The 139241-nt window shown below is 38.0% G+C and overlaps 5 protein-coding genes and 1 long non-coding RNA gene across 6 annotated transcripts in view; 2 read left to right on the top strand and 4 right to left on the bottom strand.

The window, feature by feature from the left end:
- Nucleotides 1–17679: 17679 nt before the first annotated feature.
- kynu (kynureninase) lies at nucleotides 17680–34881 on the bottom strand. The gene is made up of 14 exons (XM_017481780.3): nucleotides 34750–34881; nucleotides 33795–33971; nucleotides 33383–33503; nucleotides 33101–33183; nucleotides 32196–32257; nucleotides 32030–32101; nucleotides 31578–31652; nucleotides 31258–31404; nucleotides 30801–30899; nucleotides 28988–29061; nucleotides 28741–28793; nucleotides 28412–28497; nucleotides 27022–27252; nucleotides 17680–18127 (listed from the first exon to the last, which is right to left on the bottom strand). The coding sequence occupies exons 2-14, from the start codon at nucleotides 33961–33963 to the stop codon at nucleotides 18002–18004; spliced, it is 1398 nt and encodes a 465-aa protein (XP_017337269.1). The 5' UTR covers nucleotides 33964–33971; nucleotides 34750–34881; the 3' UTR covers nucleotides 17680–18001.
- An 8673-nt stretch (nucleotides 34882–43554) lies between these two features.
- lgals2b (lectin, galactoside-binding, soluble, 2b) lies at nucleotides 43555–47743 on the top strand. Its single transcript, XM_017481785.3, has 5 exons — nucleotides 43555–43634; nucleotides 43936–44089; nucleotides 45441–45520; nucleotides 46536–46704; nucleotides 47461–47743. The coding sequence occupies exons 2-5, from the start codon at nucleotides 44087–44089 to the stop codon at nucleotides 47605–47607; spliced, it is 399 nt and encodes a 132-aa protein (XP_017337274.1). The 5' UTR covers nucleotides 43555–43634; nucleotides 43936–44086; the 3' UTR covers nucleotides 47608–47743.
- A 3387-nt stretch (nucleotides 47744–51130) lies between these two features.
- uts2r4 (urotensin-2 receptor 4) lies at nucleotides 51131–53808 on the bottom strand. The gene has a single exon (XM_017481784.3). The coding sequence runs from the start codon at nucleotides 53128–53130 to the stop codon at nucleotides 52036–52038; it is 1095 nt and encodes a 364-aa protein (XP_017337273.1). The 5' UTR covers nucleotides 53131–53808; the 3' UTR covers nucleotides 51131–52035.
- A 2200-nt stretch (nucleotides 53809–56008) lies between these two features.
- On the bottom strand, nucleotides 56009–74253 carry zgc:92360 (ArfGap_ADAP and PH1_ADAP domain-containing protein). The gene is made up of 11 exons (XM_017481782.3): nucleotides 73814–74253; nucleotides 67447–67577; nucleotides 65155–65246; nucleotides 64097–64179; nucleotides 63870–63982; nucleotides 61515–61670; nucleotides 60539–60622; nucleotides 59523–59585; nucleotides 57599–57670; nucleotides 56403–56634; nucleotides 56009–56121 (listed from the first exon to the last, which is right to left on the bottom strand). Exons 1-11 carry the CDS (start codon nucleotides 73899–73901, stop codon nucleotides 56093–56095), a joined length of 1143 nt encoding a protein of 380 aa, XP_017337271.1. The 5' UTR covers nucleotides 73902–74253; the 3' UTR covers nucleotides 56009–56092.
- A 38203-nt stretch (nucleotides 74254–112456) lies between these two features.
- Nucleotides 112457–139241, bottom strand: part of LOC108272343 (voltage-dependent T-type calcium channel subunit alpha-1I) — a 143720-nt gene continuing 116935 nt past the window's right edge. Inside the window, exons 27-35 of the mRNA XM_053684293.1 lie at nucleotides 138773–138843; nucleotides 133278–133356; nucleotides 132773–132894; nucleotides 132093–132539; nucleotides 126061–126207; nucleotides 121324–121458; nucleotides 119605–119794; nucleotides 115058–115281; nucleotides 112457–114427 (exon numbers count right to left, since the gene is read on the bottom strand). Of these exons, the coding sequence (XP_053540268.1) occupies nucleotides 113792–114427; nucleotides 115058–115281; nucleotides 119605–119794; nucleotides 121324–121458; nucleotides 126061–126207; nucleotides 132093–132539; nucleotides 132773–132894; nucleotides 133278–133356; nucleotides 138773–138843 (2051 nt within the window). The 3' untranslated portion in view covers nucleotides 112457–113791. The remainder of the gene's footprint in view (nucleotides 114428–115057; nucleotides 115282–119604; nucleotides 119795–121323; nucleotides 121459–126060; nucleotides 126208–132092; nucleotides 132540–132772; nucleotides 132895–133277; nucleotides 133357–138772; nucleotides 138844–139241) is intronic.
- LOC124628754 (uncharacterized) lies at nucleotides 116796–121410 on the top strand. Its single transcript, XR_006983412.2, has 3 exons — nucleotides 116796–116930; nucleotides 119660–119774; nucleotides 121282–121410. It is a non-coding gene; the product is annotated as an uncharacterized LOC124628754 (long non-coding RNA).

Here is a 139241-nt window from a genome sequence, read left to right as displayed (position 1 = left end):
TAAATAGATAGATAGATAGATAGATAGATAGATAGATAGATAAAAATAGCTCACCAACTAATGTGACTAGCTGTTTTTCAAGTTTTTTAGTCAATCAGCATTTTCCAGAATCAAAACATTACTACGGTGCTGTGAAAAAGTATTAGCCGCTATTCTGATTTCTTCTGTTTTTCTCATATTAAACAGTTTAAGATCTTCAAACAAAATACAATATAAAACAAAGGCAATCTGAGTAAACACACAACACAGTTTTTTTTCTTGAAGCAAAATCCTTATCCAACACCTATCACCAATGTTAAAAAACTTACTGCCCCCTTAAACTGGTTGTGCTACCTTTAGAAGCAATGACTGCAACCAAATTCCAATAACTAGAGATCAGTCTTTCACTTACTTCTAGGACTAGGACTTACTCCTAGGCTTTGGATCACTGTCTTGCTGCATAATCCAGTTGCAATTGAGTTTAATCTTACGGACAGAAGAATGGACATTCCTTTAGGATTTTCTGGTAGAGAGAAGAATTAATGTTTCCCTCAATTACTGCATGTTGCCCAGGCCCTGAAGCAGCAAAGCATCCCCACACCATCACACTTCCACCACCATGCTTAACTGTAGTTATGTTCTTTTTGTGGAATTCTGTTTGGTTTATGCCAGATGTAACGGGACTCCTGTCTTCCAAACAGTTCCACTTTCGACTCATCAGTCCACAGAACATTTTCCCAAAGGTATGTTTTGGCAAAAAACAAAAAACAAACAAAAACAAACAAACAAACAAAACAAAACACAGGTGCAGTTGGTATTGGATAAATAAAAATAAATAAATAAAAATATTGGATACATAAAATAACTATAATTTAAAAACTGTATTTTTGTGTTTACTCAGATTGCTTTTGTTTTATCTTAGATTTTGTTTAATTTCTGAAACAATTTATTATGACATATACAAAAAAATAGAAGAAATCAGGTTGGGGCAAATACTTTTCACAGCACTGTACCTCAAATGAAACAATGTGTTAATCAAATACAAATGAAACAAATGAAAAAATTTGCAAACATATGATTACAAACATACATTGCATTGGGGACATTGTAGTGTTTTTGGTCTTAAACTATCACCTTAAACTGACAAGTTACAATATTTACATGGGTAAAGTTCCTGATATTCAGAGTCAGGTCATACATATGAGCTCCATATTTGATTTATAAATATCACCTGGTTTGGTTTAATAAAATAATATGGCTTCCACCCTCATTTTTCTCCAGCTTGTAAAATAGCACTTGATCCAGCACACCCAATTATTTTCCCATTTATTTAAAAAAAAAAAAAAAAAGAGTTTTATACTAGTTTTGATAGCCGGGCATAGGTCCCCCAAGGCCTCTGTCTATGACTGCCGTGCAATCCAAGAGAGAGTTGAGCCAAAAAGCAAAGCTATCAATTTACCTGTCAATCTACGGACCAACCCTCACCTATGGTCACAAGCTTTCAGTAGTGACTGAAAGAATGAGGTTTCAGATATAAGCGGCAGAAGTGGCTAGGGGGAAGGAGGTTTGGGTATCTTAGACATGGGCAGATGGATGGATGGATGGAAGTTGTATATCATGCTTTTGACAGTTATTGGTGCCCAATGTTTGAAATTTCAAATTAATTTATGGTTTCTTAAATGGAGGTGAAACCCAATTTTGACCCAAATTCAGGCACAGCTACATCCAATGGGTTTTCCCAAACCACCACAGATAAAATTCAGTTGCTTTATTTGATGTGCAGCACACAATTTTTGCTTCCATTTTCCAGTAGGCTAGTGTCATGCACATAAGCATTTATAAACTATTTAAGTTCAAGACATGACTATAGCAGATACACTTATATGAGAAGTGTAGAGTGGATAACTTGTGCAATTCTGGGAACACTAGTTATGAGTCACCGGTCACCAGTTCATGTTACTGAATTTGTACATCCCATTTATACACCACTGCCCTCAAGCACCATCATTTTTCCCACCTCCATTTACATTTGCACACATTAAATCATTATCATATCATAAATCAAGATGCTGCTACTGTAAAAGCCTTGCGTACAGTGCAAACTGAGTCACGGCAAGTCAGAGACACAGCTCTCAACAGCGGCATTAACACGAGCCATGCAAATTGAGGCAGAAAATGAATATTAATCTGTGATTGTGATGCAGATGGGCTTTGGATATGCAGATGATGATACACCGGTGCCTCTGGGACACGGGCGTGCGTTTATTATTTTAACTCGAGGTGCCGTGGCCTCGGCATGAACCCTGAGCTTGAAACAAGGACATACCAGTTTTCGCTCAGATGCCAAAACCGAGGCAGAGATGCCAACACCGAAGGAGTGGAAAAACACCACGCTCTAATTTGAGTAAACAAATATGAGAAGAAGACAAATTCTTGAATAAAGGAGACAAAATCTAGCATATGTTATGGCTCCCTGCAGCCCATCCAGACAGAAAACCAAAAAAAGATGGATCTGCACCATGATGGAAATGGAGGTCTCTCACAGCATGAGAAAGACAAGAGCAAATCAAGATATAAGGAAGATGCGGGCAAACACTTATCGGCGAGGATAATGTGCTTTTTCCAAGCGCTAATACACTAATGCATTAATCTAAATATCATTCCAGTGCACCGTCCTGGTGCTAAACATTAGCAGTCTGACTTGATGTCGCATAGCAGCAGGCCCAAAGCACTTTGCATGTGTGTGTAAGTGCGCTCAGTTGGAGGTTTGTAACCTGAATAATGTGCGTTTTTCTCCATGCCATCCACATCTTCCTTGCAGACTTTGAAAAGACGCTTAATTTCATACTTGTTTACGCCTCTTTGCTGAGATGAGTGGAGCGCATGTATTTTTAATTCCAAATTAAGCCAAGGGAAGAAGTACGCATTGCGCATTTGCGTCTGACAGTCATGACCTCTTCTCGCCTAGAGCGTGGATTATGATGAACAAAAGTTAACACACTCGAGATACTCGGCTTAACGCCCATTCATCACAGATTAGGCGTCTTCATCTTAACCTCTACTTCAGATGCCGCTTGCATTTTAATTCAGCATCCTAACTGCTGGAAAATGGCCACTCACCAGCTAAAATTGTGACTTTGAATTTTACTGCATCTGTAAAAGGTTTAATTGCAAATGACCTGTATTCTTTATGCCACTGATTTTCACATTTTGTAACGTTCAATCTCAAAACCCAAACAAAAAACTACCTAGGTCACAAAATTGTAGTCAGTGAGGATGAGCCCAGATGAAGTGATGTGGTTAGTTGTCGTTCAGCTTTACATCAAAATCCCACTATCATTTATCTTTCATATTATCAGATGAGAGCATTATTAGCCAATAAGCAGGCTGCTATTTGGTGTTAGATATGTTTTGGCCAGTGGCAGGATGATGTATGGGGATGAAACATGGCTGAAAATGGGGCTGTGTATGTGGGTGGAACAGAAGTGCTGATGATGGAGAAAGTGAGAGTTTGAACTGGAGAACTGAAGGTGTAATAGGGTTTAAAAGGCCAAGCACAGGCTTATCTCCCCAATGACACAATGGGCCTGAAAATATTCCACTTTCCACATTCACCAAGTCCTAGTATAACCTAGGACGCTGTTTTTTGTTTTTTCACCTAATGCTTCTACTCTTTCTCTCATATACTGTATTGTGTGTGTGTGTGTGTGTGTGTGTGTGTATATATATATATATATATATATATATATATATATATATATATATATATATATATATATATATATATATATACATATACATATACATATATAACACAGGTGCATCTCAAAAAATTGTATTCAAAAAGTGGAACTTTCATATATTCTAGATTCATTACACATAACTTTAAAAATTTCAAGCCTTTTTTTGGTTTGTTTTAATTTTGATGATTACAGCTTACAGCTCATGGAAATCAAAAATCCAGAATCTCAATATTATAATAAAGAATTTATAATACAGCAATGTCGACCTTCTGAAAAGTATGTTAATTTATGCACTCAATATTTGGTGGGGGCTCCTTTTGCACGAATTACCGCATCAGTGCAGCGTGGCATATACATGTATGTATGTATGTGTGTGTATATATATATATATATATATATATATATATATATATATATATATATATATATATATATATATATATATATATATGAAGTTGTCAAACCATTCATTTCATATTTAAACCTTTTAGACCCATTTTTCCAAGTTCATAAAAACATAAACCTTTAAACTAAAGTTAAATCTGCCATTTGGGGAACCCTTGAAGGTTCACCACAGAGCCTTACTACAGGATGGTTTGCTTCAGGAACCTTCAGGAAGCAAAGGTTGCCCTAGAGATACAATGAATTGGTAACCAAAAAAACCCACTAAAAGGTGCCCTGCTTGGTCTGAATGGGTTAAGTCAAGTTAAGTTTCTCCAAAATTACTGATAAAAATCATAACACTATGTGAAAACAATCACAGTGAAAAATCAACAGTTAATGTGATTTGGCTCAACTCAATTGGGAGCATAATAGGCCCATTAACAAACCCATCTTTGGCATCGACATGACCCCAATTTCTGATAGCGTACCTAGTCGACGGGAAAAGCTCTGAGCGATTAGGTTCCACATCCGCTGACATCCACTTGCAGGTCACTGACTCTCCAATATACGGAGAGGAAGAGTTCTATTGGAGTCAGTGAGGCAGACAGTACAGTACCAAGGCCTTGGGTTTGCCAAATGAACCTCTACAATATAATAAAATAAACAAGTACATAGAAATGTATAAGATAATTACAATACAATAATTTAAACAAACAAAGAAATACAATAGGAAAAGAGAACTTTACCGTAAATGTCAAAGTAGCAGGCTTAGTCTAAATATTCTACAAAATGTGCATATTACAATTAACAAGCATTTACATATCAGTGTACAAGATGCAGCAGTTGTTAGAGGGGAATAAAACCTTGTACTTTGAAAATCTGTATATGTAAATAAAAAATAAATTCCATACATCTTATTATGAAGAGTAAAATACAGTCAAATTTGCTTTAGTTCTTTCCCTTTAAAAGAACAATCACTTGAAATCTTCATGCTACTGGAATATTTTTTTGGCTGTAAAAATTAAAAAGCTCATGCATCGGCCAGACTGTAGACTTTCTGAGCGTCAGTGCTGGGCTAGCTAGAAAACCTCAGGGCCTGTTAGGGTTCTCGACACCAGCCATCCCCTCCAGACCTCTCCTCTTTCTCTCTTCTCCTTTCCACTCTTCCTCAGTGAGGAAGCTGCTGTTTGCAGAACTGTTTAAGGCAAGGTGACAGAATAATGCAGAAGAAAAATTTAGTAATTTCCAACAGAGCTTTAGGTGAAATTTTTCTGGCCGGCAGCCCGCTCTACCTCAGCGCATGTGTCTGTGTGCTAAGAGTGTGTGTGGGTGTCTCTCGTGGGGAAGTGCTCGGGAGGAGGGGAAAAATGCACTCTGACAATTTTGCCTTCCCTTAAGGATCCCGTGCCAAAAAAGTACAATATTTCTTGTGAAAGCTCTTTCATGGCAGAGAGTGTGGATTAGGAGAGGGAAAGCACTGCAGGATAATGCTCATACAGCTCTGTCACCTATTATTATGTGCACTTAACACTGCTGTTAAGAGATACTTCCACAAAAGAGGTCAGAGGAGAGCGCGCCGGGGGAGGAAGAACATGTTCGCTTGTGTGCAGGCACAGACCTACACAAACATACACACAACGTTTGAGTGAAAGGGTTGCCGGGGTCAGCGATTGGCTGCTGGGCTTGGCCATGTGACAGGAAGGAGGTTGTTGTCGTGGATACGGCTGAGGAGGCTGAGAGAACTTAGCCACCTGTCCAGGAGAGGAGAGGAGAGGAAAACTGAAGAGAGGAGAGGAAAAAAGGAGATGAGAGGAAAACTGAATAGAGGAGAGGAAAAAAGGAGAGGAGAGGAGAGGAGAGGGAAAAAGGAGAGGAGAGGAAAACTGAATAGAGGAGAGGAGAAGCAATAAGAGGAGAGAAGAGAAGCAAAAAATAGAGGGGGAGAGAAGAGCAAAACTGAGGAGAGGGATAGGATATAAGAGAGGACAGGAAAATAGATAGGAGGGGTGGAAAACAGAAAGGAAGAGAGGAGAGGACAAAGACAGAGGAGGGGAAAACAGAAGAGAGGAAAGCATAGAGAGGAGAGGAATGGAAAGGAGCAGTGTGACAGGAGAGGATAGGAGAACCAACTGGAGGAGAGGAAACCAACAAGAGGAAAAGAAGAGATTAAGACAGTAGATGAGAGGTGAAAAAAGAAGAGGAGTAGAGGAGGGAAAACTCAAAAATAGAAGAAAAAATGTTGGTGAAATGCAAAGTGCAATTAAAGACAACAAAAAAGAGAAGGATGGACAAGGGGAGAAAGGAGGAGAGGAAAAAAATGAAGAATAGATGAGAGGAAAACAGGAGACGAGAGTAATAAATTGAGAAATTGAGAAGAGGAGGAAAAATGGAGAGGAATACTCAAGGAGTCAAAAAATTAGAAGAGAAAATAGAGTAGATGAGAAGGAAAGAAAGATGGAAGAAAGGAAAGAAAAGAAGAGGAAAATTGGAGAGAGAGAAACGGAAAAGAGGAGAAGCTTATATAATAGGATTAAAATGCGATCCGATTTAGAGCCAAAACAAAACTAAAGGTACTTGGAATGATTTGTGGCTTTAATTTGTGTTGAATAAGTTTTTAATTGTAAATTTTAAAAGAATAAAAAACTATCTATTGTACACTTATTCACACTTTTTTCGTTCCAGCCCAGAATTAAATACAGGGCCAAATTTTTGCTTGAGTCTCAGTGGACTAAACTTTGTCTACACTTTCTCATTTCTCTCTCTTTCTCCCTGTTTTAATCCAGCTCTTCCCCTGGTCTCCAAAGTATACTCCATGCATTCTATCTCTCTGTCCAAAAACGGAAAAGATAACGATGCTGTTTCCGTCGCAGTTTCCACTTGGCCACTGCAGAATCACTGCTATCCCTCCATCCCTCCTTCCTTCTTTATTATTTATAAGAACTTCTCCAAAATGGGCTCGGGTTCTCGAGTAAAAATAGTAGCGCATGAGGAAAAAAATACATCAAGCTCAGAGTATCAAAACATGTGAGATTTGTGTTAGAGTATCAACCTAAACGGTGCAAAAGCAGGGAAAATCACACATAAAGCAGCTTATGACTGTATACGAATACATGTACACAAGAGTTCCGTACACAGGAGCTTCAGCTGTCCTTACATGGAGACCCTTTTGTTGAACGAGGATACATGGAAGAATGGAACCTAAATGCACACAAACACAAACTACTCAGGAAAAAAAAAATCTAGCACCCAAAAGCGCTCTTCGTTTTGTACCTCCGGAGAACAACAAATGGCTTCTCTTCCACAATAGGTTTCAAGTAGAACCTCTGATTAATGCTACACTCTTTTGTTTGACCTTCTGGAGGAATCCTTAAAGATTCAAGGTTGAATAATACAACAAATTTCCCTTTTCAGTAATGTTTATGGGTAGTTTGTACCTATAGGAGAACACCTATAGGTTCTTTGTAGAATCCTACATGTAAATAAAAACATAATTCAGTGATTTGCAAATCTTATAAACCCATATGTTATTCACAATAGAACAGAGAAAACATATCAAATGTTTAAGCTGAGCAAATGTACCATTTTAAGAAAGAAATAAGGTAATTTTGAATTTTATGACTGCAAAATGTCTCAAAAGAGTTGGGACGGGGTCAACAAAAGGCAGGAAAAGTAAGTGTTAAAAAGAACATTTTGCAATTAGGTTAATTGGTAACAGACCAGTAACATGATTGGGTATAAAAAGAGTATCTTAGAGAGGCAGAGTCTCTCAGAAGTCAGGATGGGATGGAATCTGGATAGAAGCATATGTTGCTCTAAAACCTGTATATACAGAGCATCCGGAAAGTATTCACAGCGCTTCACTTTTTCCACATTGTTATGTTACAGCCTTATTCCAGAATGGATTAAATTCATTATTTTCCTCAAAAAATACCCCATAATGACAACGTGAAAACGTTTGTTTGAAATCTTTGCAAATTTATTAAAATAAATAAATAAATAAATAATAAGCACATGTACATAATTCACAGCCTTTGCTCAATACTTTGTTGAAGCATCTTTGACACCAATTACAGCCTCAAGTCTTTTTGAGTATGATGATACAAGCTTGGCACACCTATTTTTGGGAATTTTCTCCCATTCTTCTTTGCAGGACCTCTCAAGCTCCATCAGGTTGGATGAGGAGCGTCGGTGCACAGCCATTTTCAGATCTCTCCAGAGATGTTCAATAGGGTTCAAGTCTGGGCTCTGGCTGGGCCACTCAAGGACATTCACAGAGTTGTCCTGTAGTCACTCCTTTGTTATCTTGGCTGTGTGCTTAGGGTCGTTGTCCTGTTAGAAGATGAACCTTCACCCGAGTCTGAGGTCCAGAGCGCTTTGGAGCAGGTTTTCATCAAGGATGTCTCTGTACTTTTCTGCGTTCATCTTTCCCTCGATCCTGACTAGTCTCCCAGTTCCTGCCACTGAAAAACATCCCCACAGCATGATTCTGCCACCACCATGCTTCACTGTAGGGATGGCATTGGCCAGGTGATGACTGGTGCCTGGTTTCCTCCAGACATGACGCTTGCAATTCAGGCCAGAGAGTTCAATCTTTGTCTTGGTCTTGGTCTGAGAGTCCTTCAGGTGCCTTTTGGCAAACTCCAGGCGGGCTGTCATGTGCCTTTTACTGAGGAGTGGCTTCCATCTGGCCACTCTACCATACAGGCCTGATTGGTGGCGTGCTGCAGAGATGTTTGATCTTCTGGAAGTTTCTCCTATCTCCACAGAGACACGCTGGAGCTCAGTCAGAGTGACCATCGGGTTTTTGGTCACCTCCCTGACTAAGGCCCTTCTCCCGCAATTGCTCAGTTTGGCCTGGCGGCCAGCTCAAGGAAGAGTCCTGGTGGTTCCAAACTTCTTCCCTTTACAGATGATGGAGGCCACTGTGCTCATTGGGACCGTCAATGCTGCAGAAATGTTTCTGTACCCTTCCCCAGATCTGTGCCTCTATACAATCCTGTCCAATCAACTGAATTTACCACAGGTGGACTCCAATCAAGTTGTAGAAACATCTCAAGGATATTCAGTGGTAACACAGTGTCATGGCAAAGGCTGTGAATACTTATCTACATGTGTTTTTTGTTTTTTATTTTTAATAAATTTGCAAAGATTTCAAAAAACTTCTTTCACGTTGTCATTATGGGGTATTGTTTGTAGAATTTTGAGGAAAATAATGAATTTAATCCATTCTGGAATAAGGCTGTAGCATAACAAAATGTGGAAAAAGTGAAGCGCTGTGAATACTTTCCGGATGCACTGTACTTTAAAAAAAAAATACATCTATCACCATTTTCGTTTGTATCTTTAGGGGAAACCAAACCAAAACTTTTCTTATAAAGAACCATACAAAATGGGGGAAAGACATTTAGAACACTAGAACCATTAGCTAGCTAAAGAAGCCTTACAAATCCTATTTTTCTAACAAGAAACAGTAAATCTAAGATCCCAAAGAGTTCTTCAGCTCGTCTTTGTGTTAAGTAGAACAATACAAGAGAAGATTTTTTTTTTTTTTTGTCAGAAACTGCTCCAATAGAACCACTTCTCTTACACGAACTTCACAATTAACACAAATTTGACACACGTCACATGTCTTGTTTCACAAATCTTCAAATCATAGTTTTCACATGTAGCCCAGGTGGTTTTACTGTTCATGTATGATCATATATTATTCACATTCATATACATTTATTACTTTTATAAGCCACAGTCACATGTACAGTTTCAAAGCATAACATGGTAACATATAACTCACATAATTAAGGATTTTTCATAAAGGTTTAGAAATCTAGAAGCATTACTATCCTAAGAACCCATGATGAAGGTTAGGCGTGTTTCAGTGTTTCATAAATCAACTCGTGAACAGTATTAACGTGACTAGTGACACAGAATTTTATTAATTCATATGTTTAGGGTACTTGTTTATTAGCCCATCTGTGTTTCACAAGCTAATTTTAGAATTTGAGCTCAAAACATGGCAGCCAATGGAAACCTGTAATCAAGTCAAGTCGAGGAAGTTATAACACTGGAAAAGCAGACAACTGACAAAATCCACTGTTTCAAAACTAAATAAAAAAAAATCATGAAAACAAATGGTATTTTAATATTAAAATATTAATAAAAATACTTTTGTCTAGTCAAAGTTTTACATCTAAAAAACATACCATTAATTGTAAGGAAGAACAATTGTGTGTGTGTGTGTGTGTGTGTGTGTGTGAGAGAGAGAGAGAGAGACTGTGTGTGTGTGTGTGTGTGTGTGTGTGTGTGTGTGTGTGTGTGTGCGTGTGTGTGTGTCTGTGGGTAGTAAGTGTAAAAAAAAAAAATTCTACTAAATCAAGAAGCCCCATAGAAATGATGGGACCTATATTATAAATTCATAGCACTCTATTTTTTAAAAATTTTAATTCAAACTACAGAAAGTTGGAAATTATTATTTTAAATGTCAAGAATGCAAAGGCCAGTGAAATCTGTAAATATAAAAAGATCAGTCTTGCAGGAGAAGCGGAATAATTATGTGGATTTTTCTTTTTGTTTGTGCCAATATTAAACGCCATGAAGGCAAACTTCAGAGGAGGTTGCAAATCTAAATCTGTTTTTCCATGGTGCTGTCCTGCCCTCTACTGTCCTGTGTGTGTAGATGATCTCCTGTCTTCATGTACATGTATGGGTGTGTGTCTCGGATGTGCGCATGTGTGGCCTTGTCAGTCGGCTTGTCTCCGGTGTGAACTCAAGGTCAGGGTCGGGTTTATTTCCAGCGTGTCTGCTTTTTGATCCGTGTTGCAGGATGACAACGTAATGCTCGCCACGGCCAGCTGGATTACAGGAACGCACACCACACACAGATCCACACACACTTAAACACATATCAGGACAGAGGAAATCAATCCAGCATGACAGTCACTCAAAACAGACAGACCTGAGTCTGCACTGGCTGTCAACTTTCTCTCTCTCTCCCCCTCTCTCTCTCTCTCTCTCTCTCTCTCTCACACTCTCACACTCACACACACACACACACACACACCCACACACACACACACACACACACACACACCTACCTTCAACCCTGCAGCACCACTGAGGACAAATGCTGTCCAGTTCCTGGAAGGTAAAACAAACAAATAAACAAACAAACAAACAAACAAAACACATAAAATGTGTGTGTGTGTGTGTGTGTGTGTGTGTGTGTGTGTGTGTGTGTGTGTGTGTGCGTGTGTGCATCCCTGGGTGTCGAAACTTTGGCATGTGAGTACACCCATTTTCTAATTTTTGTATGTATACTCTGTGTGTGTGTGTGTGTGTGTGTGTGTGTGTGTGTGTGTGTGTGTGTGTGCATAGTACACCTGTGTGTCATCACTATAAAACAAACTGAGGAGAAACATTTCAAGACAAAAAAGAGTTTGGTAAGTCAAAACCGACCTTTTTAAAGGCTATTTATGTTCTTCTGGTTGTATCTCTGGGGAAACCATGAAATTTTACAACAGGTTTTCGGTAGATCCCTTCAAGAAAGTTGTACTCTTAAATAGTTCGTTTACACAAAGGTTTCAGTTAGGTTTTTAGATCTATAGAACCATTAACCTTTAAACTACTGCTTAGGGAAGGCCTTTTTTTCTAAGTGCATACACTTTTATGGTTCCTTCTAGCACCCTAAGGGGTTCACCCTAAGTTGGTTTGTCTTTTTGGGAGAACTCATAAAGAATAAACATACGTATATTAACCAACAGGTTAAATCTTGGAACCCTGAAGGGTTCTTTCTGTAAGAATCTTAAAAGGGTTCTATGTAGAACAAAGGATTATTTGGTTTCCCTTGCCCTTTGCTTACTGATATATAAATAGCCTACATGGATCCTTTTACTTACATTGTGTGGGTCATTATTTCATTTTTGCCTCCGATTTACTCACAGAGAGAACAACATGCCACCAAAGCCACTGGACTCTCTGGCCTCTCCCAAGTGGTTCCTTCTGGACTCTCTGAACTCTCTGTGGACCCTTTGGTCTCTCCTCTGAGGTTCTCTCAGGTGTCCTCTGTAATGATCTATAAACTCTCTGGTCTCTGCTTTGTGGGTCTCTATAGACTCTGTGGTCTTTCCCTCTGTGGTTCTCTTTGGTCTCTCCTCGTTGGTGCTCTATGAGCTCTCTGGTCTCTCTTTTGTGGTTCTCTCTGGATTCTCTTTTCTCTTTTTTGTGGTTCTCTTTGTACTCTCTGTTTCCCCCTCTGTCATTCTTTATAAACTCTTTGGTCTTCCCTCTGTAGTGCTTTCTGTTATCTCCTCCTCTATGGTTCTGTATGGACTCCCTGGTCTCCCTTGTGTGGTTCCCTCTGGACTCTGGTCTTCTCTATATGATTCTCAGTATGGACACTCAGCTTTGTGGTTCTCACTGGGCTTTCTCTTCCCTCCTCTGTGGTTCTCTCTGTGCTCTCCTCAGTGGTTCTTTATGGACTCAAGTCTCTGGTCTGTGGTTCTTTGTGGATTCCCTGTTCTTCCTTTTATGGTTCTATGTGGACTCTTTGATTTCTCTGCTTTGGTTCTTTCTGGTCTCTCCTTTGTAGCCTGTGAACTATGTTCTCAGGGCTTTCATTAGTGGCCTGCTGTATCTGCTCAACTAAAGAGCACTTGAACTCACTCTGCATACTGTGCTTTGTGCAGGTCAACAAGCTACTCTGCACTCATTAACTACTGATGAATGAGCTTTCCTCTCTATCCCTTCATCCTGCTGTCTATCTATCTCTATCACTCCATCACTTTTTCTCTGAGCTTCCATATTTCACTGTCAAATATCATTCTCCTCTTTACTTATTCATCATTTTCTGTTCTCTACAATTTTTTCATTTTTGTTTCTTTCTTTCTCTATCTCCCCATTCTCTATCCTTTCTTAATACCTCAATTTATATTTGTCCATCACTCCTTTTTCTTATTCTGTCTTTCTCCTTGTTTTTTTTTTCTCTCACACACCCTCTCTATCTCACACTGCAATCTTTTTTTTTCTTGCAGTTTCTCTTTCCCTTTGTTTCTTTCTCTCTCCATCGATCTGCACTTCTACATCCTATCCATCTTCCTACCAATATCCATATTTGCCTATCTCTCCATAACTCATCTTTCCCCCTCTGTCTCTTTATTTCTCTCATCCTACTTTTTTTTCCTATTTTTGCGCTCTTTCTCTTCTTTATTTCTTTCTCTACATTTATCTCCTCTTCTCTATCCTATATTTCTTCCTTCCTAGAAATCTTTATGGAAAAAAAGATTTGTCTATCGTTCCATAACTCATCTTTCTTCCTCTGTCTTTCCCCTCTGTTCTGTCTCTCTATCTGTCTAGCACTCTCTTTTCTTATCTTTTAAATGTTTTGCTTTAGATTTCCATTACTCCTCTTCCTCCCTTTGTTTTGTCTATCCCTTTTTTCTATTATTTTATTTATTTCTCTCTCCCATTTCTTTTTGTCCTCCTCTCTCTCTTTCTTCAATCTCTTCATGCTTGCACACACACCAGCCAAATCCAGGACACACTCCACACATATGTGTCCTCTACACAATTAGCTAAGAAGCAACGTATGAAACATTAAACATGCTTTGTGCCTCCGACAATCAAAACATTTCATTTGTTGTCAATTATTCATAACTTTGAAGGTTCTGAAGGGGTCGTTAATATGGAAATCAGCGCAGATGCTAACAAGGTTAAGGGATCTGAACTGGAAAAGAAAGACGGTTGCAGCACATTAAAAAGCTATTTCTTTACTGTGGCATTACTTTCATTTTTATTTTCCAATTTTTTTTTTCATTTTTATTTCTTCTTACTTTTCTGTCTCACAACAACAACAGTTTTCCTCTTTCTTCTTCTTCTCTCTGTTTAAGTATTTAATTTAAATTGTTTAATAAATGCCTGAAACTGGCTCTTTCATCTCTCACAGCTCTTCGAGTGACAAAAAGTTTTTAAGTAGAAATATATTGTCCATTCAGGTGAAAATGGTAAATGGGGCCTGAGAGAGACAGGATGATATAATGGGATGTGCCATTACAGGAAAATATTCAACGATGGGTTGGTGTGATGTGGCGCAAAGCGAGTTACAACAGAGTTACTGTTACCACTCCTAAGTTGATTATTGATCTATAACAGCATGCTCCAATGTGTTGTATTTGCCTTACACTACAGCAATTTGAAATTGATTACATGTTTTACATTTATCAACAAACATCATACAGGTCTTTTTTGTGTGTAAAGTTTACACTATCATTTTTGATCATTTTTATGAAAGGTGCCAACAATTCTGGAGGGCACTGTACAGTATATTTGAGACTTTTCCACAACACTAGCATCTGCAAGAAATATACATATGTTGTATGCATATTATGTTACATCCAGTCATGAGACCCAAGACAGGATTACAACATGTAACACGATTTGGTATCAAGTGACACAACATTGCACAATACATCATTATGGTGATGCATATAGATAATGATGCGAGTTTCAAAATACAATTACACAGTTCAACAGCTTCAGTTACATTTATTCTTTTGGCGGCTGATTTTATTATAGGTGACTTAAGGTCTGAAGCATTTATAAAATATGTACAATGAACATCCTAAAAGAAAACATGTGATCATATGACAACAGTATGCTGTTTAAAATCTTAAATTGATTGCAGTATTTGGGGAGGCAGGTTATAAAGCAATAACCACTCAAAAAATAAAACTTATAGGCACACTGTGTTTTACTAGGAGCAAAAGAAAGTATATGAAGTCTACATAAAAACGTCCGAATGATTTCCACACATCCATGTATGATTAAACTTAGATATGTAAACATCTTTTCAATTATCATAATAGCACATACTACTAGTATATAGGTTGCATGATTAATTAATTAGATGAATAATTGTTTTGAAGCAAAAACTGATTCATCACTATTTTATTAGTGTAGTTAAGACTTATATAAATATGGTACTTTATTTAACAGCCATACACAGGCTACAAATTATATTTCCAGCCTTTAGTCTACACTGTTAATGACAAATAAATAAATCATAATTAAAAATGTGTAAAATAATAAATCTGTTTTTCACTATTAAAGGGAATACCAATTCTTTCAAATTCACTCGTGGACAATGTAGTTCAGCTGAAATTGTTGATTCTGAAACTAAGAGCGTGCAGCATGGAAGCTCATGTCGATCAACAGACACCTTCTATTTCTCATATGTGGGGGAAACAAGCTTCCATATAACATCCACACTAGTAAATGTAATTGACTAGTCTATGCAACAATTTGTATATACTGATATATACTACTATTAGAGTATATAATATACACGACTATCATATAGTATTATAGTATTTTATGCACTTTCTTTTTTTTTTATTTCTACATGTGTACTACTCCAGTAGTTGTTCCTCCAGTGGTGTACATTTTGAACATTTATTGTCTAGTTTATACAGAGACACTATCCTCAGGCCTATTAAAGGCCTTATAAAGAAAACATGCTAAATTAGTTGTAGGAAGACCAGACATAGTTAGGAGGGATACACACTAGTTACAAAGCAATAAGTCAAACAATAAATGAACAAAAACAAAAACCACTAAAAAAACACAAATCCATTAATGACATCAAATAACTACATGAAGTAGCTAGCACAAACTCTCTGCAAATCTTATGGATGAATCATAATCTCTCTTCATATCCTCCCTAATAGATGTCCAAAGAAAAAAAGATTCCAAAGATAATATTAAACAAGGTCAAATTCCATCTCTGATTAATTTAAAGTAAATGATTTATCTGTATGCCCCTCCTCCACTCTATAAATGTAAATTCCCCTCCCCAGCTGAGTCTCGAGGTCCTCATTACTTTTAAAGAAGGTTAATCCATTTAGCTTTTGCATATTGATATGCCAATTATATCTAATTGTAGAGAAGGCATCAGTCAAGGTAATAGTGCATAAACAGAGGGCTGCATTAAGATCAGGGCATCATGGGTAACGGCGGTGATGTTAATTGGGGGAGAGGAACTCGGGGCAGTGAGGTGTGCAGTACCAACAGCGACACATCAGTCATCAGCGCTATCCACAATACTGTTCTCTGCCCCCATGCCGGGACGCCTATGAGTCTGTCCAAAAAATTATAGCAGGGATAAGTGATGGCGTGTAAAAGAAAGTAAATCATGTGTCATGTGACTTCATGCAATGAGTTGATAGCTTACCTCTGCATATCAATAGCTCATTTGCAATGAGCAGACCATTTTATAGGCATAATTATGTATCATTTACATAGGGATTATATTTATTTCCCTTATGTTGATGACTAAGTGTTCATGGCTCTTGCAGTCTAGAATATAGAATGGTGTCTTTTTATATATATTCCGTATAATCTCATTACATGCAGTTCATAATTTGAATGTCACATTTGTTTAATTTTTAATTAAATGTTGATAGCATCTACACCTAAATGATTAATTATATTTAAAAAAAATAATAATCCAAAAGCAATGCTGGAGGATTTATGAAATTACATATGAAAATACTACATGACTGCCTTTACATGAAATACAGAACAGTTATCATGAAGGCTAGAGTAACAGATGTTTTTTTTTTTTCCCCCTTAATCAATTATTGAAAAATATAAAGTGTCAAAAAGCTTTAAAAAGGTTTTCACTGTTTCTATGTGGATCTGAAAAGCAGATGTTTTTCAAAAGGCTGATGTTACAGTGTTGACCCTCACATGCACATTCTGACCAAGTTGTTACTTTGTGTGTTGTCATTTCTTATTTGATAACATGTTTGCAATTTCATTTCACTTATGTGGAGGCGGCAGAATGTGATAAACACCATGCTGCTACTGAATCCACCACTCCGGTGTTACAAATTTTTAGATAAGATCCAAGAGAACTGGCAGCTGATAGGACAATTTCCAACCACAGACTGTTGTAACGTTATGTATGAGGCATTTGACATACAGTACCTACACACCTATATTAACCATCTGAGCTAGCAGGCTCATATGAGCATTTTCAAATTGTTTTTTTTGCATTTCATGTGGAGATATTTTTGAAAATGAAGGTGTATAAACTATATTTTCAAAAATATCAATGTCATGCAGACAGGGCCTTAATAATAAAAGAGTTCATACACAACATTATTTGCAAGAGTGTGAAATGTGAACATCACATATTATTTCTAGCTTAAGAAAACCTGGCAGTATTTTTAAAGTGCTATTTGTGATATTTAGGGCCCTCTGCTGCCTGTGAGGCTCATTGAAACAGTAGTAAAAAAAAAAAAAAAAAGCTGTGAAAAGCTTTTCCCTCCCCCCCAACACACCTCACACTCATTGCTTTAATTGGAAAACATCTAAATGGAAACCTGGAATGAGGAAATAAGCCTCATAAGTACCCAACAATAGTTCAAAACAGAGTTTTAAAGATCTTTAAAAATCTGATGATTGTATGCAAAAAGGTAATTTTTTAAACTCCGCCTATAAAATGGTAATGAAAATGATGTATCATTGATAAACATGCAGTTTGAGTCTGCCTATGCTAGAGTTAAGAACTTATTCACTCTATGTAATATATGTGCTTTTAATATTTTATTGTACTATTAACATTCTGGAGAATATGAACATATTTTATAATCATTATTTCACTCTACAATGTCAGATTTGACCAGTACGCCATACTGAAAAATCCGAGCTCAACCATATGTCAAGGTCATGTGAGAATACAGTAAATAATTGGTATGGATTTATATCTTTAATAACCATGGGTAAAGATTATGTTGCCCAAAAATGCTGAAAACAATGCTTGTGTCTATCAGTAACCAGGATCTCTCTTCCACATTTAAAATGGTCTCCAACTAGTTTTCAGGTATTTTCAGTGTCAGAGATCAGTTATGTTGTTTGGTGGCTTCCAGAGCTGCTCCGAGCACCATGATGAAGCGATGTACATCAGTGAAGGAGTTGTAGAGAGGAACAGGAGCTACACGTAGTACGTTCGGTTCCCTCATGTCACACTGCAGGACAGGTGTAAGAGAATTAGGCACACATTTTCACATATTGTATATTTACTATATATATGCAGTCATACTGTAGACGTATCAAACAATACATTCAATAGTCTGCATAATAAAGTAGGATATTCATCATAAAATACGGCTTATATTACATGAGGTGTAATCAATCAATCAATCAATCAATCAATAACATTTATTACTATAGCACATTTAAAAACACAAGTTGGCCAAAGTGCTTTACATACCAAGACCTAACAAATTCATACAACTTAAAAACATGATACCAAATCCAAAACAAATTAAAAAATGACTGTAAATCAAATACAGTCTAATGCAAGTGAGAATAAATGAGTCTTTAAATGAGATTAGGTATAGGACCTAACATGGAGAGGTAGGCTATTCCATAGTCAAGGAGCTGCAACAGAGAAAGCCTTTTGATCTCCTTTTGATTTTAGACGAGACTTTGGAATAGTTAACTGAAACCTCTGTGAAGATCTTAATGGTCTAGAGGACATATGTTGCTGAAGAAGTTCAGCAATACAATTGGGTTCCAAGCCATTTATACCCTTAAAAACAAATAGTAAAATCTTGTACTGAATTCTAAACTTAACTGGAAGCCAGTGGAGGGATGCTAATACAGGTGATATACTTGCATATGTCTTATTCCCAGTACTTCTGCATTCTGAACCAACTGCAGGTGTGAAAGTGAGGCATGGTAAACAACATAATACATTGAATTACAATAGTCCAGTGTGGATGTAATAAAAGCATGCATAACAATTTCTAAATCATTAAAAGACAAAAAAGGTTTCAATTTTGCAATAGTCCTTAATTGGAAGAATCCACCTCTAACCACAGAGTTTATATATTTATAAAACTTTAACTCAGCATCAAAAATAACACTAAGACTCCATGCTTGATTGTGCACCTTAGATTTTAAAAAAAGCCTAAATGATTAATTATATGTTTAGTTGAACTTGGAGGGCCAAACACTACCACTTCAGTCTTTGATTCATTCAGGTGGAGAAAACTGGATGCCATCTATTCCTTAACATCATTAAAGATCCTGAAGAAGGATGAGAACATTGGAGCTGCTGTGCCGCACCAGAAATCAGGCTGCGGCAAACGGAAATCCTAAAGAGGGACTTCAGCAGCCTGATCGAGACGGTAAGGAGCAGAATGCCTACAAAGAAGATCATTGTGTATGGACCTCTTCCCACATACAGACGTGGACTTGAAAGGTTCAGTAGACTCTTCGCCTTAAATGGGGCGTTAATATCATGGTGTAATAAACAGAATCTGCTCTTTGTTAATAATTGGAATCTGTACTGGGAGCATCCTAGGTTGTTCCATGCTGATGGCCTGCACCCCAGCAGACTTGGAGAGGATTTCCTCTCAGACAACATCTCCAAGACACTACACACCATGTGACTGCCTGATGTAAGTACAACTTCCAACATCAACAACATTTATCATAATCAATGGTCAAATAATAATTCAGCATTTGTAATACATCCTTTAGAGACTGTGTTTGTTCCTTGAGCTAAACAAATACATAGGCATTTTCTGAAAGTTCCTTTTAGTAACCTAATTAACATAAAATTAGATCATACTGAATGTATAGCCAGCACCTTTGAAGAAGCTAGGACTGTTAACCATTAGATCTCTTACGTATAAGGCACTTATTGTTAGTGAAACCATCACCGATTAGGGGATTAAGAAAATGTGTTTAACAGAAACTTGGATTAAACCAAACGAGTACATAGCACTAAACGAAGCTAGTCCTCCTGGATACAATTATATACATCAGCCTTGTCTAACTGGCAGAGGAGGAGGTGTTGCACTCATGTATAGTCATTATCATGTATCAGAGGAGTAACTCTGGACTTCAGTTCCCAGTAGCCACTGCACCGTACTCATCAGTCACATGATCACCTGAACCTGAATCACTTTCTGGTTAACGAGCACTCTCATGTATATAGCCATAGTTTTCACTGCTTTTTTTGTCTCACGTTAGTCCTTCTATGCCTTTGTCTCTATAGCTGTGTTTATGTTCCTTAGTTTATGTTTAATGCTTGCCAAAGTGTTTTGCCTCTTGTTATAGTGTTTTTTGTATGTTGTTTGTTTCTTTATTAAAACCTGAAATTCTGCACCTGCATCCGTCTCAAACATGACAGAACGTGAGACCTCTACATAGATGCAGCAGAATTTTTCTGTGTCAAAAGGTCCCTGTATGAGAGGGAGAAGCCGAGGGAGGAGCCTTCCAGCCAGGATGGAACCATCTACCATTGTGGATATCGTCCAACATTTCTGGTCAGCTGAGGACGCCGTGTCGTGACCATTATTTGCTGAATACGTTGCGCTGCGTCCCGACATGCCCGACTGCTCCGCTCTGTTTTCCTGCCCCGCGAAGAACACAGCTGTGCTTTCCTGCTCTGCTGAGGACCTCGCTCAGCTTTTCTGCTCTGCTGAGGGCATCGTGTGGCTGTTCAGCTTCTGTTTTATGCCCACTACTTTTTTACTCTATATATGCTACCTCTGGGTCAAATTATTCATAAAGATGGAATTAGCTTCCACTGTTATGCTAATGACACACAGCTGTATGTTTCAGCAAAGCCAGATGACAGCCACCAGCTCAATAATGTTGAGGAATGTGGACAGGACATTAGACACTGGATGATTATTAACTTCCTTCTACTTAATTCTGATAAGACAGAAGTACTTGTGCTAGGACCATATACAGCTAGAAGTAAGATTTCTGATTACATAGTAACTCTGGAAAGCCTTTCTGTTTCATCATGTTCAGCAGTAAAATACCTTGGTGTTATTATTGACCTCAGTCTTTCATTTGATGTTCATGAAGCTAATATTACTAAGATAGCCTTCTTTCACCTCAGAAATATTGATAAGACCAGAAATACAATGTCACTACATGATGCAGAAAAATTAGTTCATGCTTTCATCACCTCTAGCTTGGATTACTGTAATGCCTTACTGTATGGATGTTCCAGTAGGAGCATAAACTAACTCCAGTTAGTCCAGAATGCAGCTGCAAAAGTCCTTAATAGAACCAGGAAGTATGACTACATCATCCCTATCTTATCCACACTGCATTGGCTCCCAGTGAAATTTCGCATTGATTATAAAATACTTTTGAGCTATAAAGCACTGAATGATCTCCCGTCACAGTAGCTTAGGGAACTTTTGGTCTTTTATGATCCGCCATGCCTACTTTGATCAAAAGGTGCAGGCTATTTGTTGGTACCTTGAATAGTGAAGGATACAGCAAGGGGAAGACACAGTCTCAGTGTTTAAGTCCAGGCTGAAAACATATTTGTTTACTCAAGCTTACCATGAATAGATTTTCTTTTATACAAAGTACACAGTCTTATCCATTATGAGATAGTAAGCATACCTAACAATCTCTCCCTCTCTTTACCTCCCCCTCTCTCTCTCCTTCTGTCAAGATACACATGATATTATGGAGATGCCAGTGATCCTGACCCTTTGCTCTCTGGACCAGCCTGATCCATCCTGATGCCCTACCTCTGGTTGGAGCTCTCTTATACTGGAGGCTACATTCTGCTACTGAGGATGACCCCAAGCAGTGCAGCCTGGAGATTGCTAAGGATGGTGCTGCTTGAAGTACCATGGAAATGGTTTTGAACTTCAATTTCACATGAACAGTAGCGCTATGGTGCTAGAACTATGGCTGCTGCTATGGCCTTAGGACTGCAATTACCACATACAATTTTGCACTCAAGTCTCCTTTAGCGAACAGTGTAATCCAATGTTCAACAAAACAGACTTCATATGAAAACCATAATGAACTTCCCTTTACTTTCACACTATCCATTGTTACCCAGATGAAGATGGGTTCCCTTTTGAGCCTGGTTCCTCTCAAGGTTTCTTCCTTCACTGTTGCCATGGATTGCTCATTAGGGATAAATTTACACATTTAAAATCTGTATCCTGTGTTTATATGTTTCTGTAAAGCTGTGACAATATCCATTGTTAAAAGCCATATATACAAATAACATTTAATTGAATTGAATTAAAGCAATCAAAAAGTGATTGTAAGGCCAAATTATCCCACATCCTTACCGGGAACTAAAGTTGAGTGTCGTCAACATAAAGGTGATAATATATGTTATGTTTCTGACAATCATTGGCCAGAGAAAGCATAAAATTGAAAATAAAACTGGGCCCAATTTTGATCCTAGTGGAATGGTGCAATTCATTAATGCAGAAGAAGAAGAAAAATTTCCTTTTTCAACAGAAAAAGTTCTGTTCCGAAAAGATATGAGTCTTAAATGCTCCAGAAGAATTCCATGTACTATAGTGTCAAATGCAGCAGTCAGATCAATTAAAACTAAAATTGCACACTTCCCTCAATCAACAGCCAACAGCAAATAATTGGACACTGAAGAGCTGATTCTGTACTATGTTGAGCCCTGAATCCTGACTGAAACTTATCAAAGATGCCATTCCCATTTAAATTAGTGGAAAGCTGTTGATAGACAACCTTCTCTAAGATTTTTGATAAGAAAGACAGTTTTGAAATTGGTTGAGAGTTATATAATACTGTTGGGTCGAAATTGGCCTTTTTAAAAACTGGTTGTACCACCGCATGTTTGAAGCAGGACGGCACAACACCTCGTGATAAGCTGCAGTTCACAATTGACATTAAATCTAAACCACCACCTCCAATACTTGAATGAGAAGGTGCGGGGGAACAATGTCCAAAGAACACTGTGTAGGCTTCATATGGCAACCATAATTTGCCATATATTTGCCATACGATATTTAATCATAAATATCATATTTAGTCTTTCAAAATGTCATAAGACACCTGAAACTTATCTTTCATAATTTATGCTTTTCTCTACACTTGGCAGAGACCATGAGTATCATGATCATTATTAAGCCAAAGCTGTGGTTTGGATTTTGCACCTAGGAAATAGAGGAGCACAATTGTCCAAGATGTCATTATAGGTGGAGTTAAACATTGACACTAAATCATTTAAACCCAAACCAGAAGATAGGAACCCTGAGTTATACACTACTGGAGATAGTGTATAAGCCTTAGAAAAAAAACTCAATGGGCACTGAAGATTTTATGGAACGGATGTACCAGCCTAAAGGCTTAATATTTGACAAGGTATTAAAAACTGAAATTTTAAAAACAAGTGGGTCATGATCAGAAAAGTAAGCATCCTCAATATCCACACTAAAAACTGGGACACCCATGACCAATCTTGGGTTGGACTTAAAACAGAATGAGTAAGATTAAATAAATCAATAAGATGTAAAAACTAGAGATGCACAAATGTATCGGCCGATACCTATTTTTTATTATTACCTATTATAAAGGCTATTTTTCATGCTATGGGCCATCGGCCGATAGTTTAAAAACATCCGATGATCACTGTCTACTATATCCTGTCAATCAAAAGAGGGTGGGAAAACACATTGATTTCGTGCTGTGTGTAAAGAAGATGTCTCTTGTGTGGAATGACGATAAAACTGCAGTTTATAAGCTTTGTAATCTCTGCACTGCTAAAATTTTACACAGGAAGTGAGCAGCAGTGAAGTGTAAGTTTTGGCGTCCAGTCTAATTTATTTTATTATTTTTGTCGAGCTTCTCGTGCTGAAAAATATATTTGTATATTTTGCATGGAGCAAAATATACAAATGGAGAGCATGCAGCACTCTCCGAAGAGCAAGCACACACTTTCAGATTTCAGTGACACTGACTTTGTTTACTTCTGACATGTGTGTTTTGTGATTTCTGACCTGTCTCCGCCCCTGTATTGTCATTGGTTGTTTCCCGCTTGTGTCATTAGTCTCAGCTGTTTTATTTCACCCTTGATTACGTTTGTCATTTAAACCCCTCGTGTCTCTTTGATTCTGGTTAGCTTCGCAAAGTATTATGTGAGTTTTCAGTATACCTAGCATTTGTTCCTCGTTTCATGTGTTACACTTTTGATCTTGTTCTTGCCCTCGTTCTTTGATTCTGGCCAGCCTTGTTTATGTAACAAGGCAGACCTATCAGTTAGCGGTATTTGCTGAGAAATTTAGTATGGTGCATCTCTACTAAAAACTCATAAACCATAAGTTTATTGGGGCAACAAATATGTAAGTTAAAATCACCATGTATTAAGATTGTCAGGTCAAGGCAAACTAGCGACTCCATTTCCCAGAATGCACTGCAAACTACAAACATGACTGAAGACTACAACTCCCAATGTAACACACAGACACTCACCTTCTCATAAGAACTAATCATACACACCTGTTCCTGATCACAATCAAAATCACACCACACTATAATAGAGACTGTTCAGGCACTAAGCTTTTGGTGAACTGTATGTTCAGTTGACTAGTTCTCTGTCTATACTAAGCCTTGAAATTGTGTTTGATTTTCTGGTTTTCACTTGACTTGGCTCTTGTGGTTTTTTTGGGTTTTTTTTTTTTTTTTTTTTTTTTTTTTTGTCTCTCTGCCTAACATTGTTTTGACTGATTGCCTGATTTCTGCCTGTTTAAGTTTGTGGATTTTGCATTACCCTTTGGACTTGTTTTTGCTATTAAACTATGTAACCTGCACTTGCTTCTGTCATCGCCTCCATTTCATGACAAAGATTCTCTCATAGCTGAGTATGACTATAACTAAAAACTCCAAATAGTTTGTTATATTTTGGGGGTCTATATATAAGTGCACAAATAACTGGACAACTTGTATCTAATTTAAACAGCTGCAACTAAAAACTAGAGTAATTTTCTGCCACTAATAAATGACATTTAAAATGATTGGTAAATATAGTAACAACCAGTCTGTCATGTAATATCGGAGAAGGACTAGAAACTAGGTATCCCATAAGCCATTGAACCATGTCACATTTCATTTCACCTGTTTCACGTTTAGCTCATTAGCTCTGGTGTGTGTGTATATATAGTGATGTTTGGCACTGCACTGTGGTTTTGTGTTTGTTCTGTCCTCAAGTATCATGTTACACTCGTTCAAGTTTTCATGTAAGTCTTGTGTGGAGCTTTGTTTGATACTGCATTAAATGTTTAACTGAGATTCTGCATTTGCATCCACCTCTAATTCCAAATCATGACAGAACGCAAGACAGAAAAAAATGGATACAGCAGATTTTTTCGTCATGCAAGAGGCCCCTTTTGAAAGGAAAAAAACATGGGAGATGGAAGGGAGATTCTCTCTGATCAAGGCTAATCAGGAATGGTTCAACATGATGTACTCCTTCACGGTGTATATCGAGAAGAAGCCTTCCAGCCAGGTGGAAACCATCTCCCACCCTCCCTGCCCCAGTAAGGATGTCGATCTGCCACTTTCCCCTACTGGGCATCTCGTTCAGCCTGCCAAATCAAAAGAGAACATCGTTCAGCCTCCCTGCATGACTGAGCATGCCGCTCAGCACCCCCGTACAGCTGAGGTCACCATTCAGTCTCCCTGTTCAGCTGAGGACACTGCTCAGTCTCCATGTTCAGCTGAGGACGTTCCTCTGCCTCCCAGTGCAGCCAAGAGCTCTGCTTTACTTCCCTGCTCTGCCTTGAACATCAGTATGCTAGGCTCCTCCATGAACATTGCTCCACCTTCCTACTCCACTGAGGATATCGTTCCTCCTTCCTGCTTGGTTGAGGACGTCACTCCGTCATTATGCTCAACTGAGGACATTGCTCTACCATCCTGCTCCACTGAGGACATCATTCTGCCTCCATGCTCTGCTGAAGATGTCGCTCCTTTTCTTTGCTTCATGCCATATGTTGCTTCCCATTCCTGCTCCAAGATGGACATCGCCCCCCCCCCCCCCATCATGCTTCGTACTCACAGGTACTCGTGATCATAAATATGAAGTGTGTTAACTCTTAATGTAGATAAACAAAAGAGTAAAGAAACAACAAACAAAAACATCAGACAATGGCTTAGTGACAGACACATTGGCTCCATCTCACCCAAGCATTCAATTTCCCAATGTTTAAACTTGATCACTCCCTCTTCTGAAAAAGTAGTGTCCACCTTCTCTCAACAGAGGCTACAGGGGTTTCATAAATCATGTTTCTCCTTTTTCTCCATGTTTCTCTCTTTTTCATGAGCCAAGATGCTAGCATACTAGTATACACAACACCTGACAATGACACCCATATGTGGTTCCTCCCCAACTTGTGACAAAGTTGGAAGCACAAATTTGTATAGGATGGCTTTGTATACTGTAGCATACATAATGACAATTTCCCTTCAAGGCACCCAAACCTGTTCTGGCATAACAATGAACCCTGTGCACAAAGTGAGCTCCATGGAGATATGGTTTTCCAAGGATGGAATGGAAGACCTCGAATGTTCTGCACAGAGCCCTGACCTCAACCCCACTAATCATCTTTGTGATGAACTCGAATACTGACCATGTAAATCACCATCGCCATAGTCCAAAATCAATTGGAAAGCCTTCCCTGAAGAGTGGAGGTTATTATAAGAGCAAAGAAGGGGCTAAATCTAGAATGGGATGTTCAATAAACATGTATGAGTGTTATGGTCAGGTGTCTATAAACATTTGACTATATAGTGTATTAGCTTAAAAAAGATAGCAATGGCTTTGGTAAGCTGAAAGATTCTTCCAAATCTTTAAGGTCTGGTGTTTGGAAGCACTTTGGCTTTACAGTCTGTGCTAGAAAGAAATCAGCCCCAATCTGAGTTTTTTTTCCCCTATGTATAGTTGTGGTGCTGTTGCACTTGGTTCCACAAAAGTCCGAAATAATCTATCCTAAGACACATCCCAAGCCCCCTCTGTGTTTAACTCACGGGTTACAATGTCATTTTAACTATCTAAGGATTGACAACTAAAACCAAAAAATTCCATTTAAAAACCACTCACTGCAACTCCTCTTTTCTCAAGCTCTTGAAAGATGACTCTGATGGGAACCGAGAAGGAGAGTGAGAGCTGGCAGCCCCTCTCTGCCGGGTTACTGGGTGTGATGATACGGACGTGAGGTTTCTGTGGCTCCAACTTGTCCTCGCTGTAGTAGTGCTTCAGCAGATGTTCCAAATAACCAGTCAACAGGATGGACTTCTTCCTCAGATCCCTCATGGTGGTTTTGTTAAAGATCTGATTAAGAAAAGCATTGATATTTTCAATTACACATTAAATATTCTGACATCAAAATGTTGAACCTTCTCCCATCTAAATTACGCTTTAGATTGGGGAATGATAAAGGAATGAAGGACAAAAGAAAGAAAAGTAGTAGGGCTGCATAAAATGACCCAAAAAAACCTACAGTGATTATTTGCTACATATTGAAATTACAAGAAACAAGAAAAGTCAAAGATCGCCTGTGTTAATTTGATCAAAATGTATATTCATTTACAGCTCAGTGTAAAATGTTGCTTCCGCCATGGTTGTTTGTGAATGTAATCAATGAGGTGGTGTGTTTTGTGGCCTGACACAAAACAGAGTTACCGTTACCTCAGCGATAGTGAAATTCACATTATCATTTTCATCTTACAGTGGGGGAAATAAGTATTGGATGTGTCAACATGAGGCTCTTCACATGAAATTTTCACCAGACATTGAGTATTAACTCAAGAAATCTGGAAATATAGAGAATTCACACCATTAAAGTCCATAAATGAAGAAATTAATCGGCCACAATATTCAGGTATGATTTTTGGCTCATTCATCTAAACATACTGTCTTTGTTCAATTGGATTCAAGTCAGGTGATTGACTGGGCCACTCTAAGCCCTTGATTTTTTTTCTCTGAAACTAATTGAGAGTTTCCTTTGCTGTATGCTTTGGATGGTTGTCCTGCTGGAAGGTTCACCTATGTCTCATCTTCATCATCCTGGTGGATGGCAGCAGATTCTTCTCAAGAATCTCCCAATAAAGGGCTCCATTCATCGTTCCTTCAATTATATGAAGTCTGCCAGTACCATGCGATGAAAAACAGCCCCACACCATGATGCTTCTACCTCCAAACTTCACCGTTGGTATAGTGTTTTAAGGGTGATGTGCAGTGCCATTTCTTCTCTCTTGCTCTGTCCCAAATTTTTTGACACGTATTGCGACCATTAAATTCAAAATTACCTTTTTTTTTCTTTAAATGGTACATTTACTCAGTTTAAACATTTGATATGTTTGATATGTTTTACTGTGAATAACATATGGGTTTGAGATTTGCAAGCCATTGCATTCTGTTTTTATTTACATTTTACACAGCATCCCAACTTTTTTGGAATTGGGGTTGTATTAAATGTGTATTGCCTCACCTCTAGACTGGCCTGTAGGGGACACACCAGTAAAATGGGTTGATTTGAGAGTCTGAATCCACTAACTCCAGGCTGCAGGCTCATCACTGCAGAAACACGACATGACATAAAACAGACAGGAGAGATGCATTCAATAATCTTCCATTGTAGTTACCTTTTTAAACCACCAGGAGGAAGCAATGTGCTAATCATACTTTTGTTTGAATTATACTGGTTTGGCGTTTTACCACCTATTATTTAACACAGAGCACTGAGGTTTTGAATTCTCATATATGATCATGTGGTCATAAGGTGATTAATTTTTTTAGTGTAACAGAGCAACACAGTACCATTGGTCATCTGGAATCTAGTGTCCAACTTGTGTCCCCACCAACCAAGAAGCCTGAGAGAGAGAGAGAGAGAGAGAGAGAGAGAGAGAGAGAGAGAGAGAGAGAGAGAGAGAGAGAGAGAGAGAGAGAGAGAGAGAGAGAGAGAGAGAGAGAGAGAGAGAGAGAGAGAGAGAGAGAAGATGAGTGATCTACTTTTCTGACATACATATTTTTTTTTTCTTTTGCAGTCATGGCATTTGATACTCACGCAGGTTTGACTGTGTACGCATGTTTCTCATGTATGTACGCTCCTGCCAAACCACCTGCTCCAGAGTTCATATACTGACAACATATTTAAATTTTCAACATTTCAAAAATACAGTTTTAACTGTTTACTAAGAATAGTACACAGTAATAAATTAAACAAAGTCAATATTTGGTGTGATGACACTTTGCTTTATAAAAGAAAAGTAGTCTCGGATACAATTTGTGCAGTTTTATAAGGAAAAGCAAAACCAGCAAAAAGGAAAAGTAGTATCTTATGTAATATGCTGCTATCTTTACTGACATACAAAAAAAATTCTGTAGCGTTTAATTTTGTGCTGGAAAACTAATGTTTGGAGATAGTGTGGTGTAGAAGTCATAAAATTAAAAAATCTATAACAAAGTCTGTACTGAAAAAACAGTGTGCCTAAGATTTTTGCAAAGTAATGTGTATATATAGGAATACTATATAATCCATCCATCCATCCATCTATCTTCTATACCAGTTATCCTTCCTTCAGGGTCACGGGCAAACCTGGAGCCTATCCCTGGGAGCATGGGGCACAAGGACACCCTGGACAGGGTGCCAATCCAGCACAATACTATATAATGTAAATGATAAAAGCAATTAACTTGTCTCATGGACAGCCGACAACAACAAAAAATATATTGAAAAATTGAAAGGTACTTTTCGATATGGCTACCTCTCTGTGTGCGCCAAAACCACCTCAGGTGTTTATTGCCAAAAAGCTCTATTTTGGTTTCATTTGACCATAGAACCCGATCCCATTTGAAATTCCAGTAGTGTCTGGCAAACTGAAGATGCTCGAGTTTGTTTTTGGATGAGAGTAGAGGCTTTTTTCTTGAAACCCTTCCAAGCAGCTTGTGGTGATGTAGGTGACTTCGGCTTGTAGTTTTTGAGATTTCTAACCCCAAGACACAACTAACTTTTGCAATTCTCCAGCTGTGATCCTTGGAGATTTTTTGGCCACTCAAACCAATCTCTTCACAGTACGTTGAGACAATGTAGACACACGTCCAATTACAGGTTGATTCATAACATTTCCAGTTGACAGGAACTTTTTATTTATTGCCCTGATGGTGGAAATGGGCATTTTCACTGCTTGTGCTATTTTCTTATAGCCACTTCCCATTTTGTGAAGCTCAATAACCTTTTGCCACACATCATATTCCTTGGTCATACCCATTATTATGAATGTGTGTTACCTCATATTTATACCCCTGTGAAACAGGAAGTCATAGTTGAAAAATTTCCTGTTCCTAGTCATCCAGGGGTATTAATAGAATGTAAAATATCAATGGGAATATTCTTCAAATATATTTTTCTTATATGAATTCATAGGGGTGGCAATAATTGTTGCACACCTATATTTAACAAAGATTTTTGGGAGGATAAAACTGTGTGGTGTTTGCAATTGTTTGATATCCATGAGAGCAGAGAAGTTTTGTGAATTGTTTTAACAAACGATCAGAAGATTAAACAATAATGACTAATTTTCGAAGCCTTCTTTGCTCAAATTTATAAAGGGTAACTAAATATATATATATATATATATATATATATATATATATATATATATATATATATATATATATATATATATATATATATATATATATATATATATATATATATATATATGAAACTGGAAAAAATGTCTGATTATTTTCCTATAAAACACTTCCTATTTCATTTTATCCCTTGCAATGTAAAGCAGTTATAATTTTAAACTCATTAAATTCCTTTTAATCATCATTATTAAGAAACCACTCCAATCCTTTAGATCTAAACTCACTTTGTAGGTGCACCAGCAGGCGAAGTCGACTCCCCAGTCATGCAGTCGCAGCTCTGCATTACCCACTGCATGTGCACAGTCAAACCCTACATAGCAGCCCTAAACACACACACATTATCCTGCTAAACTGTAGTGAAAAGCCCACTGGTGGTGAATTTTGTGCTTTCTGGTTTCTCAGTAACTGAGAAAATAAAGCTGAGGGAATGACCATTTGTAGCTGCTATAACATTATTGATAATCGGAACTAACTTGTCTAATGGAAGTTCCACAACATTAGATGTAACTATAAATGGATATAATGTATGAAATGCCATTATTTAATTTGAAAAATATGTAATCGTTGGCAAACAGCTGTATTATAAGAGGAATAAGACACATTGGAACACTGTCATTAGAAAATAATCAACTTCACTATTGGTATTATAGCATGACCCATTGTGCAGGAGTGTGACCTAACCTGGGCCTGGCCTGCTTTGGTGATGACCTCCATATTAAACAGCTGACCTGTGTAGTACTGGACTCCACCGAGCATCACCACAGCAACAGAGTTTCCCTCTCGCTTGATTGTAAACAAAATGTCCTCCGTCCTCAGTGTCTCCTCCCCCTAACACAGACAAGGAAGCATATCTCAGTGTCAGTCCCTTTAATGCAACACTGTACATAAAGAAAGGTGGTTCTTGGTGAGTTTTTTGTGATAGATAGGAAATCATTTCTGAAGTGCACAGAAAGCAACATTGGATAAGGTAAATATTTGTCTAGAAAATGGTAAAGAGTTACTGCTCTGGGTTTGAGGAGGACCATGCTCTCCCTAGGATCAAATCCTCTTAGGCATATCTGAGATTCCACAGCATACTGTAGAACACAGAAAAAAAAATAAAATTAAAAAATAATAAAATTAAAAATAATAAAATAAAAACATGCAGTAATGTTTTTTTCATTAGACTATGTTGTAGCTAGACAGTATAATTTGTCTACACTCGAACCTAAATAAAACGTTCAATTCAATAACTATTAAGAAATGTTCTTGTTAATTTAGTTAATAAAATTTGTTTACATGGATGATTTTAATCAATTTCAACAGGTGTATTTACAAAAGAAATACGATGAAATGTATAACTAGCATGAGTTCACTCTGTAAACTTTTCTATATGATTAAAAGATTAAGAAGGTTAATGTGTAACTAGGATTTCTAACTAGGACAAGTGTACACGAGTGACAGTTCTACTCACATGATCAGAAGGAAAGGCCTTTTCCTCCAGAATGATTTTGTGGCGTTTTGCAGTGGGCTTGTAAAAAGCAAGCTGTTAGGGATAATAAAAGCCAGAACTTGTAACTAAATAAATGTTTGATGATGTATTTTTAGAGATTAGATTTATGATTTAATTAATTGTTTACCATCAAGAGGTGCAGATTGACAGTCAAGCCATTCAATAAGGCCACTTCCTCTGGTTTAGCACCTTATTATATACATACATACACACACACACACACACACACACACACACACACACACACACACACACACACACACACACACACGCGCACATATACATACACACACACACACACACACACACACACACACACACACACACACACACACACACCTCTATCTCTTAGTATATCTCATGATAAAAAATTCTGAAGCATATATTGCCCTTTATACCACAGTACTGTTGAATTCTTGAATCTGATTGGCCAGAAGTTTGTGATGAATTTTCTCTAACAGTAGCTCTGTGAATGTATGCCTGATGATCCACACAATATAACCCTAATATTATCCAGATTAAAAATCTAGTGTTATTTAACAATAAAAACATTGGATCTATGAAAAATGAGACATTAATGGAAGGAGTCTCGAGTGTCAGTCAGTAGGTTTTCCACCATGGAGAAAGAGGAGTTCCTAGTTTCTCTGTAACATAATATAACATAAAATATATTTTTTAAAATTTATTTATTTATTTATTTATTTTTTTACTTCAAGAGGAGAGAAACAACGAGCTGTTTTGTGGACATACTACAACATTAAACATAGCTGTGAATGGGTAAAAAGTATGTAATCATAACAGACTGCTGTTGTATAAGAGGAATAAAATCCACTTCGAGGTAGTAACAGTTAGTCCGCTTTGCTTTGGGATGTAGTACACCATCCCGTCATTGATTATTTTCCAGATAACAGCATGCCAGTGGTACATTCCATTTTTAATTCATGATTCACTAATCCATTAGAGTTTAACATTTGAGTGACTTACAATCAGATGGAAAGAAGTGTTTTATAAATCCATCAGTTCTTTAATTACCTACAACCTTTGCCATGAGAGCTTCCAGATTGTTCTCAGCCCAGGCCCAAGGGCGCGACCCCATCACATGTCCATGGACTCCTCTATGAACAAGCATTCATTTTAGTCTCAGTTGAGAAATTTAGTGATTAAACAAATTTACAAACAATACAACTAACTTACATTCATATTACACAGATAAATTTAGATTCATTTCCAAATTTCCATTTCCATTATCTTAAACATTATTAGAATTAAATACTGAATTATTCAAAAAACAGTCTCAATAGGTACATGGCTTACGTTTTGGCCCATTTCTCCAATTCCTCATCAATGTACTTTTTGGTATTTTTGGGTTGTAGTCCTAGAGAGTTGCCTACAAAGTAAATGCAATCTTCTGAGCCATTCACAAGTGTCAGGTCAGCTGTGAGAAACACAGAAGTCATTCAAACACTAGTCATTCAAAAACAAATCACAAATCCTTCATTAGTATTAAATGTACTATTGTTTGTCACGGGAATGGTACCCTCAAGGTTACATCTATTGTAAACAGAATATTGTTTACATGTAAAGAATAATGCACAGCGTGGTATGCTGTTAGCGGAAAATAATAATAATAAAAAAAGGCAAACCTTTAAGTGACCACTCCAGTGACAAGCAATGCCAGATGGCATTAATTTACATTATAAATGCATGATTTTCTTGAGGAATTTACATTGCGGAAGATCAGCTACTTTCGGAACCAGGAATTCCTGACGCATATCCCACAGTTTGTCATGTTGGTCAAAATATTCAGCTATGTCACGCGAAGTAGTGCTGCAGCCCAGCTGCTTAGACACCCTCTCAATTATTTCCTGTGGGGAGCCCACTGAGAAAGGATCCATGACAGCACCTACAAACAGCAATGTACTCATTTTATATATTTTTTTTTCATTCAGGCAAAAATAAAATGCAAATTGGCTTTCTTAGCAAAAGAGGGAATTGGGAGGTGCTCAAACTTTGATCAGTTCACAAACCAGTCTTTCTGGAAAAATGCATCAGTCTCAGACAAACTCGTTATTATTATTATTTTATTTCTTGGAGCACTAATAATACATCTTACTCCTACAGTCTTACTGCTACACTTTTAGTTTTTGTAACATTACAACCTGGGCCTGAAATAGACTTAATTGTGTTTATATATGTATACACAACACATTTCTGCTCTTTTTTTGTTTGTTATTTTGCTTTATCATCCTTTGTTTTGAAATGAATATGCCTTGCACCTTCAAATGTTAGATATATTGTGTGAATTAAATAATTTCAGTTCCAGGTTGTAAAATGTGGAAAACCATAATTGCATAAGTGCTTTTGTCTTGTTTACACCTGCTTTTTAATATGTCTGCATTTAAATTTTTGAAAATTTGTATTATATATATATATATATATATATATATATATATATATATATATATATATATATATATATATGTGCGTGTGTGTGTGTGTGTGTGTGTGTGTGTGTGTGTGTGTGTGTTGGGGAGTATTCATTAAATATTATTCAAATAATGCCTTCAAAATTTGGATAGTAACTTTGCCTCACATGTCTCCCATACCAGGCCTTTACTCTCATGACAAGTTGTCACATTATTTCTAATATAATGTATTTTAACCTAAGTGAAAGCACTTACCTTAATAGAGAAAATTCTGAATTTTGTCCTTGATCGGTTTGAAAGCTGCAAAGACTGGATGGCATGCTTCCGTGTGTAACCTTTAAGCCTGTGAGTAAATATCATAAGAGACAAGCTAATGATTGACAATCAGGTCACCGCTGTACTCGATTAAGTGCATACTACAAAAATACAGCGCAGTTGCAGTTTTACCTTGACTTCCACCTGTATCTTAACTTTGCACTTTTCAGTTCTTCTCTCTGAAATGATCATGATAGTAATACAGTATAAGCATTCATGGAGCACACAGTACCAGACTGACTTAATGATATATATTTGCAGCACTCCAACTTTATTACTTTAACACAGTGATTACATTTTATATGTTTTTACAGCCACTTAAATAATAATCAATCCCAATTCCAATAATTATCAATTGCGTTGACAATTTAATTCTATATTTGTTGTTGTTGTTGTGTCTATTCAACTTAATCATACACTTGGTGGCCATCTTGGAAATCCCAGCAGTGGCGCCACCAAGGTTTCTGAGCCTCCTAGCTAATTTGTACTCTGGGCCCCAAGCCTCCACCCCCGATTATCTTTTCTTATTGCCAAAACAATCATTATCAATAAGCATAACAATTATTGCATATTCAATAAGAGACTATGAAGAACTAAATTTGAATAGTTTTTAAATTAACAAATTATGCATTTATAACTTTATATGAATAATTATATACACAGTACAAGTAATTAACACCAGTGTACTCTCTCTCTCTCTCTCTCTCTCTCTCTCTCTCTCTCTCTCTCTCTCTCTCTCTCTCTCTCTCTCTCATACACACACTATAGAAACTTTATAATGTCTTTATAAGCTGTCGACTAGTAATTATTATTCTGCAAGTACCAAGAACTATGAACATTTATTGTTTTTATTATTATTATTATTATTATTATTATTATTATTATTATTATTATTATTATTATTATTATTCATGGGGAGAATAATAAGTTTCACACACCAGCAGCTCCAGAAAGAAATGTGAAAATGAGCTAAAACAGTGACAGGATCATTGAATCAGTGAGTTGAACTTGAGAATCAAATCGGTGCTATTCGTGAATGAATCATTCAGAGTGGTTTTATCAACAGGATTCTCCAATTCACTGAAGTGAACTGGCTCAAACAAACGATCCACTCACGAATCAGACATCATTACAAAACTTCTCTCATAAACTCACTCCGTACAATTAAAGCAGATTTATATAATTACATTAAATTTCGATCGATCGAATCTGTTGCAAGGTTTCAGAAAGCTTGAATATACACTGGACTAGTTTTATTGTCGCTTGGTGCTTTTCCATCCTTTTTGAAGCTCAGTGCTCCATTACTATTGCTCGATTACGTGGAAAAACATACATTCTTGCAAATATTGTGTTCCAACTTCCAAGGATAAACATCGGGGGTGAGTAACTGATAGAGATTCTATTTGATGTTAATTGTAACAGCTTCATACGGGTTAGCTTCAAAATCATAGCACAAAACAGGGAACAGAAATCACCTTATTATTATTATCATTATTTTAACTGGGTGACTAGCTGTCTTCCCTTTCTTCAAAAATTGATGTTTATATGTTAGTTTCTTAATTAGAGTATTGTTTTAATCGGGTTAATATCAGATTATTGTTGTCCACGTATTGACTGATTTAAGTTAAAATCCATTTCCTAACAACCAAAATAATATTGATATTTGAAACTGGTGTTCTCACATGCTCTCCCTGTGTTCATGTGGGTTTCCTTCAGGTTTTCCGGTTTCTTCCAACCTATCAAATACATGCTCTTTGGTTAATTGGCTACTTTAAATAAATACCTCAACGTGAATATGTGTGTACGGTGTTCTGTGATGTACTGCAATTCTATGCAGACTATTCCTGCCTCGCACCTACTGTTCCCGGGACAGGCTCTAAATCCACCACAACCCTAATTAATAAGTTAAAATATAGTTCTAATATGTGAATAAACTAATGTCACAGGAATCTTAGATAATATTTTACTGATGTGTGAACTGCAAATGCTTTTTCATTAATCTCCCACTCTACATACAGTCCCTCTGTTCCCTTTCAAAGGGAACAAAATGTTGCGTTTAGCATAACAGTATGGGAGCACCCTTGCGCGTGCGACCGGTATCTGAAGCTTGTGTAAAATTATGCCTATTTATAGGCCTGCCATGATCAGGTGACATGGCAATTTAGCGTGCCGCGTGATATAAATATGGCACCTGTGAACCCTGCCGTTAGCCTTATTATTTTCAGTGAGACTGCATGTTGCTTGCTTGTGTAAAGAAACAAAAGACGCTTCATTTCCTCTCAATCTTTTCTCAAAAACTCAGAACTCTTCTAACGCATTTAAAAAAGAGAAGAAAAAAAGGAATGAGCGAGAGAGAAAAATATGAGCGAGAGAATTCAGGACGTGTGTTACGGCTTTCTCCCATTTCATCACGGGGGGGGTAGTGCACACTTTCTGTGTGAAGTGTCTAGGGTAGTGCATGCGATGGCAGCCTCGAGAGGCTGCGCATTGTAACGCCTACATCAGGTAGCTCCGCTCGCGACTCGCTCTCTTCTTGGAAGCTGAAGCGAGTTGGGTTTCAGAGCCTCGTGGGCCAGCCACTGTCAAGACGGCTAGCCGTCTCAGGTCCAAGGGATCTCTTATGGATCCGGAAGAGGAGCCGGAGACGAGCTCCGCTTTATCTCTTGATCTGTCATCCGGGTCCGCCTCTCCGCAAGATTTTGGAGTATTTCCACATAGAAATATTCCTAGCTTTATCCTCTTGCACCTTCACAAAGTGCATGGATGTCATTCTGGGTCCATTGTGACTCCAGGGCATCCGTGTACTAAACTACCTGGACGAATGGTTATTTCTAGCACGATCCAGGTAGCTGGCGGTTCAACATTGAGATGTTGTTCTCGCCCACATGAAGAGCTTGGGGCTCAGGTTAAACCTCAGAAAATTATGCGTTCTCCAGTGCAGTGGACAACTTTTCTAGGGGTTGTAAGGATTGTACTACGATATGGGCATTTCTATCCCCAACATGCATAGGGTCAATCCTATCAACATTGAGCAAGATAAAGCTGGATCTTAGCATCCCTTCCAATCTCTATGAGAGACTATTGGAGCTTATGGGCAGCCAACGTCATACCATTGGGCCTATTGCAGGAGACTGTTTCAGTGGTGGCTGAGAAGTTGGGGGTTTCGTCCAAGGATGAAACCTCTGAGAGTAATCAGTGTCACATGGCGATGCCTACATGCTCTGAGAATTTGAGTGTCCCCGGTTTCTAGCCTTGGGTCACACTCTAGGGGTGTCTCCATAGCACAAACCAGTAGTGACAGACACCTCCCTCACAGGCTGGAGTGCGGACTTAGACAGCTGTCCAGCTCACGGTCTCTGGAGTGGCCCTCATCTGGAGTGACATATAAATTGCCTAGAAATGTGGGCCATATTTCTAGCACTGAAATTCCTTCTTCCTCAATTGAGAGGTCACCATGTGTTTACAGACAACACAGCAGTGGTCTCATATATTGACCACCAGGGAGGAACATTCTGGGCATCTGGAATGTGGGAGCAGACATCCTGTTGAGGCAGGGGCTGAGGCCCAGGGATTGTTGGCTCCTTCCACAAGTGGTGGAGTCCATATGGCGGAGGTTTGGCCAAGTGGGACTGCATGTGTTCACCTCCGATGAGACACTGTGGTTTGCCCTCACTCCTCCCGCACAATTAGGGCTGGACGCCATAGTGCACATGTGGCTGCGGTCACCTCTGTATGCTTTTTCCCATTTGCTCCGTTCCCACAAGTTCTAGCGAGAGTTTGCCAAGACAGTCTATGTCTGCTGCTAGTAGAACCTTACTGACCAGCTCGAATTTGGTTCTCAAAGATAATATCCCTGCTATATGGCACTCCTTGGAAGATTCCCATCCACAGGGATCCACTGTAGACCCAGTGAACTGCACAATAGCTACAGTCCTGGAGTTCTTACAAGAACGTTTCTCAGTGGGGTGGGCTCCTTCTACAATCAGGGTTTATGTGGCCGCCATTTTGGCCAGCCACATCCCTGTTGATAGACCCTCTGCTGGGCAACATCCTATAATTTTGAGGTATATGTGTGGTGTCAGGCAGCTGAGGCCCATCTGCAGGCCACACATACCTTCCTGGGACCTTTCTGTGGTCCTGGAAGGTCTGTCAGGGGCCCCATTTGAGTCTCTGAGAAGCTTCTGACTCTAAAGGTAGCTCTTCTGCTGGCCTTGACATCTCTCAAGCGAGTAGAAGATCTACAACCTCTCTCAGTTGTCCCTTCCTGCCTTGACTTTGCCCCTGGATTAGCCAAGGCCTTCCCGTATCCTAGGCTGGATTATATTCCGGATTATATTCTATAAGTATTCTATATTCGATATATTACATAAGTGCCTACATCGGCTGCCCACCCTGTGGTGTTGCAGGCTTTCTGCCCTCCTCTGTTCAGTTCATCACACTGGAACAAGAGAGGATACACCTGCTGTGTCCTGTAAGGGCTCTCTGTACTTCAGGCCAGCGGCGTAGGTCGGAGCAGCTGCTGGTCTGCTTTGGCGGTGACAGTAGAGGTGATGCTGTGTCAAAGCAGCGCATCTCTAATTGGATAGTGGAAGCAATCTCTATTGCTTATGAGGTGTGCGGTCTTGCTATGCCTCTGGGCATAAGGGCTCATTCCACTAGGCTGGTCACCCCCTTCGAAGGCTTTGTCCAAAGGGGTATCCTTACAGGATGTGTGTGCTGCTGCAGGGTGGTCTATGCTACACACATTCATTCGTTATTACAGCCTGGATATTCATTCCACCCCAGGCTCGAGTGTCTTGCAGTGACCCTCTGGCTTGGGTTTTTTTGAACAGGCCGTACCCTCGGTATGACGGAGTGGGTATTCTCTTTCCCATACTGTTATGCTAAATGCAACGTCGAGTTCCCTTTGAAAGGGAAGGTCTGGGTTATGCATGTAACCCTGTTCCCTTAGAAGGGAACAAGATGTTGCGTAGCTTTGTCATACCAGGGCAGGCCTGCGAATTGTGTCTTCACTTCAGATAATAGAGGCTGATGCTGCAGTTCACAGGTGCCATATTTATATCACACGTCACGCTTAATTGCCACGTCACCTGATCATGGCAGGCCTATAAATAGAGGTATGATTTTACACAAGCTTCAGGTACCGGTCGCACACGCAAGGGCGCTCCCATACTGTTGTGCTAAACGCAACGTCTCTCTCCCTTCTCAGGGAACAAGGTTACATGTGTAACCCAAACTTTTTCAAAAGTAAATCATATCATATACACTGGCATCCAAGGTAACTCGTCGTATATGAAATTTATGATGTATTTACGAAGTTATGATATGTCCCTTGACTCTTATTGGTCTGTGAATGAGCTGATCACACCCTGCCTTTAATTTTTAAGGGAAGATTTCAGTGTGTGCAAATGTTTTGATTCTCCAACGCGTCTAGGGCAAAATGATGAGTAACACACCTTACTGTGGGCTTTAACGTTTAACATTAACTATTCTATCATTTTACTTTGTTAATGAGATCCACATGCTTATATTAAATTACAATGGATTCATTGATATAATGGAATATGATCTAAATGTAATATAATTAATTTAAAGTTTACTGTGAAGTTTAAATTAAAAAATGGTACATCAGATTCAAACATTAATGTTAAAATATTTTTTTATTTGTCCCTATGATTTAAAAAAAACACATTTTTTAGTTTATTATGATATAATTTTATCATTAACTGATAATAATTATATAAAAAATGGCAACATCAAAAATGTAAATTTCATAACAATACCTTACCTCCAACCTCTTCTCACTAATTGCTAGCAAATTAACATGCTTTTTATTGTTATTGCCATATATTTTTTTTTAATGTACGGTATATTCAAATGTATTAATTTCTGGAAATTTCTCATGTGAGAAGATTTTATTTTTATTTTTTTTCAATTTAACAAGGTATTGTAAATTCTTGGAGTGCCCTACCCTCCTATATTCTATATGGCCTTGCTTAGAACATAAACAAAGTTCAAATGGCGTTTGGTCAATATTTGCACAGTTTCCCCTCTTGGACATGGTGGCACCTAGTGTGACAATCATTTGCCAATCATTAACATTAGGCTTGGTATAGAAGAGGTAATTATTTGATTGTAAGCTATCTATATGCAATTACTGTCATGCAACTCAGTATAAATAAATAGATTTGTGAAATAAAATCCCAATTAAGTCCATTTCAGTTCTAGATTGTAACAGTACAAAATGTGGAAAAGTTCAAGGAGTTGAATACTTATGACATTGTATGCATCCATCTGATTTGCCTGCCTCTTAGCTTCTGATGTGGATATATACCTTCATCCAAATTGAAAAATATATTTCAAAATCGTTAACAAAAAGTATGAAATACACAGTTCTGGATCGCAGACAAATGAATTATAAATCAGTGACTCCCCAAAAATTTTTCAAAAACACCTGAACCAAATGCTAACTTCTCCACGGGTGTTGACTGTTGATGATTTGGACTTTAATGCCGGCCAAGACCTGACGATTGTTGGCAAGGTGAAATCTGGCTGCGATTAGTAAGTATTAGCAACCTCAACAAGTCAAAAACTAAACTCATGCCAAATCATTTAAATGGTAAGATGTACGTAGTATTACTTAAAGGTGATGTGTATAACAATAAAGGTAAGGAAGAACAAGCCACAGGAACATATAAAGTAGAAAATCCAATTCAAAAAACATTTACGCCTTTTACGTAAACATTTACATTTACGAAACTTACAAGCATACGGCTATGACTGTGTATCTAATTTGCAAACGCTCCTTCAAAAGAAAGTGGGAATATTTAATAATGTTCTTCTAGTGGTATTCTAGATGTAGCTAGCTAGCATTATATTAGCTTACTAAAATAAGTACAATACAAAAGGCAGGAGATAAAGCATTTTAGAACAAAATCAATGTTGTATTTGAGACCTTTTGCTAATGTTATTTTTAGTTATCCTTTCTTTATTAGCAAAGAAAGGAGATCATTGATAAATGACTGCTACTTTACTATTCTCTGTATTTTTTCTAATCATAATTCTGACGAACTCTGGTGATGTATATCAGCTGATTGATCATCTATATGATCTGTCTGGCTGATTATACTCAGCTTCTCCATGACAAGGACTCCCTGGCCTTGCACTTTAATCCAGGTTTTAAATACAACAAGGATCACAAAGTCATTGTGTGTAACTCTAATCAGGGCGGATGGGGACAGGAACAGAAAGAGCACAACTTTTCATTTCAATGTGATGAGGACTTCAAGGTGATGTCTTTATGTTTATATTTCTCCTTGTAGTTCCTCTTTTCTTGATTTGTTTGAAGGGGTTTCCTATGTTGGTTAAGCGTTTTGATTCATAGGAGGTTCTTGCGTTCTTGTAGTTTTTAGAAGACCTTGGGGTTGTTATGATCTGACAAGTTTGTGATTTTAAGGTGTTGGATCATAATGTAATATTTTGGTGTAAATCTTATACATGTGGTACAGTTAATATATTTCTAACATGAATTAAGTAAATTAACAAATTAATTCAGTAAGTAAGAAACCTAATAAATTATGTAGAGGGTCAATTCTTGCAATCTTATCTGATAAATTATCCTTTGTGAATTAACCATTTATGACATTCTACACTGCATTGTCCTTTTGGAAGACAGCATGGCCATTCTGCATTACTGTTGCAACCTTTGGCCTTTACTGAATACACAAGCCTGTGAACTGAGTCAAAACATTTTATGACACTGCCATCACCCTGGCTCAGATTAATCATCTTACATGTGTAACTATTTTATCTTCTTTTGCACACACTTCACACTTGTCTCTCTGTAACAGTTGGTGATTAACTTCATCAATGAGCAGTTTTATATTAAACTCCCAGATGGCAAAACATATATATATATATATATATATATATATATATATATATATATATATATATATATATATATATATGTATATATTTAAAATCAATATTTAGATTTATTAATATGCTCGTGCACTAGATAGAAAATAGTTTAGGCTTTCATTGTCAGCTGCTTTTATTCCCCAAAAAATCTTTGCAGTGTCTCAACTCGAACAGTAGATGGAGACAAGCCAACTTTACATTTCTTACACTGAGGCTTCAGCTTATTGCTCCTGGACACGTATCTAAAACAAAGTAGAATTAGAGTGATCTGAATTGTTAATGTTAAAGTAAGTTGTAGAATAAAGAAAATAAAAAAAATGAGGAATAATTTATTGATAACATTTTCTATGGAGCCCATTTTTAAATATATAGTTTTATAACTTAGCTTATAATTCTTTCTACATACAGTTACTTTTAGATTCATGAAATGATCCAATCATCGAATCATGTTGCAGCAGCACAATGCATAAAATATTGCAGATTCATGTCAGGAACTTCAGTTAATGTTCACATCGAACATCAGAATTGGGAAAAAATATGATCCCAGTGACTTTGACCAGTGCGAGAAATTTGACCAATGATGGAAATTTCTGGAACTGCTGACCTCCTGGGATTTTCATGCACAACGGTCTATAAAGGTTACAGAGAATTGGAATGGTGTGAAAAACAACAACAAAAAACATTCAGTAGTTCTGTAGACGGAAATGCCTTGTTGATGAGGGATGTTAGAGGAGCTGACAGGCACCAAGGCTACAAGTACTCAAATAACCACTCTTTACAACCATTGTGAGCAGAAAAGCATCTTAAGGTGGATGGACTATAACAGCAGAAGACCACATCAGTTACCACTTCTGTTCAGCCAAGAACAGCGACCTATCAGGACATCTGAAGTTTGGAAAAAGGTGATGTTTGTCCAATATAATAAATATATATTTTGAAGTTAATAAATATCAAAGTTGCTTTATAATTATTCATGGGTCATTAGTAGTTATAATAATTAGTTTATGTTCCACTAAAACTTACATAATAATATGATCATTCGATCAGATGATTTATGCAAAGTAACCAACATTTATCCAATAAAATGGAAGAAAATAACAAGGAAGACATAAGAAATCTGGTGAAATTAATAACTGCACAATTTCGAAATAAAAATCCCATTCCTAACTTTTAACAGTAAGACATTACCTTTTATGGCTATAGGTGGTAATGTGATTGGTTTCTACCCTTTTCCTGTGTTCCCATTGGATGAAAGATGACTAGGTCACACCTCTAGGTTTGTCACAGCATTACAAATAATAGTTACAAGTTCACAAAGTTGTCTGTTGGAAACCTCCACCACATCGACGACAAGATGGTGAGTAGACACCGCTGTCCTCGTTGCAACTTCTTATCACTGCAATTCAGTGTTTACAAAATAAAATAGAAACATAGTAATTTGCACTGTTAGCATTGCAGAGAAAGTGGTGTAAGGGGAAATGGTTTCGCATATAGCCTCAGCTATTCATAAATTTATTCTGAAGGTACAAAAAACTTTTGTAGTGTTGAGTCAGCAGAGGATTCTGGTGTTATCACTGTGTAGCTCAGAATGCATTTTATTTATTTATTTTTAATTTACAATATAATTACTAATAGTACATAATATTATTTGTTAATGTACCAGTAGAAACCCATGCTCAAAGTGTGCAAACTGTGGAAGTTTATGTTGTAAAATAATACCATTTTGTGTGTGTGTGTGTGTGTGTGCGCGCGTGTGTGCGTGTGTGCGTGTGTGTGTGTGTGCATGCGTGTGCGTGTGTGTGCGTGTGTGCATGAAGCACCTGTGGCCTGAATTATGACCAGGGTGTGTTTCAAAAAGGAGAGAAAAGGATAAGACAAATTCTATGGCCATACAGAATTCATATGTCAATAATGAACTTTTTCACATTATCTGTTGTTACCCAGATGAGGATGGGTTCCCTTCTGAGTCTGGTTCCTCTCAAGGTTTCTTCCTCTTAAAACATCTTAGGGAGTTTTTCCTTGCCACTGTCGCCACTCAGTGGTTTGCTCAGTTGGGATAAATTCGCACCTTTAAAATCTGTATACTGTGTTGATATTTCTGTAAAGCTGCCTTGAGACAATGTCTATTGTAAAAAGCGCTATACATATAAAATTGAATTGAATTGAAATTCTGATTAAACAAAATAATATTTCAATAGCTTATGAGGTATTTATGGACCATATATTAGATTTTTGGAATCTTTTTTTGTATCTTAATATTCACATACACAATAGATGTTACAGTAAAATATTATCAATTCATTGTTTGAATAACACATCTTCCTGTTTTCTGTAAATGCCACTTGGCAAGATGTAGTAATTTGTGTTGATCATTAACACTGGGCTTGGCAGGATACAGATAACCCAGTGTACTGTCACACTGTTGACACCCTATCTCATACTCAATAAACCATTCCAGAACCTCCTGTTAACAGGACACGCTTTTACCTGCAGGCCTGGATTTGATATGGAATATCCTGATCCTGGATCAGTTCCCTTTATCGCTATGTTATTATATCATTTGTGTAATCATATTTGGTGTATTAAATATGAGCTGCTCTTTCCTGGTGTGCGTGCGTGCATGTGTGTGTGTGTGTGTGTGAGAGAGAGAGAGAGAGAGAGAGAGAGAGAGATCTTACATTCTGCATTTCATGCTTATATCTGTACAGGTGTTCACCGTTAAGGACATGACCTTCAAGGCTGGTCAGGAGCTGACCATCTCTGGTAAACCCAAGTCTGGATGTAGTTTGTAAGTTCACTGAACAAGGTGGGATGTACCCACAATTAGACTAACAATTATTAACTAATTTCTGAATCATTTAGTTAATTTTCCGTCTCTCTAAGTTGTCCTCTTTTTTTATTAGATTATAATTAGTTCCTCTGGAACTAATCTATCTCCCTCATCCATCCATCCATCCATCCATCTATCCATCTATCTATCTATCTATCCAATCTATCTCTCTCATCTGTCTGTCTGTCTACAGCCAAATGCAAAAGTACACATCTCTCAGGCAAAATTCTAGAATTCTAGTAAGTTAAATTAAATGTGGTTATATCTTGCTACAACCAGCAATCTAATCATGATACAGCAGCTGAAAGATTGTCTGAAAAGAGCAAGAACAAAAACTTTATCCTGAAGAAATTAGGATATTCATGATAAATATTATGTGAGCAGTAATAAACATTTAAACCACTACTGGAAAAAAGTAGTTTCCACTTTTTCTCAAATAAGAAGAGGCTACAGGGTTTAATCAAACAAACAAACAAACAAAAACATGCTTCTCAGAAGCACGCTATTTTCCACAAGCTAATATGATAACATATTAGGAAGCGCTAATACCACTGCATAGACAGTTGCAGCTTTTATGCTTGGGATAACTGGGATCATTTTGAAACAAGGTTGCAGGTGAAGAAATTAAATTGGTAATGGGGAAACAACAGAAAAAGAGAAGAAAACTGTATCTCCCCTTTCCAGCTAACAAATTTTTGGTGAATTTGAAATGCATTTGCTTAGACATTTTCCGAAGACCTGGCAACCCTGAACACCAGTGAAAGCTTGGCAAGAGAGTTACTGTTTAGCCATGTTTAATTTTATTTATTTTACATTTTAATGGACATCTATCTATCTATCTATGTACTGTATCTATATCTTATGATCGTGTCTTCATTATCACTATTCTAAGATGATTAAAATTACACAGGCGAATTTACTGATCTAAGATAATATCTTCGATAAAGAACAAACATCTCTTATCTCTGTGTAGATTCTCCATCAATATCGGTCATGACGCTGATAACATCGCCCTCCACTTCAACCCCCGCTTTAACTACAAAAGTGACAGCAACATCATTATATGTAACTCCAACCAAGGAGGATGGGGCCAGGAGCAGAGGGAACACAGCTTCCCCTTTGACCAGGACGAGTCCTTCAAGGTGGATTAATCATTTAATGTATATCAAATATCTTAAATACAAAGCATGAAGTCAATTCACATCAAAATGATTATACACTTATACAAGCAACAGATAACGTGTACATCTGGGTAAGAGGGTTGTTTGATGTTCTCAGTTAGATTACTTCTTTTCTTATCTGTGAAGTCATACATGCCATCATATGTCATATACTGTAGCAAGACCTTTGCATCAGTGCAATTTTATAACCACTTCTCTTTTTTCTTTACACTGACAATGATATTTATGACATGAAATAAACCATAAGCTCATGTTCATTGCACTCTACGGTAGTAGGCTAATGAAACAAACCAGCAATTATTAATGGATTCTGTACATTACTAAACTCAGTCATAGATATTTTAATGTTTTTATTTTTTCCCTTAATGCTCATAAGAAAATTTGAAACTGGAAATTAATAGCTTTAACATATACAGTATACATTTGGCTTCAAAAGTCTTAGAGCACTAATGAAAATACTTCTAGTTTGCATTTTTAAAAATTTTTATTTAATGCAACAATTTTCATTACAAAGGTCTTGAGGCCACTTCTCTGTTTGATGATGTCATCTTGCTCTTCAGAATGTTCAGCATGACAGTAGTTGATGGAAAAATAGGATTATTTGCTTTAGGAAAATATATATTTTATATATATATATATATATATATATATATTGTAGCATACTTGGAATCTGTTGCTTGATATTTTTGGATGTTTCTCTGTCTGTCTCTCTAACAGGTGGTGTTTACCTTCAACAATGACCAATTTTACATCAAGCTTCCTAACGGCACAATGTTGAGCTTTCCCAACCGCTTCGGCGATGACGGCTTCAAGCACATTGATGTGCAAGGTGATGTCAAGGTTCAGGGCATCAAGATCAAATAAGGAGTGATTCCACTCATGGAAGAACATCCAACCAATCCAATGGGCTAGTCCACCTTAAATATATCTGTGGTACAGAAAGTAAGATGTCTAAATGGAAACCACTAAATGTTTGTTAATAAAGCCAGTACAAAAAATAGTCTGACTTCTTTTTATAAGATCATATACAAAAATTCTGCACATTTATTTAATATATTAGTTGATGGTTTTTTGAATAATTAACCAAATATGCCAACAAGTGCATAATGCAATGTTTATCCCATCCATAAATAAAAGTTCATTATGACCAATATCAGCAACACCTTAATGATCATGTTTGCAGCAAAAAAAAAAAAAGTATAATCTACTTCCTCAGTCCGCATTTCCTATCCCCTTATTATTTGGGGATTAATAGGAAACTGTATGCTATTGAAAAACCTTGTATTGGCCACAACTACTCAAGAAAAATACAGAAACCCTGGAGTTGTGAAGTACACATGGGTCATTTTAATCATTTGAATGGTGAGCCCAAAAAATTGACTTAAGCATGTGCCAAACCCATCTTTGAATGCCCATGTAAAATAATGACTTCAGTTTTGCACCAAAGTCTCTTCTTATGTGTAATGATTTAAAATTAAAATACAACACACTATGTTTTTTTAACATCTCACCATCACTCCCCTAACTGGTTCTTTCCCAAACTGTTGCCACAAAGTTGAAAGCACATAATGGTATAGGATGTTACTGTATGCTGTTGCATTACAATTTCCCTTAACTGAAACTAAGAAGCCCAAAACTATTCCCTGTGGACAAAATGAGATCCATGAAGACATGGTTTGCCAAGGTTTGAGTGGAACTTGAATAGCCTGCACAAAGTCTTGACCTCAACCCCACTGAACACCTTTGGGACGAATTAGAACAAGGACTGTGCACCAAGTGTTCTCTCCCAACATCAGTATCCAACCTCACTAATGCTCTTGTGGCTGAATGAGCACAAATCCCCACAGCCACACTCCAAAATCTAGTTGAAAACCTTCCCAGAAAATGGAGGTTATAATAACAACAAAAGGAGGACTAAATCTAGAATGTGATGTTCATATGGGTGTGCTAGTCAGGTGTCCAGAAACTTTTGGCCACATAATATATGTATAAACTTAAACTTAGAAGCTGTTCTTTCTGCAGATCCACACACACACACACACACACACACACACACACACACACACACACACACACACACACACACACAGACAAATAGTGTGTGTGTATTGGACTGGACCATAAGTGTTAACCTCAATATTTGCCAAGTCCTAAGTCTATAGTAATTCATACTGCATCAAGCACTCAATCCTCCTGCTGACCTCACTGCCTTGGCATAGACGGGGAAAAAAGCCAACTGTGGATTGCACACTCAATCACTGACCTCACACCTGTACAGTAAATGAAAATGAAATAGGGGAAGGAAAAGTAAACGTCTAGTATATTGAGTTAGTTCAACTGCTGGGAAAACTGTTCTCCTATACTATATATAAAACCAGACCAAAGAATTCAGAAAAACATCCAGCAACTCGAATAATAAAAGAACAGTTCAAAAGGTCAGTGAATCAAATTCTGATGGTCAGGGTACACAAAAGACTGTGCATAGACATGGGACACAATAGAGGACCCACTTGTGGAGAATCTTCCACCTACAGTTCAGTTCAGTATTGCCAGGTACAAGATTTTTTACAGAATTACTACATTTAAGGTAAGTTGATGTCTAATTTATGACTCCAAGTACTCTTAAAAGTGGCGCACGGTGGCTTAGTAGCTAGCTCGTTTGCCTCACACCTCCAGGGTTGGGGGTTCGATTCCCGCCACAGCCCTGTGGGTGCGGAGTTTGCATGTTCTCTCTGTGCTGCAGGGGTTTCCTCCCCCAGTTCAAAGACATGCACGGTAGGCTGATTGGTATGTCCAAAGTGTGTGTGATTGTGTGCCTGATGCTCCCTGGGATAGGCTGCAGGTTCCCTGCGACCCAGTAGGATAAGCAGTATAGAAGATGGATGGATGGAGTACTCTTATTGAGTTGTCAGTATCAATTTCCTCAAAAACATACAAAACAGACATAAAACAAAAAACCTACTTTCCTTTGCAGTGGTCAACATATTCCATCATGATCAGATCTATACTCTTCTTTAAGGTTTGTAGTTTCGGGTTATTGGAGGCAGGACAAAGTGCTCGAAGCTGATTTTGTTTTGGTTACTATAGCTACACAGGGAGGAACACATGTCTGGGAAGTGCCAGTGACACAGCGGATGAATACTTTACTATGGTTCAAGCATGCATTCAAGCTGGGAGCAGTTTTAACAAATTATTATTATTATTATTATTATTATTATTATTATTATTATTATTATTAGTTTTAAATAAATTATTTAGGCATTTGATATAAAAATTGCCCCAGGTGTCTAGAAATCGCCCAACAAGTGCTTAGTGCAAATGTGAAAAAAGGGTTAACTCCCCCTTTAAAAGTAAATATAAATGGATAAAAAATACAATATGCCTATCTTAAATGAATTAAGAAAAAATGTCATGATTGGCAAATTGCTGTGGTATACAAGGAATAAAACACTTAAGGACATAATTTGGGGTGGTAACACATCAAACCACCCCTTAGTTGATTTTGTTTTTCTATAACAGCAACCTCGCCATGTTTTCATCCTTACTTATGTTACAGCTATTCTTTGTTCATGACAAAATTCATAATAATATGAGATCATATATATTTACTCAATTTAGGATTTTAAGAAACTATTCTAGGATATACTGCCTGACCACCAGATTGGTTTTAAAATAGCCACCATGCTTACTTTCTTACCCAAACGTGCAAATTTGTGTTACAAACCAAATCCATCAGTTACTTTGTATTCACAGATATGACATCAGGAAACAAACAGTACAACTTAGCTGTATGTTTAACTTGGCTTTCAAAGGTACTTAGCAATGTAGAGCATTTATCAGCTTTGGAACCAGTAACCATGGCTCATCAGTTATCACCACTAAGTTCACACCACATCAGTACTTCAGTTTGTTTTACAGTTCCAAAATAATGTATACAGCTACAGCTATCTACACATACCCTATTTACCATATTTTTTTTTACTGTATTTTAGTTTTTTTTTTATGATTTAAATGATTTCGGTTCAACAAGTCTCATCAGAGATGCAACCACAATGATTTCACCAAGCCGAAGGTCACATGGTTCATCAAGCATTGTTCAAGTCATCTATATTGTCAGCATTATTATCTACTCTCACAGCTGAGTAGGAATAATTTGCATTGCTACTCGAAAAGGCCTGTGGCCCAGAGTGAGGAATTTATCGGCCTGGAGAAACATTCCAGAGTGTCAGGGAACAGTACAGACATATCCAACCTGGAGTTATCCATGACTACACACACATTTGTTTCAATTTGCATTAATGTTTAGATACAAACACACAACTGCATTTCAGTGTGTGTTCATCCTCCTATCAATATCACTACTGAAAGAACCACTGGTGAGTTGATCTAGGTGATAAGAGCTTGAGGTGTTTATTTTATCTTTAGAGATCTTTAGAGTACTGCTAAAAGAAACTTCACAGCAAAACATACCTTTATAAGTGGGATGTGCTAACACTGATAAAGATATCAAACATAATTAAGACATAATCTAGCTAAAATATAAACAAAGCACTAAAGATGGTTCATGTCACAAATGAAGCTGAATCCATGGCAACCTGTAGGTTCAGAAGATTGTAGCAAGCAACTTATCTAAATAATCAGCAGTCCATCAAATTGGCTGTCCACCACTTACCAGCATTTGTCAAAAATGTCAGACTGATTCAAACTGACCTGGTAGTTGCTCAAGTCATTGCATAATCTATGTAGCAGTAGTTCCCAGTCATAGACTTTGGTGCCCTCTTTGTATTGTGTTGAACTCTGGTCCTGGGTGAACAACATTTAATTCTTCTGTATGCATGTATTTGGATGGCATGACAATACAAGTATTCCTGACTTCATTTGGATTAAATACTCTTGCACTAAACATCCACTCACAACAGGCCTGTTAATTAGTGTACTAGCCAGATTATCTGAGCTCGAGCAGGCAAAACTATTCAGACCAAGTAGACTCCAGGACCAAGGTTCATAACTACTGTTATAGCACATACCCCACAGGTTCCCAACCATGGTCTTGGAGTACCCCTTGGTCCTGTAATACATTTTAGTGTTGCCCTTGTGCCATATACACCTATTCAGCTAATAACAACCTTTCCTGAGTTGAAGGTTGTGTGAAAGATCATGGAAAACAATCAAAAGAAATATACAGTACAGGGTGATCCAGGAACAGGGTTGGGAATATGAGATATAACCAAATGCAGTTGTGGTAGAATATTAGTAAGATGGTATCCATGGCAGTCAATCAGATAATTTAATTTACAGATTGTTAATACCTGACCCTGAGCCCTGGTCGATACGGCTGGAGCCTGAGGCCTGTCCCCTTTGCGCCAGGTAGTCTTTATAGTTGCGGGTGAGCAATGTGTAGAGCAGTGGGTTCACACAACTGTTGCCATATGTAAGGCAAGTAACAAAGAAGTTGACATAGGTGTGTGTGGCAGGTGTCAATGAGCGCAGGGATTCGGCTGAGAAAAGTTTGGCCATCTGCCAGCCCCAAAAGGGCAGAAAGCATGCCCAATAGGCCACCACAATGCTGAAGATCATGCAGACCACCTTGTGCTTAAGCCGTTTCCGCTTAGACGGGCAAGAAAAGGTGGAAAGTCGGATGCTGCTCTTGTTTCCTGCTCCTCTACGGGTGAGGTTGGACTGCGCTATCCAGTAGTGTCGTGCTAACCCTATATATAGCACCACCATTACTAGCCCTGGCACCAACATGCTAGTGAAGAAAAGAACAGTGAGGTAGGCTTTGAAGGCCTCAGGCGTCCATGTGGGGAAGCAGATGCGCTTGACGAGACCAGAGGCTGCTGGACGCCCCTCCCGTAGCCTGATCATCACCATCATGGGTAGTGTGAGTACCAAGGCAGCACCCCAGATGGCAAGAGCTGGTAGCCAGTGGCATCGGGCAGAGTCAGTGGCAGAGCGACGGGCATGGAATGGTGATGCCACGGCACGATAACGTTCCAGGCTCATGGCCACAAGGGCAAAGACACTGGCATGCATGGTGAGCAGGTCGAGGCTAAGCAGAACCCGACAACCTGTCTCACCAAAGAGCCAGTCATGGACAAAGTAGGTGCATACTACGAACGGGATGGTGCCCAGGTAGAGCAGGTCAGCTGCTGCCAGATTGACAATGAAGACATACATGGAACCAGAGCGGCGCAGAACCGCAGAGCGCATTACACCCAGTGTGTAAACATTTCCCACAACGCCAAGGATGCACATGGTGATCAGGGTAGCACCGAGAAGAGGGGTTACCCACACGGTGCCTGTTCCACCTCCACTTGAGCCACTTCCTGTTCCACTAGTGCCCGAGTTGGAAGGGACAGTGATGCTGGCATTGGGCACCAAGCTCATGATCCACAGAATGGCACTCAACTGGAAAGGCCAAACAAAAAATCCCAAGTGCTTTAGTGGGCAGTGGGGTGGATCATCTCTTTAAAATTTCAACAGGTGTAGTTGTAAATGGGTAAAAAGGTAATGCTCAGGCTCCTCTTTTTTCACTTAAAACTTCAACAGAGTTGTAGACATGGTTGACTAGTCCTTAGAGATGTCAATACATGAGTCTTAAACAATGCCATTATCCAAATCTTCACAGAAAAAAAAGCTTAAAATGTCCCGTTGGTCTATCAAAGGTCAGCGTCAGTAAAAGTTAATTGAAGTTTCTGGAAACACAAACACAGAATTCCTGGTTTCCTTCATCTGCAATGCAGGTAGCTTTTAATGTTTCCATCCAGGGTTTGGAATTTGTGTCTTTCATCCAAAGTGTCAAGAGTAGATGTTTGAGTTCTCTACTTCAATTAGCTTTCTTGCTAAGTGCCCTTCTCTCCTATCCAACAGTCTCGTTCTCTTTGTCCCTCTTTCTCTTTCACCCGCCTCTTAAAACTCTCACTCACACGTAAGTGCAACTGCACATGACATGTTAGATTTATGAGATGCTCACTTTGGGCTGCCCGAATTCGACTTTGAACACTAGGGTGCCATTTCAAATGCCAGTGACACAAATGAGCAAACACACACACACACACACACACACACACACACACACACACACACACACAGAGGCACACATTTTCCCTCATACTCACACACAATCATACGACACTAAGAATAATTATCTCCATCTCCATTACACTAGCACATTTACACTCACTATGAAATCCATGACATTCCTCTATTACTGACCTCTATGACTGTTTTATTGCAAGCATTTAGATTCCAGTTGCTTCTTTCCCTTGTATTAATCATCTTGTGTAAAGTTATTTTTATACAAAAGTAAGTGATAAATTGTTACGTTCAAAAAGTAACAAGAATTAGTTACATTGCATATCATAAATCTGTATTTGGCAAAATGTTTAAGCCTGCAGGAAGCAGAGTTAAAGGAAAAGCCCACCCTGAAAGACATGAACTCTGTATTGAAATATTTGAGGTTTCTTTTAGTGATTCTGGTGATAATGTATTAGGTAGTGCTGTATTTTTCTTATTCAGGTGAGTGAACAGGACATTGCTTGTAATTGAAGTGGACATTGCTAGTGCAGGTTCAATGATGTTTAAAAGTCGCATGCTTCATGCAGAGCTACGCGACCAAGCCTGTGATTGGTTGTCTAACAGGAAAAAAATATTAGATTTGAATCTCGCCAAAATGTTCAATCACAGATCATATTTGTCCAGCCTATGGCATGCTAGCCACTGGGGGAGAAGGACGGATCATCCACAGGTGGGCAAATTAGAGGTACGGCCATTTTCTTGCAAGACAAGAAAATGCTGGCAACGAGAATGGTATGTGCCTCTGTCTCTCTTCTAAATGCTGTATGTTTATTATATGTTTTATGTACAATTGTTTTTGTTCATTTACTGTTTATTTATTTGAGACGTGAAATAGCTAACTGTGCTAACTGTTTGCTGTTCCTTTATTTGTTCTACTAAACTACCCTGCTTTCTCGAGTTCAACATGTCACCCCGGTTGTTCCTTCTCAAACAAGCACCATGAACAACAGAAAGGGGTTAAAGTTGCTATAAATGAGGTGTGACCAAGTTGATTTATTTCAAGATGGATGACATGGAGGAGCAGCAGCAATTGTTCTGCCTTAGGTTGTGGAAATTGTCATTCAATTTTAATAACGCCACCTGCAGTACTGGGGCACTTGCACACAACAGCGAAAACAGACCTGCAGAGAGTATGCCAGCCTGTAAGCTTTCTAAGGTGATTTCACCTTCAGTGAGGCCATAAAGCACTTTTGCATCACTGTCTTTAGGAGATGAATTCCCACTGACGACACTATAAGCACACTGAACCACACTGTTTGTAATATAGGAATCTCCATCCATCCATCCATCTTCAACCGTTTACTCCTTTTCAGGGTCACGGGGAACCTGGAGCCTATCCCAGGAGGCATCGGGCGCAAGGCGGGATACACCCTGGACAGGGTGCCAGTCCATCACAGGGCACAATCACATACACACTCACACACCCATTCATACACTACGGACACTTTAGACACGCCAATCAGCCTACCATGCATGTCTTTGGATTGGGGGAGAATACAGGAATCTATCCATCCATTTTGTGTACTGCTTGTCCTACACTGGGTCGTGGGGATATCCCAGGAAACTTGGGGCACAAGACAAGCAACACCCTGGATGGAGTGTCAATGCATTGCAGGGTATAATCGCACACTGCAGACAATTTACAGATGTCAATCAGCCTACAAACGCATGTCTTTGGACTGGGGGAGGAAGTCGAGGAACCCAGAGGAAATCCCTGAAACACGGGGGGAAAATGTAAGCTTCGTGTACATGGGGTGGAGGAGGTAATCGAACTCCCAACCCCAGAGGTGCAATGCTAACCACTAAGCCACCGTGCCCCCAATAAAGGCTTGATATACAAGTCATGTATGGTGGATTTTTCCTTTAAAAGCTCAATATTACATGGCATAACCTGACCAGTAGAGGGCACCTCAGCACATAACAAATGCAATTCAGGCTTCACTAGACCAATTTAAACTAGAACATGGACCAGTATTCCACATCAGTAGTTTGGTAGATTAGATTAAGTATTAATAGTATTAAGGCACATCAACAAAATCGAATATTATGTCAAATCAAATACACAATAAAGAAACCAAAAAACACTCTTAAAGTGACTGTTACTGAAATAGATCTTGATCTCCTTGGCTGCTTGGCTTGGTAATTACAGTAAACACACTAGCTCTAAAATTACTCAAGTACTCCCATGTATAAAAAATAAACAAGTAGTGTTTAATTCTCAAAATCAAGAGGTGATAGGTCAGGCTGGGGTCGAGAAAAGTGCGTGAATCCATCAGTGTTTATGCTTGAAGAGGGCCTCCACTGAAAAACAGAGATGGAGCTAACATCAGGGTTTTTTTTTACAAGCAAACAAAAACATAATACATTTCAATGCAATTACATGATCCAGAATTCATAATGCTTACATCATATTTACTGATAAATTCTCAACTGGAAAACATTCACCTTAGTCAAAGACGCTGGCACATCATTTAATGTTATAATATTAAATATATCTCTTACTTAAAGCAAAGTCCTCAATTACAAACAAACCGAAAACTTCAATATTTAGAGATCCGTGGCATGCATGCTGGCACACTCACTGCTGTACTCCTGCGGCGACATCTGCAGGCTGATGACGTGATTAAAGTGCTTCAGCCAATCCAGCTGCTCCGCCTCTGTCTCACAGGTGAACAGAAAACTGCGCTCGGGCGTCACTATGGTGATGCCATGTTGCCAGGTGCCGTTGCTTTGAGTGCTGGCCGGTAAGCCAGGACTGGCGCTGTAACCCAGATCTCTGTGACCCAGGAACACCTCGCCTTTAGCAAATGCATCCTGCCAAACACACACACACACACACCACACAGCCAGGCTTTATATCCTGAGGTATTATGAAACCTGCTTCCTGTTAAGGATGTCTAATAGTGAGTGAGTCACTAGGTGCAGAATGCCTAAGCCTTATGTTCTGGACAGCATTTAGCAATGAGTGCCTCAAATTTTATAGTAATACAACTGTAAAATACACAACAAGATATGTCTTCCTCTTCATTACAGCAATGTAAATACTATTTATGGAGACAAACAATATGTGGGAATCCTAAAAAATATCTCTTTATTCTACCTTGTCACACTAATAATCTAATTAATAAAAATATAATGGTTAGTGTTAGTGTTAATGTTAAATTTCTTTAGTAAAACTGTCTCAAGCATGTAAAATGTCTGAGAAAATAATGTAAGGTATTTTCCTGTCTTCACGTTTTGTCATCAAATAGAACCTAAAAAATAAAAATGACATGAACAATGAAGGGTGCAACTTGATGCATTAATCACTTTCAGTGGAAATAATACTATGTTCGTTATTCCTTCAATCTAACGGTTCCTAAAAATGAAAATTAAATTCTGTTTAGAAATTGAAACTAATCAGAAAAGCTAAATTTTTCACATGGCCAGGCTTTTTTATATGAACATCACATGATCTATTACTCCTATTTCATGTGATGGAACTCCGCATTACTAGCGCTGACATCATTTGAATTGGTTTACATTTGAATAAAGTCAGGTAATACTGATAACCTATAATCGTCCCACCGCTACCAGTAGGACATGATGAGAGCAGGTTATATTGTGTGAATACAGAAAATATCCATTAAGACTACTGCTGGAAAATCCACATAGTTAATGATAACACAATACTACCATCCTGTGTGAATTACTGTTAGTTTTATCATCAGATGCGTCTCATCAGGAAATCCTAACAAATGAGGACGCTTTGAGGTAGAAAAATAGAAACCAGTCTTACCAGAGGATCCTTGAAATACATTAATCTCCTGTGATCCAGGGTGAACCACCGCTTCTTAAAACCCTCTGTTTGCTGCAAATGAAGTGATACAGCGATAAAAACAGATAGCAAGAGCAAGAGAGAAATGAAGCAAACATACCATTTATTACCCTTTAATTACATAATTTATTTGTAGCACTACAGGAAAGCAGTATATTTGGAGTCATGAACTGACTGATTGGTTGATTAGTAAAGACTGTGGCACAAAACCTGATTTAACTCTTAGTAGCTTTTGCACCTTATTTTTGAATACAATAAATGTTAAAGAATTACAGAAATCTGTGTCAGATTCCCCCATGTCACCCCCCTCACCCATCTTACCATTGACCTATTCTGTGTTACTTGTTCCTCCCTGATTACTCTCACTAATATATATACATATATATACATATATATATATATATATATATATATATATATATATATATATATATATATATATATATATATATATATATATATAATGTATATAAAACTTTGTTATAGATTTTTTATTTTATGACTTCTACATTATCGAGTCAGTACAAAAAATATTTTAGATTCCAAACATTATTTTCTAGCACAAAATTAAATGTTACAGAATAATGTTTGTATGTAACATATTACATAAGAGACAAAAAGCACAATGAAGGCTGCTGGGTTTTTCTGCAAAAATAAGAAGCAAGTGTGAGAGTCAAAGTCTCCAGAAGAACTGTGGCTGGTTCTGCAAGATACTCAATAAAACTTACAGCTAATTTCCTTATAAAACTACACAAATTATACCTGAGACCAGAATTTTTATTTTTTTGTCACACCAAAATTGACTTTGCTTCATTTACTACTGTTTATGCTCTTTATGGTATTTTTTTTTAAAGTAGAAACATTTAATTTAATTATTTTGAAGGCATCTTTGCTGCACAGCATTTCTTTGCCATGTGCCTAAAACTTTTGCACAGTACTATATATGTTTCAAAATTATTCTAGAATCCTTTACAAAAAGAGATTCAACCACCCAAAGTATAATACATTGGAAAAGTTGTGATAACCATCCATCCATCTTCTACCGCTTACTGCTTTTCAGGGTCGCGTGGAACCTGGAGCCTATCCCAGGGAGCATCGGACACAAGGTGGGGTACACCCTGGACAGGGTGCCAATCCACCGCAGGGCACAATCACATACACACTCACACACCCATTCATACACTACGGACACTTTAGACACGCCAATCAGCCTACCATGCATGTCTTTGGACTGGGGGAGGAAACCGGAGTACCCGGAGGAAACCCCCGCAGCACGGGGAGAACATGCAAACTCCGCAGACACATGGCCCCGGCAGGACTTGAACCCCGGAGGCGTGAGGCGAACGTTCTAACCACTAAGCCACTGTGCGCCCAAAGTTGTGATAATAGTTTTGAATAGTCCTTCCTTTTTTATTTACAATTTTTATTAGCCTATTTTAGTACTTTTACATTGTAAAGCACTTTGAACTGCATTTTTAATGCATGAAAGCAGCTATTTAAAAATAATAATAATAATTGTTATTATTGTTGTTGTTCCATCCATCCATCCATCCATCTTCTATACCGCTTCTCCTTATTGTTGTTCTTCGTCTTATTATTATTATTATCAGCAAGACCACACCCACCAAGTTTTGTGTTTGTGTTTTAAGGTAAATTCCAAAGAATATGTTGAATAAAATGTTGCCTGTTACATTATAAGAATTCATTTAGAGCAGTGAATAGGTCATATTTTCCAGACATAAGAAAAAACTGGAGTACCTCAGATAAAGTAACCGGAGCTCAGGTTCGAACTCATCGAGCTATAAGACACTTATACATACAGACGTCTGACTCTTCACTGAACATGCAATATAACACATGAGGAGTAATTACTGTGTGAGCTTACCCTTGGTCCTGTCTTCTCCATGTAACCCTCTTTCAGGAAGTTTCGTGTCAGTTTGGGTTTTAACTGAAGAAAGAGCACACAAGGCATTTAGCTTAGATTGGAGTCAAGTTGAAGTTCAAAATCTGCTTGTCAATGTAAAATAATATAAAAGATATATAGATGAATAACAGTAAGGAGAAAATGAATGAATAAACTCAGTTAAATTAATTTCATAAGGACACTTATTTCATTTTTACTGTAATCTGTCAGTCAGGGCTTTTTTTTTTATGCTATTGATTATTTTTGCCTGGAATGGGAAATATGCTTCTAGCACGATACTACCTGCTAGTTAACTATATGGAAACGTTATGCTAGCATTCTGGATTATGGATACACAGCTGATGCTATTTTGCCTATGATTTATTATTTATATATCATAGGCATAGTTATATTTTTATTTATTTTTGACTTAAATAGCATTCAGTAATTATGTTGCTTGTTAACTGACAACCGCTGTCTTGTAGTGGTCAGATCCTAGATCCCACTTGAAATATTTTTGTGCATGCATCCTGCCTGAAATGCTGCTACAACTTTCAGTCTTTCATCAGTGTTCACAAAAAAACTAAAATATTTCAGTATATTTTTACTAATCTCAGAATATTACACACTTACATAGAACCTCCAAAGACATGTTTTAAATCATCTTTCTTTACTACGCAGCAACCCAACTCATCAATAAACAAATTTGTTGCCATGTTTTAATAGATCTTTACAGCAAAATTAAATGTATGTGCGGTATTTATAACCACACAATAGCAGAGTAAAGAGTCCAACATATTAACAGGAACTGAAAAGAAGAAGAGGAGTGTACATAGATGTGCATGCATATATGTGTGTGTGTGTGTGTGTGCATGTGTGTGAGAGAGAACTCTATTATTAACCCCCTAAACTCCCAGGATCTATCAGATGGTCCAGGCTGAGTAATGACTGATTAATAAGCAGAGACATGATGGTGTTAATATCCTATGTTTACTCACTTCAAGCTCGGAAGCCCCAGGGAATGCTACTTTCAAGTAATGCAGCTGGACGGCTCGAATCGAGTTATACCAGTCCACTATTTCCTGATAGAGAGAGACAGAGTGAGACAGACAGACACACCATGTATATCAAGACTGGATCTGATACATTGAACAGTAAAGAACAGCTTTCTCGGTAAACCCTCATGTTCTACATAAAGTGAAAAACATTTAATAAGAAAATAATTAACAGTGAGGTGGTGTGATGCAGCCTGATGTGGATTGTTTTCCTATAGCAGCACATCCTGTAATGTTTTATACCACAGCAATTTGGCAACACTTACTTTTTTTTGTTACTAAAGACAACAGGTTTCTACACGTTACCTGGTTATACTTATGTTTAGTGTTGTGGAATGTCCTGGAAACAAGTTCCTATTATTACTTAATTATAACATCCTCCTTCTCTTTAAGTTAATAAGACAAAAATGCAGTCTGTCAGGTTACTGACTTATGCTTATAATCTATCAAACTCTAATTTAATGGATTAGATTTTCTGACAAATAATAGTCTTCCAGGTGGTGTTTATGATTTGCAGTTTCTCAGTACCATGACAAACTGCTTAAAAATAAACAAATAAATAAATAAAAGTAATAATAATTTGAATTGAGGGAAGGACTCATATGAAAGCTGCTAAAACATAAGTAATAACAGGATGTAAACATCCGTCTGTACAAGATTTTGCTGAGTTTTTTGTAAATTTTTTGTCAAATTGTGCGATGTAACGAAGAATTTTGTGTGCTTTTTTGTGGAAAACTACTTGAATTGCACTAAATTGTTTTGCATAGTCTTTCACAGTGATGTTTGTTGGTAAATAAGACCTTTTAGCTGTACTCATGTTTGACGCAAGGTGAATCGAAGAGAGCTTTGGATGAATTTACAATGTATTTCCTATAAATTTCTAGCCTCAGTATATTTTGAAATGTATTAAAATACTGACCTTGCTGTTGTCGTGATAGAGGAAGATATTGCGCGTGTTGTAGTCTTTAAGGTAAGTGATCTGGAGGCCGTTAGGGTTGCCGATCTTCTCCGGCTGGAATGAGGCGTTGATGGTGTCCACCTTTATTACAGCTTTAGCTTTATTTACTTCTTTAGCCTGTGTGAATGCAAAATGAGAGTGTTACTCACAAGCATGCACATTAGGGTTGCAACTAACAATTATTTTCATAATCGATTAGTTGGCCGACTATTTTTTCAATGAATTGATTAATTGGATAGGGGGAAACTTTCAGTACAATTTTTTCGGCTATTTAAAATAAAATCCACAAACTGAGTGTTACAAATATAAACTTCAGACAAAAAATTTACACAACTGTTTGTCCAATTATATAAGACTGAAAAGAACCCAATACACACAGACACACACTAGAATATATGTTACTCATGCTTTTTGTGCATCCATAAAAAATTATGCATAATTATTATACTTATACTTCCGGCTTATACTTCCGGTTAGTAAAAAAAAAAAATGGTAGTGTTCCATTTGAGATGATATTACATTTCTAAAAAGTACATAATGCATAGCGTAAGTGTATAGTAGGTCATTTGGGATGCAACTTTAGTGTTTACTCTCCGAAGCGTGTTTTCGAAAGAGAAGTAACATAATAAGTAAATGTACCCCGTGCCGTGCGCAGAACAACTAATCGATAATGAGATTCGTTGACATTGATTTTTATTAATGATTTTGAGTAGTTGTTGCAGCTCTAATGCACATGAAGAAATTATCACCAAGCATGCATAAGCCATCACAAAGACACTTAATGTGTCCACTTCATGCACCATACACAAAAGAGTTCAAAAGATTAAAACCTCTTTAGGACAAAATGAAGAAGACAAATATTTAGTGTTTATTCAACCTTCATGTTCCTTCAACCTTTTGCACTAGCTCCCATTCTAACCATGATATACAGTAAATAATTTCTAAATATTCTCCAGGCCATAATGTTTTTTCATTCCACAGCATGTTGAATTCTCCATTATGATTTTGTTGACTAATTTTCTATAACACTAGCTCTGACTAGTTCTGGTTTATATTAATGTGCCAGTTCTAATGTGTTACTGATTCTATAATAACAAATGACAAAGCGATTTAAATAAATAGATTTAGTCATTGTTGAGATGTTTATTTTAAATATATGCAAGTTTTCTGTCTAGTCTTTAGGATAGATTACTTTGGACTTTGTTGTTTCTCTGTAACATGATAAGCTGCCATTTTTATCTTATTAACCTCAAGAGCGAGAGAAAAAAAATAGATGCTGCGAAGGAACTACTGTTTATATCTACTATAGCATAAGCGATAACAGGAACTAACTTATTTTGCAGACATATGTGTCTGTGTATTTATAGTACAATATATTGTGCTGAATTTCCCTCTGAGAAGGTCATCTTTAGTCCATCTTTCTTGGACTAAAATCACAGAGATGTTCAGACAGGCAAGCAGGTTTGACTTCCAGCAGCAGGTGAGGAGAGGCAAGGAGAGGTTGTACAAGTAGTGGCCTGAAGATTACAAGGTGTGTTTAACCTCTCATCACTGACACACACCCTTCTTCTTCAGCACACATGAATATTTTAAACACTATTACACCAGAGCGCTCCAGCCTGTTCACCCCAATCTATATTCTCACTACGCACAACTGCTTGAGGAGGAAAAACTGCACTTTTGTTTTGCAACCTTACTGTTAGCCTACACCATCCATAGCATCAGAGTGTAGTATTCTTGGCATTCCCCAATTTCTAATGTCCAGAAAAAAAACAGCTCAATTCTTTTTTTATTAATTTGTGACAAAAAGGTAGTATAACTTTCAAACACTTTTCATTTATTTTCACAACAATTAATAGTGCATTTGTTGCCAAGTCATATGCTAATAAAAAATCATCCAGATTGCCATTCAAAAACACATTTCTCAAACATGACCCTAATTGACAGCTCATAAGAGAGAAATGCCGTTGGCATAAATAATTTTTCTGCAAAATCTCTCTTACTTTTACAGATTTATTTAGCTGCCATAATTTACAGACAGTGTTACGAGGAACTAATTTGTTTTGTGGATGTTCCACAATGTTAGACATAACTATAAATTGATAAAAAGTGCATGCTGTTTCTTAATAGATAAAAAAATATGTTATCATTTGCAAATTACCATGGTGTTAGAGGCAGTCAATTTTACTAAGCTAATTGAGGAAACCATTAATGTGACTATGGTTGGAATATAATTAATATAATAATATAATTCATTGTGCAGCACTGCTACACTTTTCTGAAGGGTGCCGTGTATGAACTATGTTTAAAACTCACATCAAACTTTGTGTAATACTTAAGTGTCCCTTCTCTTTCAGACAGGACAAATCGTCTACTGAGGAACTGCCCGTTGTCTCGCCCCCTCTTCATTAGCACTCCATCTCTGGTCCCTGTGATCAAGAAAAATAGGACGCATACAGTATTATCGAGGTTTCTGTTGATAAATCTGTTGTTGAAAAAATGCGTCTTTATGTTGATCTCTCATTATAAAGGTTAATATTCACCCTCTTCATACACCAGCGGCTTACTGTCCTGAATAAATTCCTGACGCTCATACTTAGCTCTGATCCACTGCTCTTTCAGGACTCTATGAATTCACACATGCACAGATACACATATTAAATCGTGCGTCATATACACACTACAGTACATGTTTACATTTTAAGTCAATTGCCAAGCAGCCAGAATTAGAAAGCTAAATTCTTGCATTTTCAGCTTTATAAGTGAAGACGATGTCACATCTGAATTTTCGAATTTTTGCACAAAACTGATCATTTTGTTCCTTATATATATTTTAGGGGACCAAGGACCAAAGTTTCATAGGCACTACATTGGAATTCTATTGTATTATTACTATTATTACACTATTATTATTACTATTGTTGTTATTATTATGCTTCCACATGGAAGTCTATGGCAGAACAAAGAACACTTTGTATGATTTTTATGGAATCTGGACAGTGACAGGACAGTCTTTGCTACCTACACAGGAATTTTGGCATATGCCATTCAAGCACCACCAATAGGGTAAATTCTGATATACATTCACAATAATACCTCTGCAACACAATTCTAGAAACACAAAGTCATAGAAACAGGATTCCAATTTGCAAGTGATGTTCACCTCCAACATATTGGATTTATGTCATTTTGAATTTTTTTTTCCCAAAAATCTCCTTCTCTTACAATATCTCAGCTACAGCTTGATGTTTTGCCTTTGCATCTACTATATCTCCTTTGGTGAACAAGTGCTGATGGTCCTAGTGGCTTCTGATCTTCCTCCTTCGATAAGTTGTGGAGCCAAATATGCTTGGCCCCCTTAATTGCTGCTTGCAGACATATGTTACATATAATACATTATACACACTCTTGTTCTGTCTCTATGTCCGGATTTAATGTGTATGCACTGGTGCAGGCTAGACTGTATGTTAACCATGTCTTAGTTAAACACCAGATGGCCAGATAAGTCCAACCTAACCCATAATCAGCAAAGTACATATGTCAACACCTCTTTTTTTTGCAAAGCAAGAAATTATAAGTCTGGTCTCATTGGCAGACTTACTGGCAGTCTTTGTGAGTGGGTTTGTAGTAGTACGCCGGCACATAAGCCTCAAATTTACTTTTGGACACCTCGTTTCCATTCTCCGCCATAAACTGAGACATAGGGGAAAAAAACACTCAAAACACAGACTTATACATCATGAACACACGCAACTTGTCAGTTGGAATGCACAAGAATAAATTGCTCCATTGTGTGTCACTGCTGAATTGAGAAAAAAATCCCACAACTAAAAATATCCAACCAGCAGCGTCATGCGCTCAGAAAACACACACAAGATGCTGAGGCTAGATGAAGACTAACACACACTACATGGAAAAAGGCAGGCTTTAGTCTGTAAACTAACTGTACACCGACAAGAAAACTGTTAGGCTACAGATATCTGATAAATGTGAAATTACATCAAAACAAACTGATACATCCAATATTGCGGTTACTGTTAGCAAGTTATTTGACAGCACAAATGTTGTTTTTCATGCAATGAAACACTTTTTTTAGTTTTGTGTTGACAGAAGCTGAATTTTCCACATTAATAAGGAATAAAACATAACTGGACATCACATTAAAGACAAAACACATTAAAGATGAGTTAGTGTCAAGTGAAGGGCTGGAACGACGTGTCAACGTAATCAATTACATCGACTATGTAAATACGTCGATGGCGGGAATTCGTCGATGTGTCGCGCTGTTTAAATTCATTCTGAATGACAGTCAAGTTGATAATCAGGCGTTATGCCAAACAACCAGAACTTGATCAAAAGTGTGGGAATATTTTTAACAGAGACTGAATAAAATGGTGCTATGCGCGCTGTAAAATTTAAAATGATATACCACAGCAGCACAACAGCTATGCATGAACATCTCAAAAGAAAACATCCCCAGTTCTCCAACCTATTACATTAAGTTTTCACACGACACTAGTATACAGGCCATATTTTGTGCTTAATACGGTTGCATGCATACAGCATTCTGCGGCTTAATTGAACTCTCTGCTCTTGGTTACAATACATAAAAAGTTGTGGTTGGTTATTTAAAATATCTGATTAATGAACTTAAGGGTGGGTGAGCTAACAATTTTGTGTCATCATTGATCTTGAACAGGGTCCACAGAAGAAAGAGAGAAAATCATTCACTGCTCTAACTTTAGCTTTAATAAGAACCATTGTATATTTAACTAATATATTTAAAACAGTGTTTTACCTTTGATTACTTTAGTTAATTTTTGTTGTATTTTTTTTTCTTGTTAAACCTAACAAAAACATTGTTTATTTCATTTAATCTTTGATACTGTCTCTATGGTTAGAATACTTTTGTGGCTTGAGCTTTTTGTTCGTACAAATGTGTTCAAGAAGCACAGAAATTGATTGTTTTGTTATTCTTATACCACAGCAATTTGCCAACAATTAATTTTTTTGGTTATCAGATAAAGAATGAGGTCATACTTTTTATCCATTTCTAGTTATATTTGGTATTATGGAACGTCTACATTTTAGCCGACTTTAGAGCTCTAATTTCCATCTCAGGCACTGCTACAGAGCTCATTATGTTTCAATCAATCATTTTCACCATCTCTCATCTCTCTTTATTTATTCAATAAAATTTTGGGGAGAATCTATACATTATTTATAAAGTAAAAAAAATATTTATTTATTTTGAAGATAAGGTGAAGATGCAGTACTTTTTGTTTACAATATTAAATCTCTGTTCATAGCAGTCTTTTATGTATTTAGTGTTATACAAAAATGCACATTGTTTTGCATTGTTTAAGATTCAGAAATATAAAAGTCTTGGGAGGAGTCATAAGCTGTCTTCATTACAATTTTGTTCAAAATATTCTGAGAAATAAATTGAATGGAATTGTGAAGCCAGTATCATGAATCAAACTGAATCGTGACCGGAGTTTATTCTTACACCCCCATCCTCACTTTTTTCCTCACGCTTGTCATGAAGACTTTCCTGTGGTGAAAAACCTACAGACCATTACAAAGCATTGACACTAGAGACTCCTTTCATTTTTCTGTCCTTCCATAAACAGAAAACTTCCCCATATCAATAGTTATGTTTTTGTTTGTTAAATAACAGCAGGTTTTTAATTATTAGACTTAGATTATATCTGTGTGTAAGCTGTTATTACAGAAGCAATAGCACGTTAATATAAACCTGTGATTTTCCATGCAGCAGGAATTACTGTCAGAGCTGCTGTTATGGAAAGTTAATCAACAGCTTCTGACCAGTCAGAATCGAGAATTCGACAGTGCTGTACTAGATAAAGACATAGCAGTGTTTTTCAGTTACCTGAACTTCAGAGTCCTCCCAGTGGGACAGTAGGACAGATTTGACCTTTCCGATGTTGGGAATGTTCCGGTGGATGCCGGAACAAGTGAGGCAAATAAACACTCCCAGGGAACAGGATCCCCATTCTGGGTCTGAACAAATAAGTGAAACGGATCGAAGAGGAAAATGAGACATTGAGTTAAAATAATGTTGTTCGTTATTTGCCTATTTTTATTGTTTTATAAGTACTGCATACACTAATGTCAACAAAGATAGTGAAAGAAAGAGAGACACAGGTGGCCAAGCTTGTGTGAGTATCTATACTCATTATGAAAAAATGGCAAAGCCTAAAAGGATTTACCTCCAGGATAAAAGTATCTATTAGCAGATCTAGAAACATGGGTCCATCCAAGTGAAAATACTGATAACTATGCTGTTAATATTTAAGCATTAATTATATCCAACCATCCATACCAATCAGCCTACAACACGTCATTGGACTGGGGGAGCAAAATGAAGTACCTGGTTAAATCCCCGAAGCATGGAGAGAACATGCAAACTCCATGAATGCAGGATGGAGGCAGGAATCGAACCCCCAACTCTGGAGATGCAAGGCAAATGTGCTAACCACTAAGCCACATGCCACCCTTAATCAAAAATCAATGTTTATAAAATTTACTGATTCTAGACAAAAATCCATAATGCAAGCTATAGAGATAAAAGATTATATTATAAATCTAGAGATTCCTATCCCTACATAAAACGTTATATTTGTATCACCACAGCCCCTTTTTTAAACCTGTTCAACATTCACATGAAACTTCATGAAGTGCCAGATGGGTTTCATAAAATCAAACCCCAAACGCAACACAAAAAAGGAAGAGAAACCGATGGCGTCTTCTGATGTCATGTCTATTAAGTAATATTTTTTTTTTTTAAAAAGGAATGAGTCTTGTTGCAAACTTGAAACTTGGAAAGTACCATTTAGAGCTTGAGAAAGGGAAAGGAAGGGAGAGAGAGAGAGAGAGAGAGAGAGAGAGAGAGAGAGAGAGAGAGAGAGAGAAATAAATTTGGGGAATGTGCCAATAGTGTATAAAAGTACGCTTTGTAGTTTCACAACCTTCTTGGAAAGAGTTTTGGATGACACACAATAATGTTCAGTCTTTAGCCAGGGTGAATGTCCACTCCTTACAGCTACACACTCACTCTGTGCTTATCTGGGTGTCCCCACACCTGTAGGTTTTATCTTACACACTCACCGGTATGTAAATAAGTCACTAAATAGCTTTACACACACACTTTTTTCTTAAGAAAACAAAAAAAAGGTAAAATTCTTACTTTCATAAATTATTCCAGTCTGTGTGACTTTTACGTGCCCACAGGGCAAAATTACATCATCAGGAAACATTATTTTTTAACAGTTTGTACTAGAGCAAGCTGAAAAGGGAGCTTAGAGCTCTGAAAGTGAAACAAATCTCAAAACAGCTTCCTATTCGAATGGCTTGTGTAGAATCAAAATCAGAAGTCAACTAAAAAAAAGTCTATGCATATATTGTCATTATTATATTATTCATAAAATGGTATTACTTATTCATATTGGGATAGTCCGATTCACCTTCTGTAAAGTGTTCCTGGAATAAGCTCTGGATCCAACCGTGACCCTGACCAGTATAAAGTGCTTACTGAAGATGAATGAATGACCGAAAGGAATGACTGCAATATATGTCACAATGTACTGTTGTCTGGTGAAGCCTTGATGTGACATCGTTTGGTGTGAATGCCATTCATTCCCAACGCAAGCTTATAACTGAGAATGAGGAAGAATGAGGAAGTCACAGAAGTAAATAAACCAGTTTGGGAGGTGTTTTTCTGGGAAAATAACGCGTGATGAGGTGGTGTGATACCCCAAAGATGATTATTTTCTGATAACAGGACATCTGGACGTGTTTTAATACTACAGAGTTGTACCAATCTTTATTGTACAACATAAAACGTCCGCGAGACAAGTTAGTTCCTGTTATCACTTACATTATAGCAGCTATAAACAGTAGTTCCCTCACAAGCCTTTTCCTTTTCTCTCTCTAAGTTAAAAAAAGCATCTTGTCATGTTATCAACTATTCCGGAAACACGGAAGGTCATAGAAGTCTGCGGTGGAAAACCATTATAAGGAACTGAAACGGGAGACTCCTTCCATAAATGTTATAGAAATCTTCAACATATCATAACAAGCTACTTGAATTGTAAGAAATTGTTTTGCACAGTCTTTCGCAGTGATGTTTGACCAATCAGAATTGAGAATTCAACAATGCTGTGGTGTATGGAGCATTAATAAGCATCAAACAGAAAACTAATTTTCCACTGTGTTTCTGCCAAGCAGCAAGTCTCAACATATAGGTTTTAAAGAACTAATGAATGCCGCTGTGTGGCTTTATCGGACTTTGAGGTATTTTCTCCGTGGACATGTCTATTCTTGTAGCGGGGAGCCGCCTGTGCCTGGGCGCTAGAGAGAGCTCAATGGAAAATTACTTCTTCATTTGTTCAGTTTTCACATATTATATAAATGTATGCTTCTAATATATTATGTTGTGCACTCCCATAGGACATGGACTGGCTATATTTCATGAATATAAAAAATGCTGGGTTATTTTTTCTACCCAAACACTGGGTTGAGCCTTTTGGGTCATTTAATTGGGTTATTTTCTCAGTATTGGGTAGTTTTTGGGTAGTTTTGTGTAAGCCATCCACTGGGTTAGTGGCTGGGTCATTTTCACTGACAGTTGCATCAATGCACCCCTCCCCCACCTCGACGCCTTAGCCCAGCTCCTTGGGTCAAATCAACTCAGACTGAATTTGCCTCAGGTGGAGGTAGCGGTTTCCACACAGACAGACTGTTAATATATATATTAATATATTTATCCATAAAACAATTACTGTACACTAGAAAAAGTCAAATGTGCGATAACAGTATAGTTTTACATGACATTAAATGCACCGCTATCTCTGTTAGCTTTGGCTTACTTGTTTATAATGCCCACTGGACCGTAGGTTGGTTACTCTTTTTTTTTTTTCAAAATCTAACATTTTCCTCTAAACTATATGACTTATTTGAGTCATTTACTTCAAAGTATATATATAAACACCACTTTGTCAGCTCTAACAATACATTCTGAACACCTTATTGTGTATAAATAAAGGAGATACCATGTTGACATATTTGTTTATAATGCAGTACATTTGATATTTTCAAACGGTAAAAATAACCCTGAAAATAGCAACCCACTTATGAAATAAAATTAACCCAGCACTTTTTTAAAAATGAAATCATCCTTTGGCTTGAAAAACAACCCATTTGTTGGGTTAAAATTAACAACCCAACTTGATGGATTAGTTTAGCCCAAAATGTGTTGTGCCTTATATTTACCCAGCCGTTGGGCTACAAGTAACCCAACTTGGGTTGTTTTTAACCCAGCGTTTTTTAGAGTGTAATTTTTTAAATATATTATTATTATTATTATTATTATTATTATTATTATTATTATTATTATTATTGTTGTTATTATTATACACATATTTACTGCATTTTTTTAAATGCAAGCTTCAATTTCCTACATTTCTAGGCCTGAGAGAGAGAGACAAAGCGGGTGTGAAGAGATGCAACCACAGGAAGAGAGATGAAATGACGCATTGAAACACATTATGAGTCACAACATACCAACAAATATGAAGACCTAAAATAGATTTGGGTGACTTACAAGATCATAAGATTTTCATCTTAAAGAGAATAGTGGATAATATATCAGCAAATTTGTTGTATATTACAGTTTATATTCATTAATAAATTACAAATTGTAATTGGTGACAAACTAAGATGGTATAAGAAGAATATAAAACTTCAGGACATGCTGAAGTGATTTATTCCTTCGTTATACAACATCTGATTGGTGACAAGTTGTTGATTAATTTTCTAAAACAGCAGCTCTTACAATAGTATAAGACTACTAACGATAGTAACAACTAATTCACCGGTACCTGTATGGTGGATAGAGATGTAATGGTATGAAAATTTCATATCACGATTATCGTGACCAAAACCATCATGGTTATCAGTAGTATCAGGGTATTGTTTAAATTTGCTGAAAATGTACAAAACGTACTGATACACACACTGAAATCATTTAAACAGGTTATATATTTGAATATAAAGTAATGAATGATCGTCAGTAAGCTTGCTGCGATAGTCGGTACACTGTGTTTGGCCGCACACTGATTACATCACTTGCCCACACGGCACCGCCCCAACTGTCGTTTTGCTTTTTCATAGTAATAAAAATCATGTAGTTCAGTTAGAGAACGGATCCTACAATTAAAAACTGAACGCGGCTGCTCAATTCAGCATGAGTCGATTGAGTCGGAGTTGTAGCACAGATCAGCAGGAGTCAGATTTCATTTAGCGTGTGACGAGAGTGAGGAAAGCTGACTGACAAGACGATGACGGAAGATTTGGTTTAATATAAGCGAGTTTGTCATTGTACTGTTTTGATGATGTGTTTTTCATTAAGAATAATAATGAAACAGGGACATGCAAAGAGTACCTCAGGGGCTCGGGCTCCAATGTTAAAAAATAGGACTATATCACCAAAGAGCTAATTTTACTACTTTAACTACATTACTACTTTACTAACTTTAATTTAGCTACACATTCATATCACCCTGATAGACATTATAAACAGATTGTGTGTGGTGACAATAATGAATATGAGAATGACACTACTAATACAACCTATTGGTATTGTATTTTTTACATTTATAGAAATAACTACAACAAAACGGCAACTTTTATTTGGGAGATGAATCCAATGAATCTTTAAAAGAAAATTTAAACATTATGTAATGTATTACTATCCACAAATGTAGTGACACACCCACTATATGTCACTTACTGTAAGTTCAGTGAAACTATTAATTTCACATTTAAAATTTACATTTGGCGGCATCACTTTGATTTCTATAAAAACTGCAGCACTGCTTGTTGTTGTGGCTTTTTAGTCTCAAAGTTTTAAGATGTCCCTTTTGATGCCTCCTTCTTCAGTTTTATTTTATATTTCGGCCTTCTCTGTCTGTTTGGCATTATGCTTTTACTGACCATATAACATACATGTAATATAACATGGTTACTTGCATGTTTGGAAATGTAACGAACTTGAGTAGCTAGTACTTACCAACACACTCCCTCTCAATCAATTTGAAAACTACCGGCAATAAGCATATAAAAGGCTGCTAATATTACGAAAAGGTTAGCAGAAGAGCTAGTGGATTCAGCATACCTGTCTGCCTGTTGAAGCAAGACGCATCTCGATTGCATCATAACAATGAGACTATCTGACTCGAGTCGGACAAATAATTAGGTACATTCCCCAACTTTCTTGTGAATAATTTGCTACTGTTTTGTGCATGCTCTCATGTTCATTTGAATTCAAAAGTTTTTTTTACATAATATAATTGTTTATTAATTAATGTTCAGAGGGACACTTTTAAATAATTTTAAAAAATGGCAGGGGTTCAAGTCCCCAGATTAAAAAAAAAAAACAAAAAACACAACATGTTGATATGAAACAGAAATGTTTTTGTTAGGAGACATTTATTCAACATTTATGTAAGGAGTGTTCAGGGTCAGCGCTTTGTAACAGTCAGTAGGTTTTCCACTACAGTAAAGTCTTCAGGATGGAAGACTTTTTGCTGCTTTCCGGTTTCTTGGTATCAATCTACATTAGTTTGTTTGTTTGTTTGTTTGTTTGTTTAAGACAGAGAAAAAAGGAGAGGCAGGTTATCGTGTATGAGAGGCTAGCTTGTCATGTAAGTTCCACAATATTATAAATATTTTTTTTGTTGTTGTTGTTTCATGCTGTTATTGCAAAATAATCCACTTTGGGATGATTTCGGCTTCTTACCTCATTTAACAATAGTGAATATTATGTCACTACAACTATTTTTTTTAAAGCATATGCTGTTTTAAAAATACATTTCACAACACTGTTGTGAAATAAATAAATAAATAAATAAATAAATAAACAGCACGGATGGGAGAAAACAACAACTGTTTTGTCCTTTAATTAATCAATAGCTGCAAAACTGCATACTACGAAATAGTGCAATGTGTACTATTTTTGCATACTATGTAGTGGAATAGCATATAGGCTAGCAAGTTTTGCCAGTTGGGTTACCTTGGCAACCAGTTTTTCAATAGAGTACAGTTTGACAAGCTGACCACATGACGTTACCTGTGCGTGTCCGGTTTACGGTCACCCCTCTCTTTCTCTCTCTCTCTCTCTCTCTCTCTCACACACACACACGTTAGAACACAAACATTCCACACGGAAACTGACTCACCGGGAGCGCCGCAGTCCGCGCAGGTTCCGTTGCCTTGCCGCTTCATGATGTCCCTCAGAGCTCGCGCAGCCCTCTCGTTCACGGCCATGGCACGACCACGCTCGCGACACTTTGCTATTGCGCTGAGGCCGCGCCTGAACTGCACCTGGGAATGCGCGCGCAAACACACGCACACGCAAACACACGTAGGTCCTGACAAGTCGCAACAGGTAGAGAGATAGACTATCACTCAGTAATCCAACGAGTGCCTGTTAAACTCTCCTGAACAAACCAACGAGGGAAAGGTTCAGGTGGAAAAAAAAGCTTCACGTGGAAAAAAAATTAAAAATCAAAACTGGTAAAAAATGTCCGGTAACGTCAATAAATGTGAGAAACTAATGCGCATGTGGAGAGAGAGCGCGAGCTGCGCGCGGGCCCCACAAACAGGGAGTGTTTGAAGAGGGAGTGTTTTGGGGAGATTCAAACAGTCGGAAGTGAAACACACACAGAGAGAGAGAGAGAGAGAGAGCGAGAGCGAGCTACCGGGTTGTGTTCTAACTTGTAGCGTAAACAGAAAGGCGCATGCAGAACCGAGAAACGCGCGCTTTATAACGACTACGCAGTTGCAACAAGTGCATGCTGCTTGCACTGACAGAATCCCTACAGTGCAGAAGTGTACAAATCCTCAGGGGGTGAAAAAGAAAACAGTCGCGTTCCACAGGTGATATGAAAATGACACTAGTTCAAAAGTTTGTATCCACTTGAATCTTAGTGTGATAGCCTATAAATATTCTCCTATAACGTCTATGCCCTGTTTCACATTCCTTGAACAGTTTACCTTTGGGACCAACAGGGTCACAGAAAAATAACTGATTTTTCATAAACTATTTCCATTTTATCCCCCAATTCAGAAACCATTGGGAATGCAAACTTTCACACTTAAGTGTATTTACATAACTTTTATTCTGTATTTAGACTATCAATCTCATTTATAAAGTGCTCTGAAACTGCAAACAAGTAGGCTACATAATATTCATCATATTCACCATGCATCAGAACATTATTATTATTATTATTATTATTATTATTATTATTATTATTATTATTATTAATAATAATAATAATAACAATAGTGGTTAATAATAGTGGTTAGCATGTTCACCTCACACCTCCAGGGTCTGGGGTTCGAGTCCCCCCGGGGCCATGTGTGTGCGGAGTTTGCATGTTCTCCCTGTGCTGCAGGGGTTTCCTCCGGGTACTCCGGTTTCCTCCTCCAGTCCAAAGACATGCATGGTAGGCTGATTGGCATGTCTAAATTGTCCGTAGTGTATGAATGGGTGTGTGAGTGCGTATGTGATTGTGCCCTGTGATGGACTGGCACCCTATCCAGGGTGTACACCGCCTTGTGCCTGATGCTCCCTGGGATTGGCTCCAGGTTCCCCGTGACCCTGAAAAGGAGTAAGCGGTAGAAGATGGATGGATGGATAATAATAATAATAATAATAATAATAATAATAATAATAATAATAATAATAATAATAATAGTACTTACCACTAGATGGCAGCAGATCATCAGACGAACACATGATTGTTGCCTTTCTCTAATTTACAGTAAGGTTGTCTCTACAAGAAGTTTGACTTCGATACCAATACTAAATAAAGCATCACAGTGCCCACTAGCTAAAGAATAATAAGCCAAAAAAAAAAAAAAAAAAACAGTCATTGTCTGACATGCATTTTCTCACTCTGTACAAAATAAACATATATGGTTACAGTTTCTTTTATCACTGCATTGCTTTATATGTCATCAGTTCGTAATTTTGTTGTGGTTATCCTTAAAGTGTTACATTTTTTGAGTTTACACTGAATTAGATTTTTGTAGTAAAAACTTTGTTCATCAACATGTTGGTCTATTTTCAGTTTGGTTAATAGTTTCCCACATTACCCACAATGCAGAACTGTTGATATAGTGGCACCAGTGGGATTTATACTGCATTCAATTAAAGCTCATAACTCCGACCTCTGACTAGGAAACACCCCCTCAACTAGGAATTCCAACTCCAAAACACAGAATGGTCTCCTCAATGTGGAATTCAGCATGTGACATAAAAACCACATGGCTGCTCACAGTATCAGTAGTAAACAAATGAGCACTTTTTTTATACTGTATAAATAGTATTTGCTGTATAAATAGTATTAGATCACTACATTTGTGCCCAAAAGTTTGCATACCCCTTGCAGAATCTGCTACATTTTAATACTGTTAACAAAATAAGAGGGATCATAAAAATCCCATGTTGTTTTTTTATTGAGTACTGTCCTGAATAAGATATTTCACATAGCAGATGTTTACAAATAGTCCACAAGACAAGATAGAAGCTGAATTTATAAAAATTACCCCATTCAAAAGTTTACATACCCTTGATTCTTAATACTGTGTGTCGTTACCTGGATGATCCACGACTGTGTTTATGTTTTGTGATAGTTGTTTATGAGTCCCTTGTTTGTCCTGAGCAGTTAAACTGCCCACTGTTCTTCAGAAAATTCCTCCAGGTCCTGCACATTCTTTGCTTTTCCATCATATTCAGGGGGACGACGACTTTTGAATAGGATGATCAGTGTAAATTTTGTTTAATTTTTTTTTCCATTTAGTACTGCCCTTCAGATGCTGAATAACATAGTTACATGTCTCCCAGAAGACAAAATACTAACAATTTACCCTGATCATCCTTTTTTATCATACTAGCTTGTTAACTCTATAACTTTTACAGTTTACTGTATTTAAGGAGGTAAATATAGAGTTATATATAATTATAAGGAGGTAAATATAGAATTTCTGCCTAAAGACGCTTATGCAGTAGGACTTTAGTCCTTTTGTCTGTCCAGCTCTCTCACCTACTCATCTGTACACACTACTCAAACTGATCAGCTTTCATGCCAATACCAGCATGCTCATCTTGTAGTTCAGTAACTAGAGGAAATGAGTTTCTGCTATAACTGTGTGCAACTGTCACATAGCGGCGTTATATTCTGAAACTTTGACTCCAGTGTTTGCCCCAACACCAAGGTCTCCACTACTTCTAAACTGAATTTCTCATTAGTATTAGTTTAACATCTCTGGAAACTGGTGATTGAGAAACTAAGCGCTTGATTGTTAGTTATTAGGAGCTAACAGCAAAACCTGAGCTTTCTTACAGTGGCACTTGAACGTTTGTGAACCCTTTAGAATGTTTTATATTTCTGCAGAAATATGACCTAAAACATCAGATTTTCACACAAGTCTGAAAAGTAGATAAAGAGAAGCCAATTAAACAAATGAGACAAAAATATTATACTAGCTCATTTATTTATTGAGGCAAATTATATAACATTACATATCTGTGAATGGCAAAAGTATGTAAACCTGTGCTTTCAGTATGTGCTGTGACCCCCTTGTGCAGCAATAACTGCAATTAAGCATTTCTGGTAACTGTTGATCAGTCCTGCACATCAGCTTGGAGGAATTTTAGCCCACTACTCAGTACAGAACAGTTTCAACTCTGGGATGTTGGAGGGTTTCCTCACATGAACTGCTTGCTTCAAGTTCTTCCACAACATTTCTGTTGGACCAAGGTCAAGACTGTCAGAGTTGAACCCAGAAACGAGAGGACCCAAATGCAGAACAGATACGTGACTGGGTTAGAGTGTTTTCGAGGCTGAGGCTCGAACTTGGGTCAGCGGCATTTGAGCTGAGCGCAGAGCAGGAGATCCATGGCGAAGGTGGGGCTGGGTGTAGCAGGAAGCGAGCAGGCAAGCAGTGTGAGCAGTTAACCTGGAACATGGGGGAAAAGCATAGGAAAACTCGAAAACAAAAACCACGAGCTATAACAGGGCCATCAAACGCGAGAAAGACCAAAAGTGTTCCATACTGCTGCCGGAACGATCTAATAATGGAACCGGGTTTTATATACACTGCTGATTTATGAGCTGATGAGAAGCAGTTGAGTCAATGATTCAATCAGACAGCCTGACAGGTGGAGCGCTACGCCCAGAGACACACACCCACACACTAACAGAAACACATGGGAGAGAAAACACTGGGAACACAGGAAAATGCACCGGCTTCTGGCTGGACCATGACAAGGACTTTGACTTGGCCATTCCAAAATGAACTATAATCCATTAACTTTATTTTTCTTTTACCATTCTCTGGTAGAATAACTTGTGTGCTTAGAGTCGTTGTCTTGCTGCATGACCCACCTTCTCTTGAAATTCAGTTTACAGACAGATGTTGTGGCATTTTCCTTTAGAAATCACTGGTATAATTCAGAATTCATTGGTCCATTACTGATGGCAAGCCATCCTGGCACAGATGCAGCAAAAAAAGGCTCAAACCATGAAATTACCACCACCATGTATCACAGATGGGATAAGGTGGAATGCAGTGTTTTTATTTCTCCAAACATAACCCTTCTTATTTAAACCTAAACGGTCTATACATTTTTCCAGTAGCTTTCTGGCTTGTCCATGTAAACTCCAGGGGAGGGTAACAATGGTTTTGAATTTCCTTTATCTGACTGTGGATTGGTGGAGTCCAAACTCTTTGAGATGGTTTTGTAACCTTTTCCGGCCTGATAAGCATCAACAACTCTTTTTCTGAGGTCCGCAGTAATCTCTTTTGTTCATGCCATTATGCATTTCCACAAACATGTGTTGTGAAGATCCGACTTAGATAACTCCCTGTTCTTTAAATAAAAAGAGCACTCACTCACACCTGATCATCATCCCAGTGATTGAAAACACCTGACTCTAATTTCACATTCAAATTAACTGCTAATCCTAGAGGTTCACATACTTTTGCCACTCACAGATATGTAGTATTGGATTATTTTCCTAAATATATAACTGTTCAAGTATAATATTTTTGTCTCATTTGTTTAATTGGGTTCTCTTTGTCTACTTTTATGACTTCTTTGAAAATCTGATGATGTTTTAGGTCATATTTATTCAAATATATAGAAAATTCTAAAGGTTTCACAAACTTTCAAGCATCACTGCATGACTACTTGTGTTTGAGATAGTATTTTTTTTTTCTATTGCAACCGAGCTAGAAATGACATCCAGTTAAGTCAGAGTGGCACACAAGCAACTCCTCATCTGATTAATGAAAACACCGCAACAATAACAATTTAGCACCAGAATCATAAAGCACATCATAAACATGTCAATATAAACATATTCACTGTTTCAGGGTGGAGGTTTCCTTTAAGTTTTAAACTAGTGTATGTGCCTAATATAATGCCACAGTAGTGTGAAAAGAAATGTATCCTACAAAAGATGTACAAAAAAATGTATTCATATCCGAGTATTTTATATTTATTGTTGTTGGTTTGTACGTCCACGGATAAAAGCATGGTCCCAGACAGGTGCTCTCTGGAGTGTGAGAAACTAAACTTTTAACCAAGTCTGGAATAACTAACTGAAAGGCACTGAGAAAGATTTAAAAAAAAAAATAGAAAATGAGAGAGAGAGAGAAAGACCTGAATTGATCAGAATTATGCATCAGCTCAAACATCAGTACCTTTTATCTCTGAGCCACGGGCATCATCTGAGCCTCATTACAAATAAACATACATGTATTAATTTATAAAACATGAAAGCGCGCATTGACAGTCGGTGCCATTTGGTCCTGCGGAGACCAAAACTACAAGGACTGGATGCAGGAACCCCGGTAACGGCGTCACCATAGCAACTCTAAATGATGCAGCCTCCCTTGGCAGCATCAGTGCAGTCGTTCTCCAAAAGGAACCGAGAGGAAAAACAATTCTCAATTGCAATTATTCGTGTGCAATAAGCAATGAGAGAGGGAAGGATGTACTACTTTCATTTGTGCGTCTCACCGTGTGCGTGTGTGTGTGTGTGTGAGAGAGAGAGATAGATAGAGGGAATGAGAGCAGAAAGAGTGCAGTAATGCCATTGGCCATTGTTCAACATCAGCCAGAGGAGTTGATCCTGACTGACTGAAATGAACTGAACGAGCGAATAAATAATGAAATGTCTGCATCAGCTCAGTGTGTCATTTGTATGCAAATAGATGGTGACATTTTAAAGCTCTGCAGGCATGGCAGATATATAATGGCGCTTAGGATGGCCATTAGTGGAAATGGCCTTTTAGGATGCTTATGTCACGTACGCCTTCCTTCATGCTCAACCTTCCATTCAATTCAACAAATATTTGTGGAAGTTTCATTTTGAAGCAATAGTATGGACTGAAATTAAATGAACATCCTTTCCCACTTTCTCAAAATGTAATTGATCAACCAACTAAGCATAGGATCACCTAGTCTCAAAATATCACAGTATTAATCATTTATTTAATATCACACACACAAGTGCTGAAAATTAAAGGAAAAACATATTGCAAAATCTTTGTAGAAGAGTGTCTTTACACATCCTTATATATACATTATAACAAAATGCAAAAAGACACAAAATGATTGAATGCCTTTATTAAGTTGTTTTTTTTTTTTTAGAACTATATTTTTGAGAACAAAGTTTCCATAAAATCTCTTACACTGTCAGTATTTATCATGTTGTTGTTATAAGCTGAAAGATAGAGTGGCTGTGAAGCAAAGCAAAAGGTGATGCAGTTATTCAAAAAAATAGATCATTGTTTAGTCATTGTCAGCAGTACCATGTTCTTCTGTAAATTTAATAAAATAAAAAAATAAAAAAATAAAAAATAGAAGGAACACACCACACAAAGAACACAGCCAAAGTTAGAAAAAGTAAGTTTCTGGTAAGAAACTTGATCAGGTAAATAAGTCAACAAGTAATAGGTATAACGGATAATGGTGTAACCATAACAACCAACACCCTTGGTGTCCAAATTTAGTTTTTCTAGTTTTACACTTCTGTAGCTAACAAGTAGGGAAAAATACATACCTCCATTTTCCATACAGGGTTGTAAGGGAGCTAAGGGGACACCCTGGATGGGGTGCCAACCCATCACAGGGCACAATCGCACACATTACGGACAATTTGGAAATGCCAATCAGCCTACGGGTCATGACTTTGGACTGTAGGAGGAAACCGGAGTACCCGGAGGAAACCCACAAAGCACGGGAAGAACGTGCAAACTCTGCGTACCCAGGGCAGGAGTGTGATTCAAAACTCCAACCCCGGAGGCACGAGGAAAACATTCTAATCACTAAGCCACCTTGCCCCCCAAGTAGGGAATAATAATGTGTCATTTGTAAACTAGCAATTATAACTATAAAAATAAATTATAACAATTGTAGCTATAAAAATGCTAAACAAATCAGAGATATATTATCATCCAGAGAACACTGGGTCAGACCTTTACATGAGAGGGACAAAAAAGACATACCGGACTATGTGCTGAGGAACAAAGCAGTTCCAGCTTCAAGATGCCACCTGTGACTGTCTTTTTTCCCACTTTGCATCCTACATTTATCCATAAAAATTCTTTAGAATTATTGTCAGAAGACAATATATATAACCATATACACTCCACTTTAATAGGAACGCCTGTACATGCGCTCATTTATGCAGTTATCAGAATAGCCAATCATGTGGTATATATATGAAGCAGATACACATCAAACATCAGAATTGGGAGAAAAATGTGATCTCAGTGACTTTGAGCATGACTGTTGAGCTTCTGTAATTTTCACATGCAACAGTCTCTACACTGACAGAATGGTGTGAAATGAAAAAACAATTACATGCCTTGTTGATGAGGGAAACAGTAACTCAGATAACTACTCTTTACAACTATGGTGAGCAAAAAAGCATCTCAGAATATGCTTGTGGTGTCTCAATATCTACTTGAGGTAGATGGGCTACAACAGCAAAGTACCACATCAGGTTCCACTTCTGTCAGCCAAGAACAAGAATCTGAGGCAACAGTGGGAACAATATTAATACATTATACTGATCTACTACAAGAGGAAAATTATGTACATTATATTTTTGGCTAAACTACGGTTTAATATGTGAATCAATATCCCTGACTATGCCTCACTATTAATCATGCCAACACCTCACCCATTCATAATGCCACACGTTAAGTGAGTGCAAAATGAAGAGGGCAGCCAGGAGCTAAGCATTCATCTCCTTTCCTCACAAACAGCATGCTCAGAGATTGACCGCTCTCCTATGGTAATCCGTTTTCGGCTGCAGTGGGCCTCTGAATACAAAACCATAATTAATGGCCTTCCCCAGCTTTGTTGGTGAGGTCCACAGAATCAGATACGAGGACGTTAACAGGTCAGACCACAGGGAACGAGCATGTGCCGGCAGGTCAATGTGGAAAGCGAGGGATAACCGGCCTCCTTTATCAATGTATTATGAATTATCTCAATTATTCCATGTAATTTTAGGATAATCTGCAAAGATTATGAGAAATAATTGGCTGAACATAACTGTCACTTAATTGCCTCATTAACCTCTGAGAAGGTGTGTGGATGAGATATGTGTCCGCACAGAGAAGTGTTTTACAAAGTAAAAATTTCACAAATACTTTTAAATGCTTACAAAACGATAATGCCCTGAGAACACCTTTTAAGACATAATTGCTATTTTATTATTTTTTTTTTAAATCAGATTCGCAAGACAAAAAGAAAAGTGTATAATGTGAAGTGTAATTTATTTTAACCTTCACATTCTGTTCTCAACTGAGCAATAGGTGCTCCACAGGGCATTTTATAGCAATTCAGTTCTAAATTGTATTTATTTACTGTAACTGTTTTAATATACCCCATATACTGTATGTATATTATAAGACATTTGTTTGTTTGTTTTTATTACAATAACTATTGTTATTCCACCACCAACAACAACAATAATTATAATAATAATATTATCCCTCTGAACAACCCAAACAGAAGGTCATATATGGTCACATATGCTTTAATCATCAAGACTTTCTTTACTACTATCAATTTTGTAAACAATTTTTTTCTAAATTTACATTTTGGTAGCCTGATACACAAAACTCAATTATCTACAGGGTGTCCCAAAATGTTGACCAACATAGTACAGGACTGTTTAATGCATATGGTCTGCCTCTCTAAATAGTGACTGTAAATCTCATGGGAAAATGGCAGTTTATAGATCTTGTGATCTCTGGGGATTCCCAAAGCTATATTATGTAATATTGTAGCTATACTATGTATATCTTTACATTATCAATAATTACAGCAAGTTTTTCATGCCTGAGTTACATGCATTCACCATTCCAAAGAAAAATTCCATCATGATTTCAAGAACACACTCAAAACTGTTAAATATGTTATATGTTGGATGCCCAGAAACGGTCAAACAGATATGGTTTTCTCAACTATCCTGTCAGCTCATAATAGTCAGCTAGCTAGCATTACCAGTAAGAATTGTAAAAATAAATTATTGTGATTTTAAAATCCTCAAAAATCCTGTGTAGCATATTTTAGCCAAACAGATAGCTTTACCAGTGAAGATCGTAAACTATTATAAATGCAACTTTAAAATCCTCTCAGAAATCCTGTCAAGCTAGCATGTTATCCAGATATCTACATTTAGTAGTGAAATGCAACTTCAGAAAGCTCTCTGAAATCTTGTCAAGCTAGCCAAATACCTCGTTTTACCAGAACCAAATTGCAGACTCTTTTTATTGCAACTTAAATATCCTCTCATAAATCCCATCAAGCTAGCATATTTAAGGCACTTAGCTAGTTAGCGATCATATTGTGAACTGTTTTGAGAAAATTCCTCTCAGAAATCTTGGCAAATTACCACATGCTAGAAAGCTAGCATTATGAGTAAAGATTATGAAAATTGACAATGATAATGGCTTCCTGAAAGTTTAGCTCAGATAAGCTAGATAGTTAACAAACACTGTAAAAATAGAGTGCATATGATTTTCAATTATATGTTCCTACATAAAAATGTCTAAATCTAACAGATTCTGAAGTTCCTTTGACTAACTTTCTGTGGAGACCCTTAAAGGATGTATGTTATTATCAGACAGGGATCAAAGTAGAAATGTACAAGGAATTTTTTGTTCTAATAGTGAATTGCCATTCATATACAAAATCAAACACAAGCACACATTTGCATTAATGGCCCTTCGATACACTGTTGGATTAGAGGAACATTTTTTAGAGTAACTGAGTGCATAAATATTCACTAAAAGGGTGTTATATAATTTGGTAAGATATAATTAGAAAAAAGTACTGCTCTACTGCCTTAGAGGGAAAGATGATATATTCATTACAGATTAAAAGTCATGGTCCCAGATCATGATAATGATGGCATCAGCATTCTCATTGAGCTTTACATTTTGGAGGGATTTGGTGCCCGGCTGCTACTAAATGGAAGCGTAAAACTGGCATGTCAAACAGAGAGTCCCAGGAAGAGAAGCATGGATTAGCATCATGCAGGCTGAGACATGGCGGATTAGCCTGTGTGTGATCATGCTGAGAAGTCGTTCATACTGTCATATGCTTTTCCACTAGATTGACACTGAAGGAATGGGCTGTTGGAGAGAAGTGTGATGGTGCAGAGATTTGGATAAAATACCTTTTCATGCTAAATTGCTAAATCTTTGTACCTATAGTGCATCACATGATGTCTTCTCATGTATTCAAAACCTCAGTCAGGAATTGCATACCAACCGTGTGTGCTAAAATGAATAAAATCTAAGTTGCCACTTCAGGTATGCATTCTAAGAGCTCAATGTTTACTCTATTTTCAAAAATATTTTAAGACAGTCTACTGAGAAGTTTCCCAGTCGATGTTCTGATGAGACATTTTCCAATCAATGTTTGATGAAACCTTTTCAAATTAATGTTTGATGACTACTGCACCAGTGATCCTTGACAAAAAGCTTACCATAGAACCCTTTTGAGTGATTTAATTTTCTACTTAGATTATGTAATGGGATTGTTGCCTACAACCCCAAACCATCCGCAGGCCTCAACTTTCATTAATTCATTCACTTTAGTGTCCAAGGAAAATTTTACAACAATAACCAACAGAATTACATCTATTTTCTTTTAGATATATCTGGGTCCAGGTAGCTGGGGCATCAGTCTAAGCAAAGATGCCCAGACCTCCCACCTCCTCCAGCTCCTTCATGGGGATACTCAGGCGCTCCCAAGCCAGACGAGAGATATAATCTCTCCATCTAGTCCTTGGTCTGCCCCAGGGTCTTCTCTCCATTGGGCATTCTCAGAACAGCCCCCGGGAGGTGGCCTGGAGGCATCCTAGACAAATGCCCAAACCACCTCAACTGGCTCCTTTTGACACAGAGGAGCAGCAGCTCTATTTTGAGCTCCTCCTAAAAGTCCAAGCTCCAATCTCTTCCTACCTTATTCTTTCCGTCACTACCAGGTAGTTATAACAATGTCATTTAGCTATATCAACAAGGTTATCAGAGACACCTACAATACCACTTACATCAACTATAAAACACATAAAATGAGATAAGAAGATCCCAGGTGCGTGTTCTGTAGCACTTTCCAAGGTCATCAGTAATTCTTATATATTTGTGCATGTAAGAGAAAGAGAATGTCACTGACAAGAGATTTTGAATAAGTATGTGTGCATACTGATTATCATATATTACCCTTTCTCAGGTTATTTGTCATCCTTCACAGTACGATTTTTGAAGGTCTTAGTAAACACACAAAAAGTGAAATTACTTATTAAGTATTTAACTAGTATGCTACAGTTTGTAGTAGTTCCCCATCATATTTTGTGAGTGAGAAAAATGTAGGCGTCGTAAGGTATAAATCCAGTGTATCTTAAGCTTCATTGTAATTTGCATTTGTTGTCTGTTTATGTCTCCATCCTTCTCTTCCTCATATCACGGTAGTGTTTTTGCCCACTATTATACATCAGTGATATACTGCTCTATTATCTAAAGGTCAACATGTCAAATTGTTGGGTTAGGTTTTAATTTGCTCCAGGTCCTCTCTCTGGTTCTTTTGCTTTGTCCATAATTCGTGAAAAATTCTAAAATAAATAAATAAATAAATAAATAAATAAATAAATAAAGGATGGGTTGCTGCTGGCTTGGGTATCATGGGTTGAAAGGTGTGTGGCATTTTGGCAACATGTTGCCTCTTAACATTTAAATTTCAATCAAACTCTCAGCAGCAAAGGTGCTTTGTGTGTTCTTGTCTTTTTTTTTTCTCAAACCTGAGGATATCTGTGCAGTGGTGTGGACCAATTCAAATCAAATGAAGTGAAAGAAATTAAGTGAGGCCAGTTTGCCAGTCCAAACATTATCCAATAAAAACGAATAGTCATATGTTGCCCCATCCTGGCTTCTTGTTGGTGTCGATTGGAGAAAGTCAGCTCAGTTTGAGGCCTTCAATGAGCTCTCTGTTCCTGTAAGCAAAGATATGACCAGGAAATGTCAACACATTTATCTACAATACCCATTTGCTTTGGTTCATTGAGTACCTGTGGTACAACAATGGCAGTCATTTTACAAAGCAGCCAGGCTAATATCTAGATAGTGACCTAGACATGACCCATTTTTGGCAAACTTGACAGATTTTAATTATGTTGGTATTTGTCATTCTGCACTGGAATAAAATGGCCTTTGGCTAGTATATATAATTTTGAAAAGTTACAGTTTAGGAAGGCTCATAGTGAAATCAATTGAGTTATAAAGCATGATTTAGGTGGAAATAGTCCAGTCAGTCAACCCTGACATTTCGTCATGTTTTGATGAAATGTGATTGGTCAGCAATGTCAGCTAGAGGATCACCATAGAGTTCCTAGATTTCAGGTACAGAGTTTGACCAGAAGAATTAATTAAATTAGCTTTTTTTCCTCAAATTCGTAGGCAGATCCTCCATTTGTACAGTACTACAGCATGGGCAGCACAACTTTATTCTGCTACGTAGAAAGCTGCTATCACTAAGTACACAGTTTTGAAGGAAGCTGACCATGGCCAAGTGTGTTCTTGATCAAAATAGGAGCTTACATAGCCATGCATATGATATAGGTGATACCATGAGTATTCTAACATTTGTGAAGGTCAAGCTACATAAAATCCCTTGTTTAGAAAGGTCCATTTAAGCAACTAATATGACTGAAAGGTGACAGCAGTTATCTTTTAATGCTTAACCAGTAGTGATTAGCTCCAGTCTACAAATAAGACACATCAATTGAAATGTTTTTTTGTTTTGTTTTTCATAGTCCTGATTAACTTTACCACTTTTGATGAGTGCCACAGACTCTGAACAGATGAGATATATAGGTTTTGAACTTGAAGCTGGGAAAAAACACATAGTTCTCTGTTCTTTAAACTTTAAACGTTCTGTTTCCATCATTGACAGACAATCTGCTGCAGAAGCCATAATGTTTACAAACCTGGAGTCGTTGAACTAAGACCAGTTTCATATGCTGATAAGTTCTGCTACAGTATTTTTCGCATGCTCAGGTGGATCTGATTAACTGAAGCAGGATGTTAAAGGTTAAGGTTAAGGCTCTGTAAGCCAAGAGATCTGTAGAAGCCTCATACTAAGCTGACTGTGCACTAAAATGTTCTTTAATGCCACAATCAATGCACTACAAATGTCAGACCAGATACAAGTGTGTTAGTGAGGTCAGCACTACAGAAGCCACAGTGTCATTCCTGAATGGAATTTTAAAATCCCAGATTTTCTGATTTTCACTTCTACAGCTGCACCAACAATTTAATGAGTCTTTAGTATTTTTAATCTGTAATTTTGAACATTGTGGCCTCTTGGTGATCAGAGGTGGTTCAGGTTGGGGATTATGTTTGATTATAGGTTTAGGTGACAGTTTGGGTTATAGAGATGAAAATCCACTCTTAGAAAAGATGAATGACCAAAAAATGATATTGTCTTGACCTAAAGCAAAACCCTAAGCACACATTCACACCTAATCCATTTGTGAAGGTTGAATCAGAGCAAAATTGATCATTTTGGTTTGTTCACACTTTGGTTCATTTTAGGTTGATGCTGCAGGTAATTAAACAAACCAAAAGCAAAAAAGTGGGGTGTGGAGAGCTGAAAATATCTCTATAACACTATTTCAGTCTTAAAAAAAATAAAAAATATTCCATTTCTTTCAGTCCTGTTTTGTGAAGTTACACTGATCGGCCGCAACACTGAAACCACTGACAGGTGAAGTGAATAATATTGATTATTTCATTACAATGACACCTGTAAAGGGGTGGGATATATTAGACAGCAAGTGAACAGTCAGTTCTCAAGGTTGATGTGTTGGAAACAGGAAAAAATCGGCAGGCATGAGCATCTGAGCGACTTTGACAAGAGCCAAATTGTGATGAGTAGACAACTGGGTCAGAGAATCTCCAAAACGGTAGGTCTTGTGGGATGTTCCTGCTATGCAGTGGTTAGTACCTATCAAAAGTGGTATAGGAAGGACAACCAGTGAACCGCTGACATGGTCATGGGAACCCAAGGCTAACTGATGCGTGTGGGCAACAAAGGCTAGCCCATCTGGCCCGATCCCACAGAAGAGCTATTGTAGCACAAATTGCTGAAAAAGTTAATGCTGGCCATGATAGCAAGCTGTTGGGACAGAGTTGGAGTCCATGCCTCGGCGGGTCAGAGCTGTTAATGTTATGACTGATTGGTGTACTTCACCCAAGTAGCCTATTAAATAAAACTGACTATATTTTGTTATTTGTAACATAAGAACAAACAATTGGATGCAAATCAGCACAATGACTATGATGGGAGTTAGTTCAAGACATACAGTTCTCTTCGGTCCATATTCTGTAGTTAACACTAGTAGTAATCAACACTGTAAGAGTTATTTGCCACAGTAGGTGTTAATTCAACTCTGTACAAATTTGTTCAGTACTGAAACAGTAATTCAGTGCTGGAGTTCATACAGTACTGTAAGCATTAATTAAACACTGCAAGAACTAATTCAACACTGCAGGATTTAATTCAGCATGGGGATGAATTAAAATTATTACATGTCATTTTAAATAGGTAAATTGTTGCTCATTATCACTATAAGATAATTAGCACACAGAGCTTTGGGGAATCCCTGTCGCCATTTTAAGATATCGCAAGAGCTCATGTGACTGTTACTCATGGAGACCCAAGAGATCAACTCAATATAACTGTGGACTTTAATGTGAGCTGTTGAGGAACAGAATCTGCTCAGAGGACTTTGCTCTTAGAATGTACTACCTGTAATTTTTCACTATTTTATGGCCCAGAGGTTATTTTTTCTGATCATGCAATTGTTATGTATTAGTAATGAAACAATGTGTGCTTGGGTGCAAAAGTTTCTTGAACAGAGGTGCCACCATCTGGATTAACTGTCACAGTTATGATATTTGACCCCATTGACATGACATTGTTATGGGAGGCACCTGAAAACTGTGTTTTTTCAGACCCAGAGCAAATAAAGTAGGGGAAAGGAAGTGAGACGGTAAAACTGATGCACTGCTTAGATGCATTTGTTAGAAGCTACTTTTACTTTATACCATATTTATATAGGTAAACCTCAGTAAAATTCACCGTCTCTTTGGTCATTTAAAAAATGGAGGACGTGATTTTTTTCCTTCTTCTTCCATCCATCCATCCATCCATCTTCAACCGCTTACTCCTTTTCAGGGTCACGGGGAACCTGGAGCCTATCCTAGGGAGCATCGGGCATGAAGCGGGGTACACCCTGGACAGGGTGCCAGTCCATCGCAGGGCACAATCACACACAGACTCACACACCCATTCATACACTACGGACACTTTAGACATGCCAATCAGCCTACCATGCATGTCTTTGGACTGGGGGAGGAAACCGGAGTACCCGGTCCTTCGTCTTCCTTTTATTATTATTATTATTATTATTATTATTATTATTATTATTATTATTATTATTATTATTATTATTATTATAGCAGTCACACCAGACACCATTTGTTTTCTTACTGTTGCTTGGTGCACATTTGAAAAAAAAGAGAAAAAAACAAGATCTAGCTACAGTAGATGTCAACTAGAAATGTTGAAGCATTTAAATCAGTGGTATCAGATGATCAGTTAGTCTACCAAAAAATCTTGAAAGTGAATATGTAATATTTATATTTAAATACTATAGAATTTAGAATACATTTTTTGTTTTATAGATTATGCAAACACAGTATGTGTATATTTAATTACATGAAGCCTCATTTGCATAAATGAATCTAAATTGTCCAGCTCATCTGTAGCATCTTTCTTTAAGCCACACCATTCCTGTGAATAGAGTGATACAGTATGTGGGGTGGGGTTATTTGATAGATCTAAGGTGAGTGCTTGTAATAGCCCTTAGGAATCATTATTCCTGTATGGTATTGTGTTTATGCGATTTCACCAGAAGGCTGAGATGAAAAGTGGGAGAAACTGCAGGACTGATGGTGTCAGCTGTGGGTTAATACCAGAATTTATACAGAGAGTAAAGTAAGAAAAATGATAAGTGTGTATGTGTGTATACCACAAGCAAATGAAAGCCATGATGGATTGCAGGGTAAATCTTTTGCAGCATTGGGATCCATTTTATATTCATAGGAAATGATTTGAACGATCACAGAGTGCAAAATAAAAATAACAGTGCGTGTTTTACACATTTATTTCAGTAGTGAGTAAAGGTGTGCACATGTCAGGACAGAAAATGGTAGGTTTTACAAGACAGGGAAAATAATCACTGTAAAACTAATAAAACAATTTTTGGGAATATAAAAGACCCTTGGCGGAGGAGGATGGGATCATTTTTTATATAATCTTCCACCTCAGCTTGACACATTCACATAATGACTCATCGTGCCAACACTAAATGCAAGCTACATTCATATTGCCACCAGGCTCACTGTTTTAAATATTTTTCCCATTACAGTGAATATTCTCATCATGCTCATAATCTTTTTTTTCTGACATTTTGGTTCAAAAGGAAAAAAACAGGTAAGAGAAGAGATATAATCAGATATAACCAGTCTTCCACTGTGCCTACTGTAGCCTCAGATTTCTGTTCTTGGCTGAAACAATTGAACCCTGATGTGGTCTTCTGCTCTTATATCCATGTTAAGCCAAAGGTTCAAAGTATTGTGTATTCAGAGATGCTTTTCTGCTAACCACAGTTATGAAGAGTAGTTATTTGAGTTACTGCAACCTTCCTGTCAGCTCCAATCAGTCTCGCCATTCTCCTCTGACCTCTCTCATGAACATGGCATTGCACCATTCTGTGTCAACTCTAGGGTTCTGTTGTACTTGAAAATCCCAGGAGACAGGGCTGGAATCTAATACCCAAGACCAGCCCCTCTGTCAGTTTGGCACATTTGGCCACATCATCCTACAATGCCTTTTTTTTTAACCTTGCTTTTTCAGCTCCTCCTGGCATCTTTTTACCATCCATTTTATCCTTCCTGCAATTAGCTCACACTCGCTAACTCACACCACAGCATTAAATGATGGTTTTGGTTTGTTTATATCTCCATGGCAACAACCTGGGTGGGTACACGCCACTGATCTATATATAATAACTGGATAGCTCATGACGCCACCAACAGTGAAGCTACTGCGCCGCCATCTTTGTATTCCCTAACATTCTGAACTCACTATGGGTCATAATCACTGATCTATATATAAGATCAGTGGTGAGAGCTCTGAAGCATAAAACGAATTTAAAAATACAGCGGATATTTTTGTACAGTGAATAATTAACCACATAAATATAAACTTTTCCCAACAGGGATGATGTATGTTTCATTTTAGTGTTTTTATAGCGATTACACTCAACACTGTTAGAATATCAGCTTTGTGGTCAAAAGGTAAGGACAGAGAGCTTAGCAACAACCAGCGATTAACTAACCGATGAACACTCTGAGCCTTGCAGGAGATCAGCAGATTCTCAAATGCTCAGACCAACCCATCTGACATCAAGAACCATTCACATTTTCCCCCCGGCATTTTATGTTTGATTTGAGTATTAACTGAAGCTTTTGACCTGTATCTGCATGACGTTATGCATTTCACTGCTGCCACATGATTTCCTGAATGGATAATTGCATGAATGAACAGGTGTAGGCTACAGGTGTTCTTATTAAAGTGGACAGATTCTAGAACTTTAAATCAATCAGCAACAGATGTCAATGGATAAACAAGCACTAAAAATGACTTAGTGGTTAGCACGTTCGCCTCACACCTCCAGGGTCTGGGGTTCGAGTCCTGTTGGGACCGTGTGTGTGGAGTTTGCATGTTCTCCCCATGCTGTGGGGGATTCCTCTGGGTACTCCGGTTTCCTCCCCCAGTCCAAAAACATGCATGGTAGGCTGATTGGCATGTCTAAAGTGTCCATAGTGTATGTGTGTGTGTGATTGTGCCCTGTGATGGATTGGCACCCTGTCCAAGGTGTACCCCGCCTTCTGCCCGATGCTTCCTGGGAAAGGCTCCAGGTTCCCTGTGACCCTGAAAAGGTGTAAGTGGTAAAAGATGGATGGATGGATAAAGCAGATAAAGGCCAGAAGAAAAAATAATTAATCAGCTTAAAATTAGCCATGAAAACTGTTTTTCAGAAAATTGGTTTGGGAAGATAATGTATTTTTTAATTACATGTAATAAATTAGTCCCAAAAGCAAGTCTATCCATATATTGCATTATCAAAACATCCATTGAAATTGAGTGGTTTATGCTGTGCTCATAGTTGCAAGACAAATGAAATTCAAGAGCTGGCCTGCCTGTCGTAATGCAACAGTAATGCAAAGTCGTGGTCTCTATTAACCATGCTGAAATTGGCTTTAAGAAATTGGATTTCACCCTCCAGAGCAAACAGGGTTGAGCTTTCCAGCACTAATTCTTTCCCCCAACACAAACCCTGAATCAATACTTACCCAATCACTGTTGTCCCATTGACTTTTTAAGTAGGTAAACCAATGTAGATGAGGCGAGACTATTATTAGACAGGAAGCCGGTTGTCCTGAGAGCTAACATGCCCGTGTGTGTTTTCTCTTCCAGCTACAAAGTCAAACCTTAATTCACCAGTTTGCTTTAATGTCGAAAGACTGGAACAGAACAAACACGCAAATGGCTCCCAGGAACAGAGCTGTACGTCTACAAACAACCGACATCTGACAGACCAAAAAAAAAAAAAAAAAAACCCAAACAGACAAACAAACTAAAAACCTATTCCTGATATAGCAGGGCCTACACTCAACCAGAATTAGTTCACTTTACTAAATTGCACGAAAACCCTTATATCATGTAAGCTTTTACACAAGGTGAAACTATAAAGTTCAAGTTGTATTACCATAGAACCTTAATTGGATGCAGTAGACAAATCAAGTTTACAATAGTAGTCTTTACTTAAAATCATTAATTGACAAATAAATAAATAAATAAATAAAATAACTATTTTAAGTTAAACATACAAAATTACATAACATGACATATAACATTGATCGCTACTTAAAATAATTTGTTAATATAAGTAATGTCTTTTCTTTCATTTAATGAATTATACTATAATGATTTTGAGATTATAGTATTGAATACATTCTGTTTCAACAACATTGGAAGGGAAGAAATTAAGCAATACATTTCAATGTTCCCATGTATTTTACTGTTGACAAAACATTGCAAGATAACACTTAAAATGTGTTATTGCAGCAATAACAACTTGTCAACCAAAACACAAGTAAAAACAAGTAAAACTGCTTGGTAACAATTCCAACTTCTTTGGAGAAGGAATATTCCCAGCATTCAACAATATCTGCTTTATCCATGTGAATGACTGGACACAAAGACATGCATTAAAACTGGATACAAGCCTCTAAAATTTCATCTTGACTGGAGAAGAACAGATGAACTGGAATATCCAGCCACTTGCATTCTACAGTACAAGAAGTAGAATTATATGCTCAGGACTGCATATTAGTGCTCAGTTGATTATAAGAATACACATCTTGTACTGTAGAACACAAGTGGCTGGACATTCATCTCAGTTCTTACAAAATAACAAACATCTGTTCAACTTTTCCTTTGAGTCACTGGTGACAAAGGAGAATAAATCCACGTGAGGTTTTGTGTTGTATTTTATCAAACTTGAAAACGTTTGGTCTGACCTATATTCATCCCCTGACTGTGGCTGCATGGCGTGCCATGGAAAAAAACAAAAGCAGCCATGCTTTCTCATAGTCATGACTTGACATTGCATTTCTTTAAATTGCAAGCTGGTTTTTCAATGTTTGTAACCTGGGTTTTAGTTCACTGTGGCCTAACATGAGAAGTACCTGTTGGATGAACTGCAATGTGTTCTTCATAGACTTGGGATAGTTGAGATGCAGTGCATATTCAAGTCCAAACAGAATGCACATGGCAAGTCTTGAATGTTGCCCATCACAACGTTTTCCTCAGTGATGATCATCAATGAGGCTGGACTGAGACGGAGGGAAAATGAGAGCATAGCACCTTCATGATCAATGAGAAGGATCCCAATGTCAAGGTTGCAGAATGAGTCATCATCATCATCATCATCATCATCATCATCATCATCAGAGTCCTAACAACATAAGAGCACAATCAATTGCATTTCTCATTAAATAACCATCAATAACTTTAAGCAATATAGTCTAGTTATGGGAGAGCCAGACACATGAGGGAAGGTGTGAATTGGTTATGACTGCTGGAGTAGATTAAACAAACAGATCACCCAAAGAGGTTGGAAAGAGCTGTTGCTATTAAGTTTCCTTGTGTAAATTTTAATGGTTTGAACTCCACTAAGGGACACCTATCCAGCCCCAGTGTATTGGGGTGCTGGGAGATAGGGGAGATTATATTTTTTGGTCATGACATGCAGCAAATGGTCCGGCCAGCTGGGAATCAAACCGGGGACTTGCTTCTCAGTGCATTTGTGCTTTCTAGAAGTCTGTGGGGTTGTCACCAATATCAGTTGGCTCTGTAGTCTTTTGGGAAGTAAAATGACAACACAAGTTACATAGTGTGATTAACTTTTAAATGTGTACTGTGCATGTGAGTGAAAAAAAAAACTATTTCTGTACAGAGTGCAGAAAAATCACATAACTGACAGTGAAAGTCAGTTCACACAGTGAACTGACACAGTGACTTGGGCAGTTTCACACAGTTGTGCATCCTGAGCTTTCTAGTGAATCTTTGATGAACCTTAAGGGCATTATTAGAGTTAAATGTGCACAAACATTCTTGGTGTAAGCAAGGAAAATGTACACTTCTACTGCAGCTCCCATGTTTTAACCTGTAATGTTTTAATAGGTAACCCCTTTTGTCACATATAAACTCACAATACTTACACAAGAACCTGTAAAACAGAGCATAAGAAAACTTTTAGCTCAACAACTCAGTTGCAATTATATTAACTCCAGCACAAAATTTTAACCAACCCCTGCTAATGACTAATGGCCTCGTCCTTTCAAAAGTTTAAGTTACTGCTATAAATGCATCAAATCACTCATGTTCAACTTTAACAAAGTTAACAAAATTTTGAATTGGTAAGTTACTATATTAAAGAAACATAAGCTAGTGTTATCCACAAGCGCATGAACACACAAACATGCTAACGTTATAAACTGTGAACTGACAGAAACGGCGATTTGAATACTAACGTTATAGCTAAAATGTGAACTGTGAAAAAAACTAACGTCAGCACGTTAACACTAAGCTAACTTTAGCATTTAGCTAACCGGTCCGGTGTTTTGGGTAATCAGTTTTCCCAGAAAGATGTCTACAGATAGTTCCTTTACATACTCAACATTCCACTTGGTATAACATTGATTTAAAAAACCCACAGCTTTAGCGAGCAGCAACCAGGACGTGCGGACTTTTCACACAGGACTCAGCACTCACAGTGCTCAGACCTGTTTGAATGGGTCCCTCCCCTCCCTTACAGACTTGTAACATACTAAGTTAGCTCTGCTTAACATGATCATTGTATTGAATGTTTCAGCTGAAAACTGTTTTTTTTTTTTATTTATTATTTTTTTTACAAAACATGAAAGAATAATTAATGATCACTCAGAAGTTTAATTTAAACTAAATCCAGGTTTACAGTGTACTAGTTAACCAAGTAAGAATTCTTCCTCAAAAAAGTCCCACAAACACTAAGTAGATCACTATAATTCTGCTTAACTAATCTCTTGAGCCTGTTTGGGCCACGGGTCAATTCAATTTCACTTCAGCAAATTAAGGGAGATTGAATTAAGCAAATGAAGTCATTCATCTAAAAAATGTCATGGATGATTTCAGATGAGAAATTGGTTTAGCCCATCGGTGTGCCAAAAAAAAAGGTAACCCTTCAATTATGATGAAAGAAGAACTATAAATTAGTCTCCTAATGGGTGATCTCTGATGCCCAGACATGACACTCGACACATAAATATCTTTATATTATAATAGTGAATTCTAAAAGACCTGTTTAGGCTATATAAGCATATTTGAGAGAATGCATAAACGAAACCAAGGTTCATATGGATACTCAGATGAACATCCTTCAACCTATGAGCTGGAAATAGATCACAGTTCACTGTCATTAAGGACATATGAATTGTTTAAGAAAGAAACAAGAGGAAACACAACAGGGGAGACTTCCAGTGTGAGGATACACACATGCGATGTGGAAGTTAATAAATTTAATAAATTAATAAATGAATGAAACATTGGATTACAATGTGGTTAATTTTCTATAAACATTCCCATATATGAAGCCAGTTGATGTTAATATAGAATTTTCAATAGGCTAAGACTTTTTGACTGATGATAGTTTGGTTTTTGAATCCCTAAATGTGTTCTAGCTTTGACCACTTCCTTTATTATAATACACTATATAGCCAAAGGTTTTGGACACCTGACCATCACACCCATACGTGGTTCTTCCCCAAAATGTTGGAAGCACACAAGTGTATAGAATGCCTTTCACTAAGGAGCCCAAAGATGTTCCAGCGTAATGTCCCTGCCCAAGCTCCATAAGACATGGTTTGTCAAGGTTGGAGTGGAAGAACTCGAGTGTTCTGCACAGAGCCCTGATCTCAACCCCACTGAACACCTTTGGGATGAACTGGAACACCAACTGCACCCCAGACCTCCTCACCCAACATCAGTGCCTGACCTCACAAATGTGCTTATGGTTGAATGAATACAAATCCCAGAATAGTGGATGATATTATAACAGAAAAGGGGACTAAATCTGGAATTGGATGTTCAGCAAGCACATATGGGTGTGATGGTCAGATGTAGACAAACTTTTGACCATATAGTGTATGAATTATGTAAAAAGAATAAAACACTATTGGAGGTGCTGTTATAGGAAAATTATCAAGGACAGGCTGGTATGATGAACCTTGAGATGATGTGGAGTTACTGTTACCACCATGAACTTGATTTTTATAGAACAGCAATTTGCCAATGTTACATTGTTATAGTGAATTTAGCAAATGTTACGCTTTCCACAAGATTTCTTCAAGGTCACTTTCCACAAAGTCACATACACAAATCCTTCATTGTTGAGCTGACATGGTCCTTAACACTTGAGAACGTATCAATTAATTTGCACTATATACACGTTTGAGTGTCAATTTCTGATGCCAGATTAATCATTCCATGTACAGTACAGTGTGCACAGCCATGTTAAGGCATAATGCATCCACTTTTTGACAGCATCAACTATACTTTATATATACACTTTGATGACTCTGTGTGTCTGAGACAACCCTCAGACACACTCCCACTTTTCCCTCAGCAGCTGGCATCTTGGTTCATTAGTGACCAGAATCGTGATGATGAGGCAGAGGACAGATGTTCGGGTCACAGCTTGTAGCTGTGTCCAAGATGCAAAGCCATGTGGAGAGAAATGGTGAGAAAAATGGTAACCAAACGATATGCAAGGAATAAAACACAACAGACATGCTGTTATAGTGAACTGATATGGTGGTGTGATGCGACACAGGTTACAGTTACACCTCAAAATTGATTAATTTCCAATAAGGTTAATAAATAAATAAAATAATAATAAAAACCAGAAATCGCAAATCAATAAATTCTGAAGACTTTCCTGTGCCAGAAAACATAAAGTTACAGCTTTAGCTCTGACTGCTACAAAGCGATGACACTGGAGACTACTTCCACAAATGCAAAACACAAGTCTCCTCACTGTAAACATAAAAAAAATCAGTTTATTTGTAGGAAACAATAGCACGTTAATATAAACCTTGAAGCTGGAACTCTTGTCAGAACTGCAGTTATAGAAAATGAATCAACTCCTAACTAATCAGAATTGAGTTTTCAACAGCACTATCATGTCAATTTCTTTAATATCATCATATGTGAAAGTTGCTCAGCAAGCTATTTCTGGTTTTATACAGGCTTTGTGTCTAAATGAGCAATGAGCAATTTGAAACAGAATAATTGTCTAAGTGAAAAGGCTGATGGTTGGATCTCACAGCTCAGCTGCTGCACAATAATAGAAGACCAAAAAGTGAGGAAAATATATTGGTGTATTAGAATGTATCCCGGTGTGTTTGTGGAACATAAGAAACACGCTCACACGAGCCAGTGCCAACCGACGTGTGAAGAACGCTCATTCTCACTGGTTCGGCTCTCGACTGCTGGCACCGGGTTCGCCCACACGTTAAACAACAAAGAATAGAGAATAGAAGCTCATGGCAGAGAGAGATGGAAAGAACCAGGATGAAATGAAGCAGGCTGTCAGTGCTGCGTGCCACATACATCAAACTAACAGGAAGACAGTGTGTGCCTGTTGTTCTGTCTTGGCTTCAGCATACTCACGGGTGCTTTCATGTGCGCTTGTGTGTATGTTAGGGCACAAATCCATGCTCACTCTTGTACTCAAAGTTCAGAATGAGAAATAGCTTGGCAGGTGAAGACAGGAGGAGTCGTGATCAAAGCTGTCTTTCCCTCCCTCTCTACCTAGAACCCTTTCTCTTATACAGAGATGCCAAAGCTCACTCTGCACTCATAGCCATCTGATACTATAAAAACCTGACACTTGAACAGCAATAAACCAGCAGTCTGACTTGTAAATCTTAGCCTGGTGTGCTTGGAGCAAGTGAGGATTTTTCTTTTTTTTTTTTTTTTCCATAGATGGCAATGAAGAGGCAATTCAGCAATGAACACACTAGGAAATGTCACTATTAAAAATTGAGATAAATGGAGAACAAACTTTAAGGGCTCAATTTTCATTAGTGGCAGTGTATTGCGAATCTGCTTAAGCATTAGCAATTTTTCTCTTGAACTCCAAACTTTTTTTAAAACCACAAAATATACATGGGTGGAATAGTTCACTCAGTGGCAGTCTTTACAACCATGCAAATCATGCAAATGGTCTATTTGTCTAGCCTGAAGCAGAACCAGCCCAGATCTCCCATCTTTTTACAGTTCCACAATCACTATCCATGATATTTAGTTGAGGGCATGGTCTGTACTCGCAAGATTTAGCTATCCAGAATCTGAAGGTTGCAATCTAATTCCATATGAAGTTTCACATACTGTTTTGATGTTTCATGATATTCCATGCTTTGAGATATTTTGAGAGTTTTGTTGGAAACAGTTAGTGGTTGAGTGTTTGAAATGTCAGCAATGAAAAGTAGCCGACTCCAAGTGAGAAGAGAAAGAGACAGCTTGGAAGCTCTTGGGTTAATATGGTAAGTGCGGAGAGCACATTCTCTTGACCTCAATTTCTTATTTACCTCCAAACATGGCCAACGTCAGATTGATATTCTTGTCCTTTAAGGAGCCCTGAACATTGAGGTCTTCAGGAACACGACCCACTCTCTAATCCTGACCTCACTTAGCCCGTGTGGTAATTACAGATGATGGCAGTGGCCAGAAATTGAATTTAATTTTCTCTGACACGTCCTCCACCTCCCAAATGTCCTGAAAGCACCTCTCCTGACGTTTGGAGTGTGTGTTTGAACACAGAGAGTCATTCGGGTGTTAGTGGATGATGTGATGCTGGTAGCACCTGATTCCCTTCCACTTTTGCGCTCATGTGAATAAGTGTAATAGTGCTAAAAGTGTATCGAGTGGACGACAAGCAATTACAGCCATATGCACCCTCTCCAACAACAGTACAACAATCATCGCTAATGCCTTAAATGAGCTAGTGATACTTTGATGCTGATGGCCACCTTTTTAACTCTAGCTCAAAATGCATGTGCAAATGGATGGAAATGTGGGCAATTGTGCAATTTTGGGGTAGGATTTTTAGGTGTTTGCAGGGAAGTACTTATATAACTTTTGCATATTTGTGCTTTGGCTGGAAAACAGTAACACTGAGTTTATGATGAGATTTAAAGACAACCCTTATGGACGAGTCAAATAAATTTGAATAATCACACTATACTTTTTTTTTTTTTTAGATTTCACATGTATAGCAGGTCTTTTTATTTTATTTTTTGCCATATTTTTCAATGATGTTCATTTTTCACAGGTAGTGTGTGACTCATAAGTCATTGTTGTGTCATATTCTTTTATTATTTCCTTTTTAAATAATTGATTTAATGCAATAGCAAGGTTGTTCAAAGGATTTTTCATACCCAAAACCTGACTGATACTGATCATTCCAGAACTTTGATTGTACCTTAGCACCTTAGTTTTCATAATGCTCTTAATTTAAGTATGTAATCTGACAAACACAGCTGTATTTACACTCAGATCACATGACAGTTTAATTGCGCACAGGTTGACTGCATTCAACTAATTGGACAACAATAATCCACTCTTAACCCGATTAAGACGATACTTTGATTAAGAAACTACCATGTAAACAGCAATTTTTAATTACCTTAATCTGATTAAGGTCATACTCGAAGTAAGCACTAATCGAATTAAGACATGTGGAGTACTCCTGTTTTAGTCGTATTATCAACGTGTATTACAGACATGTAAACACCTTAATCACATTATTACCGTCGTGTGAGAGTTTTCACCGCATTTTGCGAAAGGACACGATCACACATGGCAGTGCTCAACATTTTACGGCAAACAAGACAGTACGGCTGCGTCGAAAACCGGATACTTGCCTACTGTGGCCATGTAGTGGGGAAAAATACATGTATCTCGGCTACTATATAGAATATAGACGGTAAGTACGCGGTTTGGGACGCAGCCGACTTCTTCAAGCAGTTGTCTATTTGAATGTACAGCATGACAAATAATTAACTGCACTTAAAGCGAACGTAAAAAATTAAATAAACACACCCACAACTGTATACGGTACCATAACGAAGACGAACTGTATGTTGATACGTGAAATTCTGGCGGGACGTCGGACGGCGTGGCGCGGTGACGAAATGACGTGTGCTGTTAATCTAATTATGTTCTATTACATGTAAAGTGGGAACATGACAGGAGTATTCTAAAAGCGACTCATGTAAACACCTTAATCACATTATTATCTTACTCAGAGTAAGGTCAATAATTAGATTACTGCTGTCCATGAAAATGTAGTCATTTAATTTTTCTGCTGCCAGTTGGTTACACCAAGACTAATTTTAGGGGTTTCAACGTGGTAAAAGATGAACAGGGATGAATACTTATGAAATACACTCTACATTCTATTACTAAATAGCTGCTAGTGAAAATTAAGCCTGAAATCAGTGTGATGTAATGTGAAATAAATTGACTAATAAGAGAATGTTAATAAATAAATAAATAAAGAAAGAAAGAAAGAAAGAAAGAAAGAAAGAACCATTGTGACGTTCAAGATTTCTGGTGAGAAAGAATGAGTCCTAACATCTTTCACTTCTTCACCTTTCCATTTCTCATCTTTTCTTGGTGAACCCTGAGTGGCCTTATTGATTAGGACGCTGTTCTGTGTTTACTGATTCTTTGCTTAATATTTGACCATGTATAACATATAGCTGGCTGAACTAATCAATATGCACACATATGCAGACTCGCACAGCCTCAGGGAAGAGAGGTACATTTGTTTGCATTCATATTTTTCATTTTATGGATTTGAAATGCAAAACGTGAACTTTTGGCTGCCATAGGGCACTGAGGCTTGCATGAATATGTATCAGCATTTTCTGCTTCAATCCCCGTCTCTGAAGAACCGTCTCATTATTTTCTGATTCAGCTAGGGATGCTGTTGCAGCCCAACAACGACAGGGTAAAGATATTACAGTCAACAGTAATGCTAACAGATTTCTCCAGCTGAAGGAATTAATACCGTTGGGCTGCCACGTTACACAACCTGGATGATGGCGGAGCTGTGACAGCCAGGCCCACTAATTATCTGAATGCGGCGGCCACTGTGTAATTATAGTTCTGAATTGGAATTCAAATTAAATTCAGAGCTCTTATCTAATTTAGAGAGGTAAAATTTAATACATCAGAAGTCTCCTGTCACAAGGCCCTTTTTCTTAATATCACAATTTACACCAAACCTAGTCCCAGTGAATGTACTAACAGTGACTCTGTCACATTTTATAAAGTGTGTCAAGCCCATTAAGAATGATTTCCACCTCCAGGACCCACTCCATGGTGAGTATTTTTGTGGTCGTGGGAAAAAAAAGAAATGGGAATGAGTGAGCAAGTAGGTAAATTAATTGCAGTGTGTGATGTGATGGTTTGGGCCCTGCTGCTACAAATGGATGAGTGTGGATGAATGAGACTTAGATTGAGTGGTTGTGACCGAGCGGGCCATCCATCTGAGCTCGGTAGCTCAGTCATTACCGCTTTATGTCAAAGCAAATTGAAGACGACAGTCCGAATCAAGTGAGAGAGACTGTGGAAGACACAACAAATAGGACAAGGTAGGGAAATGTGAGGATTACAGTGACCCCGCAATAATATACACACAAAATAGCACATGTGTGATGACTTTGCAACACTGATTTGTTGTTATATTGGCAACTGATTGACAGCTAGTTAGCAGAATGGGACTGACATGCATATTTGCCCTAACACACTGTTGATGCTCTGTAATGCTAATATGCACCTCGTTTGTAGCAGCATTCTGTCAGATGTAAGAACAAAGCAGGACATCTGACAGCAAGCACTTCAAAGCTCTAAGTGCTGGACAGATGTCCAGCAACACAGGCGACTGGTAGCAGCTGGAGAAGCACCTGCTCAGAAAGTTGATGCTAATGCTAATCCCCAGTTAACGTGGCACATTTTTTTTTCCACATGCTGTGTGGGCAGCATTGGCGCTCACCATGTGTCTTCTTAATCTTCTCTGTTAGAACCGATAGTGTTTAAAGGGCCGGGTTGAGCTGATGTGAACACAAACTGGATTTGGCAAGAGAGCAAGAAGGATCCACACATGTGGTCGTATTCAGAGTTCACTACACACACCGAGTGGAGAATGTCGATTCAGTTAGATGAAATGTTGACCTTTTTTTTGTTTGACCTCAACTCAAGTTTCTTCAGTCTGTATTTTCTATACCTAAATTTTTCATGTGTAAAGGCAAGTGCTTATAATTAAAGAAGCTATTAAAAAACTGAATGGGCTGCCCAAAAGTGCGTGCGTAACTCAATTCTGAATACAACTTTCCCTACATCAATATTGCTGTAACTTTTGTTCTTAATTTGAAAACTCATGCTGCAAATCATTAGTGTGATGTTTTACCTGTTCTCTCCAAGAAGGGGATGTGTTCCATTCAAATGGAAACATGCCTATTCCCTACTCCCTGCATCGGGTACTCTTTCAAAAACCTCCCAAAATGTATGGATCAAAAATAACAGCTATGCAGAACATGTCACAAATATATATATATATATATATATATATATATATATATATATATATATATATATATATATATATATATATTTGTGACATGTTCTGCATAGCTGTTATTTTTGTTATTTTTCTATTTATTTTTTTTTTAAACCAAATGAGCTTCTGTTTTACTGCTGAACAGTTTCCTGTGCTTATCTAACATTTCGAGCACAGATGAAACCAATTTGAAAGCAACAAATAATGTACAAGAAATTTAGTCTATACATAGTTACAGTTTAGTTATACACTTGTAACATACTGTCATGCTGGAACGAAAACCTTTTTTCTTAGGCCCTGTTATTTTCACGTTGTTGCTACATGGTGATTTTATTTCAGTCTAGCTCAAAATGTTTTTTCTTCCTCCATGAAAAAAAATCTCATTTGCTTGTCTCATTATGAGAAAGGATGTGAGGTGATGCATCACAAACATGATAAAATAATTTCCCCTTGAAAAATCGTTGGCCCCTTAGGATTTTTGTCTTAAGACAATATCATCATTATCATATTTTAATTCCTACTATATTTAACATGTATAAATGGATTGAAATGTCGCTCTTGCACGGGCACACATGCAGAGATGATGATTTTGGAAAAATCAGGGTTGCCAGATTGGATTGAACACTTTTAATCAGCAATGCAGTTGAATTTCACTTAATGTAACTTTAAAAAATAAAAATAAAAAAATAAATAAATAAAAAAGGCAAAAAAGCATTTTTCGAGTTTATTTTAAAAACAGTTAAATGGATATGACAGGTAGGGTTAGGCAACAAAAACTGAGTACATTTAAATTGAGTACTTTTAGAATTATACTTTATTTTTTAAACTAAACATTTTATTACATCCATCAATTCATTTTCCATGCCACTTATTCTACACAAGGTCACGGGAGAGCCTAGAACCTATGCCAGGGAACTTGGGGCACAAGGCAGGGGACACTCAGGATGGGGTGCCAATTTAATGAAGGTCACAATCAAATACCGCAGACAATCTGGAAATGCCAATCACCTTACAGCACATGTCTTTGGACTGGGGGAGAAATCTGGAGTACACAGAGAAGGCTCACGAAGCACAGGGAGAGCTTGCAGGCTCCACGCATGCAGGGCAGAGGCGAGATTTGCACCACCAACCCCGGAGGTGCAAGGCAAGCATGTTAACCACTAAGCCAGTAGTGGCCTCTACATTATTTTATTAATTATTATATATTTCATAATTAGTTATACTGCTATCATTTGGCTACTTTTTTGTTTGTAATTTGACCCATGAACAGTTATGCCACGGATGCAGCTTTTTTGCAAAGATGTTTTAGTTTTGGAACAAGGTTTGGGCTAGTTAATAAACTGTCTCCAGTCACCAATATATTATTTTATAGCAAATAATCTGAATCAAATCTAATCAGTTTCCATAAACGTGGCAAACAAAGTTCAGACAGTAAATCTACAATGTATAGAACTATTTCTGTTGTAGTGAGAACCACAGATATTACACTTATTCAGGTCGGAATGCAGTTTGCATTTGTAGGTTAGTCTGAAATGAAAATCAACGACTGTGGATAAACTCTGTTGGCACTGTTCTGTCATATAACATCAGATACTTTCTGTCTAGTGGCAGGTCTTTTAGTGTATTGTCTTTAGATGGAGTTGAGCCAGAAATTTTGCTGAGACCATTCCCATTAAGCTACCTAATGACTTCTGACAAATTCAAGGGTAAGCTTGTCCTGTCCTGATGAACATTTTTGCAATTCTACAGGTAGATGTTGCTACATTTCATGATTAGTCATGTTTGAGAATGTTAAAATAATTACAATCTGATATCAATCCAATCATAGATGGAAATTATGGATATTTTGGAAGAATATCTTAAGATATGCTGTGGGTTCTGTCACTTAATCTACATACTGTTGAGAAATTCATCAAAGGGTAAATATAAATAAAGCAAATTAGAAGAATGAATGCCTATATAGCTTGCCAAACCCTGCTAATGATATAATGGCATCCATAGATAAAATAAATAAATAAATAAATAAACCTGACTTTATATTTAGTAAATACAACACAATGTCCTAATAAAAGGATTATTAAATCCTGATTGTGATCTAAGCCCTATAAAAGCTTTGTGATCTAAGCCCTATATATTGTACAGTGGTGCTTGAAAGTTTGTGAACCCTTTAGCATTGTCTATATTTCTGCATAACTATGACCTAAAACATCATCAGATTTTCACACAGGTCCTAAAAATAGATAAAGAGTACCCAATTAAACACATGAGACAAAAATATTATACTTGTTCATTTATTTATTGACGAACCTTTGCTTTTCAGTATCCGGTACAACCCCCTTGTGCAGCAATAACTGCAACTAAATCTTTCCGGTAACTGTTGATCAGTCCTGCTCATTGGCTTGAAGGAATTTCAGTACAGGACAGCTTCAGCTCTGGGATGTTGGTAGGTTTCCTCACATGTACTGATTGCTTCAGGTCCTTCAGGTCCACAACATTTCTATTGGATTAATGTCAAGACTTTGACTTGGCCATTTCAAAACATAAACTTCATTCTTGTTTAACCATTGTTTGTAGAATGACTTGTGTGTTTACGGTCATTGACTTGGTTCATGACCCACTTTCTCTTGAGATTCAGTTCATGGACAGATGTCCTGACCTTTTCCTTTAGAATTCGCTGGTATAATTCAGAATTCATTGTTCCATCAATGATGGCAATTCGTCCTGGCCCAGATGCAGCAAAACAGGCTCAAACCATGACACTACCACCAGCATGTTTCACAGATTGTATAAGGTTCTTATGCGGGAATGCAGTGTTTTCCTTTTTCCAAACATATCACTTCACATTTAAACAGAAAATTATGTTTTGTTCTCATCTGTCCACAAAACATTTTTCCAATAGACTTCTGGCTTGTCCACATGAGTTTTAGCAAACTGCAGAGGAGTCACAATTTTCTTTTTGGAGAGCAGTGAGTTTCTCCTTTCAACCCTGCTATGCACACCATTGTTGTTTAGTATTTTCTTGATGGTGGACACATGAACGTTAATATTAGCCAATGTGAAAGAGGCTTTTAGTTGCTTAAATGTTACCCTGTCTCCTTTATGACCTCACAGACTATCTGTCCGACTGTGGATTGGTGGAGTCCAAACTCTTTAGAGATGGTTTTATAACCTTTTCCAGCCTGATGAGCATCAACAACTCTTTTTCTGAGGTCCTCAGTAATCTCTTTTGTTCATGCCATGATACATTTCCATAAATATGTGTTGTGAATATCAGACTTTGATAGATCCCTGTTCTTTAAATAAAAAGGGCGCTCACTCACACCTGACTGTCATAACCATTGATTGAAAACACCTGACTCTAATTTCATCTTCAAATTAACTGCTAATCCTAGAGGTTCACATACTTTTGCCACTCACAGATATGTAATATTGGATAATTTTCCTCAATAAATAAATGACCAATTATAATATTTTTTGTCTCATTTGTTTAATTGGGTTCTCTTTTTCTACTTTTAAGACTTCTGTGAAAATCTGATGATGTTTTGGATCATAGTTATGCAGATATATAGAACATTTTAAAGGGTTCACAAACTTTCAAGCACCACTGTACAATATATAGGGCTTAGATCACAAATCTCTAAATTTGCATTCGGTTAGCATTAACACCACAAATAATTTTTGGAGCAAAGTGTCCATTAATTGGTCCTTTTTAACCTTTCTTTTTTTCAACACTTCAGTTTTTCCTTTTGAAGTTCTCTCCTTCATTTATGCTATTTGAACCAAACTGGGAACATCATACATTAGTTAGTTATGCTCAGTGCGAATAAATAAGCTTGAATGCATCTGACATCCAGCTCCAGAGAACTAAATTGACAAACAGCAGATGTTGAGAGTACACCAAATTAAGTAGTAATTTGAAAATCGTTTAGAGCAGAGGTTCTCCAACTTGTTGTAGCCAGGGACCCAATTAACTATAAAAATATATTAAATGGACCTCTTCAGCAAAGATCTAATTGTGTATAATAATATTTTGTATATTCATTAGAACTTTCTATTCCTGAACTTTCCAGAACACATGAGCTCTAAATTATAGGAAGCTTCTTATTGAGTTATTGAGATTTGGATTAAACCCATTTCATTCTAGGGGACAATCAAATAGACAAATAACAATTAGAATTCAATAATAAACAGCAGCAGCTTGTGAGCAAAGATTTTTGTGGAGCAGGATGGCATTAGTAACACTATAGCCTCAATACCTTCAACTGTGTTCGATCCAGCAGTTGTGTTTCCCACTACAGTGTGTGAAAGGAGCACAGTAGATCTAATATGATTAACCAGGGTTGCCAGGTTTAAAAAAAAAAATCTAACTCAACTACATCTATAAACCACATAAAAGTTCTGAATCTAGCCCCAAATTCCCCACTGGAAAACAAAACTCATTCATCTTCTTTTTTTTCATTCATCTTTTGTGAAACAAGATAACCATTGTGCACACACATTTCATGTATGTACAGATATTATCCACTCTATAATTCACCTTTCCCTTGCACAAGAACATTGCCATTCATTTATAAGTGGTTCTGTATTATCACGGTATTGTTAAAATGTGATGAAAATGTACAAAAAGTACTGATAAAGTACTGATACACACTGAAATCATTTAAACAGGTTTTATATTTGAATATAAAGTGATGAATGATTGTAAGTAAGCTTGCTGCAATAGTTGGTACACTGTGTTTGGCCTCACACTGATTACATCACTTGCCCACGTGGCACCGCCCCCACTGTCGTTTTGCTTTTTTATGGCAATAAAAATCATTTAGCTCAGTTAGAGAACAGACCCTACATTTAAAAACCGAATGCGTCTGCTCAATTTAGCATGAGCCGAATGAGTCAGAGTCGTAGCACAGGTCAGCAAGAGTAAGATTTCATTTAGCGTGTGACGAGAGTGAGGAAAGCTGACTGACAAGATGATGGCGGAAGATTTGGTTTAATATAAGCAAGTTTGTCATTGTACTGGTTTGTTGATGTTGTGTTTTTCATTAAGAATAATAATGAACCAGGGACATTCAAAGAGTTCCTCAGCGGCTTGGCTCAAATGTTAAAAATAGGGATATATCACCAAAGAGCTAATTTTACTACTTTAACTGCATTACTACTTTACTAACTTTAATTTAGCTACATATTCATATCACCCTGGTAGACATTATAAACAGACTGTGTGTGGTGACAATAATGAATATGAGAATGACACTAATAATATAACCTAATGGTATTGTACTTTTACATTTATAGAAATAATTACAACAAAATGGCAAATTTTAGTGGAGAGATGAATCCAAAGAATCTTTAAAAGAAAATTTAAACATTATTTAAATTGGCGGTGGTGGCTTGGCGGTTAAGGCTCTGGGTTACTGATCAGAAAGTTGGGGGTTCAAGTCCCAGCACTGCCAAGCTGCTGCTGCTGTTGGGCCCCTGAGCAAGGCTCTTAGCACTCTCTGTTCCAGGGGTGCTATATCATGGCTAACCCTACACTCTGACCCCAACCTCCTGATATGCTGAGGTATGTGAATAAAAGAATTTCACTATGCATATATATATGTGATCAATAAAGACTCATTAAATCATTATGTAATGTTCACTATTCACAAATGTAGTGACACACCCACTGTATGTCACTTACTGTAAATTCAGTAAAACTATTAATTTCACATTTAAAATTTACATTTGGCAGCATCACTTTGATTTCCATAAAACTGCAGCACTGCTTGTTGTTGTGGCTTTTTAGTCTCAAAGTTTTAAGATGTCCCTTTCAATGCCTCCTTCTTCAGTTTTATTTTATTTTTCAGCCTTCTCTGACTGTTTGGCATTGTGCTTTTACTGACCATATAACATACATGTAATATAACATGGTTACATGCATTTTTGGAAGTGTAATGAACTTGAGTAGTTAGTACTTACCAACACACTCCGTCTCAATCAATTTGAAAACTATCAGCGATAAGCATATAAAAGGCTGCTAATATTACGAAAAGGTTAGCAGACTATGGTGGTTTCAGCATACCTGTCTGCCTGTTGAAGCAAGACGCATCTCGATTGCTCTATGACAACTTTTTGACTCGAGTCGGACAAAACAAATAAATAGGAAAATTCTCTTTATAGGAAAAACTTTCTTGTGAATAATTTGCTACTGTTTTGTGCACGCTCTCACGTTCATTTAAATTCAGATGCTTTTTACATAATATAATTGTTTATTAACTGATGTTGAAAGGACAAATTTTAAATAATTCAGAGACATGGCAGCCCCCCCCCTCCCCCCGCATGTCCCTTTAATGAACCCACCATTCAAGCAATAAATTATAATAAATATAATAACTTCAAAATGGTGAGTTGTGATTTGGAGTAGATTTTTGTAGAACCAAACAATGGATCCACTATGCTTATATATTTTTTTAAAAATGCACAGAATGCTGGGATGGAGTGAGGTTGGGGCTGATTTCTTTCTAGCCCAGACTGTAGATTCATGCAGCATGAATGAGACAATCATGTCAGATGGTTACACACCTCCTAGATTTGTTTATATTATTTTTTTTAGGATGCTCCAATGACACATCCGTAATACAGTTGTTGGTGTCATGAACATGAACATGATAGAGTATTTACCCTATCATCCTATCATAGTTTTTTTTATCCCAAAAAAGTGATATACTGTACTAGGTACACATTATTTAATCAAAGTATAAATAGCACAAAAGGACTTTAAGTTTAGTGGGTCTTTTTGTTTTCATTTCAATGAAAGGGTTACAACTTTTCTGGTTTCTTTGTTTCGTATTCGGAGGAAGCAGTGCATGAACCCAGATCATTACAGACTTGAATCACTTAAAAAAATGAGAACTCACGATATGAATCTGCCTTTACCTGTGTATGTGTTTAATATTTTGCCTTGTGATATAATACATTGCTTAATCCTAATAGTTTTATTCATATCACTAGCAGCCAGAGCTGCACAATTAATCGGATATCGATCGCGATTATGATTTTGACTACCCACGATTACATGAACATGATCGACTGCGATATTGACGTTTGAAGTTCATCCTCTGCTCATAGAAAACTCAGCTGTTTTCTCCATTCAAATCAAGCGCTTCCTACACTTACAGCCAATCACATAGAGCGGCGCAGGGCTGACGTCATTTTGTAGTGCCAGAGCCCGGAAAAGGCGTTAGCATTTTAGCGCTTGAGCTGCCAGTTTCTCTACGAGATGACACTAGCTAGCACGATGCTAAATGGCACTACAGAGGTTGTCGGGGACATTAATCATCATCACGCCGAACGGGAAAAAACTTTACAGATAAACTCAGGGCTCTACAGTGCGACCATTTCACTCGCATTTGCGGCTGAAGTACTTTGTGCAACTGTGAATAAATATTTGCACTGGTGCGAGTGACCTGTTCGGAGTTGTATAATACAATCGGAATAAAAACTACAGGAAGTGCAAAATGCATCTACACCGCGCAACAGTTACTTTCACACTGCTTTTCATCTCCTCAGTCAACCGAACAAGTGTGTAAATACTGCAGAGAAGCCATTATGATGACAAGAGTAACACTGAACATCATCTGCTTCTGTCAACTCTCTGATCTCACAACCAACATCTTTTATTGATCTGAGACTATCTGATTTACTGAGACTATGTTCCTAATGCTGCCATAATTAACAAGCTCAAGTTTTCTGATGCCTAATTGTGTGTTATATCGTGGCACATTAACGCTACCATCTCTTAAAAAAAAAAAAACAACAACAAAAAAAAAAAACACTAAACTTCAACTGTGCTCCTAAATTTTTGTAATCTCCTAAAAGAAATTGTCTTGTCTCTCTCCTCCTGTAAACACTGTTATTGCCTTTTCTGCATTCGCCTGAATTATTTTCATTTAGTTGCATATTGTTATATTTGATGCATATTTTCATTTGGTTGATGGAATTTTCATTTATCCTATATTTTGGGTATAATTTTATTTATATTTTGCTTCTACGAGATGAAACACTTTAAGGCTCAGTCTAATTTGATGCAAAGATTTGTACATTAGCAAGAATGTAGCACTGTTTGTTTGTCTAAGCACTAGCACTGTCTGTTTATTTAAATGTGAAAGTGCAATAAAAATATGCTGTCCCTAAAATCAATGAATAATCGTGATAAATAATCGAGATCTCAATATTGATCAAAATAATCTGGATTATCATTTTGGCCATAATTGTGCAGCCCTACTAGCAGCCATCACTAATAATAAGGTACATCTAAAAGGGAAAAGCTTTTGAGTAATTTTTCCCCACAGTCTCCTGTACTAGTTTGAAAAAAGCTCAAGATAGTTATATTTGCTTGTTTTTCACTGTGCAAAACCAGAATGAATGCAAACTAAAGTACTGAATGCCTCCTAAAATTCTAAATCCCCAAACTGCATTTCAGCACTTAAGAATGATGTTCAAATCTTTTACATATTAAAGTAAAAGGAAAAAAAAAACTAAATTAGTACAGCTCTCAGAACTGTAATTCACAAGCATTTATCACAGGCATTAAGTCTTGGACAGACTCCACTCATCTCTACTAAATCATCTCCTCCGGCTACTCAGCTTAATCATTAAAGTTTGGTACTTCCCTTTAGAGAACTTCTGAGAAAGTAATTGCTGAAACTGCAACACAAGGCAGACTGTTCTAAAAAAAATAAATAAATAAAAATAAAAAAATCCTCAAAGAACCACTGCATCCTATCCATAACTGAAAACCAGCCAAGCGAACTGCTGAATCGGTGTCAGCAAAGATCACAGACCTGGTTGCACTTAAGCCTTTTTACATGCATGAATCCTGTGAACCTATTGGACGCTCAGAACAACATCAATCACTAAATCAGAATCAAAATACTGAGTAAATTCTATTTATTTGACATCTAGATCTTTATCCTAAAGTCAAGAATTTTTTAATGACTTAAATGACTTCTTGATTGAATTTGATCTTGATGAAAAAAAAATACATAAATGAATCAAAATGAAATAATATAATTACATCGTGCAACATAATAATAAGCTCAGAGCAGGTAGACTACATAAATCACGTGCAGTGTGGAAAAAAAAAATAAATAAAAACAAATTCCTAAATTTCCTGAAAGACATTTGTTTTGGACCCCTGAATAACATTTTTTTTTTGTTCATTTTCTCAATTCAAGAGATACCAAACCTACATTCTTTCAGAATCAAGATACTTTGCATTGCACTTAAATTGCAAATAGTTATGAGAAGAAATGCAACATACAATGTGGATGAGGAAGATTAGATTTCTACTACTTGTAAAAATAAATAAAATTCTTCATTTTTGACATCTTTATGGTACAATACCATCGTTTCTCATTAGCTCTCATATATGAATCTCATCAAACAGTGGACAATCATCTAGACATCTTCACTTCATCTGCTTCTGCATATTTCTTTTCTGTACATTTATTCAACCAGAGCTGTAAGTTTGGAATATCCCATCATGTCCAACAGAGCATCAGTCATCTGATTAGTTTTTTATTTTATTTTATTTATTTATTTATTTTTTTAATGTTCCAGATATTTTTTTGTTGATAAAATCTAGCTACTAAATTTTAAATTAGCCCTCTTTTTTTAAAGTTAAGCATAATTAAGTCCTGACACAGAAACTTACATACACATTGACGAAAATCTAATACTGAGGGTCACACCTAGAAAATAATCATCATTATTCTTCGAATTTACTAAGGGAAGCTAACTAAAAGTTTGATCATTGCTACCTTGTTTGTGAATGATATCAAATCAAGGCATCTTACATCAAAAGTCCTACATTAGAAGAGACATCGCGAGGCTTCTTTCCTGAAATGTCACCTTTTGCATGTAGACAGAAGATCGCTGCAGGTCAAATTTCATAGGAAACAAAAACAGCCATGAAAATGACTTTCATATCCAAATTTCATTCACCTTCAGATTCTTACACACATTCGGTATATTAGCTGGAACTTTTCTCCATATTTTTAATTAATACTCAACTAAATGGCCAGCTCTTTTTGGTTCTCTGTAGATTAAAATTTTTCTTCTGGTCCTCGTCTACGTCCTGTCCTTCTGTTCACGTGAGCTTGACCTGTCTGTCAGGGCTACACAAAACATGGACGTGTCACGAATGAAAGACTAAGAGAAGTCCCACTCTCAAAAAGAGGCAACTGAGAAGAGAAAAAACACGATTAACATGTTTCATCTGTTCTTCCGAGAGCTGGTGTCCATTGTTTCACTGGAGCTTTTGACCCCCAAACCTGCAATCCCTTTCTCCCCATCCCCTCCGTCTCTCTCTTCTGTCCACGGGTTGGAAAGGTACTGAGGTTGGTCTGTGCTATGAAGGTGCCGTCCATTTTTATTTCGAGCCAACACATTCCCTTGTTCTAAGCTCCCAGTGCTGTTGCACTTTTTGGCCAATGGTGGCGCCAGTGAGCCAGGTGTTAGCAACGAGCTTAGGGAAAGGCTGCTGATAGTCTCTGATAAATGTTCACTGTTAAATGCTTGACTTGATCCTCCCCCGATCCCTGTGTCCTCATCCGAAGGTTCTATGGAGTTCAGCCTGTTGCAGCTGGGGCTGGGGCTGCCATCACAGTTGCTCTGACTCCTCTGGTGCCCCCTGGTGGCCTGGAGGGTGAAGCTGGTTTGGTCAGGGTGCAATCTCTGGCTGAGATCCGAAGAAGGGAGGGTTTCATCGGGTACAGGGCAAAGCAGAGGCTGAGGTAAAGATAGGTCTCTCTGAGGAGGTACGCTGAAGTTGAGGCTTTCCTCCAGCATGGTCTGCAGGCTGACTTCGGAGCTTCCCATGGCTAATGATGACTCACTGTGGCATGGTGGCTGAAATAAAGAAAAAATACAATAAAATAATTTATTTTGATTGATTCATTGTATTTTCTTCTGTAGTTACAGACTATATGGCCAAAACTTTGTGCACACCTGACCATCACACCACCCATACAGTATGTGGTTCTTCCCCAAAGTGATACCATAAAGTTGGAAGCACAGAAATGTATAGGATGTTTTCATATGCTGTAGCATTAAGATTTTCCTTCACTGCAACCAAGGATCTCAAACCTGTTCCAGCATGACAATGTCCCTGTGCACAAAGCAAGCTCCATGACATGGTTTGCCAAGGTTGGAGTGGAAGAACATGAATGAACACAGAGCCATGACCTTGACTCCACTGATTATCTTTGGGATAAATTGGAATGCAGACTGCTAGGCCTTCTAGCCAAACATCACTGCCTGACCTCACTAATGCCCTTCTGGCTGAATGAAAACAAATCTCATTCACAATACAAAATCTAGTAGAAAACCTTGCAAGAAGCGTGGGGGTTATTATAACAGCAAACGGGAAACTAAATCTGGAATGGGATGTTTAGAAAGCACATATGGGTATTCACATACTTTTGGCCATATAGTGTAAGAGAGTAAAATTTTGACATCTTAATCTGAAAGAGCTTGTACCTGTAAGCCCATGACCCTGCTGTTGGCTCCAGGTGACCGAAGCGATGCCCATGAGGCTGGTGAAATGAGCCTGGAGCTGGGTCGCCCTGTCCGCACCATACCCGAGACTAGGCTTCCTTGGGGCATGGCTGTGGCTGGGTGGAAGAACTCTGCAGGGAGATGAAAGAGAGGAGAGGGCGTCCTCCTGTCCCTTCTGCTGTTACTGCCGCCTCGCTCACCATCTGCTGCAGGGGCGTTCAACAAGGCAGCACATGGAAAAGCATGAAAAGGGCATGAAAAATTTCCAACTTGATCAGTGTACAGCCCAGTATCATCCTTCTCAATGCATCACAATAATTGCATCACATTACTCTTACTATATACAATTTTGAATTTTTTTTTTTTTTTTTTTTTTTTTTATGCACAGAAATAGATCGGGGGTTCATAACAAAACAGACAGGTCTTTTGGTTCTGGTTGGTAACTTTTCTTTTGGTCTTCATCCACTTTCTGTCCTCCCGTTCTCATGAACTTGACCTGTCTGTCAGGGCTACACAAGACACGGATGTGTCAAAACACAGAGAACTAGAGTTGTATTCATAAAAACAAAACAAAACAATTAATTAATAAATTAAACACAAAAGTCACTCCCTAACTGGCAGATTTAGCTGAAACTAAAAAAAAGGGGGGCATGTTTATAGTAATAGACAAACTATCTGTCTATGAGTACTTCACAAAGCAGTACCTTGAAATCTGGAAATTTAAGGAGTAGTAAAGAGAACAAGGGCTATGTGTCACTAAGACACTAATCACAAATCATGTAAATATTTTTTTTATATTTATTTATTTTATTTTTTTTATCAAGTAGCCTTACCTAGCTGTATATAGAATAGACAATACTTTCTATTTGTACTATACTCAGGTATTACTAAAATTTAATATTTATATGTGTACTATATGAATATATTTATAAAGTATGAATATAAAGTAAACTTCCAAGAGAAGAAAACATACTTTCTACACTCCTTAAATTTTCATTTTGACCTTTCAAAGTACTCATTACAAATCTCAAATGGCATATTTAATTTCATTTAATGCAGATTATTATTATTATTATTTTTTTTGTGGAGTTAACGATTCATGTAGGATGAAATGTCACATTTGCCTCCTATGTAAAATGAAAAAGCAGCCTTTAAAATTCACCATCAAATCTAAGGAAGTGAGCCATGTTAACTTTGGCAAATTAGCATAAGTTTAGTCATTTAGCTAGTTAAATTAGGTAGCTAGATCAGTTTTGTGAAATAGCTTGTTGAATTTGCAAACTAGTTAAGTTTTGTAAAATAGCTTGTTAAATGATCTAGTTAGTTAAGTTTTGTGGCCTCAGCATGCATTCCAAAAGTTAGCAAAAGTTATTAAACATTAGCTGACCAGCAAGCCAAATTCTGGATTTGTATAAATGAATAGAATATTTTCCTTATGATTTATTGCTTGTCAAACTAGCTAGTTATGCAGGGTCGGGTGTGATGAACGTGTGGTCAACTCTGTTAAAAATATTAACGGGAAACACACGGAATGCCACAGACAGATGGTAAACACAGTCACAGAGGTATGCGAGACACCACACACAGACATACTGTACACATAGACACTCGGAGACAGTGTGTTCTCACACAAAATATGTGACACAACTCACTTGATCACAACATACGTCATTTGCAGTCAGTGACACCAAACACAGACAATGACACATCATACAGAGTCACACACTCCATACAGTCATGGTAACATCAAGCACAGTCAGTGAGTCACCACACACACACAAACATGCACACATACAGTGAGTAGAGCTAAAGGCTAATGGCTCCCCAGCTGAGCAGCACTAACGGACAGCCAACGGTGAGTCTGAATTCTGAGCTACAAGTGGAAATCCTCCTGAATCATGGATGACCTTATTAGCACATAATGACTCTCATTAATTACCAATTTATACTGCTTTGCTACAGAAATGGCCATCCTGATAAATGAGGATTCGAGGATTATCACACTCACTGACTATAAATTCGCTCTAATTTAACCTGCTATTATGTCAACTATGCCTCTATTTAGCTCATTATGTGAGTGTAAGAATATTTAATGCTATGGCTTTTGGCATAAATAATCACCTCTTTTGCAAAATAAGCATCAGTCTTAAGCTCCTTTTTAACACTTCACAAGGTCACTAGTAAGACAATACACAATAGTGCATTCATGTCATGTCAGAATTAATTAATGTTAATTGCAAGCTGCAGACTTGTAAAAAGCCTTTTCACATCTTCAATGAACTCAAATTCAGCAGGTAGAAATGTTGAATTTTCTGAAAGCTAACACTTGGCAGCATTGTAAATAAATACACATGAAAAAAAAAAAATTGGCAGTGAGTTCCACAATTAAAGAAGTTAGGCCTATAAAGCATTCCCATTTTTCAGGTTCCATCATGGCAGGCATACATAGTAAATGTATACAGTAGCACAGTTTAGCTTTCTGTTCAAATGATGTTAGGATGTTGTGTATGTGTGTGTGGAACCTCTAATATCCGTAAAATTCTAATAGTCTATAGTACAACTGTACCTTGAAAATGTCTGTCATGGGAACAGCTTTCAGGATAGATGACTTTGCATTTTCTTGCGTAATAAGCTGTATTTTTACTTTCAATTTTATTACTTTCAGGTGAATGGGAGGGAATGTGGTATTGTATGTGATAACAGGGACTAACTTAAATGTAACTAGAAATGTATAAACATTATGGTGTGTCATTCTTTAATGAATGCAAACTGCTAGTGTTACTATTATAGGAACACTATTATAGGAAAATACAATAAACAATGGAATGGTATAATTTGTTACTACCTGGATGTTGATTTTTTCCAATAACAACACCCTAACTTTCTTGTCACTAGCACAGATGCTTAACCACTCAGCCTCTGCAGCCCTGAATGGCAAGATTCTATGAATAGTTCAATTAATGCCCACATGCACGATATGGCCTAAAGTCTTTGAACACCTTACAAGCAAACTCATTTGTGGTTCTTTCCCAAACTGTTGCCACAAAATGTGCCATAGTATGTTGTAGCATTACAATTTCAGTTCACTGGAACTAAAAGGCTCAAAACTGTTCCAGCATGACGATGCATCTGTGTACAAAGCAAGCTCCATGAAGACATGGTTTGCCAAGATTGGAGTGGAAGAACTCGAGTGACCTGCACAAAGCCCTGACCTCAACCTCACTAAACACTGCAGTGAATTGGAACTCTGGACTGTACCACAGGCCGTCTTGGCTGACATCAATTATTTTAAATTCATTGTATTTACATTGCAAGCATTGTCTAAATGGAAGGAAATGATCCTTCCCAGGGAGTACAAAGATGTTCAAAAGCGAAAAAAGGACATTATTGTTGATGTCAACTTCAGAAAGACAGAGACAACTACTGCATTAGTATTCAAGATGTCAAACATAATATGGGTCAAAAGAAGACATGCTGTATATTTAAGAGACAAACCAAGGTTCACTAGGTTCATCCAAAATAGACCAATATCATATTAATTAATTAATGTCCCAATTTAAGTCAGACCAGACTGGCACAGTAATGGACATCATAGATGTCTCTGATTAGCCAGTACTTAGTGGGTTGTGTGGATCAATGAAACCCAAATTTGCTCCTGGAAGCCTAAGTTAGTCCACAGCAGATTCAGCTAATCATGGTATGTTTTAAAGGGCTATGGTTAGAGGTATTATAAAATTTGGATTCCAGTCGGTGTTGCCATTTTAGTGATTTTGTGGCTTTTAAGAAATCTTGAGTGAGTTTACTTTAAATAGTGCAAATCAACACATCTAGTGATTTCTTGAGCAGATGTTACTAACTACCCTACACTTGCTATTGCTCCCCAGCTCACATTACAGCTGCCGGTTATATGAGTTATATGAGTATATGAACAGGTTTGGTCAACACATCACCAATGTGTAAAGGCTGACTGATTTGCACTTGTGCAAGCAACGAATCGCTGATCATTATTGTTCCCAATGACTAATCACTGATTACTGTAGCTCCCAACAAGCAATCACTGGTCATCATTGTTCCCAGTGACCCATCACTGATTACAATTGTTCCCAAAGTCCAATCACAGATCACAATTATTCCCATCAGCCAATCACTGATCACCACTGTTCCCACTGACCAATAACTTCTCATGATCATTCTCAACATACAATCACTGATCACCATTTATCCAATGAGCAATTACTGATCTTCATTGTTCCCACTGACCAATCACTGATCGCCATTGTTACCACTAACCAAACACTGTCACTACTGTCTTTCCAGCTGTACTTTGTTTTAACTTCTCTTCTTGGCTATATTTACAAGTAGTAAAAAAAATTATTCCATCTGTAACCATTTCCTGTGTCTTACACTATTCTCTGACTGTACCTGACTACATTTGTCTGCATTTTTAAAAGAAATTATAGTGTTTTGTGAGTACGTTCATTTGTGGAGCCATGACCAAAGACTTATTTCCGTTAGAGGTTGCTACTAACCTGAACTATGATATAGCACATGTTGATGAGATGCTGATTCATTCTCCTTCTGTAGGCTTGAATTAGGAAGTCTTTCTCCATTCTCACTCCCCATGCTGAAAGCTCGACTCTTGGGATGAGACCTCCTGCATTCCGCCGGTGTGGCCTGAAGCTCTTCTAAGCTCTGAGAGGTACTGCTCCCTCTCTCCTCCTGAAAATAGAGCAGAACTGTGTTACCAGGAGAGAAAATTAGCATTCAGAACTGCTAGACTGAAAGGTTAGGCATATAAATTTTGATGAATAGTTATTACCATTACAATTTTAAACTCTGTACTTCATGCTTATTTAGCCATGGGTCATGACATAGCTATATCATAACCTCATTAGCATTTTTTAAAGATTGAGCCATATGCTAATCTGCACATCAACTAAGGGCCTTTGGGGTCGCCTGAAGGCAGCTTGTGGCAAATTAAACACTGTCTTACAAAAGACTATATAATTAATCCGTGCCTGTTTGCATGATATTAATACATCAGCATTTGAGCACGATCTTTCTTGTATCACAGTGGAAATTGACCTATAATACATTTTTAAAGATCTTCCTGTTGTAAATGACACCTTAGGTCGAAATTCTACACCAAGTTTTTCAACTCAGCAATTCAACATTTTGACAAATCAATAATGATTTAAGGAAACAAAACAGTTTTGCATGCTACTGGGCCCATCTGATTCTCCTTGTTATGCAATGGATATTAAATTAGCAGTGATTCAGTAAAAGGAAAATTAGCAGAGCGAGCCTGAAGAAATGTGACAATCGGCATCACCACCTGGCTGGTGTGCCCAAAAGCTCAAATAATAAGCCAATACAAAAACATTGATTAGATAATTAGGTAATTAAACATGCATAGATGAGGTCATCAGCTACTAAGGCATGTAAATTAAGATTACTTAGGCAATTAAGAAATAGGATAATTAGAGTACAAAGTGGTATCCCTTGAGCCTTTGTATGGATGCAGCTGGACAGCTGTAAGGGGGGACCAATTCACCAAACATAAAAGTAAAATAATAATAATAATAATAATAATAATAATAATAATGATTGACAGCTTCCTTGGACGAGGAAGTACAGAAAAATACATAGTGAAATTTAAAATATTATATATACATATGTAATATATATACACATATACACATATATACATATACATACATATATATATATATATATATATATATATATATATATATATATATATATATATATATATATATATATACATATACATATATATATATATATATATATATATATATATATATATATATATATATATATATACATATACATATATATATATATATATTATATATATATATATATATATATATATATATATATATATATATATATATATATATATATATATATATAAAAACATAGAAAAAATCAATGATTAAGGAAAGAGTCAGAAACATGGGGTCATATAAATATCGTTTATTTATGTGATATTTATTGCATGTAGATTTATGGTTGTATATGTTTATTTATTAAATTTATTTACATATTTTTACTACATGCATTCATGTATTTTTACTGATTATTTAATCAGTTTGGTTAATGCTTTATTGAGTAATTTATTTGTAAATAATAACATTTATTTATTTGTTTGTTTGTTTCCTTGCTTGCTTGATTGATAGATCTAGCTCTTCATACACTTGAGAGTGTCTGTGTCCATATACCTTCATGTCTCTGACAACTAGCTGGTACACACTGTGGTCATCAAGACTGAGGTCATCGGGAAGTGCTGGAGATGACGACTTGTCCGAGAGCTGCTCTGACATCAGAGAGGCCTGCTCCACCTCAGCTAATCGGATCTTTGGAAATAAGAACATGCACAAGGCACAGAAAGGGAAGTCATATACTGGAGAATAACACAAGCCATGTGGAAAGCATATAAATCTGACAGCTCTCATACACATGCACACCTTTCTATACTAACAATAGGTTTTATTGAATTATATACCAAAGTACATCAGTACATAGTCAAGTATGGTTGCATTTAAAGAGGAAAAAGTAAACAGGATCCGAAAATTTCCATATCAGAAGAATTACATTCTGTTTTATGTGTCTTACACTGGGGTTTTGAGATCTGCCAAAATTGGAACTTTATTTCACTTCCCTGTTATATTATTTTATTTTTACAACATACAAATGATACCATTTATTTATTTAAAAAAATATGATTATAATGTTTAAAAGTGTTTTTACACCAAGCATAACAATATGGTTTCAAAGATACAGTCCATATGGAAAGTATTCACAGTGCTTCACTTTTTCCACATTTTGTTATGTTACAGCCTTATTCCAAAATGGAATAATTTTTTTATTTTCCTCAAAATTCTACAAACAATACCCCGTAATGACAACGTGAAAGAAATCTATTTGAAATCTTTGCAAATTTATTAAAAATAAAAAACAAAAAAAGCACATGTACATAAGTATTCACAACCTTTGCTCAATACTTTGTTGAAGCACCTTTGGCACCAATTACAGCCTCAAGTCTTTTTGAGTATGATGATACAAGCTTGGCACACCTATTTTTGGGCATTTTCTCCCATTCTTCTTTGCAGGACCTCTCAAGCTCCACCAGGTTGGATGGGGAGTGTCGGTGCACAGCCATTTTCAGACCTCTCCAGAGATGTTCAATCGGGTTCAAGTCTGGGCTCTGGCTGGGCCACTCAAAGACATTCACAGAGTTTTCCTGTAGCCAATCCTTTGTTATCTTGGCTGTGTGCTTAGGGTCGTTGTCCTGTTGGAAGATGAACCTTCACCCCAGTCTGAGGTCCAGAGCGTTGTGGAGCAGGTTTTCATCAAGGATGTCTCTGTACATTGCTGCATTCATCTTTCCCTCAATCCTGACTAGTCTCCCAGTTCCTGCCGCTGATAAAATCCCCACAGCATGATGCTGCCAGCAACATGCTTCACTGTAGGGATGTTATTGGCCAGGTGTTGAGTGGTGCCTGGTTTCCTCCAGACATGACGTTTGCCATTCAGGCCAAAGAGTTCAATCTTTGTTTCATCAGACCACCGAATTTTGTTTCTCATGTTCTGAGAGTCCTCCAGGCAGGCTGTCATGTGCCTTTTAATGAAGAGTGGCTTCCGTCTGGCCACTCTACCATACAGGCCTGATTGGTGGAGTGCTGCAGAGATGGTTGTTCTTCTGGAAGGTTCTCCTCTCTCCACAGAGACACACTGGAGCTCTGTCAGAGTGACCATCGGGTTTTTGGTGACCTCCCTGACTAAGGCCCTTCTCCCCCGATCGCTCAGTTTGGCCAGGTGGCCAGCTCTAGGAAGAGTCCTGGGGGTTCCAAACTTCTTCCATTTAAGGATGATGGAGGCCACTGTGCTCACTGGGACCTTCAATGCTCCAGAAATGTTTCTGTACCCTTCCCCAGATCTGTGCCTCGATACAATCCTGTCTCAGAGGTCTACAGACAATTCCTTGGACTTCATGGCTTGGATTGTGCTCTAACATGCATTGTTAACTGTGGGACCTTATATAGACAGGTGTGTGCCTTTCCAAATCATGTCCAATCAACTGAATTTACCACAGGTGGTCTCCAATCAAGTTTTAGAAACATCTCAAGCATGATCAGTGGAAACATGATGCACCTGAGCTCAATTTTGAGTGTCATGGCAAAGGCTGTGAATACTTATGTACATGTGCTGTTTTTGTTTTTTATTTTTAATACATTTGCAAAGATTTCAGACAAACTTCTCTCACGTTGTCATTACAGGGTATTGCTTGTAGAATTTTGAAGAAAATAATGAATCTAATCAATTTTGGAATAAGGCTGTAACATAACAAAATGTGGAAAAAGTGAAGCGCTGTGAATACTTTCCAGATGCACTGTACTTAAAAAAACGTATAACAAAATAATACCAACAGGCAGTCTAGATAGATTCTTTGTTTTAAGGTTCTTCTTTAATAAAATAAATAAATATTTTTTTCTGGCCATGAAATTAACACTGCACTCTGGGGGAAGGGAGAGCTTGTCCATGTTTTAACTGCCTTCTGAACTTACCAGTTTTTCTCAGTTATAATATTAGCTCTGTGGGGATGGAAAAATCAGCAGCCTGGACCCCCTGGACAAGCAGATTTCATGTTCAGGCTATTATTTTTTTTTTATTTGTAGTTGAATGGCAGACACGTAGGTTCATATACGTACATGTGTAGATCCCTGCCATTGTTTTATCTCAACTGTGATATACTTACATATATTGTAGCTTGTATATAATTGCAAATACTTAAGGAAAGTAGTGAAGATGTATGGAGGCTACACCCTTTCTGTTGTAATATAGCATTACACAAATGTGTGCACAGATTCAGAGGAGTAGGTACTCTGGATAAATCTTGCCACTTTATTCAATATATGGATCTACCGGAAGTCAGAACTTATGCTAATTACCCATATGGTGCACATATTTACAACATATTTGAATTTTTCACACATCTGTGTGATCTAGCCTGATAAAAAAAAATAAAAAAAAAATGTATATGCTTAAAAACTGGATATCCACAGGTCCTTTAGCAGGAAGCTCTGAGTAGATGACTAAAGTGGAGGGGGAATTGAAGTGCAGCGAAGTTACGGCTCATGGCATTTCAATTTCCAAGAACCTGTACTCCCACTAACGTAATATCGGCCTGCCCCCTTTGGGGGACATGGGAAAATCTTCCGGATATAAGGCTCTCTGGTCACTCTGCTGAATCCAATAAGTGCAGAAAATTGATCCAAAATGGACTGAAGCACACAAGAATATAGGCTTGAGCAGAGATGAACTGATTGACACAGGTAATGCTGTCACTTAAGCTTTTGTCCTGCAGCTTAGGTGCAAAATAAGCAGAATCTAGTACATCCTGCTAAAAGGGAATTTTTTTTTTTTTTTTTTTTTTTAAACACACAAGAAACAGCACTAACAGCATCTGGAGTCCTAGAGTTCTTATTACTGGACTGTATCAAAATGCACATATTAAAATAATAATAATAATAATAATAATAATAATAATAATAATAATAGTGTAGTTTATAATTTGCTTTTAGTTTTATACTTTTTCATGTGTCATGTGTCATGAATCGTGACGGAGCAGAGATAGGACAGATGCAAGTGCAGGATGAACAATTGTTTATTTGAAAGAGAGACAGGCAGACAAATCCAAAACGTGATCCAAAACATAATCCATAAACATGCAAGAGGTCAGGCGATTGGCAAACAGGCATACACGGGGCAAGGCAGGAATCTAGGTCGTGGTCACAGAAAACAGGGTCGATAAACAAAACAAGAAGCGAACTATGACGAGGGACTGGAAGCGGATAATCCAGTGCGAACTAACTCTAAACATGGACCGTGACTACGACTACGACTACGACTACGACTACGACTACGACACGAACTAAACTAACTCTAACATATTAGTCTTCCGCGTTGTGTGCTGGGAGGCGCGCGGTATATATGCGGACATGATCAGCGCCTAAACTGCTAGCAGCTGAGAGCAATTCAGACCCACGTGAAATCCCAGCCAATGACAGAACAGGGAGGAGACATGACAGAAACATAAACAAAACACACGTGTCCAGATGTCATTACAGTCAACAACGGAAAAGCAGGTGCTCGCGCATTCGCGCTTAGAGCATGCTGCTTCAAGGGGGAATCGTGAAATCATGCTTGTTGATAATTAATAACATAAAAGAATTACAGTCTTTGGGCCAGTCTAGCATATTAATTGTAATTATCACATGAATCACAGTAAATTTTGTTTAAGTTAACTAAATGGCTTTTTTTTTTTGCACTAACAGTTACTCTGTGTGCACAACAATGAATAAGATACTAAATTGAGGTCTTCTTTAAAGAAAGTGTGCCCATGGTTTAAAGGATAAGCTGACCAAGCACTCAACTACAAAGGTTTTAGCTCACTTTAAGTTAAGTTATAACTTTATCCATAAATAATTCAGTCTTTGAGATGTCTCTGATTGCTCCAATCTCCTCCGTAAACTTTAAAGGGAAAATATTAATCGATTAATTCATTAATTAACGCTGTCATATTTATTTATTCAATATCGGCCTTAAATGTCATACCATAATTTTTAAGTGTGTAGTGTAAAATGTGCATTTCAGCATGACACATTGTGTTTACAGCAAACTGTCAGACAATGGCACTGGACTTAGGACTTAACCTCCTTGCTTGAGCTGATATCACAAAAGGTTAAGCAAAAGTTTAGAGTCACGGGTAAATCCTGTGTAGCTTGTCTAAATAGCAAGTAACCTGCAGCTAATTAAATCCTCACTATGCTCTCCTACCTCAACTCAAAATAGAGCCCTTGGACAGTGGTGATTCACACACACTCACGTTAATATGTAAATAAGATGAAAGTTTCTTCTATTATGTGCAGTATGTTGAGTGTGTGTATGTGTGTTACCTCTGTAGGCTGGCACCTGCAGCCTCTGCACACCGCAGGGGACGAGTAGTGGTGAAACACAGATCCTGACAGGTTATCAATCATCTGCATCTCACCCTCCAGAGAGTCCTTAATCAGCAGAGAAACACTGTCCAGCCACAGGTTCTCCTGCATACAAACACACATAACCATCATCTGTTTTGTGTGTCATTATAGGGTTTGTTCGTTTGTTTGTTTGCAGGTAACAGAAGGCACATGTTTGAGACCATACATGAAAATTAGAGCATAGATGTGATTGTGGGAATGTGTTTGGGTCCATGCAGTATATAGGTCTGATGTGTTACATAGAAAGCAGGAAGCTATAGGGATTTACTAGTGACCTGAATTTATCAATATGAATATGAATAAGAAAATCAACATTCCCAAAACATTTTATGAAAACATTTACGTACAACTTCATAAAAAATTCATAAAGGAGAGCTATTAATAGTTATTCTTAAGTTAACATAAGTTATTCTTGATTATGAACATTTATGAATATGACATCAACCTCAGGTGACTGCCCGTGTATTGCACTTTATATACAAAGTGCTTCTTGATTGCGATTACTGCACAAATTGGAACTCACTCTACAGCCTTCCCTCATACATGCATGCTATTTCCTCTATTTCTCTCGTGGCCTGTAGTAGAAGCGATTAATCTGAATTGCAGTCCTTTAGTAGCATTTCTGGCTGGCACAGTGAAGTACTAGAAAACCCTGCATGTGTCCTATTATATGTGTCACCATTAAAATGTAGGTTGTTGATTAAATGGTGAGTGTAGCAAGCCATCTGGGCCCTCCCATGCGTCTTAATAAGACCACTACCAGTTAAGGTATTCAAAGCAATCTAGTTAATTGGACTGCTGGTCTTTGATTATTTTCCCCAGGAGTCAATGAGGTATGACATATAAAGTAAGCAAGCCTGCATGAAACAGGATTGTCTTTTTTGTTTTTTTTTGCAATGTGTTTTTGTGAAAATATCTTTGTGCGAGAGATGTGATTATGACTGACTGAATAGCTCATTCCTGATGCATGGTTGGGGAAAAGAGAGACAAAAGCGCAAAGACTAAACCCAAATGATCTCTGTTTCCATCTTTTCCACACAGGCTGACAGGCTCTTTGTTCCTTGTGAGGTGATGGATGCAGAGACGCTATTTTTGCTGGTGTTCAGTGAGCCATATTCCCATCCAGTCATGCATGATCATGCATGTCCAACAATCCAGGAACCCGTCAGGTGAAAAGCAGCAGAGAGGTCATTGATCTGCCACATCAGACACACCATCACTGGCTCTGTTTATCAGCCAACACTTGGCTCTCTGGCCTTACATTCTCACTTATCCCCTTATATACCCTTTATAGCTCCATACATACTCATTCTTGACAGAACTCACCTATCACCCAATCCATCCCATGCTGCTTAGACATTAAGACACCATTCCTGAAGTCTGCCACCTCATAGCATATCCTTCAAGTTCTGAACTCTGCCTTCTCAATATTTGCTTGGGTACCACATAGTACGTATTATTCTTGGGGTTCTGAACTGTGCCTGGACAATACTTATACAATGTGTGCAATGTACTCAGGTATCTAATATCTGTACTTTTTCTAAGAACACCTCAAAAAGGAACACAAATGCATGCTCATGCCTTGTTCCTGCTCTCTCTTTTGATAATTTTCTGATTATTCCATCCAAAATTGCATAAAGCATTTACATAATGTCAGGTGATCACCTATACTTAACATTCCATTTACATTTACAGCATTTGTTAGATTTCCTTCTGCAGAGAACTGCTTTGTAGTCTCAAAAACACATACTCCTGCTAGTAAAGATAAGTCAGGGTCTAGAAAGGCTCTTGATGCATCCTAGACCTATTTGATGCATGACCCTAAGTGTCTTGATGCATTATTTCCATCTTGGATGCATCTTGAGCAATGGGAGAGGGTCAAGACAAGCTTTGTCTAGTGCAGATTTCTTTTGTACAACATTAACATCAAGAGGATTTGAGCATTTCACTCCAGTGAGGCCATTCTTTATTGTCTCAAGACTTGACTACAACTTGACTAGTGCTTCAACTCCTGATTAGTTCTCCCACACACACACCAGTAAGTTATTGCAACTGATTCAGAATGTGGCTGCTCAATTTCTCTTAGGCCTTCCTAAATTCCATCACATCACTCTACTACTGTGCTGTTTCATATATATTCCTATAGCTGCCCACATTAGATTTTATGGATCAGGTCTGTCCTACCTGGTGGCAGGGGTAAATCCTGCACTGTACCTAGAGCCCGTCAAGACACAAGTACTGTACAACTCAGCCAGACCTGCTACCTTTTAAGAAGCACAGAAGACAATCCGATCTTTGCCGTCCATGTGTTCTGAAAGGTCATGCCGAGTCGTACTGGTGGCACGAAGGGCTTAAGGTACAGTGTGGGATTTAAATTTGCCATCAGATAACACTGACCTGGTCCATTTTTCAATTTCTCACTAGGTGAGTCGATGCATTGGCCATTTGGACAATGTGAAACTGTGCCATGCTTCTGTCCCTTCCGCTACATAGCGCAACCTGTGAGTGTGAAAAGTATCCAGCATTCTTTTCATCATTTATGTGGTTCCAGCACATCATTCATTTATTAATAGTAGACTACATTTCAATGTGTTTTCCAGAATGAACACAGTAACTGCACAGACATGGTGCATATAAATGAAAAAAATCCCCAAATCACTGTCCAACCAATACACATCATTCTTTCTTTGTCTTGACATTTTAATGTGGCACAATCACCCTACAAGATTTTGTGATAATAATTGCAATCCTGCTTGGAAATGTTGGGGGTGTTTATGACAACCATACACTGAGTCGGAACATATCTCTAAGCACTGTTTAGACCTACGAAATCTGCCCTAACTGTAACAATAATCTTGCATTTTCCTTTCAGATATCAAAACTATGTCTGAGGCAGCAAAATACGAGTCACTTAGGAACACTCATGATTGAAAAATAGCTCATTTGTCAAAACATTTCAAATGTGTTCTGAAAGTTCTCTCTCATATGCATTGTCATGCCCGTATCTGCAACTCCCAAAGCCGATGGAGTTGAACTCCCATGATCTTCATCACATGATCTCCAGTCAAGCACCTATACCTACAATACTCAGTAACCTTATTAGTAATGATTGTAACTCCCTATTAATAACCCAAACTGCCAAAGGCATTTTGTAATGTCTTGCTCCAGATGATTCCTTGATGATTCCAAACCTTTATCTGCTGGTCTTGATTAGTCTTTTGACTAATATCCTGCTTCCTGTTTACTGATTTTAGGCTTGTTTAATGTATTTCTAGTGTGTTTGCTAATCACCTGACCATTCTGCTGCCTCATGTTTATGAGTTGGTATGCCATATTGATTTTATATAATAGAACCAGAAAACCTGCAATCTGTCTGTCCACTCCATGATACATCTGGTGTGAAAACCCTCCATCAGACAAGCTCTGCACTAGTAATATAAATAGCAGTGATTAAGAAAACCTTATATAGCTGAAAACTGAATAATGTCTTTACTTTCAATGCTGGCAAGTTGTTTCTGTTCCCAGTTTTAAGATAAAAAAAAAATAAAAATAAAAAACTCATTAAGCAAGTATTAAACTTTAATGGCCCTAAAACAAACACCCACAATTCACTCAGGAACAGCTGGTTATGATGCTGGAGACAACCCCCCTCTCCCTCTCTCTCTCTCTCTCTGAATCTCTGTATATGTTCTGCTTCTCATGCCCAGGCCAACCCACTAATTATGCTGCTCTGGCAATGACAGACTAAGTCATCAATTTGGAGCCATGCCATGGCTGGTAAAGCTACTTTAAAAAAAAAAAAAAAAGATAGAATAGTGCTTTATTAGATAGCATTGATTAACACTGTAATTAGGTGCACAATTTAAAGAATGACAATGCAATAATGGCTTCATTGGTTTTTGAATTACACTCTATATAAGGAGTATTCTGACCATTTTATTAGGGCACCTGCTCATTCATGCAATTATCCAATCAACCAGTCATGTGGCAGCAGCGCAATCATACTGTAAACCATACAGTTACTGGTCAAAAACTAATGTTAACTTCAAATACCAAAATGGGGAAGAACTGTAATTTCAGTTACTTTGACCATGAAAAAATATCACTTGGTCTGGTTTCTAATCTTCTTCTGTTCGGTTTTGATAAGCCTAGGCCTCTTCTGCTGTTGTAGCCAATATCAATTAAGTTTTGAAGGTGTTGTGTGGCCTGACACGCTCACCGTGGATGTAAAGACCGGTTATTCGAGTTATATATCTCTCATCAACAAGGCATTCCTACCTGGAGCGCTACCACTCGCTGGGTGTTTTTTTTTTTTTGTTTTGTTTTGTTTTGTTGCACCATTTTATGTAATTCTAGAAATTGGTTCTATATACAGAAACCAGCCTATCTGTCATCAACAACCATGCCACGGTAGATTAAATCACATTTTTTCCCCTGAACACTGTGAGTCACAGTATCGGGCTGAGCATAAGGCAGTCTTTATGATTATAGCAGTGGTTCTCAGTACAAGTCTACAATAACCAGATTAGATTATACATTGATGCAAGGGTGAGACTTGAGCATAAACTGTGTTTGGGATGTGCAAATATTTAGGCTATCCATGCATCACAAGTGTAGAAGCTCCAAGGAGAAGTAAAGTTTCAGGATAAATCGGACACATCCTTAGTGTTTGAGGAGTGAGAAGTGATTTTTCCTCTTGCTCTTCTGCTGCCTGTTCCTCTTATAGAAAATGTCCATGAACAGAGTGCTAGGTGAAACTAGCTGCCACTTGTTTGTCATTCTGGTTCTCTTCTTCTTGAGTTTGTTACTCCCTGCATCTCTGTTCATTCTTTCAATCAATCTCTTTTATATATTTTAAGAGATCCCTCCTTACACAACATATTATCAGTCTTGATCTCAGCATATGCCCAAATCTCAGACTCTTTTTCGCGATTAACTCACATTAACTCAATTCTTATTTTGCACCCTACCTTTGCATCATGAATTATTTAAATTTGGCTTTTTCACTCGCTTCATCTTCCTCACCTTTCATCGGCTTTTACCAGATTGCCTTTATAAATAGACCCTGACCGCAATCATGGCCCTGTGTTGATCGAGTGGGGAGATTGGTCTTTTTGGTGCTGCATTTTAAATTTTGTGATCATTGCAGTCAACAGGTGCTGTTGCAAGAGTCCGGTCTGTGCTATTCTTAGCACAGCGCTATTAATAGAGCAAGTAGTGAGTCGAGACAACTACATAGCTATAGTCCAACACAAACACACACCTGCACACACAAACACCAGTGACTCATATTTGAGGAAAAAGAGGTATATTCTGATTGGGTGGGGTGGTAGTGATCAGATGGAGTTGTTCCAGAGAACAGACACACCATTACTTCATGTTCATGCTGTCAGTATCTGGTACAGAGTGTTCCTTCCACTCTCTTTCAACATCAGATGATTACTCAGATGATTATTTTCTGCTGTTCAAATCTGTGCTTGGTGAATCCACATATTAGTCAGTTCCAGAATTGCTTTGCTTTAGAGTCCATTAGGCCTTTCCCTTCCTATTAGCACAATATTATAACTAAGTTGCAGGGCGTCAATCAGTTGCCAACGGTACATTTTTAATCAAAAGAAAAAAAAAAATATATATATATATATATATATATATATATATATATATATATATATATATATATATATATATATAAACAGATAACAGTTTGGCTTGAGGTTAATTTTGGACAAAAAAAAGTAGTATGTCATAAGTCATCAAGGTTCTGAAATAAAAACAACTACTTCCACAGGAGACGTTTGCAACCAGTCAGACATCTTTACCCACCATTAATTGTTTCAAACAAAATTATTGGATAACCTGTGATCTTTCATTCATAATCATTATTTGTGTTTGGGGCAGCAGGGATACATGAGCAGCAGGGATGCATGCAGCAGTAATGACTGGCCTACCTGTGCAGGTGAGTAGAGCTTCCTGTGGTTGTGTGATTCATGTCCTCCACTTGGAGGTGTGTACCCGCTTTGGCTGGCATGCACGTGAGCCCCCACCATGGCTGCCTGTCTGCTTCCACACTCAATGCTTGGCCTCTCTCCTCCACCTGCACCACCTCCTCCACTTCCAGTTCCCACCCCGATGCCAGGCCCAGCAGCAGCTGCCAGTCCACCCAGGCAGCAGAGCCCTCCCTGTGCTAGCTCTAGCTCGATTTCAGCATCCATCTCGGCCTCCTCCTGTGCTTCTTTGTTTGAGTCATCCAAGTGCTTCATTAGTACGGCAACTACCACGTTGATGAGCACAAACTGGGCTGTCAGCACAAAACTCACAAAGTACATGGGGGAGATGAACTGTAGACTGCCATTGCAAGAGTAAGTGTCGCCTGGTGGGCACTCACGTAAAGTGTCCTGAGAGAAAGAAATGGGATTGGAAACAATTTAGTCATGAAGGCCTATTCTGAAGAATGATATTATTAACTTTGGATCACATATCACATATCACATATGTTCCGAACATACAAAAGTGAAACATACAGGATGAAATGCCATTATGAAAACAAACAAACAAACAAACAAATACTACTACTACTACTACTACTACTACTAATAATAATAATAATAATAATACTTTTTTAACTCACCTTCATGATCCCATTCCAGTTGTCACCAGTTGAGACCTGGAAGAGTGTAAGGAAGGCCATGCCGAAGTTCTCAAAGGTGGCGTGCCGACTCATCCCCTCACATGGGTAATCTGCATTGCACACTAAGATCAGAGAACAAATAGATGGATAAAGGAAGACAGAGGGTTTTAATGCATGCAATTTAATTCCATCCATCCATCAATTTTCTGTACCGCCTATCCTACACAGGGGTCATGGGGAGCCTGGAGCCTGTTCAAGAGGACTTGGGGCACAAGGTGGGGGACACCCTGGATGGGGTGTCAACCCATTGCAGGACACAATCGCACAGATACTTACACACCCATTCACACATTATGGAGAATTTAGAGATGCCAATCAGCCTACAACGCATGTCTTGGGACATATCATACTGATAACTTAAATTCAGTTAGTTCAATTTAACCTATGATTAGCTGTAGGGACAACTGGCTTGACATCTCTCATTTATATTAAGAGTAACATTTACCCAGTTCCCCAAATAGCTCTACACCCAGAGCAGCATAGATGAAGAACAGCAACATAAACAGCAGACCCAGATTTCCCACCTGCAAAACACACAGTCATTCAGCATGCCATTAGCTAATTACAGTAAAAACAAGAGCTGAAGTAAATTTTACCTTGACATTTTGAATAAACAAGATGTCAGCAAATAATGACTCATCTGAATAAGTAAGCAAACAAATATCTGTTTTTTTTTCTTCTAAAAAGGGCAATACACAATGGTAGATCTGTATGTGTCACGATTCCCCCTTGAAGCAGCGTGCTCTAAGCGCGAATGCGTGAGCACCTGCTTTTCCGTTGTTGACTGTAATGACATCTGGACACGTGTGTTTTGTTTATGTTTCTGACATGTCTCCTCCCTGTTCTGTCATTGGCTGGGATTTCACGTGGGTCTGAATTGCTCTCAGCTGCTAGCGGTTTAGACGCTGATCATGTCCGCATATATACGGCACGCCTCCCAGCACACGGCGTGGAAGATTAATACTTTAGAGTTAGTTTAGTTCGTAGCGTATTCATAGTCATGGTCCATGTTTAGAGTTAGTTTAGTTTGGGTCATAGTCATAGTCATAGTCATGGTCCATGTTTAGAGTTAGTTCGTGCTGGATTTTCCGCTTCCAGTCCCTCGTCATAGTTCGTTTCTTGTTTAGTTTATCGACCTAGATTCCTGCTTTGCCCCGTGTATGCCTGTTTGCCAATCGCCTGACCTCTTGCATGTTTGTGGATTACGTTTTGGATCACGTTTTGGATTTGTCTGCCTGTCTCTCTTTCTAATAAACAACTGTTCATCCAGAACTTGCATCCGTCCTATCTCTGCTCCGTCACGATTTGTGACAGAATCTTCTGCCCAAAACACGGATGCAGCAAGAAAACGGAGGAGACGCAGAACCCGGAAGTCGACGCCAACCGTCCCCGCTATGGACTCCGTCCACTTCCCACAATGGACATTTATGGAGCTTCATGATCCATTTGACAGATTTTTCGGTGCCCCTGAATATTTTCTGGTAGACTGTCAATACTATTTCGCCAGCCTGTTAGACCCTAAGCCAGAGGAGAAGCAATGGCTCCGATTCATGTGGTCCCGGTTCTTTGGACCGGCCTGTCAATGGGTGCAGCTCAAACTGGATAAGCACTGTAGGGACCTGGACGGTGTAGTACAGTTTGTGGGGGAATTCATGGTGCGATTCGGGAGTCCGGAGGCGAAGGACGAGCTAGAACAACTTCTCAGGGGGGTAAGTCTGGCAGGCGAACCTGCCCTGCCGTTTACCTACTACTACAGGCAACTTCATGCAGAGCTCAACTCTGAAATCCAAGTCAAGTCTCAAGTCCCTGAGATCCAAGTCAAGTCTCCAGTACCTGAGATCCAAGTCAAGCCTCCAGTACCTGAGATCCAAGTCAAGTCTCCAGTACCTGAGATCCAAGTCAAGCCTCCAGTACCTGAGATCCAAGTCAAGCCCCCAGTCCCTGAGATCCAAGTCAAGCCTCCAGTCCCTGAATCCAAGTCAAGCCGCCAGTCCCTGAGATCCAGGTCAAGCCCCCAGTCCCTGAGATCCAGGTCAAGCCCCCAGTCCCTGAGATCCAGGTCAAGCCTCCAGTCCCTGAGATCCAGGTCAAGCCTCCAGTCCCTGAGATCCAGGTCAAGCCTCCAGTCCCTGAGGTCCAGGTCAAGCCTCTAGTTTCTGAGGTCCAAGTCAAGCCTCCAGTCTCTGAGGTCCAAGTCAAGCCTCCAGTCTCTGAGGTCCAAGTCAAGCCTCCAGGCTCTGAAGTCCAAGTCAAGCCTCCAGGCTCTGACGTCCAAGCCAAGCCTCCAGGCTCTGACGTCCAAGCCAAGCCTCCAGGCTCTGACGTCCAAGCCAAGCCTCCAGGCTCTGACGTCCAAGCCAAGCCTCCAGGCTCTGACATCCAAGCCAAGCCTCCAGGCTCTGACGTCCAAGCCAAGCCTCTCGTCCCTGAGGTCCAAGCCAAGCCTCTCGTCCCTGAGCTCACGTTCAAGCCTGCTGATCCAGTTGACCAAGCTCTGCTAATATCTAAGCCTAATGACCAAGCTCTGCTCACGCCCCAGTCTGCTGACACGCCCAGCCAAACTCTGCTCTCGCCCCAGTCTGCTGACACGCCCCGCCAAGCTCTGCTCTCGCCCCAGTCTGCTGACACGCCCAGCCAAGCTCTGCTCACGCCCCAGTCTGCTGACATGCCCAGCCAAGCTCTGCTCTTGCCACAGTCTGCTGACACGCCCAGCCAAGCTCTGCTCTCGCCACAGTCTACTGACACCCCCAGCCAAGCTCTGCTCTCGCCACAGTCTGCTGACACGCCCAGCCAAGCTCTGCTCTCGCCCCAGTCTGCTGACACGCCCAGCCAAGCTCTGCTCTCGCACCAGTCTGCTGACATGCCCAGCCAAGCTCTGCTCAGGCCCCAGTCTGCTGACACGGCCACCCAAGTTCTGCTCACGCCCCAGTCTGCTGACACGGCCACCCAAGTTCTGCTCACGCCCGAGTCTGCTGACACGGCGACCCAAGCTCCGCCCATGCCCAAGGTTCACCTGGTGACCTCAGAGCCTCAGATTCCCTGTTCAGCTGAGGTCGTCGCTCAACCTTCCTGCTCCATGGCAAATATCGTTCCCCCCTTCTGCTTCGAGGAGACCCACGCTCCTCTTCCTGGCCGCACGGAGACCCACGCTCCTCTCCCTGGCCGCACGGAGACCCACACTCCTCTCCCTGGCCGCACGGAGACCCACGCTCCTCTCCCTGGCCTTACAGGGGACTTCGCTCTGCCTTCCAGTTCAGCTGGGGACGTCGCTCCGCTTTCATGCTCCAACGAGGACATCGCCCTGCTTCCCTGCTCTGCCGAGTACCATGCTCTGCCTTCATGCTCCGCCGAGGACGTCACTCTGCCTTCATGCTCCGCCGAGGACGTCGCTCTGCCTTCATGCTCCGACGAGGACGTTGCCCTGCTTCCCTGCTCTGCTGAGTACAGTGCTCTGTTTCCCTGCTCCGCCGAGGACGTCGCTCTGCCTTCATGCTCCAACGAGGACGTCGCCCTGCTTCCCTGCTCTGCTGAGTACAGTGCTATGTTTCCCTGCTCCACCGAGGACGTCGCTCTGCTTTCATGCTCTGACGAGGACGTCGCTCTGCCCTCATGCTCCGCCGAGGACATCGCTCAGCCTCCCTGTTCAGCCGAGGACGTCGCTCAGCCTCCCTGTTCAGCCAGGGTCGTCGCTCCGCTTCCCTACGCCGCCAAGAACACCGTGCAGTTTCCTGGCTCTGCTTGGGACATTCAGCTCAGTGGGCCGGGCCGCCAATGAAGTGGGATGACTCATGGCACTCCGGGAGGAGTGCCTTTGGGGGGGGTTCTGTCACGATTTCCCCTTGAAGCAGTGTGCTCTAAGCGCGAATGCGCGAGCACCTGCTTTTCCGTTGTTGACTGTAATGACATCTGGACACGTGTGTTTTGTTTATGTTTCTGTCATGTCTCCTCCCTGTTCTGTCATTGGCTGGGATTTCACGTGGGTCTGAATTGCTCTCGGCTGCTAGCGGTTTAGACGCTGATCATGTCCGCATATATACTGCGCGCCTCCCAGCACACGGCGCGGGAGATTAATACTTTAGAGTTAGTTTAGTTCGTAGCGTATTCATAGTCACGGTCCATGTTTAGAATTAGTTTAGTTTGGATCATAGTCATAGTCATAGTCATGGTCCATGTTTAGAGTTAGTTCGCGCTGGATTATCCACTTCCAGTCCCTCGTCATAGTTCGTTTCTTGTTTAGTTTATCGACCTAGATTCCTGCCTTGCCCCGTCACGATTTGTGACAGTATGTAATACTGAGATATAAACTCCCTAAGAAAACAATGTGTACAGACTATATTAGACACAGAACTGTCTTGGAGCTCAGCAAACCAATCTCATCAAACTTGGGCAGTGAATTATGCACTGGGAAGGATAGGCTGCTGACATAACAAGACTGGCCATGAGCTAAAGGCCATGACTTATGTTCATGGTTAGTTCAGTTTTAACAAAAATACCGGATGCACATATGGTCTAACAGGGGACAGGGAAAGGTAAGATACTTTTACAAAATACATCACATTAACTGATTTAATAAGATTATAATTAAAATGTGTTAATTTGCTTCTGCTAACTGGTAAATTATGAGTGTAGATACTTGGTGTCTTGCATGTAATTTGCAAAGAAGCTGTGTCGTATACAAATAAATAATAACATAATAATAATAATAATATATATATATATATATAAAACCTCTGACGATTACTTTAGTACAGAAAATCTTATTCATTTACTGCAGCATTTTAATTTGCCAGTTACAAATATGCTTGGTTAACAGAGCAGAGCAACGGCTCTGGAACTATGGTCTCTGATGCAGCTTTTTAGGAAAATGTTTGTTCCCTAATCACTTACATTACCTGAGAGAATATGCAAAATGTATGTGCAGAATAAAAACATGTGATCTAAACAATGGAAATGAGAGTATAGATAAGTTACATTTACTTTTCTTCAAACTAGACAGAGGAGAACATCTTAGGAATATAAAAATCAGCTAATTAGCTTTCAGAAGTTTACACTGCCACATAAGCAATAAGCTCTGTGTGGGTGTACTGTACTTACTGCAAAAAAAAATATTGCTGCAAGATTATAAAACTTTCTCAACTAAGAAACCCAGTGAAAATTCACATTACTTTAGAAGATAAACTAAGTTTACTTTTGGTGTACTAAATGGCAAATCATGTTAAATAATGGTCAACGATGTGCATGCCATTTTAGAAATTGGTTCTCTCTGACGTGCCTCACACAGAGAGTGATTGATCTCCACAATTAACCTCTCTCTCTTCAGTTAGCTAAAATGTCCTTGTGTTGTGGCAGGGGCACGAGACTGGAGAATGATAGTGTAGGCTCAAGAGATATGTCATGTGTGTATAACAAAAAAGTGAAATGATTCTATTACTCCAACAATCAGTATATTATACCACAGTGCAATTGGATTCTCGAATCTGATTTGTCAGACAGTGTTGATTTAACTTCTATAACTGCAAGGCTCCCACAGTAGTCGTGAGATTCAAATCAAATCACTGGGTTATATTAATGCACTTGTTCTAATATTTTATGGTTTCTATAGTAACAACTTATTCACAGGAATTTGTTTGGAGGGTGCTCTACAAGATCTAAGTATAGTAATAAAAATTTTAAAATGTGTTGTTATTTAACAAAGGAAAACCTATCATTGTTGATATGGTGAAGATTTCTGTAAAGGAACATTTATTTTACATTTATGGAAGGGATATCCAGTGTCAATCACTTTGTAACAGTACGTTTTCCACAATAGGAAAGTCTTCAGGACAGAGGACTTTCACTTCTGCATTTTTATTTATTTATTTTTTTAGGTCTTATTAACTTCAGAAGAGAGAAATATTGAAAAGTAAAAAAAAAGTTAACTTAAAAAAGAGATTAATTTACCTGAGGTAAAGCCTGAACTACTGTGTCTAGCAAAGCACGCATCCCAGTGGCCATCTTCAACAGTTTCAGCACTATGAATAGAGAAAAGAATCAAAGTGAAAAAAGTGGCATATATATATAAATATATATAAAATACCTATTCGGAGCCATTTTTAATGGAGGTCCCGGTGGTCCCAATTGCAGCAGAAAGTAAAATACCAAGTGTCAGAATCTGAATCTACAAAAGGATGCCGGTGCAGAGGAGCCCAGTCGAAGCCCTTAGTGGATGTCTGTAAAGGCCATTAATTACCATCAGAGACCTCCTTAGAACCATCATAACGCACCAAGCTGCCCTCTGAGCTCCTACACGTTTCCTCTACAACCCTCCAACCCCCACCTCCTGTATTACAGACAGGCAGCAGTCAGCTTTAACAAAGAAAAAAAAGACTTGTTCAACACCAAAGTCTTGCACTATTGTGCCCTTATACCT

Source organism: Ictalurus punctatus, chromosome 12 (genome assembly GCF_001660625.3).
Source record: "Ictalurus punctatus breed USDA103 chromosome 12, Coco_2.0, whole genome shotgun sequence".
Classification (NCBI taxonomy): Eukaryota; Metazoa; Chordata; class Actinopteri; order Siluriformes; family Ictaluridae; genus Ictalurus; species Ictalurus punctatus.
Note: the sequence above shows the minus strand (reverse complement) of the source record. Positions and strands in the feature narration are given on the sequence as shown.

Bases quoted from the DNA above. Each gene is read 5' to 3' on its own strand.
- kynu (XM_017481780.3), bottom strand. From the start codon at position 33,963: ATGGATCCTTTCTCAGTGGGCTCCCCACAGGAAATAATTGAGAGGGTG. The intron at 29,062-30,800 runs GTGAGTTTAGAT...ATATGTTGTCAG, and splicing joins CCTGCTGGTGCACCTACAAA to TATATGAACTCTGGAGCAGG. The intron at 28,794-28,987 runs GTGAGTATCAAA...TCTCTCTCTCAG, and splicing joins GCGTACACAGTCAAACCTGC to GCTTCTTGGTTGGTGGGGAC.
- lgals2b (XM_017481785.3), top strand. The intron at 45,521-46,535 runs GTAAGTTCACTG...ATCTCTGTGTAG, and splicing joins CCCAAGTCTGGATGTAGTTT to ATTCTCCATCAATATCGGTC. The intron at 46,705-47,460 runs GTGGATTAATCA...TCTCTCTAACAG, and splicing joins ACCAGGACGAGTCCTTCAAG to GTGGTGTTTACCTTCAACAA.
- uts2r4 (XM_017481784.3), bottom strand. From the start codon at position 53,130: ATGAGCTTGGTGCCCAATGCCAGCATCACTGTCCCTTCCAACTCGGGC.
- zgc:92360 (XM_017481782.3), bottom strand. From the start codon at position 73,901: ATGGCCGTGAACGAGAGGGCTGCGCGAGCTCTGAGGGACATCATGAAG. The intron at 65,247-67,446 runs GTAACTGAAAAA...CCTATGTCTCAG, and splicing joins GGGAGGACTCTGAAGTTCAG to TTTATGGCGGAGAATGGAAA. The intron at 60,623-61,514 runs GTCAGTATTTTA...TCTCTCTATCAG, and splicing joins TCTATCACGACAACAGCAAG to GAAATAGTGGACTGGTATAA.